A 116,849-nucleotide genomic window follows, 5' to 3' on the forward strand; every position below is an offset into this window, starting at 1 on the left:
AGTATGAATTGAGGCAATCGTCGACTTTGAAATCACTTTTTTTAGACTTCAAACGCCCTATTTGTAATTTCTCGAGGTTTGTGAGTTTATACATATAGTCACAAGCACTTCTTGTAAATTGACCATTACGTGTTTACAACCTATTCAGCAGCCCAATTGCAAACTATATGCACTGGAAAATGTTACAGCTCATTACGATCATTGCTAATGTTTATACCAATTAAACCAAAACTTTGATATTGGTGAATATCAAGATATTAATTTTGTTTAAATCATGTTATAAATACATTGTATTTACATGCTGAATTGAAATAATTAGCAAATAAACTTCTAGATTAGTGTAAAACTAACTTAGAATAAACTTAAACCACGTCTATCGGCCACCTAAGTTTTGGGTAAATTGTCCTAGCTATGCACTCTTCTAGTTACGGACTTAAGTCTAAGAAAGTTATACTTAAGTAACCTTTATGTTACGAGCCCCAAATGTCCTGTATGTACATCTATACTGTGGCGTCCTAATGTTATGTTATAGCTAATATATGGTTTCCTCTGCTATTTTACTCGACATCTTGTATTTACAGTTACAAGTATCATGTGGTATACTCTGCTATTTTACTCGATATCTTGTGTTTACAGCTTCAAGTATCATGTGGTATATACCCTGCTATTTTACTCGACATTTTGTATTTACAGCTACAAGTATCATGTGGTATATACCCTGCTATTTTACCCGACATCTTGTATTTACAGCTACAAGTATCATGTGGTATATACCCTGCTATTTTACTCGACATCTTGTTCTTACAGCTACAAATATCATGTGGTATACTCTGCTATTTTACTCGATATCTAGTATTTACAGCTACAAGTATCATGTGGTATATACCCTGCTTTTTTACTCGACATCTTGTATTTACAGCTACAAGTATCATGTGGCGTTCCCGTCGCTCCAGTTCTTCTTCTACGTTCAAGAGACATCAAATTCAGGAAAAACTGAACATTTCACGTCGGCGTTCCTCGGTGTTCGGTGACGTCACAGACGAAAGAGAGGTCACCCTGCCCCTACCTACGTCACCGTCTCGTTCCTATCAGGATTCCACGTGGAGATTCACCGTGTTCTCTATAGTACTGGGCCTGGTGATTTTTATCGTGATTTGTTTTTCATTTTATCAAAGAATAAAGTATATTTTGTGAATTAAGAAAAATATGAATTTTATAGCACATATCTTGGGTACATTTTTTTTATTATCCCATGTGTTTGAACAGCACACAGCCAATGCATAAATATTTTTCATTATAAAAATTAACGTTCAAACCATTTTTTTTTTTTGAAAAACTGCATGTTTTATATGCACAATTGATACATTTATTCAAATAATAAATTAAACTTTAATTTACATGTTCGCTGTTAAATCTTGATCTTAAAGCTGCTCATCTGATTGATTACATTTTATGGACGCTGTAAAACGACGCTATTATTTCATGTATATTTAAGCATTACAGTTGAGTTTTCTCAATCAATCAACTAAGCTTAATAATTTTGAATAAAAATAATGTGCAAAAATGCGTTTATATAACCTTTCCAAGAGGAAGTCAAATTGAAGAGAAATGGATGGCCGTGGCCATTTTTATACATGTACCATTTTGATCTCCTTAAAAAGAAGAGGTCTGTAAACAGCTAGATTTAAAAAACTTCAAATTTAAAGCTGAAGTATATTTTATCTTTACTTAATAAAACCTAAAATTTAAAGTAGATTTGATTGATAATTTTTTTACCTACCAGCCTCCTCAAAGGGGTAAATATTAAAATTGCGCCCGTAAATTATAAGATTTGACATACTACATGTAGTAGTTGCTAAAACATTAAAGAACCTATGTGTATAGAACAGTTTCTACTCTTTGAAGAATGCATAAGTAAACAATGCGAATAATTTTTTTTCATTTGCACCCGCGCTCTGTATTTCCTTTGCAACCCGACAAAAATTTTTCGTGAAAGATTATGTTAACATCTTTCTTCGGTTTGTTTAGAAATAATAAGCACTACACCTTTTTTATTGTTTTTCAAAAATGTTCTTTGTTTCACAAAATTTTGAACACATAAATAAACTAACGGGAAGTAAACAAAACCATAAAAGAATAAGTACAAACGGTCTTCAGTTACAAGTTCCATTGATTCAAACAAAAACCATTGAATACGAAACCTTGGTAAAACCCTTATACTTTCACTACGTACGTCACTGGGATTAAGTAATGATGTACGTCTGAGTGATTTATACAGAAATCGAAAAAATATCAAAGATAATATTTTCCGGTTCTTATGGCGTTGCTTTTATTTGCCCGTTAGTTATATGGTCGTTACGACTTCAAAACCGTATGGAATCTTTCATCGTATAATTGCAGCGTTAAACTAACTTCAGGCGCGTGTTTTAAGTTCAAATGCAAGTATATGAAGACTTCCATTGTAATTATCCATTTCCTGGGTTGTTTTCGAGGATTTCAAGATTTATGTTTATTGAGCAATGCAGATATGATGATAGGTGATGCATGGACAATAAAATTCATATGCGGCATGTATTTCTATGGCGGTAAGGTGTTACCGAGTCAGTTAGCTGATATTGTCCAGTCATTGACAGATAAGTCTGAGGTTTTTTGTTCGGGAGATCCGTAATTGACAGGGGTCCCGTCCGTATTCGCTCTTTTACACACGCACGCGACAGCGCTTGGAGACAGACGGTCGCGCAAATATGAGGAATCCCAACATTCTTCTCCAGCGTCGTCGCTCTAGTGTCAATCTCAACAGCGCAGACGACAATTTACTAAATCGCAGACGATCGAGCATAGGGATGGCGGGTGAGGACGTGTTGCAGCAGTTTAGTAACAGGAGACGTTCCTCCGTAGTTACAAATGGGCAACCGCCTGCATTTAGCAAACCCAATTCTTCGAAACGGGGACCAAGATCTCCTCCCTTAAGAAGGGATTCCATCGGATCGTTCCAGATTTGTAGAGGGACATGCTGCTCACGCTTGTTGAATGTGAGCGAGGAGCTAAATGTGCCCATTCATGCTGGATTTGGGCGCTGCTGTAGAAGGGTCTCTAAGCAGTTGGAGAACGTGATCTCTGATGAAGCCTGTGCACGGAGATTCACGATCGTCACCGTCTCCATGTTTCTCTTCATCTTCTGCGTGATTGGCTTCTCCGTTTATCAGCGACTACCAAAGCTAGAATCCGGGCCTTGAGCGCGCTTATTACAACTTACTCCGATACAATTGGTTCTTCCAACGATTAATCAGTGCTTTGTTTTTTTTTTTTGGAGACCTTTGCGAGATGAAAGCCCTTTGACAAATTGGCGGGAATGCAAGGCCATGCGGATATTATTTTATCCTACAGATCAAACGATACAAAAGGAAAAGATGGAGTGGAAATGAATTTGGATATCTTTGAGACATTGTTTCGAGCGGGATGTTCATGTTGTTGCAGGTAGTTTGACATGTACGTGCACACCTGTTGTCGATGTTTCCTTTGTACAAGCCGCCCCTTGGTTTCCGGGTTTATGAGTGACATCTGATTGACAGAGACCTTGTGGTGTCCTCTCGGACGGCGCCCCGGCCATAAATCGGTCAAGATGTGTCACAAACCTGTCAGCTTTATCGACAAACTTTCGGAATGTGTTGATTTTTGTGGAACATGCATTACTTAGGAACATTATATATAGAAGTGTTTTTGGAGATTTTGTGACGGCCAGAGCATTGTACAGATCGTACCGAGCATTGTTTTAGAATTCTTCAGCACAGAATAATCCTACCTCACTTTCATGTACCTTAAATTAAAGTGAGGATTTTAAGTTTATCAATGTGCAATTCAAAATGATGTCCACAAATCAAATGGTTCCGTCTTTTTCTCCAGTATAGGATTATACACCTGCGGCTATTAGTGGACAGATTTTTTTTCATTTTCTATCATTTTAGTAAAAAACTGTTGTTTACTAAAATATGTACAATTTAGATTTCTTGGCCCGAGAGAAAAAGAAGAAAATATCATGATGAATTTGAGAAAATAAAAAAGATGGAAACTTTTTGTCCTCTTTTCTTATCGACATCTCTGTTTGATGCCTATATCAAAAGCAAAAACAATAAATGGTGGCTGTTACAATTAATTTCCGAGACAAAATCATAAAAGAAAATCAGCGTTAAGTGATAACAATTCAGATCTGAAAATTTCAATGTATAGGGATAGTTAGTGCTGAGGACAAGATATTTAAAGAGCGTGATGTAAACAGTCGCCGCACGCTGGCGACGTTATTTCGTTACGCGTCGATGTCACGTATTTATATGTTATGACCTTTTTATATCTTTTTATCTATTCAACGAAATTTAATTATCTTTTTAGTTTAAACTTAAACTGGATTGGGCAAAATTTGATATATATCATTTTCTATCATTCAGAGTCCATGAGAAGAGTGTGTGACATTACTTTTGGACCACCCCTTGGATATTGATAGGTATTTTTAAGTTATGTAGATATCGCAATAGATTTCTCTGAAACTTACATAGTAAGAAGAAAAAATCGATACTTATTTAAGTTGACAAGATCCAGCCAGGCGTTAAACCCGATTACATTTTTGTACTTCTATCTCTACTCAGATTTTCTAAAAATCAAAATAAATAAAGCAAACACTTTTTTTTCTTTTTTTTGGAAATATATTTTGTCAATTCTAATTCAACAACAACAGGTTCTGTAAATGAAATAAATAAACAAGTAAAAAAAGAAAACTAGCTGGAGTGGGGGTCGGTAGTTTGTTCACTGGTTGTGGTTTTCGGGGCTTTCTATTCGTAACCTGTACGGGTTTTCTGAAGCCCCTGTGTGTCCTAGTCGAGCAGACTTAAACAATTGTTCTTGTTTCCACAGAGGGAGTCGGTAAAACTGGTCACGTGGATATTTCACTGCTTCTTTGAATTGTTTCTCGGAAAGGTTATGCTGAAAAGTAAAATGAGTACAAAACATTTTATTCAACCACTACAATGCAGCTACTGGTGACATTAATTTCTAAATTTTTTTCCAAGTATTTCTCGAACCTCTTTATGTTGGGGATCCACATCTTCTGGAAGTTCCCTCTTCAGCAAGTCTTTGTAGGAGTACTTGGTCCTTCCAAAATAGGTCCGATCCACCATCTAAATGAACACAATTATCGTATCAATTGCTAGGCTTAGTAAATACATTACAGGGTTTTCTTTGAGCGTTTTACCGTGTACAAGCGCCACAGTAAACTTTTTAACGCACCACAGTACCATACAGTAGCATTAACCGCTTTTCAACAGTGTTAAATTGGTATTAATTTACGAAAAAATGAGGAGGGAATATAACTTTAAACTTTTTTACATGTGTACTGAAACATTTGTATTCAGAATGTAATTGATCTTCAAATAAATGACGTTCACGTGATTTGTGTCACTTTAAAATCATGTAAATGACGGAGAGCCAAACATTATGAACTAGAATTTGATTCAAAAATACATGTAAATCAACTTAATTACGACTTATCATTACATACCTCTTTATCTATGTCAACCTTCATATTCTCTTGGCGAATCAGTTTCCGAGAAAGTTCATACGACTTTTCCCCCTATGAAATAAAATGAATTACTAGTATTACTCAAATTTATGACGATATTTTCTTTTGCCATATAATTGCCTTGTATTCAGCGCAAGAATATACAAAAATTGGACACAAAAATCTTTAATATAACTAATTATAATTGTTTTCTTACTCAATGTGTAACCAAAAAAATGCTTAATTTCATTGTTTTGAAACAAAACGAGGGGAGACAATTACCGATATTCCATCACTTGTCCAGTAGGGGAAGAACTTGGTGAATGAATCGGGTTCGTTATTCTGCGTTAAAAACCAGACACTAATGGTTTCGTCTGCTCTTCCAGCAGGGTCGGTGGCAATATAACGCTGAAATAAATGTACGTTATATTAGTGTGCCAATGGAATACCTTTTCCCTGTAGATTAAATTTGAATTTGTGTGATAATACTAATTCTGTATCCAGAAGAAATAGAAAATATTATTTGCATGCAGTCAAAATTAATAAAAGACATTTAAATACTGGCTCAACTTGACTCTATAATTACTTTTTGGAGTAATCTACTGTATATCATCAATTTCGAAAGATTATTTGCCGCTTCAATGGATCACTCTGAACTCGGAGATCACTCGATCTTCCAATAGAAACGAAACATATGATGCGCACAACTGACCATGCATTTCTATATTGTGTATGACTTTCTTTAAATATCAGTTTTACAGTTTCATACCTTATTTTAATGATAAATAATCTTCAAATGAAATCTACTCAAGCGCATTTGAAGTTTTAACCAAACGTAAATATTCAGCTCGCGGGTTGGCTAATAATCTAGAGCATTAGGTTCACCCATATACCAGTTTGAAGTACGTCTAAAGTAAACTAATGGTCTATAATAAGGTAAACTATAAGTGGTTCTATACCTTAAGGCAGACTGGTGTTTGTCTCTGCATACTTTCCACGACCTTTGATCCTGTCCATACATAGATCTGATCGTACAAGTCCAGGAGGAAGATCTCGTTCTCGCACAGGTCCTACAACAAATACACTCTGTGTACAATTTGACAGGACGCAGGAGAGACTGAGAAGATGGATTGGAAAGAGATATTTCCATCTATTTAGAACTTTGTTTGTACCTCTTGTTGGAAATTTTCAATGGAATTAAAGGAAATGTGGTCCTTGTTTAAACAGCATACTATAAGTCTTGGGAGTCTTCGATCCAAGATCTGAAATATAATACAACATTTTTATCTTGTCCACCAGTTTATACTGAATGTGGTACTGTTCGAATATGTACATGTATTTCAATTCAATTTACCTCAATATGGAAGTCCAGTGGATATTTCTGCTTTTGACCAATCAGGTTCCAGAAATATTTACTCTCTTTGCCCTCTGTTATTATGGAGTAATCGAATTTACTGAAATACCAAGTGACGAAAACGGTGAAAACTGTGTCTAATCTGCACTTACACAGATAATTTACAAAATGTTCACCCGATTACTTAAATCGAGATGATATCCTACCTTAGAGGAGAAATGTATCCTATCATTTGTTTAGCGTATTCCCTCTCAGAACCGCGAGATTTCTAAAGAAAACGAAAATAAAGGTAATTCATGAGATTTATTGAAGCTATATCTGGTTTTATAATTGCAGTTTAAAACTTTTATCCAATAATATCCCTTGATCTTTATCAGAAATTCCCATACCTGTCCGTACCACAGGAGGCACTCCTGTGAGGGGATGTGGAAGACGAAGGCTGCCGAGGAGTTCAGAGAGGAGGGAGTCACGGGCACCTGTTGGCGGTAGTACACAAGGGTCAAAGAGGGAGCAAAAATAGGGGTCTTAGCAACAAAAGTCTTACACTTAATTAATGAACCCCCCAAAAACAAGACTTTTAATGACTGTACGCAAAATCTTTTTAACATTTTGCTTTAACGGCACAGAAGGCATCTGAATACATATATGTATCATTTCCTACATATTTCTAAAGATCTAATTTATTTTTATCTGAAATTGCTTTGTTATCTTAATTTTCCGCGTTATATGATAATAACATATCCTAGTTGAGCAACATCCAACGTGTTCATGCGTCTATTTCACCTGTTGTACTCTCATGCTACAGTTCTCTGGATCGTGTTCACGTATACAAAACATCCGACTACTTTCTACATCCGGGCTATCTTCTAGTTCCTTGTCATACTGAAACAACAAGGTTCAAAGTCATTCTCTCAAAGTTGATACAAAGCAAAAGTAAAACATCATTTCTTGGTAAAAAACTTACAATAATCAAACAGTTTCCAAGAACAGACATTAAGTGAGGCGGCTCTCGTCCATCAAACACTCGAATCTGTGACCAAAAAGAGTTTGCAATTGTTGCTTAAATGTCATAATGAATGAGAGTAGTAAAACAAGCAAGTAATTAATGCTTTTCATAAAAGTTATTAATCAATATGAATCGATCATTATGAATTGAACTTACCACAATACATTGGTTGTTCAATGTCTTGTTCATGGATAGCACCAAATCTAGAACACTGTCCTGGTTATCGTTCTCAAGCTTTGAACCCTGAAAAGGTGTTCAGAAAATACGACGTGAACGCCACAATTTCATAACAAGTAGAAGAAACAACAGGGGTACACATGCTTTTGATTTATAGATATTTGACAAAACTTACCAGCCAGTAGTACAGCACTTGTTGTGTGAAGCTGCCGGTTCGAATACGATGGAGGACGATGTAACTGTTACCATTGTTAAAAATCCCATGTTGGTCATTATCCATTTTTATCATCTTGTCTCCATCTATCTTCCAAATCTACAGAATAAGTTGTAAAAAACAATGTTATAATACTGAATGTTTTCAATCAGGAGTTGTGTTTCTTTTTAGTCAGGTCTATCGTGTAGTTGATGTACAGATTGGGTTTTCAGAATTTTACACTAAAACAATCATAAATTAAACGAATCATCTTTCCACTGCAAAATTCTGTAAATCTCACAATGTTTTAGCAATCTCAGCCGTAATTCACCATTTGCGAGATGACCTTGACCTACCTCGGTTTCGTCCTCGCCGTCTGGTAGCGTGTCAGACGACCACAATTCGTTTTTCTTGGCAACCGTTCGTTGGTCTCGGCGGGAAAACAGTGCACGCTCTGTGTCAATCGAAAATTCATAATGATGAAAACAGGTAAAACTAAAACTCAAAACAAGGAAGGTATGTATATTAGGTAAGAAGGTTTTGTCGAATTTTATCATGATTTAGCTGATGGCTCACCAATATTTCCTATGCTGTACAATTTCTTTAGTTGTCTGTGTTTTGTATCTTTTTCCCGCCAATCATAGAAGTTCTTTTTAAAATCGTTGGGTTCAGAATCGTCAGCTATTCTACATATGGGAATAACTTCCGGATACTGTTTGTGTTGGCAAAATGTCTAAAAGAAAAAAAGGGACGGAACAATGGATTAATTTTCACCTTTAGCTACTTGTTATATACTATTAACTGAATCATTATCATAATTCAATGAATTCGTCGAACAATGTAATCAGCTAAATTGAATTTACCTTTCCCCTTTTAATTGCGTAGAGTATTTCGTTTTCGTGAGCCTGGGATCCGACCCAAACATACAACGGAAGTCGGGCACCTCGGTCCATCAGGTAACAGTCCTAATCAATTAGAATATCAATCCCGTGTCAGAAAATTGGCCTAGTTTTCAGGAATCAATCAGATGATGCAATCTGACCAAGAATCGTGCGATATCTTATATAACTGTTCTCCTGGACTACTTACCCGCTGGACTAAGTATCTCTGGTAAAACGGAGGTTTGGCAGCTTCCGGCATGTTGTACATCACGTGATCGCCGCTTACTCTGGATAAACAAAAGGTTAAACCTTATTTGATAACCCAACTTATTGTAAATTGGGTACAAGTGATAGAATAATGATCAACATTTTTGTCCTCTTTACCTGTGCATTCTCCTGTCGGCGTTTTCAGGGTCCACATCCCCTGGTCTACAGCACTGGGTCTGCTCAGAGAATTGAGTGTTGTTGTGGAGCTTCTTTTTGAAAGCTTCATTCATCACGTCGTCTTTTTCGTCTACAATTTTACCATAACTCATTTTGAGTTTTTTAACAACCAGATCTGTCTATTTATATAAATTTGAAGTGTAACAAAGCTTTTGCAAGGCTAGCCGCCGTATTCTCACCTACGACAATGATGTGCGAAATGCCTTCACGCTGCAAATTCCGGATTCTCTTTGCAACGTGGATTGCCTACAAGAGACATATTTAAACTTAGATGCAACGTTAAGAAAGAATGACAAAATCTTAAGTAAATTGTTCAAAAGCTTGTACATGTATATTGTAAAACTGAAAAGGTATAATTTTGTATAGAAATTGTACCTTGTTTCGGAGTGCGTAGTTACAATGGCGACCAATCCAGACGTACATCCGGGGAAATCCGTCCAAAATGCAAGCGGCTTCGGAATCCAACACCTCTAAGGAAGGTTCCGACTGTTGACAGAGATAAGAATGAATTCAACAATTATGATATCAGAGATAGATTTTTGAAGGATTTCAGTTAAATGGAATTAATTGCTTCTTACGCATGCGGCTCTGATGTACTTCCGGCCCGTGATCCGGTACATCCTCTTGGCGTAAACACTGGCGCGACTGACGGTGGTCTTTGGTTTGGATTCAATGTATCTATAATTAATAGATAGAATTTTATCATTTGATTCTTGTGGATAGTTTTAAAACTCAAATTCAAAGGTTAGTATTCACAAGTGTTACTGTTTTGTATAAATCTGATGAGGAAATAATTTAATATTAAACTTACACAATGCCGTCCGGGAAAAGTCGCATGAAACACGAAGATTCGTGGTACTGACTCTGACAAGGAACAAAAAGAGATACCATTGTTAATGATGCCGCTATCGCAATGCTTTCTCAAGTTAGAATTTAATCATTAAAAATGATGAGTGTACACAGAATGAAAGACAAAAGCATGCCTTGGGTTTGACAGTTTGAGTTGTCAGTGATTTTGGAACCTACCTCTCGTGAGAATATAGCCGCGTGCGTCACTATTCTATCTAGTTCATGGGCTTTTTCTTCTATAACTGTTTTGTGGTCCTGTTTTTAAGAAAATGATAACAGATTAAAAGTCTCTTTACATGAAGAATTGCTAGAAAGTTGAATGTTTGCAGACCAATATCTTCATTCTTATTACGTAAAGAATCAGAATCAGCTATAAGTACCTCATTCGCAAAAGCACCGATCCAGTAGTGTAGCGAGGCGTCGCCATCCTCATTGATCTGAAAAGTTGAGTTTAGATACATGTATCCTATATAACATGTACTACTGTTCGGCCATTACACCGTATCACAAGCACTATTGTTAACAAAACAGTGCATGTATCATATTTATATCATTTTGTCTCATATCCGTATCCAAAAAAAAAATTATGACCCCATGCTATAAATTCTCTACCATTATTTCACAATATCGTACATGTATTACATGTATAACTACTAGTACTATGCAGCAATCGTGTTTTATTTACTGAAATATATATATATATGTAATTTTAATTGTACTACCTGTGCTATTGTAATGTCAAAACAATACGTACAGTCTATCTTGTTCTAACATTCTTTTGTAATGTCTCAACATTGTACGACATGTTCTGTTGCAATGTCAAACCGGTGATTTATATGTTTCATTATACTGTTTTAAAACGCATTATACGTTCTATTGGTATCACATAAACGACTGATATTATATCACGTGCATCAATAAATGTTACACCGTCATTAAACATATTGATATTCTTTTATAGTGTCACAATTCTTCTTTTTTTAAATTACAACGCAGAATTCCATGTATATACTATATTGTACTGTCACAAACCGAAATCAATCTGCTTCCAACTTTTACAGTTGAAGTGGGAATTATAAATATTCGTCAAACAAGTCGGCATACCTGCAATGCGATGTAAGTAGCACCCTCGTGGAAGAATCCGATATCTCGTTCCTCTGTCTGAATAAGTCGTGATTTGCCCTGTGACAAGGAGAAAATATATAACATTTTACTCAATGCACCTTATACATGTAATTCATTCTTTAGATGTATACCAAAGGATAGCTTGTAAAGCTCATTTCGATCAAACTGAATATTCAAGTTATATATAATACATGATTTACTTCTTAACAACATCAAAATTTGCATAATTGACGATTTTTTGATAAACAGTGACGTATATACGTCCCTGTCATAACATATTAATACAAATACTATAGTAAGTCAGAAATTCATTTAGAAATTTCGAATTGTAACCACTGATAGGGTCAAAGTATCGGAAAAACAGTGGTATATTTACCTCCAACCGCCAGACGGTCAAACCCGGAACGTCTTTAGTGACGTCAACAAACGCAGGCTCCTGGTCCATGAGGGAGGATTTCTCCTGTTTGACCTTCACCCCGGGGTCACGGACGTCTATGTCCACATGGTTGTTGGACAGCGAGCTGAGGTACGTCCGGGATGTGGAGGGTCGCTTACTGCTGTACGGTTTATACGTCTTCTCGCTGATAAATGTCGGACTCTTCACCAGACGATCCGGGAGGGCGGAGGGTGCGCGGGGAGGGGAATCACAGAGCCGATCCAAATCCGACCTCCTTGCGCGAGAGCGAGGCCGGGCACCTGCAAAAACGTGAAATGAAACAGTTTTGATTGCCCTGATTAAAGAAAAAAGAAAACATTCCATAATGAAAGCGCAAACATCGCCGTGGCCTTAAGTAGCTTACACTTCAATATTGATGAATCGTGGCTTGGATTGATATAAATTGGAATGTATATCGCCGCTTTATTGCCTTGACAAGCCTTCATCTACATCCAATACATCAACGACGGGTAATTTAATAAGAAGAATTCTATTAAGCCCTATAACGATATTCACTACTTCCTCAACAAAACGTACCTGAACTTGATGCCATCTCCATGGCGTATGGCCGCAATTATTAATTCCACAGAATCGGTTTATATTGTCATTACAGAGAATTCAACTGACTTTGCACAATGGCAACTGCCATGACATCCAGAAAACAAAAGAGAAAGTCAGAACAACAGCGACCCGGCTTTGTGCACGTTGCAGACAGAACCTTTTCATTATCTGTCTTGTGTCGAAATCAAAACACCATCAGAAATCAGACCTTGACAATGAGGACTTCTCATCTATACATACGGCCCGTTTACTCAGATCTACTCTCTTCTGCAAACACAGAAGGATAGTAATTGATTTTGCCTGCGCTGTATTTGAGTGTAATGGTGACCAGTAAGTACATGAATTCCTTACGACATCCTCGCACTGTGACTATTCAGTAATTAACATTGCCATTAAATGGGTAAATATTGAAATATCTCAAGTGTCCTACGACTTTTAATTGGAATCCTGACTCGGATTATCCGTAAGGCCTCTTCTACTCTGAATCATTTTGTCGACACAAATGTACCTTTGAAATGAAAAGTCTTTGCTTTGTGAAATTGTTTAAGCATCTATTCCTCTATTGGCGTCTTGAAAAGTTTGTATATCTGGCTTTTAGCAATATAAATTCGCGTTCATTATTCGCCAAGACACTTTCAGACATGGAATAATACAAACAGACGCCCAATGAAGGCAGGGCATTGCCTACTTTAAGACCCTTGCATTTATTGCAATTTCCGACTTCTCTTGAACCACAGGTCCCCAAACAAACAACAGACTCTATATAACGACGGTCGTTAAAATTTACATAGTTGATAGATTATATAAATATCTACACAGATAATACATTAGTCAGATTGTTGAGATTTAGGATTAGAAAATCAGCTTATTTTGAAATCCAAAACAAATCAAGGCAGCGACAAGGGGATGGCAAGCTTTGACAGTATGGCTTATTTTTTTAGAGATGATATATCTCTAACGCTCGAGGAAGTTATCATTAGCTTTCAAATATTCTAATCCTTTATTATTTTTCCCGATAACATCAACGTTAATTAATAAGGTTAATTTTGGAGGCGATTTGGGAGCAAGACCAATATACCGGAAAAGGAAGCAATTTAACTTGTTTTCAGATTAAGGTTTAGAAAAGAGCCGTGGACAACATCTGAGAAGTTATAGCTCTATCGGGTTGTATTCCAGTTTAAAAAAGCTTTTGTTGTGTCGTAACACGCCATATTTTTAATCAATAAACATGTATTGACTTTGATGATTAATAAAGAGATCAGAGCACTCGATCCCGTCGAACTTTAAGTGCTTTCTTTAATATTCCTTATCACCCGTCATGTACTGGGGTCAGAATATTTGATTCATGAATGTCACTGCATTTTTTTTCAACGTGCTTTGGTCGCGGTAATCTGGACTAAACCTTTTTAAAAACTTGGGCTTAAGTCTTGTAGAGCCTGCGATCGGGTCTATGAGGGACAGATCTAATGAGATTCAAGAGAGTGATTTACATGACGAGTATGAGCGATCCTATGAAACGTGTTGTAAACACCAGAATAGAAAATAATACTTTGTTTAGCTACAAGATTTTAAGTTCGCTTCAACTCTTAGGAGTCCAGACCACTCCTTTCCATTTACAAGCACCTTGCTCCTGGTTTCTTGGAGTTAAACCAAAACAAAACATTGACAGTGCTAGGACCAGACTTAGGGACCATTATTTACTTAGGGAGGAGAGTATATGTTTGGTATAGGTTACACTGGCGCATTCACTCGGTACTACTTCACGGCCAATTAGAATGCACTGCTGCTCAGATATCGAGACCTTAATGGATAAAAAAAGAAACCGATCAACATCCATTGTTCATTTTTATTACTTATCTAAATATAAAACTCACAGACAAGTCGAGTGTTTGACTAATCATAAAAACGCCACATACTTTATTTGCCGAAGCAATTCAATGTTTAAAGGGACGAAATGCAATAAAACAGCTATTTAATAATGACAGAAGCAATAATCGCTCCTATGAAATTCAATTGACAAATTTACTTCATTTCTAGCGTGAATGTTTGTTGAAAACCATAGGAACCTGTGTACTTCACAATCCCTATTCCTCTAAATGGATTAAACATTTTTAATATATTGTCATTCATTCTATTCGCGGAAAGGAGTTTCGCAGCTGTAATTTCTTGATTAAAAGAGAAAATCCCCATGAAAGAGCCCTATTGAAACTCCCCTTCTGACTGAGGTTTGTGTATTGGCTCCGGCTCGCGAATGCATTCAGCGCCTCCTGAATATTATAAAAATGGGTCTGAACCGTAATATGACATTTAACATCTGGTCAAATACAGGTAGCAGATTAAACAAACAATTCAGCGATACCGCGGTGTCTGAATATTACAAAGAGATAAACATTTTATCTGTACTTTGAAATAGATACGAATATTAAATCTTTGATGTCATCTGAATTAGGCAATGTTCCTTGGTACAAAAGACTGCGGTTTAAATTGTTAAACTTATTGCGCCGCCTATAGATAGGTGTTGTAATTTCTGATCCCTCTTTGGTTTTGTAATAACCGGGTTTTTTTTCCTTAGCTTAAAGACTGTAGTATGACATTAACTGAATATCACTCGGAGAGAGAGAGAGAGAGAGAGAGAGAGAGAGAGAGAGAGAGAGAGAGAGAGAGAGAGAGAGAATATATTTAACTACATCATGTAACAAACTATTAGTAGTCCTATAGTTGCAATGAATATAGAATTCGATCTAGCCATATTAAATAGATAATTAATAAACCAAGCTCATCAAGAGCAGTAACGTAATTATATAACCTATAGAATCATTAAAAATTAAACAATATTTTGCCTCAATTATAAAACCCAAATGCAAAACGAAAAGGACAGGATTTTCTGTACCACGAAACCACCAAAGACCTTACAAAGGACAGGATTTTCTGCCTTTAATTCACTAATTGAAAACGACGACACCACCAAAGACCTTACAAAGGACACATTGCGTAGATTTCCTTCTACATGTACCTGAGGTTTTCTTTGGGAGTGAAAGCTGGAGGTCTTACCTCTTCTGAAGCCCCTTTCTCCTTTCATTTCTTCAGTATATATTGCGTGTCTTAGTTTCCTGTCCGCCGTGAGAACTATAAATCTATTCCATTGAATCTCAATTATTCCATCGTTCGAATCATTAATGCTGTTTTACAGACCGTGCACAAAAGATATCCTGATCTTATATTGGTGTATAGAGGCGATACAATGATATTAACCGCTTGCTTATACGGAATTTATTAGAAGTGTACATGAGTCCCAAAAACCTTGTTGACACTCGCACCGCCTAGATCTATCTTGGGAGATTATTATATCCGTTTAAAAGAAAGATTTTCTACAGATAAGTCCATAAGCAAACACTTGCACAATGTGGGCCTTGATGGGGTCCTTTAAATGAAAATGGTTCACGACAATGCCGTGAATGGGAGAGTTCGGGGTATCACTCGCAGACTGGATAAAGCCCCGTGTCGCGTGAGGATACAGCGGTGTCAATGGAATGGGAGACGTTGTCGGGCCTTGCTGAGGAACTCATGGATGTTCAATACCGCAATCAATAAGGTCATGTTTGCTCTTTGAAGTCTCAGTCGTCACAAATAGCACACCTTAACGATTTGCCAGCGTCAAAAGGTATGCAAGTAGTTACATTACCACCTGTAATACTGCGCAACACACAGGAGCACTTAGAAAATAAAAGCAGACGGCAGCACAGCAACCTTGCAATTGAAAATCACCAAGAACCCCTCGCTTGCTTCTCACTACAGTTTCTACTTTCATTAGGGTTTCGCAAATGCCACAAGTTAAGCCGTCTTATAAATCAAACCGGATTTGTTAATGTTATTCTTTTACAGAACAACGCCATCCGCGTTGTTCTTTAGAACACCTTTGATTTATAAATACAGTCAACCCTCGGAGATTAACTTTTGGTTACAATATGAAGCTGGAAAAACCTGTCGATTTAAAGCACATCTGTAATTAAAATCTTCAAGGATTAAGTCTGAAGGTTGCGTCGCTGGATTAATTCATTAAAAGTAACAAAGAAAAGTGGAGCTGCAGGGGTTAATAAAAGTATTGGGATATGGTCAACAAAGAAAAACAAAAGGCCTATGGGTCTAAATGGTCGCCTGATGAAATGGATTAGAAGAAAAAGAAGTTTCTTTTACTCAATGGATTTTCACAATTTTTTCCTATTCCCTATTCTGTGACCTACTCTTTAACTCCGGAAATTTATAACCTTCATAATTAACTTATTTCAATCGTACAATATTTGCTGCAATGCTACATGATACTAGTACTCACAAATAAAGGAAACAAAAATTAAAATATAGAAATTATGCATTTTTTACCGTTTGCTTCTTATAGTTCTATATTTGGACTAAAATCCTTTATTGGTTGACCAGTATAAGTAGATGCCGATAGCTTGCGTGCTAAATCTAATTTGTAATTACAGTAAGCGCGTTTACACAAATCGAAAATGGAAAAAGGTTTCATGAAAAGTGTCACCAAACCCACTAGTGCATATATCATGAATTTTCAAAGTATTCATTTTTTGCTCTTATATATTTTGATTAGCACAGGGAGGAAGGATTAACATTTTGAAACTGTATTTCTCTGCGCAACCTAATTGTTATTTTAAAGCTTTGAAGTGTCTGATGCTAACCTTTACGAAGAATTATGAACAGGGAGGGATCGCAATAATGAAAAAACCTAAAAAAAAAAAAAAATAAATAATAAAATAAAAAAGAATAAAAATAAACGAAGGACACCTCTCGACTGGCATTTATTTTCATCGATTTGGTTCTCATAAAGATTTCATCCAACAAAATGTTTTTTAAACCCCTACAAATGATAAATCAGCCATAATGTTAGCATTAATGATAGCAACAAAGTAACACCACATTGCAGAAACAAATATTTGCATGTTACAAGGAACTCTCGTAACGGAAAATATCGACAGGATGTTGCATCAAATATTAATTTCCCGATTATTCAATTCGTTTTTTTCCCAAAGTCTTTAGGGGAGAAATGAAATCAATGAAGCTTTGTGGTACCACAATAGCCCTTTGTGTCTTGTTGATGCAAGAAAGACCCTGTGTTTAGTGTTTCAGCACTACATCTCTAGCAGATATGTTTCCATATACATCCATGTGAACTAATCGTAAGCGCAGAAGAAGCGTGGATAGTATAAAAGAGATGGCAACCGTTTCCACCAAAATCTTAGAGTTGTATAGGGATATACCGGTATATTATTAATGACCTATGAAAAAATTTCTTTCGCTAAAATACAAAGAGAACCTTGATAACGATACTTTAAATAACCGCCTCTAGTGTTAAGAATATATAAGGAACAATTATTGGCTAGCAACCAATAATTAACAATACTACAAATCTAAATGTAACTCTAAAATCTGCATTTTTTAAGTGTAAAGAAATACAAAAGGTACAGTTATTAGCTTGCAGGCTTGTAGTAATTAAGACAACAAAAACAAATATGTAGCTGCAGTCTTTGTGGGTAAAAATTGGTTGAGCGTTGAGTTCATTCATTACGGCTATCATTAAAAGAAATAAATATGCTGCAGCAATTTCCATCAAATCAATTTTTGACAGATAATGCCGCCTTAAACTCCATCAGCAATCGCATTTGCTCCTTAGATAAGCCTATGCACCATAAAAATTGAAGTCATCAATTTCATACAAGACTGGTTTCATCCATAGATTGTAATTTTGAGATATTTTTTTTAACGATTTAACCATTTTTAGGTGCCTTGTCGTTAGGAAGAGTCATTTTTTACACAAACATCTGATCGCAATACAGGTACATTTTCATATATTCTTCTTTATCAATGAATCAAACCATTAGAACATTTCCATGGCTCGGATCAACGCAATACATAAAGCATATAACCGGATGTTATCGGTACGTGTAGTACTATTTTAAAAAACCAGTTGAGACATTTTATCACTAAAAAAATCAAAAGTAATTCAAAATATGACATAAAGGAATGAAGAAACAAGTTTAACAAAAATACTTACAGTTTTCCAGTATAACGTTTAGAAGACAACTGATCGAACATCCACGAAAAAACTACCACTAACATACGCAAAAAATTAGCATTTTGTAAATACTTACCCTCTTGGAATCGAGGTATTTTTATCATCTCTGAATAAAATTCCTTTTAAAGAACGATTTTCTGCTACACTTCTAGAATTAACATCACGGGCCAGATAATTAAAGCGATTAACATGTCGATCTGGCGCTGGATAGGAGTCTTATCTTGTGAAGAATACCTTATATTATTCGGTCCATTGGCGCCGTTTGTAACACTGCGATATTGATCGCCCATGTGGCATATAAAGGACCAGGGGCCCGTGCCTGCCTCATAGCCTTACTGTATCAAACGGCCATTTAATTGTACAAAGATCAAATTTCATCTATAATTCTCCTTCCTTTGATTTTTGTAATCTCAGACGAATGCCCTGATTGGATTTATGGGCTTTTTTCCCCCTCTCTATTGAACCAGAATGGGGTGCGTGTATATATATATATGTATATATATATATATATATATATATATATATATATATATATATATATATATATATATATATATATATATATATATATATATATATATATATATATATATATATATATATTAACCTAAAGGGCGATGGAGCAATAGTGTATTGGTCTGCGGTTGCAAAGCAAAATCAGAGCTACATTGGAACATTGAAAACCTGGTGACCAGCCAAATTACGAAGTTGTCCCTGTTATAATTAAACACCTGAGATGAAATATAGAATTGTATTAACAATACATACTGCGCAATATATACACTGGAGTAAGATATACAAGTTTGGATATAAGGGTCGTGGTTGAAGACCTGCACAAATTTCGCCCCCTGTGGTGAATTCTACACATTGTACATACATGTATAGTATTTCACAATATAAGCAAATCAATTCTTTCAAAATCGGAATACAAGCAGAACACACAAATACGAAGAATAAGGAGAATTTAAACACCGCTATCATTTCCATAAAAAACTACCCTGCTATCAATCTTAGTCATCACCGGTTAGACACCTCTAGTGAAAACTAAACAAGGCTTGAATAGCTATTCTGGAAGACGATTTCTTTGTTTGTTTTACATAATTATCAGCACCGCTGCAATGCTGTGTTAGCATACTTTCTGTAGACTTATTCTACCCTTCTCTACACCCTTGACAACAGGTGTCATATTCCTAATTTTTGCTGTACCCTTCAGAGCCATCAATGGTCGATTTTTAAACCCCAAAGCTCGAAGAACCTGCTCAAATTCCGAAGAGAAATAAATGAAACCTTTGTCCTCAGGGATTTCGCATGTATACAAGAGCGGTAAAGTCTGCAGATCTGTTTTCAAACCTCTTTTCACTAGAATAATTCCTCACAAGAAATTCAAATATACACCCATGTGGTGTATTATCTAGACAAACAACAGAAATACTATATAGAAGTGTTGTCACCGACTTCATCTACAAAATTATTTTTTTGGATTTTTTCACAAATGTAAAATTTTGAAATGTTTGAAAAAGAAACGTACCTTCTGAAATCCACTACAGTTGGTATAAGAGATCGGTGTGGTAGAATTTGAATTATATGTACTATATCTTCGGTGTAATTTTCTTTTTCAAAACTTTTATTACATCCTTACAGATTCGAGTTATCTTTATTATACGGATAATAAAAGGCTACATTATTAGTTTAATAAAGTATGAAGAGCAGTGTCGCATTTCAACAAAGTCCATAAAATCTGAAGTGTACTTTACTAATATACATAACTGCATTTGATGGCGACTTTCACTTAACTTTTAATAAACTTGTTATTCTAATGGCAGCGTGTTAAATGTAGGCCTTAGTTGGTGTCGGGGAATTACTGTCTCAATGATTAGCGTTCCGTTAAATGTAGCTACATTAAATGATAAAACCTCGCCTAATAATTTACCTTCTCTCATCAATGTGCTCAAAAATGTCATTTCGTACGACATTTTCTAGATGCTATCTATGCAGACCGCTTTCACGTGCAATTTCAAGCCCTGTCGTGCCAATTGTCGTAGGGAAACAAGGCATAAGACAAAATGGTCGATTCGTGGTGGTCTGAAACAAAGGAGAAAGTGTACGGTTACCGTATATCTATGGTCCTATAGTTTTAACAAGAACAACGTAACAGATTGTTTCTTAAGAAAGATTGTAATCGTCCAATTTTCAAGATATTAATCATGACGAACACACGATGTGACGTCATTAGACATTTAATTAAAAAAAGCTTAATTTTCTCGGTTTTTAAAAGAGCTTTTACGGAACTATTCTACTTCGACCAATTCCTACTACCAAGGATGATTAAGAAGACAACGATTTAATTTACCTTCTGTGGTTTGGGGAGATCTTTTTTGTGGCCGTAAGCACTTCAATTCTCCGAGAACTCCGAACAAGCCGTCAATAAAACGAAATCTTGGGCATTATTTCTGGCAACAACTAATAGACATAAATTAGGAATGTCAAGCAATAATCTTTTTATTCGGCTCTCGGTGAATAGAGTGACGGAATTCCAACAAATCTTTGATGATAAGGGCCTGGTTAATCAACGTAATACCCCATTTCTATAGGCGTCTTCTAACGACAGCGATAGTCTTGTGTGAACATTCCCTGCGCGAGGGTTAGAGAGCCCCGCGTGCACTATGGAAACTGACCCACCGCTAACTGAATCATTTTGAATATACCCTCACTAGGAGAGATTAATCGGCTATTGCCCATATGTTCCAATCACAAAAGTCTAGTGCGACGCGAGTTTCCGCTCTCCCCTGGCTGTGTATTTAAATCTGCAGCTTTGTTTGCTCAAGCTGGACAGCCGCCTGTAATATCAGCCTCCGCTGGTAGGAACTTATCTCTCTTCATTTGTCTTATCTCTACCATTTTAGGTTTATGCACTAGTAATAATGAGCCAATAGTTCCTTGGGCTGACATAATGAAAATCACCCCCAGTATCGCGACTTCGCAAGTAAAACAAAAGATTGGTTAAATAAACCGACTTACGATTTGTTAACGGTGTGTACCAACAAATGAAAATGACCGTGCGTTGTTTTCTTAAAGGTTTTATTTACTTTTTTGATAAATAATACAAATATGTGGTGTTTGTTTAATATTATACAAATATCACTGAACTTTTCCAATGACCCGGTCATAGAATAGTTATAAAGAAATGAAGTCCTTTATAATGGGAGGTGTGAACAGTTTCGTAACAGTCTTGTACAATGATCTTCAAGCGTCTTTGATAAACTGCTGATAAAAGTTCACTGTTTCATCATCGCCATCATTTTCTGCCTCTGTCAGAATCAGCTATAAAATTAATACAATATGAAAATGTCAATAAGAAACAGTTTCTATAGGCTATTTCTTCTGCTCAGATCTATCAATGTACATTATTAATGACAAAATAACAATGCATAAATTCTACATACTACATAGGATCTGATTCACAATAAAATACATGTATTGATAAATCTATATAAAAACAGAATTTCATCTACTCAAAATACCATACATGGAAGTATTAAACTAAATTCTGGAGAAGGTAGAACTTTGACCTTGGATGATACCAGTACCTGGATGAGTTCCGCGTCTTTGTCTGGACTTTCCCGCAGGATGCTGAGCAGACATCTCCTGGAGACGGAGCGGAGGAGTAGAGGCTGGGGGCGCTCCGACCTGACGGCAATCAGAACATCCACCAGTCGATGCTTGGCCAGTCTGTGATACAGAACATTATTATTTAGCTTAGTTTTAAATTAAAGACAACCTTAAACATGTAATACTGACCACTGAATATCAAATTTTATTTCAGTTTTGATTGAGTTTTGAACTTTTGTTATGAAGTGAAAATGCTATTATAGTTTAATATCTTAAATTGCAATAGATAAAGTAAATGTTTAATGAAAACATGAAGGGAACCTGGAATTTCACATGTTGATAATTGTATATACATGTATATTATGGCAATCTAAAGAACTTTCACTGACCTTCCCCCAAACAACCAGTAACAGCATTTTAACCTAATGAACAGTAAAGATCATGTCAACCTGATAACCAGACAGGTCATTTTGACCTGTCATTTTGACCCGAGGACAGTAAATAAGTTAGATCTGCTGATGTCAAATCCTAAGAAGTTGATTCCTTATACTGATATTTAATATTCCCCTTAGTTTTTGATGAAAAAAATAAAATAAATGGTACAGTAGTAAGTGCTACGGCAAATCCAAGTGTGCATATTCACCCCCCCCCCCAAAAAAAAATCTCACTCCTAAAACGTTGAGATTGGGTTTGAAGAATCTTCTACAAAGAGTAAGCTCCAACTACCATACTTGTGTACTAGTATCTTAATTTAACACCAACCAAACACCATTAAGTTCTTCAACAACAGAAACCTACTTTGGGTTAGTCTTCATCAGGATGATAGCTCTCATCAGCATTATGAGGGGGTCTGGTGAAGAGGTCTTCTTTATCAGGTCATCTGTCAGTCTGGAGAAGCACTTGGTAACCTCATCATTTCCTCCATCATTCTGAAAGGAAGACTAAGAGAGTGTACCAGGGACCTAAAGTCTGAGTTATGTATCGTATACAACAACTCTATGCTTTCATTTAAACAACGAAGAATTAAGTCTTCTGATAAATGTGCTCCATCTAATATCAATCAACCACAATTAAATTAGATTAACATGCAGATCAGATTGAAAAGTATATGAAATAATAGTTTTCATTAGGCCAATGGGAGGAGTTACTGTTTGAGTGACATATGTATCTAAATACTCACCAGCAGAGTCTTGTACAGACTGAAGACATGTTGTACATCACTGGATTGTCTGAAAAGGTTAAGGTCAGAAATAAGATATCAAAGTACCGAAGAACTGACGCGAGTTGATTTTATCGATGTTTATTTATTTTAAAATCAATGATACTATTTTGCATGACAAGTACAAGTAGTTTCAAATCTGTATTTGAATTACGCACATTTTTATAATACGAATTTTCGGACTTTTTCGACACAGGAATGTTGATAAAACCCCATATGAATTTAGGGATTGAATAAATTCAATCAAACTATGTATCAGTGATAGAAATATTTCTGGAAAATTTATGGAATGAGCAACTGAACCCTCGTCTCGTTCAACCAAACGCTCGGCTGTCGCCGTTAATCTCCGACAAGCAAGAGAGACTTTCTGTTTGTCGGAGATTTACCGAGACAGTCGAGCGTAGAGTACGAGACTATATTGAACACTGGCGTAAGAATACATACAACTACAAAAAATATCTAAATTGTTCGTACCATTTAAAATCTGACTATTTTCAAGGTATTTATAAATAAGTTTCCTTGAAAAACAATGCTTAAGCATACATTACTTCGAATTTATCAATTATTCTCAAGAACTAAGTCTTGTCAGCGGCGATGATTTGTGCTGTTTCACTTTTGGTTTGTCAGAGTGACTGCATAGGAGAGTTGATTAAAATCAACTCCCAATAACGGTACAAAAACATGGAGTTTAAATATGGCTGATAATTATTCACATTTTTTAAAGATAAGACATAAGTACAAGTAGATGAATTGTATTTAAAATCTCTTCAATCATTCCACTTACAATGATTTATCTTGAAGTAGATTTGCAATATATTCCTTCAATTCACCACTTAGAGATTCCTAAAATTAAAATAAGACATAAAATATGTGTGTCATTCAATTCACATACAAATATATACTATGTATAATATCTTCATTTCTCTTTTTAGCATAGTTAATCCAGATTCTTACCAGAGTTCTTTCCCCTGAGAGTATCTGAGCAGCAGTTAGCTGTTTTAGACACCAAGTTCTCAAGTCTTCGGATAACTCTATGGTGACAAGGCAAAAGTCTATATAAGCTATATGTACATCCAAAATCATTACCAAACAAAACATCTGATTATTTAAAAACTACTCTAAACCAACTTTTATTTGTGTTGGCATTATTTCACATTATCAGTACTGGTTTCTGATAGCTTATTTTCATGGTCTAATTTTTTATTAAACAAATCTTTAATACATTAAAGACTGTTTCCTGGCAAGGAAAATTTCACTATATTGATGTTATTTAAAACTTTGCATAGATTTTCTGGCCTACTGATAAAGGTTAATTTGTCTCGACCATAAAAGTTGCTTTCTGCAAGTACCTTCTGCTGACATCAGCCATGTCAAGTAGCGGGTCTCTATCTTGTGGAGAGCCTGAACTCGCTCAGACTCCGCCTCCAGCTCTGATTGACAGTGAACAGAGGAGACCAGAGAGCACCAGTTGCCTAATTTACCTAAAACAAAATTCCATGTACATGTATTACAAACATTTTTACTGTAAACATCAAACACAAAAATAAATGTCTTGTTTGAAAATTTCAGGATCTTTTCCAACTTAGATGTACATATACAGACAGCTGACCTGGGTTGATGAGCAATGCTCTTTGTGCACTCAGTAAGGCGTTATTTTTGGTGTCCTTTGACACATGTTTGCCGTCCAGTAGTTGTCCCATGGCGACCTCTGTCATCAATTCCTACAGAGTAAAAATTGAATTGTGTTTGAGATCCATATTTCTAACAAAAAGTCTAGAAACTACTGAAGAATAGTAATGAAAAGCAAGGAATATCGGTAAATGCATTTCTTGCTGAACCAAAAAATAATATATGGAACAAGACATTAACTGTATTTCACATTATGAAAGTGTCTTATATAGTGTTAGGGTTTCAAAAATCAATCAAATTATCAAACAGAGTCTGAATGGTTTTAACCTGACTCTTGGGCTCCAGACTCATCGCTGCCTGCATACACATCGCTGCAGTGGAGGGTTTGTTACCATGGTGATGTCTGAGCTGTAACCTTGATAAAAGCCTCCAGAGTGTATATTTATCTGGAAACCAGTGGATACATTTTTCTAGGAATGATTTTGCAAGCTCCCAGTTTTCTTCTAGAAGACCATATTGAAGGACAGTGAAATATATTCCAGAGTTGTCCATCTCTGTCCCGACCAGTTCCTGAAGGACAGCATGGGTCAAGGTCACATCGCGACACTTCAGACCAAGGGCACAAAGAGCCTCAAGTCCATGGCAAGAGGCAGGCTGCAGTTGTGAACTATTTCAATATACAAATATTGGCAGGATTAAAAATTGAAAATCCAAAAACCTTTCAATCTATTTGATTAAAGGTAATTCTTTTGTTCATCATCATGTTATAAACCCTTTTAGACATATCATTTTTTGTAAAATATTTTATAATAAATGACCAAATATAAGATTAAAATTTCCAACCTTTGAAAGAGAGAAGCTTTGGCTCCATCTATGTCTCCAAACTTATAAGCCACCATCCCCAAAGCAGCGTGAATCTGTGAACTATCTGTGTCATTGGTGCTGACCTCTAGGGCTTTGTCATAAGCTGTCAGAATTCAATAACACTTTGAAACACCAAAAACATTATCACATACCATAACAAAAGTCCATATCTATACGATAAAACGAAACTATCAATCCTCGACATTGATATCATGTGATAGAGACCTTGGTAGCTTTCTGTGTATTGCTGAGACTTGTAGAAGGCCAGGCCCATGTGACACAGGTCCTGCAGAGAGTCCAGTTCTCCAAACTTTGTATACAGAGTCACAGCACCAGAGTAGTCCCCAAGCTTGCTATTAATATCCAAAGAAACATCATCAATTCCTGTTACATTGTAACTATTTAATCAAGGTAGATTGGACAAAAATATAGTACATGTACTAGTAGTACCAAAACTGCATGATGAAAGAAAACTGACAGATGAGAAAAAACTCTTTTTAAGTGGAGGTTATCAGTTTCCATCAGAAACAAAGGACCTACCACAGTACCCTGGCCAGGTTGAGTTTGACGTGGTTCAGGAGAATGTCACTCGGCTCCAGTAGATTAATAGACCTGTAAAACAGAGGTGAAAAATCATTCACAAGACCTTTCATAAACATTCATTTAATTTATTAAATAAAATTATCAAAATTTTAGCATCTAAAATTATTGAGTAAAAATTTTGTTACAGATATGTAAGATGACAGTGTAAACTAGATGTAAATGTGATACCTGATGAAGGCCGTCTTTGCTGATCTGTACAGTTCCTGTTGTTCCATCAGAAGCCCATACATGTTGTATGCACAAGGGTTTGTCTTCACAAGGTCTATCGAAACACACAATCAAACAATAACTTTATTTCCTATAAAACTTGAGGCTGCATAATAGAAAACAATCATCATATTATGGCTATAAGAACATGAACACTATAGACGGTTTTTACCCAGATATCTGGCCAGAGCGTCGGAGGCAGCCGGAATGGCCGCCATCTGGTGAATGGCGTAGCGGTACATCTCTGTGCTGTGCTTGGCTTTGTCCTTGAGTAATGTACACACCCAGTGGGCGTACCCAATGGAACCCTCAACCTGTAGGCATAATGTAGACATCAACTCTTAGTACTGGAGGTTATTTTATATAACTCATAAAAATTAGAAGATGAAAGTGGGAGGTACTCAATGAGATTTAAATAATACAAACATGGGGAGATAACTCTGTAGTGTGTCGGAACAAATCCATAGCATCATCATCTCCCACTGTTTCTGCAATCATGGCCTACAATATAAAAAATCAATGACTGTCAGCAATGGTATGAATGACTTCCTCTAATTCAAAAATTCTTACTATGGAATCTAAAACAATTTTTTTTCTAAAAGCATTATTATCTTATAGAACATAATGCATGTATCCTGGGTCTCTCATATTACATGTACATGTAATTTTGATAAAAGAATATAATTCAATCTTTATGGAAAATATATGCTTTGCCCTTTTGGCCACTGATCCTGGGATTACAGAGTAGAAACAGTCAGGTACCAGTATTTTAAAAATAAAATGTCTTGTACTGTGATCATAGAAAACTACAATGTGTATCAAGTTCTACAAACCTGACCAATCCAACAGGACACATAGTTTGGGTCCAAACTCTGGGCCTTTTTGAATGCTTCATGAGCTAACTGAAACAAAAACACAATGTATTGAAACTCTCAAATACAACTTTAAACAGCTGACAAACATTTCCTCCCTTCTAACAAACAGACTGGCACCTTCTGCCTACTCCAGACCTGTGTTTTATTACCAGACAGTGAAGCATTAACCATACAAATATATATATGATTGAACTGCTCTACAGACACATTTTCCTCCACAGTGACATATTGATGTTTGAGTTAAGTTTTTCCAAATTCACAGTCCATGCATGTCAGTGCACACTATAGATAAAAAGCAGATTTACCTGCATGTTTCCTTTTTCAAGATAAAGTGTTGCTAGGTTTGTCCATGCCACCACATTCTAGAAACAGATAAAACTCAATCATCAAAGGGAAAAAATTGCAATTACCGGTAAATATAGATATTAATAAAGAAATAAATTATAATTGCCATCAAAAACATATATCTTACATCAACTTACTTCAGATTCTGCTTGTATAGACTTGATAAAACAGTGCTGCCCAAGTGATGGTTTATTCAGACCTGGCAAGAGAAAATTAAACGCATGAAATTGTCTATCATCTACATGTTTACGTATTTGCATATTCTTCTCGTGCGGTGGGAGGGAGATGTTATAATGTAATCATTTATTTCTTCTAATGTCTCACCTGAGTGACAATAAACAAGACCGAGTGTGTTCCAGATCTGATGATTGGCAGGCTCCAGGGACAACCCCTTCTTAAGGGCCTCTGCTGACTTCTCGGCCACACCCACTGCGTTCTCATCCTCCGAGTGCAGGCTCTGCTGGTACAGATTGAACCCCAGATCATGCCACAGCTGAGCACATTCCGGTAACAGCTTTAGAGCTCTCCCATAGCACCTATTCATTAGAGAGAGAAAGCATACCTGGTATTCCTATCTGATCTGATGAGCATTCTTAAAAAACAGTATACATTATATTTGTTGAAATGTTTTCTACCTGGCTCCAAGCTGTAGAGTCTGTTGTAAGTTGAGTTCACAACTGTTTTCTGAGTCTTTGGATTTGTACAAATTTTCAGGCACTACAAAACTGCAAAAGAGCGCAGAGCTGTCATCTTTACTTGCCCAGAACATACTGTATGACAATATTTTGCATACAGGTTAATACAATATGTGTACTTTTGGAACCAACACCACTTGTTCACTGATGCTACTGACCTGAAGTTTTTTGTTGGGAGGGGGTGAATGATTGTGCAGGAGTCACCCATCAACTTCCAAAGGCAGGACAAATCAGGCCTGTGGCACACTGCCCTGTAAGTTAAAGCACCAAGGTTTACAGTTACATGTATTTTACAATATACTGTTATAAAACAGCACAATATAAAAACTTTTAGTTTTACTGTAGTACAAGCATTACATGTATATAACTCTGTAGATTACAGTGCATATACTATAAAATAGCAGCATAACAGTAAAGTTTTACTGTATTTCAAAAACTCTCAAAAATACTTGCACAAAATTATGATACTGTAAAAACAAAAACACAACATAATTTAATATATTTCACAAGTCTGCAAAGTAGCAGTAAAGGTGTGACACTACTGTTAAGTCAAGAACAACAACTCTAGCAATATTTTTACAGAGTTTAGAAATGATCATCTAAACAAAGTTAGAGTTCATAAGTAAATGAATCAGATACATGTACCTGGTAAGACATTGAAGAGCATCCTGACAGTTCAGCTTGGCACGCCCATTAAAGCCCTGAGAGAGGTGATGCTTGGCCAGCAGTACATAGGTCTCCCCCAGACCTAGGAAAAACACAAAACAGGTCTGTACGTAAAATCTAAGATTTATCATCCTTACTCTGTATGTATATAGAATCATTGTTCATGTTTTAAACTTATAATATACTCAATGGAGCTTTAGACTTTATTTTTTTATTTATTGCTGTCACCTTTCAGAGCTGGTACGTAATTGGGGGAGCCCTCCAGTATATGCTTGTAATTATCTACAGCCTCACTCAGCACCCTTAAGGTCTGCTTAATGCAAGCAATCCTGGAATGCCAATATACATGTCATTCTGGCGTGATGTTATGAACTTGTGACAAGACCAAATGTCTTAAACATGTTAAGAAGTCAACCAATTTGTTAACTATCATTTAAAGCTCATAGCAAACCACTTACATGAACAGGCTGTACAAAGATTTCGGATTCAACTGAAGCAGAAAAGGATTGCATTTACTTTGTGTAAACATTTCATTGAAAACAAATAAAAAATCAAAGGTCATTTTCTCAAAATCTATACCTCTGTAGCTCTATTGATGGATTTAGTTACAACCCTTCATCAAATTGTGGCTTATTAAATACCGGTAAATTTAATAAAATATCAAGAAATAACAGAGAATATCATATCACTTTACAATAATATTTTCTAGCTTGATATTGTACCTCTGAAGCTTTTTTGAAGGCCTTGAGGGCAGCAGTGTAACTTCCTCTCTTATAGTAGGCCTCAGCCAAACACTCAAACACATGCCTGAAAAGAAAAACTATGCATCAATTACAGTCCTACAAATCATAATCCCTGTGTAGACTTGTTAACTGCATCTGTTTTTGAGATAAGACTTACGGGTCTTTAGGATCGGCCCTCAGAGCCGACTGGAAGCTGGAGATGGCCGCTGATATTGTGTCATGTTTGACCTGGTGAAGACCCAACCTCAGCCACGCCCACTTACAGCTGTCAATAGAGAGAAAACTAATCTTGTAAACTTGATGATAATGAAAACATAGTTACATACATGTACATATCATTAATGAATTACATGGAAATATCAGTAGACTAACGAAAGAGCACTTACCACCCAGCACTAGCACTGCTTGTCACAGACAATAACAACTGAAAGGCATCATGCTACAAAATAAAGGGTATGTACATAAATATGAATATTAATATGTGTACTTACACACACATTCTGAATGCCAACAAGGTCCCACAATATTTTAAAAAGTATTTCTTCACCTCTTCCCCTAGTTCTGTCATTAGATCACATAGTGCCTCGCCAGCTTTATCATTATTCCTGTCCAGGTCGAAGGCTTTCTGATAGCAGCGCTTTCCTTTCCCCTTGTCTTTCTGTATCTCAGTGTAAAACCTCCCCAAGTACTCAAATGGCTCACTGCTGTAGGGATCGAGTTTGGCAGACTAAGGATGTACATGAATAGTAAAAGTTAATAAAAGAAGTTGTACACTACTAACTTTTAAGTTCCTAATTAAAAATAAAATCAACGGAAGCATCCATCGCAAATTTTAAAATCTTGCTCTTTTCTGACTGTTATGAATTTTACATTCTCATAAATTGAAAGAAAATTGTTGATTCAAAATGGCAGATTCGATAGGTTTCTGAATTACCATGAAATTTTCACATTTCCTGTAGATGAGTTGCTTACCTTTAATAGAGCAGTGTAGCACGTTTGGAGATTGTTTGACAGTGAACTTTTGTCGTACCACAGAGACTTGGCATACATCAGGTGGTACTCACTGCTTGAACTGACCTTCTTCATCAGCTCACAAAATCTACAACCAATGTCAACTAACATTATAACGTATCGGTAAGAGTGAGCTTTGTCACAAAATATCAGAGTCACAACAAATGTTAATATTAAAATAAGTGACACCTACATGACTGCTGACTTGGTGAATTCTGCCTGATAAAACTTGACATGTCCCTCCAAGGCCATTCTATTCTCACCATCATCCAGCTTATCAATTATCTCCTATGGAAAAGAAATATAGACATATACAAATATTCGTGTAGTTTTAAAACAGAGAATGTATATTCATCACATTTTCTGTATTGAAAACAAACTAGACATTTTAAGTTTATGGACCAGTTATGTAAAGCATTTCATGTCAATTTCTTATGCTAGAGAATGTGTTTATGACTCACTGCTTGTTAAAAGAAGAATTATAAAATCCCTAACAATACAATGTATTCCAATTCATATGAAATCAAGCTTACCTCTGTTTCCTCTACTCTGTTCAATTTCAGCAAAATAAGCCCTTGCAAAGATAAAACTGATGGACTTGACATTTCTGTACACAGCTAAAAGACAGAAATTGAGGAATTATTTCTGTTTCCTGTCAAACTGCATTTAAAAAGTATCACATTTTAAAAATTTTCTCCTAAGGTGTTTAAATGAACCACAAAAAGGACTGAACTGATGATACTTGTATTTGATTTTTTTCAATTTATGAATGATGTTCAATCTGTATATTGATAGTTTCTATACATGTTTGTTCTTGACAAATGCAAAACAGTAATGAAACAGAAATGCAGTCTGACTACACATTTCTTTGACCCCCTTACCTCCTGGGTGAGGGTTAGGGCAGTCTGGAGGGAGCTGGGAGTCCCAGTGCGAAATAGGATCCTGGCTTTTAGAACACTGACTGCCCTGGATACAGGACCACTGGCAACGGTCAGACGTCTCGTCTTCTTCCCCAGAGATAGGACACCTGCCAAAAAAGACACTCGCTTTAAAGAAAATCAAAAAAATTATTTATAATACATTTTACAAATTAGATAAGAAGAATTTTTGTACTGGACCTTTTACTTAATTATCTACCATTTAATACATGTATCAATGCTCTATCTGAATATATTACACTTTTCATTTTACACAGAGATGCAATACTCAACCAAGTCCAATTTCCTCATTATTTAAGTAGATTTGTTTGTTACAGGGTATCAGAACTCTGACAGTAATACTGTTGTACTTACACTGTTTGGCAGTAGATTCAGCGTCTGTCAGCTTATGTAACAGATAGTAGGTGAGTGACAGGTAATACTGAACACAGACTGTGGTCTCCAGGTCTGGTAGCACTGAAACAAAGGTCAAATACTACACCTACTCTCACTTAAAACCTAAAAAAAAACATGTTTGAAACACAGTAATTCAAAAGTCTCTACAAACTGTTAGAAAATATAAGCTACCTAAGTGACAAATCAAAGAAAGAGACACAAGTTTCATATTTATTTAGCATTCTCTGAGTAGGTAAAAGTCATGCTGTATAAACACAACTAGCTACTACTTCCATGAAATTCACTCTTATCATAGAGGCTACCAACTTTAACTGAAGCCCATTTAACCATGGTACATATAAATTTATTTAAAAAAGAGCCATCATCATAAAATCTCTTGTTGAGAATCACAATGTCCGTACATTAATTGATAGAAGAAGAAAAAATACCAGAAAAACTGATGTGATACCTTTGAGGAAGCTGTCCCTGGCCTGGATCAGTTCCTTGTTACAGAGGGACTGAAAACCCTGAGCAGCTGTAAGTATCTGACTCGCACTGTCTAACTCTGCAAGTCTTGTCATCAAATCAGAGAGAGCAGCCTCCATTGTAGGCAGAAGGGACTCAGAACCTGAGCAAGGAAAACATGTCTTGTATCAGGTTGTAGTAAACTTTCCCAACTCTAACTTTAAATTACCATCTTTTTTTCAAAAAAATGTGTATGTGTGATATACTGGTAAGAATACTCACCTAGGGCTTTGTCCATACATAACAGTATATTGACTTCAAGTGGATACTTCATTGATGAATACTTTTTACAAACAAGCTGGCAACATTTTTCCAACCTTGATGCATCATTTTTCTACAATGTAAAAAATAAAAAAAATTGGACACACAAAAATCCTTTCTGCCTATCTTTTAAGATTAAAGCAATTAAAGCAAAATTAGAAAAGTTAAACCATATCAGAAGTAAGCAAACATGACTAATGTTGGAAACATGACTAATTGCTACATCTAGTACACTTGTGTGCATTCCATTAAAATGTTTAACACTAACTATAATATGCAGATTCTTAAGTTAATGAGAACCCTGAAATTACAGCAAGTATGCAAAATATAATTTTACCTTCATAAGAACATCCAAGTAGAGCCCAACCACCCCCTCCTCTAGGTGTGAGTCCATCTTCAGAACACTTTCAACCATATCTACCAGCTGAAATACCCATTGACATTTCCAAGTTATCAGAATAATGGTCACATTGTAAAAGCATAAAATTTGTTGTTGCTTACATGCAATTAGTTTTATCAACATTTGTATTCTGAGTTCAATTAATCAATACGACTTTTTCTTCAAATAATTTACAAAAATAAAATTAAAGCAGTTCAGCAGCTTATATTACTAACAAGTTGTTCTTGATCTTGTGTTAAGGAAGGCAATCTGGACAGCAAGGACAATAACTCTGTCTGTAGACTACATTTAATGGAGTCATCTGACACCTCGGATAACAATTTGATGTACAGATCTACACCCTGTAGGGGAGAAAAAAGGTACTTGCTAAGACTGAGCTTCCATAGTCAACTGTACAAAATGATTTGCAGAGAAAAAAAATTCACACAGGATATGTACCTCAACAACCTCCCCAAGTTTAATGTGTAGATGAACAAGCTTCTTTGTAATCTCAATTTTCTTATCACTGTCTCTGTCAAAAAAGATCATAATTCAAGAATTAGAATTATGTATTTAAAAAAAAACACACTGTCATCAATTTGGTAGACTGCAAATGAAGAGCCAATAGACAATTCAAAATATATGGGTAGATGAGTATAAGGTTTTGGGATTTTTGAACTTACTTTTCACAAAGTCCTCTGAGTTTTTGATAGACCTGCAATAGTTCCTTGTCATTTTCAGAGGATGGGTGCTTCTCATAGAAACCGCTCAGACCCTGAACATTGTGTAACAATTAATATGGAATGTCATATATAGTACGGTGTTTTCCAATTCAGAATAATTATGAAAAACACAAGCTTTTAAAATGTAATTTAACTGAAAACTATATTAAACATAAGTGTGAGCTACCTTAATCTTCACAGTTTTTGTAAATTCATTGTTAGAAAGAAGTCTGGACATCATACATTTCAGAAACCTCTGCCTTTATCCTTCTTAGATGATATTGTTACAAACTAATCATAACTAACCTGCCATGCAAGTGGTTGTTCTGGATCAACCTCTGTGGCTCGTCTGTAGGCCTTCACAGCCTGATCGGCCTGTTCAAGCCCATCAGCAGCCACCCCCACAAATACAAAGGCATTGTAATTGCTCTTGTCCTGTGCCAAAACTCCCTAACAAACAAAAAGAAATTATAATGATTTAAATATATCTTGGGTGTTTGAATTTTGGGGGAAAGTTTTTATAATTATGTAAAATGTCAATTGGACGGTCCAACCCCTTTCACACTGATCTCCATTTCAGTTTTAAAAATAAAATGTATTTCAAACCATCCTTAAATAGAATCAACTTCTTCATATACTTCTTTTTAAATAATTATACACTGGGTTTCTAATCACCACAATATTCAACACAAAGTAAAGTGATTTAATTTCACTTACTTTGCAATGTCTCAGAGCCTCTTTGTAGTCTTTATTCTTTATACATTCTCTAGCATTTTTCAATGCTGATTTAACTTCCTTGGGGTCCATCAGAAAACTGACAAAGAGACAATGTTATGATAAAACTTGAGATGTTATCCATATTCAGATAGTTTGGTCTACCCTTGGTATGCTGCATGTAATTGATTTAGCAAAGATCAAAGCATTTATAATGTAATGCTAATTCAAAGTACAAAAATAAGAAGTTATAATTCGAAGCTGAAAGAAAAGAAGGGATTAAAAACCCCGAAAAAGAATAAGATACCTGTCTTCAGCCGTTCAGGTTTTTCCAACTGTCTTGTGTATATTTGGGTTACATCTTTTAAGAATGTCGAACCCGATCATTTTATTATTGACGTTTTCCGTCCCAGATAGATCATTTTATTATTGATGTTTTTCGTCCCAGATAATCAGATAAAGGACAAAATGCATATGATATATAAATACGCTTTTGTGGTTAGCTTAGATTTATTTTTTTTAAATCAATGATTAATATCGATACATATATAATCGTAAAATATGGAATTAATCTAGGGAAAACTTTTGTAAAAAAAATATTGGCAAATTATCTATTAACTTTGAATATCAGTTCAGTACACATTATGCATAATGACCTTAACACATGTTTTAATATTTCTTTACTTGAATTACAAATGATAAGATTGAAGTTTAAACTGTGTTAAAATTTTCTTTCAAATGATTGGAAAATGCCAATTACTCGTGTGACCAACACCACTGACAACAATAGGTTCTATCAGACTAGATAGTCAATCTGTGTCTAAATTTCATCCAATCTAGGGATAAGAAAATTCCATTCTTTCCGAATACTCTTACCCTCTTTTCTTGTAGTTTTTATCTTCCCCACTTATCGATGCCATTGTTCTTTTAAAAAGAAAAAAATCTCCACCAATTATTTACCGTTTTAAAGATCATGTCCATTGTTCTTCTACAAAAAGTGGTGAAATTTTGCCCACGATTTCACGTACATTGTACATGGTTAAGGTTCAATAATTGTAATACAGATTTAGAAGTAGTGTAATACTGAAATGAAATCCATGTCAACGAACACGTGTAAAAGAATGTTATCATGAACCAAGGATGTAGAATGTAGTTTAAGGTAAAAACTCTCTCTCTCTCTCTCTCTCTCTCTCTCTCTCTCTCTCTCTCTCTCTCTCTCTCTCTCTCTCAAAATTTGTGCGTGTAGTTGATATTAAAACTTTAAAACTTTAACTGCATGTAGAATATAGTTAAAGATTATTCTCTCTCTCTCTCTCTCTCTCTCTCTCTCTCTCTCTCTCTCTCTCTCTCTCTCTCAAAATGTGTGCAGTCGATATAAAAAAAATTAACTAGTCACTCTTGTTTTGAATTTAAATATCAGAAAAGACTATTAATTAAGAATTGTTGGGTTTAACCCCCCCCCCTTTCACTAAAAAAAAAATCTGCTGTAAGTGAAATCAAGAGTATTTGGTTCCAAAACTATCACCTAATCTTGATTTGTTTGTTTGGTTTTTGGTTTTTTTTGGCCCACTGAACACTTGATCCTAAATCATATTACAAGATATATCATGCATGGAGATATAAAAAAAATAGAGGCCGTTATGCTATATTGCTGTTGCAAATATTACTTTTTTAATAATTCCATGTCAATAAACTAGAGCGTATAGACAATACATTGTATGTTGAAATTTCATACATTAAAGGTAACCTTAATTTCACTGGTCAGTAGAAACGGTGCATAATGTCTGTCTGGGGTGCAGTAGATTAGGGGACTGCTAGCACAGACCACTTGAGACAACTCAGGTGTCTGAGTCATAAACACAGGTACACGGGTTCAATGATTAGCGATATTTTTTTTTCAGACTAATTATAAAAGTCCAGAACTCGAACAAGATTAATCCTTATCCAAACCGCACTATGAAAGAAAAATTAATCCAAGTGATTTTTAAACCGTATTTCACGCTATATTTTGACCCGTTAAAATTCAAATTGACGAATGCCAATTTCATACTAAGTTCAAATAAATGGTGTGTAAAGTTTCAAAATATTTTCAATATTTTTTTCAGTTGTTTTTTTTATATAAGTAACAAAATCAAGGAAAATGTAATTTTGCAAATCCCCTTTTTAACAGGAATTCACATATAATATCTCTTGAATAAAGCAAATAGCAAATGTATGTTTTCATAAATCATTTTTGACAAGCATAATCATTTCGAACCGAAAATGATAAAGCGGTTCTATTTTGACTCTCTATACACAATGCTTTCATTATTGTTTTAAGTTTGATTAAACAAAATCATTATTAACAAGCAGAATAAATCGTGAGCCATTCCCATTGAAATCCTCACAGAAATCACAAACTTTATGTTTAAATGACAATGTTTTGACATTTACACTGAACTTATTTATGAAATTTTTTTTAAACAAAGTATGCACGTTTGTAAATTTTATTCGTTCAGAACTAAAGATGTAATTGATCAATGGCCAAGATACATGAGGTTTTATATTGTATTTTATTTGATACATTATTTACTTAAATGTAGTTTATGCACATACATATATATATATATTTGCCAATTGAGAGAGAGAGAGAGAGAATAATTAGACACAATTTGTGTCAAGGTTTTGTCACGGCTTAAATTACTTTGTTTAAGTTTGTATTTCACTCAACATAACATGTAGCTCATTCCAAGAGTATGACGCACCTGCTATGCTTGAATATCTTGATAAATCAAAGGTATTTTACTAGAAAGACCTACAACTGCAATTAAAATCCAAATTATCTAATGCAGCTTTTTGCAGTGAAATTGACCTGTTCTGTTAAAGTATTCCCTTTGTCACATGTCGATCATTATCTGTTGACTCTACAAACACAATAAATAGAACAAATATTTCGTTTTATTTTCTCCCTTCCCACTTTAAAAAATAAAACTTAAAACACCGAACACACATAAAGAATGAGCATTGTGTCAGTCAATGTAAACAGTTAATGCCAGCTATTAAAATAGTTGGACTTCAGAAATCAGTCGTGTTCGTGATCCTTCCACTACAAGAACAATCCCCTCCATTTATACCGACCCATCATTAGCCGAAGGGTGACTGATCACGGCCCCTTTTTTAAAAAGAGAGTTTCTCATTGTCGTCTGTTCTACCAAAAAAGCCATTATGCAAACTTGTAAACATGCATTACAAAGAATGAAAGTCTCTGGCTCCTAGTATCTTTTCATACATCTGCTGTGGTTTTTGGGGGAGGGGCTTTTTTTTCATTCCTTTTCGTTTGGGTTGGGAGAGGTATACATGTACACATAGTTGATTTGGTCTGCCAATGTTTAGTCTTTTGGGTGTTAAATTATACCGCAAAGATTTATCTACTTTTAAGAGCATTAGTCGAATCTCTTTTTACATTTTATAATGCCCATCTTAGCAAACTATTATTACTACCTTTTACTCTTAACAATTAAGTAGAGAAAGACCTTAAGATACGTCATCTTATTGTTGCGCAAATAAATAAACAATACAAATGCATTCAAATCTGCTCTCGTGATGCAGATACCCAGTACTCTTCGTTCACACTTTCCCCGTGTGTCAATTACGACACACTCAAGCCTATTTATTTGATTGTTATGTATTTACATGGTCTTTAATCTGTTCTTTTTGCCAGATTTAATCTTAATCCTTAGGTCACTACTGCCTTAATCTCGGGATCGCACACTCTGATGCCTGTGAAACTTTCCGCCAATACGCACGTTTCTATGATGGATTCTGTGGATGTTATACACGTTTGTATGTGACCCAACAGATTTCTAAATGGTACTAAAAACGTAACGAAAATTTGCATCTTCTGGCGACTGAAAAAAGGTTAGTCTTGTAAGATATTGTTAGAATTGGCTATTAAAGAAAATTATAAAGCGATATTTATTTGGAAATAAGACAAAACACGCCAAATAATAGGTTTTATGACTATCGAAATATTTACATAAAGTATATTTGATAGGTAAATAGCATTGCTACATATATATATATATATATATATATATATATATATATATATATATATATATATATATATATATATATATATATATATATATATATATATATATATATATATATATATATATATATATATATACATTCAAATAAGATGCAGTATTGATCAAGATCACATGCATACTTCTATTATATATTTTTTAACCAAATGCTATGCACTGAATTTAGTTTGTAGCATTGCTAAATATCTTAACCATTCACTATTTGTACATGCCAAAGGTTATAGTATCTGGTTTCTATAGAAAACATATAGCAATGAGCTTATAATGACGCAGAAATGAACTTCAACCCTGTGTAATACGTAACGTAGTTGTATGTAAGCTGTAACAAGAATATATTTGCTTAGAGTTGGAGGTCTGCAGTAAAAAATGCGTGCCCATTTTTGTATTATCTACCAATATTTTTGGTCTTCTCTGTTACACAGAGGACAATGTTACAACATTTGGTTGGCAAAAGAAGAAATTGTTCTAATCATTCTGCATGACTTTTAGTGATGAGAAAGGCGTTTTAAAACGAAAAGGATCATATACATTTCAGCCATTCTTCTACAATCTTGTACATGGAGTTTCTGATAATAATATGCCTTTACACGAACGCGCTCCGATACTTGGTTTAGAAAACTTGGAAGTGAGATATATTTTACTTAACGTTCAATCAAAATACGTATTGCATTATTTAAATCAGACGTGAGAGGATTGATAGGAATTGGGTTAAGATAGAGATTTCTTAAACTAATATATACATATGTATGTACAAAATATAGTCAATGTACTAATGTAATAAAACGATTAGAAGTAATTGAATGAGATTTCCATTCGAGCATTGTTATAACTTTGAGCTGATTGTTTTAATTAGAATTGCGTATAAGAAGAAAAACTTTGACATAGATGTCAAGTTATAAATTATTTTATTTTAAGGAGAGAAATGCTTTGTATAGTAATGAGCGATTTATTCTATAACCTTTAATTTATCAATAAACCAAAAAAAAAAAAAATAAGCGAAATGTGAGTTACCGTAAGCTACGATCTAATCTCAGCAAACTTTGATCAGAGCCATCTGAATAAACTGTAAATGCAGACAAAACATTGTTGCAAACGACTACCCATCCTTTGTTATTTGTACCAAATCAGCCTTTGTTGTTGATTTCAAATGATGATGATGATAGATAATTGCCAGCAAAGGAAGAGCAAACAATATTGTCTAAAGACCTTAACTGTCCCATGCAACTGGACAGCTAGGATTAATTAAGTTCGGTTAGGTCATCACCCGTGCATTTAGTATGCGTCTCCGGTAATGCTGTATTTGTTAAAAAACAGCCAAGAAGTATTAAGAGCATTACAAAGAAATAGGACAAAGTTTGAAACTGACAACATATTAGGAGCCCAGACAGCATATGCATGTCAATAGAAAGCAGAAGCTTTTGTCGTAGAAAATAGTTACATGTGCATCAAAGGTGTTCACCACATAGACTCATTAATTGTAGAATTATAAAAATGGTCCATGGATCCAAAGATATTGTATTGTCATATTTATATGGTACACATATCTTGGCAATGCATGTACGCACTTATTGTTAAATAATTCCAATTAACAGTGATAATTGATTTTGCTTTTGATGTTACCCTTTTGGGCTATTGTTGATGTTTGATCAGATAGTGATATTGCTTTATAGGGGTGCATTTGTTTTTAAAGTAACACGTTTTGCATACTCCTTGTTGGTACTTAAATTGTTGGCAATGTTGTCTTGTATGATTGCATGCACTTGCTACTGAAGTTTAACTTTTTGACAGATGTTGATGCTCCAGTTATTGGTGATGTTGCATACCCTTTTCTGTTTGACCATTTTTAGACGGGGTCACGTGACCCCGTCTATTAGTTTACTGTCAGCCGAAGTCTCAAACCGGAAGGCACGCGTAGAACACATGAATTGAGTCTACGCGTAAGAAAATAGTGCAGAAAGTTTTCGTGCATTTCAGTAAATATGTATTGTAAAAACACGCATTAAATCTTTTTAAGTCCTCTGTGTATAAACAAAATTCTATTTAGAAAATAAACAAATAGTTTTATTGATCAAAATATTCTTGCTCGGGTTCAAATGTGGAATAAGTTACGTAACTGAATGCACAGCGCCGTTGATGATTCAGTTGGTGTAAGAGCTCATTTATCAATAGAAGAGGTTGATGGTAAATAAATCGAAATTAAAGTTCCCAAACGCAATGTGCCATTTTTGAAAAGTTGTGAATTTTATTTTGACAATCTTTCACCATAATACTACCAAACTTCATGCGCAAGCCGAAGTTAAAATCGGGACGGGTTATACACAGATGTTTTACAAATTAGGTATGTGTTTCATTGGCTTCCAGTCTACTTGCGGTATGACTGCTGTTCGTCTCTAAAGGAATTTTGTACAAAGAAAATAAAAACAAGTCTGAATTTGCCTTCTCGTTCGTTGGCTCTTTAGTTGATTAAACTGAATTTAAATTTTAAACAATGCATTGTAAGCAAAATCTATAATAGATTATACATTTTGGAAGACTTATACATCATATAATATATGCAATCTTATCGATTGAAGAACCAAGTTAAATGTTAATGTTCATGTTTTCCGGCTTAGTTGGAATCAGGCTTGGGGTGAATTACATTGAAAAATAATGCATTACATTACCATTACTTCATGAATTAGGGCATTAAATTACCATTATATACTTAATTTTCTTGAAGTAATGCATTATATTGCCATTACATGAGTAAAGTAATGCATTACCATTACTTTGTGAAAAGTCAATAATAAGTTTTAAAAAAGTAATTTAAAAACTAAATAAAGAGTTTTTGTAAATATTTCATAAATAAAACATGCTTAAAATATTTACAGATTCATGTCCATGTTCACTATCAGGTTCAAATTTAATGACTTATACAAGATTGCTGTTGCACTTGTAGTTCTCAAAGTAAGGTTGGCCCAGTAACATTTACACGCTAATGGCGGAGTTGACAATCTGTTATTTATGTCTCTGATTTTCGGAGTATGATTTTCAATGAAAGGAACGGTTGTATCGTAATTCGTGTAGGTGATGCACGAGTTTACACAAAAAAGTAGTACGTGGCGAACGGATTTATTTTTACATGTACCTATTAATTTTGCATGAACCGCAAATGAAGAAATTGTGTCGGATAAGTCGGTCTTAAAAATCAAAATGGCGACCGTGACAAATCTTTTTATTGTCAAAGTTCTTGGAATCTTATTGTAAAAAAAATATTTCTAACGTCAGGTGCCTGTGTTTGTTATCGGTATACAAATGTTCACTTTGTTTGTTAATTCAGCAGTTTTAGAGTTTTCGGGGTTTTCTTAAAACTTTTATTATGGATACCGTCCGACTTGTGGATTTTCCCTTGGATCACAAAATTGAATAAATCTAATGATTAAAATTATCTACTCTGATATAATTGTTTGATTTTCCCGGCTAGTAGTAATTTTTAAAAAATTTCCTTTGGGTCTTATTTTACATAATATACCGTTGTGTCAATTTTCTACAATTATGAAGGCCGGGATTGAGTAAAATTTAGACAAAGTATCAGACAATAGCAAAAAAGCCGAATTAACATAGATTGTAACAGCTAATTCAAACTCATAAATTTTGGAAGCATATTCGAGGAAATCCAGGACAATTTCAAGACCCCGTCTTTCAGTACTCTCAGTACTTTGATTAATAATTCATCGCCTGCCCCTGTGTTGTCTTTTGCTGTTGTTTTATCTTTTGCTGTTGCAACAGTTGTTAATATATGTCATTCTTTTGTTGGTGTATTTGACTTAATGTCCCTGTTGCAATGATTACCCCAGTCATACGAAGTAACGCTGTATTTTACTATCATACCGATCTGGAGTAATAATATACATTTAGTAGCATAATATATATTTTGTAATTTGTGGTTGAAAAAAGTTGACAAAATTTACACCCCATACCCCCGAAAACAACCCACATGTGAAAACTGTTGAAATTCTAATTAAGTAAAGTAAAGAAATGGATAGAAATAACCTTCAAGTTATCAGACAGCAGGAATTTAAAAGACTTTTTTGAACTTACGATATTCAAAAATAAAAATGTCAATATTAATAGACAAATTTAGTTTTCAAGTGTCAATGTTTAACGCCTTCATGTAGTGTTGATAATTGCACATTAATAAAAGTAATCCCTTAGATAACAATACTGGTATCTATTTCAACAAATACATGTATCCATATCACCTCATACGATCCAGAAATAAGTGAGAGTTGTACTGCCCGGAACAACCCAAACAAATTGCTATTAATATTCGAAACTGATTCAGAAAAGCACTTCGTTACGTCAACAAAACATTGTCTTGTAATCTGGTTCTCATGACGAAAGGAAAAACACGTTCGAGGAATTATTCCAGGTATGTTGATCTATGTCCTGAAGTAGCACCCCTAAACGTTCTAATAGCAAATACAAAAACAAATTGTTCTGCGGTATTTAAAAATCACGCCTTATAATGATCGGTGAAATTTCGCTACATGAATTTGTTTTCTTATTCCTCTCTAAGCGTTAAACCGTAGAACCAATATTTCCTCATTGAAAACAAGTGTTTTAGATCATTCCATACTTCATAATATTTAAAATCACGAAATTGGCAATAAATTGATACTTTAAGATTCTTATGGCTGAATACAATTTGTTGACCGTTGGGTTTAAGGTATATCAGTGGACACCGGTCTACAATTAAAAGGATGCTTGTTTTTTCTTTGCTTTGTACTCTAAGAACTGAACAGGGACCAGATGTTGGTTTCATTGGGAATTTCTTTGATTGAACGATTCTGAAAATGGGTTTATACTTCATGACATTTCTTCAGTTGATGTCTGAGAGTTGGATATTCATATTCTATGGCGTGAATGGTAGATGATCTCATTGACTGGAAAAAACTCGATTGTGATTTCTGGATGTGCGCTATAAGGTATGCATAAATTCTGAAACAACTTTTATTAGATTAAGCAGGGTTTCCTTCTCTTGATACAAGCACAAAGTTACAAACATGGTCAATCATAGGGATTGTCTCCCTTTAGGTATTTTCAATCTTAGTTTCAGAAAGAAACTTAGCCTTTTCGAACTTAGCCTTTTCGAGTTTTGCAAGCCTCCTTGAAAATAGATTGATGAAATTATCAGCAATTTCCAATCTACACGTATTTAAATGTTCACTTCACAGGTTCCCATCACTGGGTCAAGATTTGCAAAATCCATTTCCTGTGTATATAAATTGTTTCCTTTGAAATACATTTTCTGGAAGTAAATTTAAAAAAATAATAATAACCAATAACGGTGTTTTATCTTATTGCAATATTAGCTGAAATTTTCAGAATTTTATTTCGCTGCAAAAACCTGTTTTTCTGATATTGCTGCAAAATCTTGAATATGATATATAAGACTATTGTAAATCATTATTTTTTAGAAAAACAATTTCTATGGAATATATAATAAACCAGTTTTTGTAAAGGACGACAATAAAGTATTTTTGCTTCAATCAGGGCCTCTTAACCCTTTAACTTGCTTTTCCCACCAAAATATGACTAACCGAAGTTTTTAAACTATATTTATCGTTTCTTGTAATTTTAGTAGTAAATTGCAATTTCACTCATTTAGCTTTTACTGGTTATAGTGATGAAGTTTTGATAACTTTAGTTTAGTATAAGAAGTATTTTATGCAGAAATATACACAGAAGTATATAAATGAATATGGATTGAACAGCAGGCAAACAATAGCTTATATTAGTTCTCTCCATTTTAATAAAATTGGGTCATTGTTAACAATACATATAATTATGTATATCTTATAATCTTAGTAAATTATACAGTTCACTGTATTTGTTAACGAAAATTGTTGGCTGGTATATTGCTCCTGTTTTTATACACATATGAATTTACATTGCGTGTACATAATATTATTTCACAAATATGGTACGTTTTCCATAGCGGACTGTGATAATTCTTGTAGTACTTGTGTTTAAGACTTTAAGATGGCTGAATGGTTGCGGCAAATTTTAGACAATATTTCCTCCTTTAGAAGAAGAGCTCTGTAAAAAGATAAGGGAAGATGATCAACTGATGGGAAGTTTATTGGCCACCCAGCCTCTTTAAGACTTAATACATCTGACACCATCATGTCTTAATATTATGGGTTTTAAAGTTTTCTTTGTGTCAATAGTTTATATTATATATACTTAAATATCATTTGTTTTAGATCCCTATATCCGTGTTTGAACAAACCGAGTTTTACTATGCATGTACGAATTTCAGTTGATATTGAACAGTTAACTGACAGTTAATGTTAATAACTTTTGGTTGACATGCAAGATCAACATACTAATACATCAAAGAAATGACACGATCCCACCAAAAACGGACTAGAGAGGGAGAAAAATAATGGCACCAATTAAAAACTCTGACATCGAAAACCAAATTATACTAAACCTCACACAAAGTCTTAATAAAACCATTCCAGGACTTTTGACATGGAATGGGATAGACTGCACACAGTGAATCTAAAAGTGACAAATGGCAAAGCAGATTAAGGTGACATGAAAATTAAAGGTTTTTTCCCTCTTAGATGCAAATAAAATACATATAGTTTTTGAATACGAAAATATTGTGTAAACGTAAAATTTACTCTATCATTGATTTCTCTATCAGAAATAGTTTTAATTTTTGGTGTGACGAAGGAATAGGACTGATGTCTTTGCCATGCGAATAGTCTGACAAACACAAAAACTAACACCACAAAATGAGTCTGATATACTCATAAGACAACACAAATGAGTCTGACATACTCAAAAGACACCACAAAAAATGAGTCTAACAGTTACACACTAAAAAACCACACAACAAAATAAGTCTGACATATTCGAAAAAGTCACCGATGCTCAAAAGACACCACAAAGCGTAAATGAAATCAACAGCGCTGAACGATTCTGACACCACAAACTGAAACTGATACGTACAATTGTACACAAATAACGCCACAAAATTTACTCGACAGCGTCAACTGGGCATACATGTAGCACCACACAATGGGTGTGACACCTCAGTCACCGTAACTACGCAATGATTTTAAAACAAACATACTTAATTAATCCATACAAATCAATCAAATTTCACAAGCAGTTTTTAAAAAGACAATTCAATTGACGATAAATACCGTATTGAAACTGGTTTCGCATTCATATAAAAAAAAAACGGGGATGATCTAACAAAGATCTCAGACATCATTGCATAAACTGAACAAGTACAAGGGGATAAAATGCTAAAGCCAATGCTATTAAGATTAGTAGAATCCTCTCGATGTAATAAGATTTATCAGTGGCCTTCGCTAAATTTTTCTAAATGTATAAACACTTTACAGATTGACGCACGCTGTGTTTTTATCCTCTTTGATTTTAAATATTACTTAATATGGACTGTAATAATACAATGAACATGTTATGAAATTTGATATTTCTTTTTTCCCCGGAAATTAGCATATGTCAATGCTTGAAATTCAAAATAGAAATTAAAATTGCATTTCATATATATTAAAAATGTTTTACAATTAAAAAAAGACAAAAAATTCGATGTGCTTTTGGCGTAGAAGTTGAAATGACCTTCAATTTGCACTTTGCTTTCCAATGCCATTTTTAAACAAAGTCTAATTATTTGCTAGCTGGTATTGAAGCAAGATACGAATGAAGATTTAAATTAAAATCTTCACTTTAATTTTGTGTGTATTTTTTTACAATTCTAATTCTTATATCAGACAAAAATGTGTATTTGATTTGCCTGCACCTATATAGCAGTAATAATGAACATAAAATTCCTGTTTATTCCCCTGTATCATGTTGCATAATTCAAATGCATGCTTATGCATCAGACTGCCTCTGAAGCGGGTTCTACTGACCCGGCCCCTCACTAATGTCGCTGATTTATAACAAATTCTGTCACGATATAGAAATCATTCTCTTAACCGACATGAGGGTCACGTTAAGGTAAAACCACACGGGTTAATTAAAATCTCACACTCACAATGAAGGTTAATGATACGGGATTATGGACCGTATTTTTAAAAAACCTCAGAAGAACTGAAGATGGCAATATGGCTTCTAATTTAAATACAGCGATGAATGCCAGACGAAAATTGATTCATGTTCAATTGGTCTATGTACACCTCTCTATCAAATAAAAATAGCCCGTGTCAAATTCGTTTTGTGGGATTCAAACCTTTTGACCCCTGTCATATTTGATCGATGGGCTTTTAGTTGGTCATTTGATATTAAATCACATATGCACTGAAAAAATCGAAGTTGATCATTTGTTAACTTGAAAAAATTAATGAATTTTACCTAGAAAAAAATGTTTCGCAATTCTTTATGAAGTTTGGTCATTTTGACAAATTTCAAATTAATTTTGTAACATTTCTATCAGGATTTTTTGTGACAGTGAAAAATTCGTTCAAAGAAATGTAAAAAATAACAGACCACATGTCATACCTTGTTAAAAACTTCATTTTGCTATGTAAACATATAGGAATAGTGCACGGTTTTCTGCGTTTGCTGACTTTAAAAGAATTATATGCAACAACAATCTGCCCTTGTCCGTTCGGTGTATAAAGTCTATTCATAAACAAAAGTAAAAGGCGTTGCATATCATGACACACTCAACAAAACTTCAAGTGTTCACACTGATGAAAAAAAAAATAACTTGAAAATAACGAAATAATTAAAAATAGGTTGTATTTTGAACATTTCGTAACTGACATGTCATTTCATCAAAAGCACAGATAAAATTAGTCAACATCGATTGAAATCAATTACCCGCAACGAAACGTCGACAAAACATTAAATTTGTATTTTTATGCGCGTGCTTAATATGATTAGCAATTTTTTCGTGAGTGATATTAATCTTTAGTGATTGTTTAAAAAGAAAAAAAACTTAACAAGGCCAAAATGATCATTGAGACAACAGCTATAGCCGATGGAATACTGATGGCTGCATTGTCTCTAAGACAGATTGTACTCACTTAAAATTTGCCGATTATGTTGACCTCGACATCGTTTTAAATATTAAGCAATCCGAAGAAAATGTTAATTTGATATAATTTTTCTATTCCATGAGTGTAATGTCAATTCCATCAGCAACTTCAAACAATCAAAAACCTATGAGCAAAATTAAATCAAACCAGAAGTGTTTGTGATATTTAGCAAAGGTCAAAGTATCGGGTCGAAACCAGAGGTTAAGGTCAATGCATTGGTCTTAACTACTAGTATTTAAAATTTAAGTGGAAATCTGTCACCCCGACGGCAAGACAAATAAATGTGCTAATTTCAAATAGTAAATAGAAAATGTACATTATACTGGTTGAACACGTGCATATATCAATTATTCCTGGACAAAAATTATTTGCAATATCATTTATAGTTATTCCTTTAATGGAAACGTTTGATACACTGTGGCTTTTTCTATACTCTTTCTTTGGCATGACAATTCGTCAAAGCCTTCTAAAAGCGTAACACCGCATGATAAAAGGTTTTATTTTTGAAGAGCAAATTAACGACCTTATCTAAATGGTGTTTGTCAATCTTATGAAATTAAACATTGAATTTTACGCAGATAGAACATTTTCCTTACCCTATCTGCAAGTATTATATCGAATTTGCAAAAACTAAATTTCCGATATGCCGATGTCAGGGAAAAAAGTAAGTGCAAAAAGTTAATGTACGGTCGGCAAACCCAAATCTTGTAACGTCATAAAAACAGCGCAAATGAGCCTGTCTCATGTGAAGTTATGATCAGTAGTATTTAGTAAACAAAAGTCGGTGAACACATGCTTTTTGTACCTAAACAATGGACGTGGGATGTTCTACATTATTCAGTAGCATTGTAACAATTATATTGCTTGTAATTTTATTTTTACAATTTTTTTGGTTGTATTTTTTTTCAGATCACAGATGTCCTTTAGCCTCAATTACAGCAAATGTGAAATAATCGTCGGCCTTTTTCTCCTGAACCTCTTTGGTTATGGTAAGGTCAAAATGCTCGGTGGTTTTATTGCCAAAAAAGAACCAAAATAGCGCTTGTAAATGTAACCATAGCTTTTTGATGGTGCTATCAATGGTGGTTGAAATAATTTTGGAAATAATATTTCTTTGTTGAAAACTCCAACTTTACAACTCCAAATTTCCAACTTTACTACGCAGTGGCTACCTTGTACATGTATAAGCTTTGAAAATCTGAACGTAGACATATATGTTGGACTAATAGTATCCATTGCTCGTTTTCTTTACAGCTATATTCACTTTATAAAAGTTGTCATAACTATAAAATAACTGTAATTAAAGTATTGAATAATGTATTTCTATAATTTTCTATACAAACAAATAAAATGCTTTAATTTCAAATTTCATGACAATTTCAATTTTTAAAAAAATCAAGTCCTAAAATAAGGCGTTGATATAATTATACATACATTATCCAATTTGCCTATTCTTTTGATCATATTATAAAGATACAGTGGCTGGAAATAAACTTCACATTTTCCTGTAATAGTGTGAGGACATATTGAGAGGAAAGAAACCTTAACCCATTCGGAATGTTTCGGTGTTTCAGTGTTCTCTCAATGCAGTGGATCGCCGCAGACTCTGACGGCTGGTCAGAGTATTCAGTACTTCACTTCACCGGACTACAACAATGGGGCGGGGACCTACAGCAGGTAAAAAGGCAGAGGGCACCCAAAAATTAGCATTTCTTAAAAAAAACCCAACAACATCTCAACAATTCAACAATAAGAAACAAAGTAAACAGTAGAAATAAAACAACATCATTTTGACAGTGGACAACAGACGATGAGAAATAAAATTCGTTTCACCATAAACAAAATACTTTCAAGACATGAAAAATCAACTAATTAGGAACTTTAATTGGTTTTTTTTTATTTAGTAATTTAGATTGTCAGTGGATCATTGATAGCAATGATGCAAGCTACAAAGTCATCCTTTATCTGAAGAACTACAACGTGGCTTGCAGTGGGGACAACATCAACATCTACGATGGTAAGAGGACGTTACCAAGAGGTAACTTGTTACTGAGAGGTAACACGTTACCGACAGGTAACACTTTACTGAGAGGTAATACGTTATCGATAGGTAACACTCTACTGAGAGGTTACACGTTACCGACAGGTAACACTTTACTATAAGAGGTAACACGTTACTAGAGGTAACACGTTTCTTACATGTAACACGTTACTGACAGGTAACTCGTTACCGACGGGTAAAACTTAACTGAGAGGTAACACGATACCGAGAGGTAACGTGTGTCCCGTAACCTTGAAATACATAACATGTTAGTCAACAAGTAAGTGTGCAATGACCTTGATACTCAAAACTGACAATCAGGCCTCCCATTTTCAGAAATCTTACCTATTCTTTTTAAAGTGACACCAGCTGTAACACTTGATGACAAATTATCATTCACATGAGAAATTGTGTGTTGACATTTCAGTTGCCAGTTTTTTTAAGCTCCGCGAAAACATTTGTTTTTGAACCGACGAGAGAGAGAGAGAGATAGAGAGAGAGAGAGGGGGGGGGGGAGAGAGAGTTTATCAAATTATTAATTGATGTGTTAGTCAGATATGATATATGGGATAATGTTGCCATTTTTGCTTATACGCTTTATGGATATGAAATTTGAAGCGAGAAAGTATTTCACAAGGCATGCAATAGAGGTTCAAAAGACTAAAGTAGTGACTATTATCATACTGACAGTTGATACACGGCTTCAAATAACTAGAACTAACATGAGGATGACTGTATACCTTCAAATACAAAGTGTACATAGACAATAAAACAACCATCTCACAATACTTCATACTAGATACAGTAATTTTTTAAAATTTTAATTTCATTGCATAATTATTTTTTTAATCAGGCCTATGTGATCGTTATTTTTTTTTCTGACTTTAAATTGTCTGTTTTAACATGTAAGTAAAATAAAAAAAAATTTATTGCCGTATAAAGCATGTAAAACAATAATTTACCGGTATTTAATTTGCTATCTATTATTTCTACAAGAAACATGTATTTTGCTAAATGTGCCGCCTTTGTCACGTTAATATTGTATTTTTTACACTTGCTTTTTATATAATGCTTTAAAGTATGAAATTCGCGTGATATTTTCTTGCAACACGTCAATCACAACACTAGAAGTGTCTTTTAAATAACCTTGTGTAGGTTTTATAATTGGTACATCATAATATTCTGATGAAAATATTACATAAATCAAAGCATGCCAGTAATGTTATTCAACAACAATTCAAAAAGTAAAAATAATTTTTCCACTCATTACCCATATCCATAGTGCAAACATATGACTTGCGTGGCCCAGGTCTAAAAAGGTATGACGTAATTTGAACAACAAATATCTTCTGCTAAGGACTAGTCCATGTCAGAAAACCACTAAAGGTATGTCCTAAACACTGGTTATTCAACATGATAAACTACATATGCGCAAACCTATACTTGTCAGGCTGTATTAAAGATAAAGAAAATAAAGGTAAAAAATACTCGGAACCACAAAATCATTAATATTATAGCTAAATGATATATGATCTTCATTTATAACATTTTTTTAAAGGAATAAATCAAAATACTGGTGAAATGAAGAAAAAAAATGATTGGATGTAATAGTTAATGAAACTAAAATGGCACAGAAGAACCCCAAATAAACCAGTTACTTGAAGTTGAAATATATTTTGTAGATGCATGTACTTGCAAAATATAAAGTTACTACATGTATGCTTAAAATTAAGAAACAGTGTCTTACTATATTCAATAACAAAGATGTTAGAAAAATTTACTTGTATTTAATCTTAATAGGAAATACTGTATCCGGAACCGCTTTAAAATCCAACATTTGTGGCAGTGGTGCCTCTGACAAGATCGTGACGTCAACGGGTCAATATATGACGCTAAAATTTACGTCTGACGCTGTCAACCAATCGGTGGGCTTTGAAGCTGCCTATTTTTCAGCGACGGACTTGTGTAAATTATTTGTTTCTCTTTTCTTCATTCTGAATTTAAAATAAGCCTTTGATCTTGAATTTATTATACCATTATAATTATATTTGCTTCGATGAGTATTTTAAGTTTTAATATCAGCATCGCTATTTATTTAAGATAATAATTGGCTTGTTGTTGATTATTAGCCGGAACAGGATGTACATCGGAACAAACAATGACGCCGACCACATCCCCACAGTATGTGACGTCACCAAGTTTCCCAAGTCTTTATGACGTGTAAGTGTTCCAGTTCAGTTTCTATTTGCTTAAAACTTTGACTAAACCTTCGGAAAATAATTTCTTTTCTCTGATGAACCGTGACAGTAGAGCACCATTGGCGTGTTTCATGAACAGTTGACGGCGTTCTCAGTGTGGGGTTTTTATTATTGTTGTTGTTGTAGGAGCTCTAATTGTCGATGGGTCCTAACGGTTCCGGCCGGACGGGTACAGGTGGAGATCATTTACAGCGACATCGAGACTTCCGCTAACTGTGCTTTTGATTCCTTAGAAATTTATGATGGTAGGTTTAACATTTACTATACAACTATAGCTAGTAAGTGCATATATATACTAGTACATCAACATTTAGGATTTTTAAATATACGATAAAGTGTTTGAAGTACTATACATCCTATATTTTGCAGGAGAGTATGAACTAATCAGAAAGTAAATACCAGCATGCTAAAAAGATTTTTATAGAAAATAGGTTATTAACATTAATAGCGACTATCAACTGCAATAACATTTGAGGATTATAAATGCCTGATTCTTAAAATATGATATGTGTATTTCTAAAGGTGACTATGTGTGTGAAAACACTAAAATAGCCGCGGTTTGTTCCCGCTACCCAAGCGGCATCACCGGAACTTACCTCAGTAACGGCACCAGCTTCCTGCTTAAGTTTAAATCCGACGGCTCGGTGAGCTTTACCGGGTACCTCATCAAATTCATCCAAGTGGAGGAAGCTGTGTCATCAAATCCACTGACATCATCAGATGGTAAACAACCTTAACTATTACGTACTAGCTTACCTATTTTTACGTACAATAATTATTCTATCGCACGGTTTAACAGTACTTGTAATCATTTTGGAGATGGAATCTTATTCATGCCTTAAATACACTTCACTTTCATGTTCCTTAATACTAAAATGCTTCATGCCTAATATTTTAGAGAATGGTGGTAACTTTGGTAAGAATTCTATGATGTTGTTGTGATAAATACAGCTTAGCTAAATGCAATATTATAGTTTGTGTATACACTGTAGTTATAAAACATTTTATATATACACTGTAGATATAAAATTCACTAGTAGCCAACCATAATAAATCATAAAAAATTAGATGAATATACATTGTATCTACGTTATAGATAATTAACTTTTTATAAAAATGCAACGTATTTATGTGTATGTTAAATATAATCCTGAATGGCAAAATTTGAAATTCAATAGTACAAACAATAAAAATAAATGAATGGGGAAAACCCAGAGGATTTTGTGTACTGGGCACAAAAATCTTCTTAGACTTTAATGAAAAATCTTATAGGATTTAATCTGTTCAGCAATAATAATCCATGTAATTCGATTATGTTAAGGGTTAGCTTTCAAAGAACTCGGCGTAACCACAGGATATAGCTACGTTGTCGCGCGTTGCATTGCAAAATGTTTACAAAGATCCGAGCGTAAAAAAATCGTCATGATTTTTCGAGGTCATAATTAAAATATGAATGTATAAATTCAAAGTCCCGGGTGTTAAACAGTAAATACCATCAGATTTTGACTGTTGAACTTCTTTTGTATTACTTATATTGTTCTACCAATCCAATAAAATATGGACCCATGAAGCATCATTTAACCTGCTATGATTTAATTGTATTTCCGAAACATTATATTTATTTTCTCAAAAGAAGTCAGACAAGTTGCTATATCTGCATTAGTATAATTTTACATATTTTGGAAGTGTCTTTAATTATAAAGGGATTAAAAAAGTCCAAATGCATCATGACGACGAACATTTTAATTCTGATTCACCAGTATAACTTAATGTTTTCATGCATGTACAAAAACGTGTTTACAAAGTTTATCATTTAACTTAATTATTCATTAAACGTAACTAAGGGGATGGTACAAGATGGTTTGAATTTGTTGGAATTGGAATTAAATTTCTATATATATATGTAATGTGTGATGAATTATAGTGTTTTTTTAATTGTGATTTCAGTGTGTGGGGGTGAACGCTTTAGGTATATGGTTCAATGATTGGCATGATTGATATACCGGTAGCTTGTTGAGAATTTTAAAAAAAAAACTTAAATGAAATATATTGCAATGTGATAGTAAGATTTTAGTCAATTAATGATCGAGTCAAATCAATACATTATTTGATGACCCGTTATGATTTGCATATATAACATGAATAGAAAAAGCATCAATCAATCTTTGTTTCGTAATCTGTTTTCAGAAAATATAAATGTGTTGTTCAATCGACATCTGCGTTAACAATTGATGTTTTTGAAAGAAAAATAAGATATGATAAAAAAGTAAACCCCTATAAAATAATGATCGAAGTTTGTTTACAATTGCAACTGAAGGTTATTAAAAATTGAATGACGACATTGAACTACAGAAATATAATGCAATAGTGCTACAGTAGGTATTTTTCTTTTGATAGTAAAATACGTATCGACTTTCCGCTTGGTTTAATCATCTATATAAGATTTCAAGTTCTAGAACAAGGTCTGAGAGTAACCCTGTATACTATGAATAACCTTTCTATCAGAGGCAAAACTTAAAAAGTGCAATGCGACTCCTAAATCCGCCATATATTCCTCTTGCAAAATGAAATTTAACTGTAATAGAAAACAATTCAATATTGGTTCAGTTTACTATATATAGAAGTTATAGGTACTTTTTTTTGTTTTCTTCAGATCAGCTGATGTTAGGAATTGGAATAGGATGTGCTTGTGGTGCTACGGCAACGCTTATTCTAGTGTTCATTGTGTCTTTCTTCAAATCAAAATGTCGCTCGCCAAAAATAGCGTCCCCTCGAGTCAAGACGGTTGAGCCAATGAATGGTGGACCCCATATGAGAACACCGTCCGTCAACGGGTCTGTTGATTCTTCAGATTCCATTAGCCATTCCAGGAACGGATTTATCCGTCGACCATTGACGACAAGCAGACGATCGAGTATGATTGACGGGAAATCGAATGGGTTTCTACCATGATGCATCACTGGGCCTCGCCTTTGAAAGCGCAAGTATCGTTCAGTTGAACACTGCAACTGAAATGAAAAAGGTAGTCACATACAGTGTTATGTCACGCCTTGTCGCGAAGCAAGTTGTGCCAGCCACAAAGGGGATGCTAGAGATACAAACACCAGACAATCTCCAAGACCATTTGATCCGACTGAGAGGTATCGCTGTTAAAGATAGTACGGGATTGATGCAATACGCTATTAACTGTTAAAAACTATTCACATTCTCATACATATAGAGTACTAATACTACATTTGATATTCTGTATACATGTATTTTCTTAATTCGGTCATGAATTACTATATTGAACTACTCCTTATATATGTTCAGAATCGTGAAATGTGAATGTGATTTTTTTTTTCATGAATTAAATTGAAAATAATTTACATTTTGAAATAAACCCATTCATTTTGATGAGAACGAATAGATGTGTCATTCATAATTTTGATAGCTTGATGGATTGCAGGCGTTGGGTCTTTACCTGTTTAGTAATCGCTTCACATAGTCTCCCTTTTGGTGAGAGATTGTGCAGTTCAACCTCTCTAGAAGACCATCGATTTCGGAAATCAGCGAAGATGATTGATTCACGACAGCTTTTGGGAGAAGTTGCACATGAGTCGCACAATATGCCGACAGCTTGCTTTCTTTGATTCTGGAATGATATGCCAACATTTCGGTCGCGGTACCGTACTTGTTGATGAATGTGAGTTTTGTGCTTGCAGCTGCCGCCGAAGAGCACATTCGAGAAGAAACCCTTTCTCTCTCTTTTAAACGTTTCTTTTCTTCGTCAAATACTCCGTCAACGCTCTGAATCAAACTCTTTTCTCTCTTTTCCAAAATTTGTCGAATCTCTAAGAATAGGTTTCTTATTTCGTTTTTAATTCGTTCTTTCTCTTTGTCTAAATAATCCAATACGAAGAGACACTGTTTATGATACTCAGCATGAAAACGTCTCAGAAATTTCGAGGTTGTCTTAATGTCATCCGCTGACTGGGTTAAAGCTTTTTGACAGGGTAGACACCAATGACCCTTGTGTTCCGAAATCACGCAATCACCACACGCAAGTCTCTTGCACGTCATGCAAAACTGAGCGAGGCTCAAACCATGCAACTGGCAAAGAGGCGAGATAGATTTTCTCTTTTCGAAGCCATGTTCAAGAACAGACGCAAACGATACGATTTCATGTGTGTTGCCGACACCTTCCTGGTGACTTTTTGAGCATTTCGAACAATAGGAGTCCTGACAATTAAAGCAGTAGTTGGCAGCACAATTCTCGACACAGCCAAAACAAACATCTTTTAGTTTTCTCTCCGTCCGAATGACATCACAAAATGTTTGAGTGAAACTGCACGTATTGACCCCGCTACCATTTTGCTCAAAGTTACAAATAGAACAGACATATTTTTCGTTTGGTTTAGACACACATTGAAAACAATACGTATGAAAGCAGCCGAGCGTTACTGGCTCCTCAAACATTTTGCCACACGATGGACAAAGAGTGAATTCGCTTGACATCCTTTTAATTCCTTGTTTAGGTATTACACCGGGTAATGTTAAGTTATCATCGACACGTTGACAAGATTGTCTTGTTATCTTATCATGAACGGACTTTGAGTTCAATGTATGGTGACATGTACAAAGAAATAATAAAGACGTTGTATCGATATCCATAATCTCTATTTTCATAATTGTTCCAAATCAAGTAAATTATTCTGATTTTGATGAGAAACAACGAAAGCATTTCATTTGCTTAAAAATTACAGAATACGCCTGAATTGGTGCAAACATGTTTGCTCGGTAACAGTCTTTTATATATATATATATATATATATATATATATATATATATATATATATATATATATATATATATATATATATATATATATATATATATATATATATATATTGGTTATGTTTTTGCTTTTTGCTATTCAATTGATGATTTAGAGGAACAACTTGAACTATAAGAATATCAACCATTCGAAAAAATAATTTAAACATTTAACAACGTATTTTAGTAATATGAAATATAATTGTTCGTTTGGCACATTCTATTTATCATAGCTAATGTTGTAGCTCATGATGCCATTGTTGTTTCCAGTTGTTTTAACTTTCCTAAAATTTGATGATGGGAACAATCGCATTTATAAAGTTATGAACGCAATTGTATGGAATATACATGTAGAGTGAAAGTACATTTCAAATGATATGTTTGTATTTTTGGCATTTTAAATATTGGAATATAAAGCATAACAGCATAAGTTCTACATAAATTTGAACATTTTAATTCAAACAAATAGAGAGCAAACGAAATCATGGCATTCTATTTTTGTTCATGCAATCAAACAATCAATCAATTAAGCACTTAATAATACAAATATGAAATTCGAAATATACATGTAAACAATTCAATAATATTAATTCTATATGTCATTGCTAATTAGCATTTCTACATCGGTCTTATTTTACCCATTCTGATTACTAGTAGAACAGTCATCCTTTCGAAAATGAAAATTTGGACGGTTTTTTAAAAGATAATTCCTGATCTTGATTTGACATTTAAAATGTGACAATTGAATTTCTTTAAAACTTCTTCTCTCCATTGTATTTACTTTGTAAACTTTCAGTTTGATAAATCTGATATTTAATAGTCAGTATTTAGAATATCACATGATTATTTTAAATCAATTAATATAGATTATACTAATATATCATTAAACATTATAATATGAATTAATAAATATATCATAATTTGAAAGAATTGAAAAAAAAACACAGTTTAGTCCGCATAGCTAACATTTGTAACTTGCTGTGTAAACACTTTTGGAAGGAAGTAGTAAAAACAATTAAAGGAAAGGTAGTCCCCTGAAATATTTATGGTTAATCAATGTAAGCAGTAATATTTTAGGAATTTTAATGGCTACAAGGAATGTTGTAGCTCTCGTATTTGAAAACATTACGAACACGTCAAAAATCGTCAAGAAATCGTAATATCAATGATTTATGTGATCTACGAAACCAAAGAATTTGTGTTTTACTCCTGTGTCGAAAAAAAAACTAGTATTAATTAAATTAAACGAAATTCCATAAAAGACTATTTACATAATTTGTCAATATTTGGAATTGCAAAAATTTGTCAATATTTGGAATTGCAAAAATTTGTGTTACGTTCGGGTTGTGATTTTACCTCTCCCCCCCCCCCCCCCACCTCTTTTTAAATATTTTCTGATGAATGGCCAATTTTCAGTTTTATATTTCTGCTTATCAAAAACAAATTGCTTGACTTACATGCTGCAACTAAAACGGATATTGATGCATTCTTTATTTCTTTTACAAATGACTAGGCGTGCTATTTTATGTTCAACCATTTATTTAGCATTTTATTGTGTTTTTTCATCGTAGAGTAACATGTTTTTCATATAAATTTGAACATCACAAGTTTATCATATATAATAAACTAAGTAAATAGCATTATAAGCATAAAAAATGGTGCTTAAGCACCCAGCGCAAAAAAGAAACATATCATTACATACATCAGGTGTAGAATTAGTACATGTATATATATTAACATTAAACTCAAAAAAAAAAATAAGAAGAAAGAAAGAAATACGCACATTGATGCAATGAAACTTATCTTACATTTGCTATTCATCAAACGAAATTGTTGATGGCAGAGTGATTTGAATGTGTAATTATTTTGTCGACACGCCAAACTCCTGTTAAATGACAACATGGCCAGATTTATCGACAAGGAATGAATCGACAAAACTTCGTAGATAAAGACATTGATGATAAACGCCCAACAAAATAAATTATTGTCACTGGGGGAAAAATACTAAATTATTCAGATTCATTTTTCAGGCACAGACTTGTATAGAGAAAACGTCATGTCGTAATTTCTGATCACAAATACAGCCTAAGAACGCAACTCTCCTTATAAAATCATTAAAAAAAACTACCATTCATGGTTAGCAGCCGACGGAAATGTTCAAGTGAATTGACATGCGCCAGGAAGTTCACCACAACAAAAAAGTAAAGGTCAAAATATGAACGGTAGACTCTTGTTATCTCGGAAGAGTTAAAGTGCAGAGTAATCACATTTCGTGGGTTTATTGCAGTGAAGCCTGTCCCGCTGTCTTCTAGTACGTTGTCAATGATGACAAATACTAGCACACTATTGGTCAGAATTTTGCTAACATAGTCACACTATTGGACAGTCTGTTGTCTTCGAACACATGACCATTGGTCATGTTGAAAGCTGGGTTGTTAGCAATGTGTCATTTATTTGCGGCTCTATGTTTTCTGTCCTTTTCCTACATTTACACACTCGCAGTGGGATGGAATTTCCACGGGGATGAATTTGACTGGCGGGAAATGAGACAAGTCGTCATCCCACACTAGCATCCAATAATGTCTGTACATTTGTAAACACGATCCTCGACCACACTGCCCGGGCGTGGTAGATCTGAAATAATGAACATTGCATCATATTAGGTAATCATATACTAAAAAAAAGTGCAAACTGTCTGTATCAAAATTGTACATATTGGTGTTAAAAATGTGTTCGGATATTTACTCGCAGCGGCCGACGGGCACAAACTGGTATTGATGATCAAAGTGAACCACCCTAAGCTCTCGTCCACTCTCCTTGGTTTTGTTGAGTATCTCATATGCATAATTTCTACAAAACAATACAGAAATACGTTCAATCTTTATTCTTTAAAACTTCTTTTTAATGATTAATAAAAATGTTATCAGCGGAAATATATCCATATACATGTAAATGTACAACATTCATAGTTCTATTTTTAAAATATCTTGGCGATGACAGTGAAAAAACACCCACTATGAAAGGTTTTAAGACCTCGAAAAATATCTTAGTCCATTCGAAAACAGAAAGCACATTGTTGAAATGCGGAAAACATTACTTGTGTTTTAGCGTTTATAATCAATCAAAATTGAACGCACCTTTATTCAAACAATAATATATTGTGGTCGTTTCTATATTTAATTCTAGTTTATTATGATAAAAGCAGCAATAACTTTATTTCTTTTCAACATCGTATCGATTAAATATTGTGAATAAAGTTGAAATGAATAATTTCTTTTGACGATTGCACAAATCAAATGCTGATTATTCAAAACAAAACGGAACTTTAAAAATTAAGTTATCTAAAAAGAGGGAGGGGTAACAAATCGTTGGGAAAAAATGACTGTTTTTAAGAGGCAAAAAATAATATCAAAAGAAGCAATAATGTTTGAACATTTCAATAACAGGGAGTTTAAGGACAATACACGGCATTAATATTTAAGGTGGCATGCCAATCGCCCTGATCAGCATGCAGACCGCACCTAATGAGATGGTAATGTACCTTAAGTTTGTATCAGACTGCTGAATTTCAGTACATATGTCCCAGTAAATCAACGGGTCATTTAGTGTTAGGTCAGCCTGGTCACTTGTTTTATATAAATTCTTACTACATATCAAGGTTCTTCAAAGACATTCTTTCACGGGATTTGCATTATACGCTAAATTTAAACACAGAAGCACGCGTCAATCGAATTTAAAGATTTGACTCTCAGCAAAAATAGCTGAGTATCAAACGCATAACAAATGATTTAAAGCTGATGATTTCAAACTATTCAATTGTAAATCATTCTATGCATTGCTAAATTTTCAATAGAAATATTATATAAAACTTAATTTCAAGAATAGTTTCGAATTAAGGAATAAAATTTCATGATCAGTCCGTACTAAATTAAGGGGTAAATGTATTAATTTAGACATTTTGAACAATTAATATGGCAAATTTGCATATAAATGTATTTGTTGATTCAGTATAAACATTTTTTTTATCATGCACACAACATAATCGGAGCTTTGATAAAGAAAAAGATAAGAACAATACATTTGATGTATATATCAGTATGACTTTATAATTTAGTGGTACATGTATATGTAGTTCATTGTTATTATTAATTTCAATTAATTTTTCAAAAAATCAAATACAAGAAGTGGGGGGATGGGATTTCCTTTACAAAACATTTCTAGATTCTTGATATACTGCATGAATTTTGACCACGACATAAATAAATTTATGTAGAGGACGGCATTTGCATACAACTAAATATATCAAGCAGTTTATTTAAGGAATCATAATTTACATGTATTTGATAATAATGAATAAACAAGTATAATTAAATTTATTTATTTCGTGCACTTTACGCTTCCTGTTGACAGATTTTGGAGTAAATAAATGACTAAAATAGGACAATTTAGAATGGAGCAGGTCTAGAGAAATTAAAATATAAAAAATCCTGACGGGTCTCATTTATGGCTGTAATGAATACCTACAGGGAGCTATAAACTGGAAAGGAAATTGCCCTTCTGCATTTTTTATTCTTGAAAATTTGATCAATAAATAATGTAGGTAGGACAGGTCGAGATTTTAATTACTTGTGTCATCGAGTGAACCCTGGGTTTTTTATTAGTTGGTATAGGATCTTAATTAATCCTAAAACTGTGACGTTCTAAAAAAAGAGAATTCGCACTGAAATAACAATAATTCGCGGTCAACAATACTTTGGAATCTAACTCAAGAATGTTTAATGGCTGTTTAAGTGCACAGTCAACAAATGTGCGATTTGTAATGTCAAATTTAAAGTAGGCAAAGATACTAGTCTTAGCAGCATATAGAAAGTTACACTCTTTTTTACTTGAAGTTTATTTTACATTTGAATGGTAGTAATCTCATGGTTTGTCATTGTAGATAATTTCATTATCACTTATGCTATGCTTTTCATACTTTTTGAAAAATTATATATTGAAATTAATTACACCAAACACCATTCGTTCTCTCTCTCTCTCTCTCTCTCTCTCTCTCTCTCTCTCTCTCTCTCTCTCTCTCTCGCTCTCTCCACATATAAAAAAAAATGTGAATCATTCTTTCTATGGGTGTAGATTACATATCAGACAAGGTAAAAAAAAATTTTGCGTTTCAAGACTTTGCGAGATCTTACAACTACGACTACAAGTTGTACTGTTTTCCAATTAAACAGATGTTGCGGTGAAGCAGTCACAGCAAGAGATGTCGGAGGAGCAAGAATTTGCTGTAATTATTCACGACCTCTTCCTCTAGGTTTTTAAAAAGAGATATTTGGTAAACAAATGCGCAATCTTTCGCGGAAAAAGCGTAAAATGAAATTTGTAGGATCATCCTGTTCAATTGACTTTGTTGTTTACATATGTATTATTCATGTTTGTGGTCTGTTATTGAACATACCATAAACAAGGGGGTTTTGAGATTAGCAATTTAATTTAAAATGCGCGAAAAGGAAGTTATAGATACACCCAAATGTATCATCAGTTGAACAATGTCATGATTTTGCAATAATTGACATTTGAATGCCGACAAGAAAAAAAAATTAAATGATAAGTAATTAATAACTATATTCCATGTCATTGAAAGCTAAATTATCTCCCACTAAATAACTACATTGTAATTGAAAATGTGGAAAGAAAAAAATCCGGAAATCACTTACGTTCCACAACAGGACTGTGTTTCCGGTTTCCCGTTTAGATTTCCGACAGTATTTCCTACATAGGAACCCGTGCCATGTACATGTGACCCTTCACCCACGGGCTTGACCACGGGCATAAAGCGGAGACTCTTCTGTGTATTGAACAGTCCAGGGTACAATTCTAGAATCATTCGGTCTAATTGGAGTCTCCGCGTCCACCGGTTACAGAGGCACATTCTTTGGAATGGGTTGATCCTCCTAAGAATGCTGTGGTAAGTCTGGTGGGTCCCGGTGACAGTAAAGTTTACGCAGGAGAAGTATCCCAATAATAACACGAAATAGCGGAAGTACTTTGAGTCCATTCTGAAAAAAAAGACACAAAATGCATTGGCGTTAATGTCCTCTTAAAAGCTAAAAAGCATTTTTTTTAAAAGTAAAGCAAAATGATTAAATAAAAAATTACTATTTTCTTTTACCTGATTTGTTTGGACGATTTCTATTTTGATGGGTATTTAATTAACACTATACAAAATGTAGTTAAACCACGGCTGGTGAAAAGAAAGATCGCGAGGAGAGCAAGTTTCCTATTAAGACATTGTATGCAGTCAGAGAAAGAGCGGAGTGTGGCCTGACTCTCGGGGCTGATCGGCAACTATTGATCTGCCATCTACCTGTCCTTTTATTAATCCACACCTTGACGGCAGAAAAAAGGTTGGACTACAAACCTGACGAACGCATCATGCATACTAAAGAGACAACTGTGGTCGAGTTTTTTGTACGACAAATAAATGTCACAAAACTATAGCGAGCGTACATGGTCCTTAAAGAGGGATTGAAATTTTGTTACGCAAAATTAAAAAAAAAAAAACTTTATACATTTTTTTAATTTAATTTTTTGAGCGAATGTTTGACAATTAGACACGCTCTGTGGCACGTGTAGGCCTGGATATAGATATAATAAGAAATAAAAACACTTTGGTGATTTTTTTCTTCTAGTGCAAATAATTACCACGAAAATTATTATATATTTACACCTGTTGTGAATGTTTTATTTATATTTTTAAAATGCTGATTACCTTTATAAAGTTTATTCGTCAATTAAGGTTATTTCAATGCAAAAATAAAAAATGATCACATACTTGCATATGTTTCAGAAGATATCCAGTTGTTAACTTCTGTTTAATTAAGAGAAGCAGGTTATTTATATACACTGACTGAATTCCGTAATTAATGATCACCTTGATAAAGTGTCAAGAGATAAACGAAAAAAAAGAGCAATGTCACAACAATTGGTTGAAGTTTTTGCTACGTCAGAAGACACATCGCCTATATTTGAAAAAAAATACGTCACAGGATGAAATAGAAAATTTGTAACGGGGTATTTTGCAAGCTACCACAAAATCCCCTTCGTTTTGAACAAAGATGGCCCTTGTATCTCAAAATGACGCTGCGTGATAAATATAACTGTATATACGGAGAGTAGATGAATGGTCATTTTACACATGACTTTGTGATGTTCGGATTTGCTTTGTGCATATCATTGTAACCTAATTTTTCATCCGTCACATGCGCTCTGTTCTTAGAACTGGGTCATAAAACATAAAGATTATACAACTTGTATCAAAGCATCTGCAACAAACTCTTGTATGTGCCTATCAGTCAATTTGTAAAACGCTCTTATATTTGCTATTACATGTAGTTTTTAAAGTTATCTGGAACTGTTTAACTGCAATTATTTTTATACAGTAATACTATTTCAACAGCCGAAAAATTGAGGCAAATAAACTGATTTTTTGGCAAAAGAAAATGTTTTTAAATAGCCAAGTTGATATGAACATACATATAATACATTTTCTCATCATTTAAGTGCCCCCCCCCCCCCCAAATTTTTTTTTTTCAAATATTGACCTTAATCCTTATTTTTCTAAAATTAGATTTTAATGCTATATCTACTGTAGAATTAGCACATCGAATACCATTGGTGAATAATAAATTAGACCGACATCGAGGGGTTTACCCACCTGTTTTTTTTATTCATAAAGAGAATGGGTTTTGTAAATTAAAATATCATTTCACGGTCAGTTTCCTTGTTAAACAGCTGATCATTGAAACAATAGGAACACAGCATTTAGGAAGAGTTACAATCGCACAGGTAATTTATTATTAATTAGCAGGCCAAACCAATTGGGAGACCTTGATAAGTTTGTTTTCAGTGTGCTAATGTCGGGGACATTATGCCTCGTATTACTTTTGTCTCGTGCTGTCTTTTACCAAAAAGTGATATTTTAAAAAAAATGAACTTAAAACTTTTAAATAAAAGTTTTTTAAAAGATATTTCCTCAATTTGATAAGAACGATGTAATTGGTCATTTAAATATAACTGAATTTTATCCTTACTGTTAATAAAGATAATGTAGATTTTTTTTATTTTAAGCATATCTTATTGATAGTCAAATTGATTGGATAACATGCGAAGCCTACTTGATACATTGGCACATTCAAGTATAAGGCTTCAAACACAGGGAAAACAACAGAACCTTCGGTAGATGAAACAAAAGTGCTCGACATATACTTGTATTCATTTGAAATAATAGATAACTACATATATATTATTATATATTGATATCAATCAACAGTCTGTTAAAAGCCGATTCTTCTGTCTTTCTACTGTTTTACAAACTGAAGTCAATAAAACTTCATTGTAACTTGGAACTAACAAATAAAACAATTTAAGCGGGACATATCGGTATGGTAAGCTGATATTTTACATGTATTTTGTTTGTGTAGTTTTTTATGCTTGTATGTTTCTACACTAAGTAATTCTTTATGCGATCATCAAACAATGAATGACACACTATGTGTCATCCATGTTTAGGCAAACTCATAACACTGCCCCTTGCTAAATACCAATGTAATAACAAATGACATCCTCGACAACCCGACAAATGATTTAAGTCTCTCGTTACACCGAAAACTCATTGCTGATCTATTCCTTATTTCCTAGTCATAATCCCATGGATACTAAAATATGTTTGAATCATCATGGCGGTCAAAACCTTTCTAAGGACAGACACTCCAAATGGAAGATCCCCACTTATGACAATTGTAATGTCCACTTAATGCATGTACAAGTCCACTTAATACATGTACAATGATATATGTATTTTATATGTATATATGAATGAAGACACAATAAAATTCTTGTGCATGTATTGAAAATTATCACTTATTGTTACCTGACTTGTATGTATTTCAGGTTACTACGTTCCTTTATCTATAGATGACAGATTCTGTCTATTGCAAAGTCTACCCAAGATCCAATAAAAAATATTTAGAATTGTGATTATCAAAACATAATTATACTTCAGATTTCGTTGTATCATTGTTAAATAAAGCTTTGTATTCATATTCTTTTTAATCTTTAATAGTTCAGATTCTTTGCCTCTCAGGAACTGGCATGACGCTTCAATTGATTTATTAGACGACGAGGAACCCTATATTGTACGGCGTAGTTTTATCTTTGTATTAAGAAAAAAAAACTCATGCTTTTAAAGTAGCCCTAAAAATATTACATGTATCCCAATCTCATCCTTTAAAGCCAACTGGACCCTCCCCCCCCCCCCATCCTGCAATGTTTATAATTAATTTAAAGGGAAATGGTCTGTGGAAACATTCTTTTTTTCTGATTATATTATTTACAATACTTTAAGAATGCATTTCTAATGATCAAATGAAATTTGAGAGTCATTCGTAGAGTTATAAGCACGATACAGGGCTCACAATTCTTTGTCATGTAAACAAGGCTCGTACCCTGCTTTTGTTTACATATGTTCAATACTTATGCAAATAAAAAAAAATTGTCAATCTTTTTTTTTATTTTAAGCATAAATAAACAGTTCATAACGTTTAACACATTCATTTTTGGTCTGAAACTGGAATTTTACCTTCAGCATTCAAAATGTAAACAAATTTTTTGTTTCCATAGTAAAGAATTGTAAGCTCTGTAACTCGCTTAAATAACTCAACAAAAGACACTCAAATTTTGGTTGCCTATTAAAAATGCCATACTGAAGCATCGTAAACAATAAAATCGGAAAAATACTTTTTGACCAAAATCGTAAACATGCCCCTTTAAAGATGAAATAAAGCCATTTAATTTTATTATTTTTTTCGGAATGAAGAATATTTTACATTTTTAAATAAGCTGTGTAATTTAATATTTTTCAACAGCTTAAGATTTATTAACTCCTTTGACGCGCGAAGTTGGTTTATATATTTGACAAATGCCACATACACTGTGCAGGCAACATGAACGATATATCTTTTTAGCATGGTCGAATTATCAAAACAGTAAGTTGAAGTATAGACCACAGATACATTAAGTGCTAGTGTACCTGTCAACTTGTGTTGTGTGAATATTTACAAACTTTATTTGGAAATTTATATGAAAAAAGACTTGAAGCAATTTTCAATCTACAAAAGAAAAAGATTTAGCATCTAAAAGTAAATATTTAAATACTTTGTTTTAAATTAAAATTGTTTTGCTGTTATCATCTGCTCTTACTATATATATAGCTGGTAATTTGTCTAGAAACTTTATGACATTTAAGACATTTCTGAAAATGAAATAAATTTGAAAAGTCTTGGTTGACAAAACAAAACAAACAATTTTACTAAAAATCATGCAGAACATACATAAAACAAAACTAGAATAACTAAGACATTAACTTTCCCTTTTTAACAAAAGCAAAAAAATGATTCCCAAATTTTCCTTGAATCAATTCATTCTGATTATGACTCTTTACCGACAGCGAATGACAGACTTTTTGCTCAAACATCTACACCTGCATGTTCTTTATCAAGGCCCGTTTTGCATACGTCATGATCATTTTGTTTAATTATTATTTTGCACTGCATGTTTATCAAACGCACTCTTTAATAATTGTACTTCGTCACAACTATCGATATTTCATTCATAATTATTCATAGCGTTCGGTGTGGGTTTTTTTTTTATTTAATTGAACTTTACTAGAATCAGCAGAATATTGGCTTTATTGATATAAAATGATGAATTAGATGACAGATGGGTCCAATCGATCACTCGATCCTAATGCTTTAGGGTCTTACACTCGCTGTATTGTGTATGTCAGATTATTTTTACTTTAAGGATATCCTTGGGAAATAAGGAGACTGTGGTACATTGAAAACCCAACGTTTTCCTGAGTTATGGAGAGCGCCAATTGATCAAATTTATTTCGTAATCTCAATCCTTTCTAGTTTTTATTGTGTGGGTTAACTTTTTATTTTTCAACTTTTCTGTTAAAAAAAAGAAACAAGTGGGGAAAATGTAGGCTAATTTGGAGAACTGGTTTCTTGAAATAGCTAGCACCTATCGCAAACAATTGTTATAAATAATGAAATATTATTATAAGAATCAATTTGTAAATCATATACAGTAGGTTCCCAATTTGCAGAAACAGTCAAACACTAAAACCCCCTGATGTTAACTTCCATAAACATTTGTTAGTACAGAAAATCTTATTCAAACAGCATTGAATGACAGTCATGCATCAAACGTACATGTATTTAGTGCTTAAAAATCCATTCATAATGATGATGTATCATATTACACTTGATCAGGAGTAAACAGTAATTTATAATTTCTAACCAACTATGAACAATTTTTTTCTATTGCAATCATAAACAAATTTTGCATATAAGGAAAAAAGATAGCAAAGCTTAGATAAAAATTGTTCGGAAAACCTTGGTCTATGTATTTTGTACTACATGAAAGTTACTTTATACGAATATATTAAAAAAAACGTTCGAATTTTAAACAAATATAGCTTTGTTGAAGTGGAAATAAAATTACAACAGTTCATGCAGTTTATGAAAATGTTTATAAAAGTACTATCATAAACAAATATTTCAACCAAACCGAAAGGCATTTTGTCAGAATCAGTCTAAGCATCAATGAAGAGTTGGAATCAATTTATTTGATAAGCTGCAATAACGTAGCCATCTCCCCCATTTGAGTCATATTGAATAAAAAGGTTACATCATTGCAGCTACATGTACAATCTAATTAACAAGAAATTAAACATTTGTCAAACAACATGAGATGCAATGGCAAAGACATTGAACGATCTCAAAAAACACAAAAACACAGTTTCCTCAAAACTAGAATCGTACAAACACTGAAATTACACAAACAAGATAAATATTCTTAAAAGGTTGTTGTTCTAATGGGTGAATGAACATTTACATGAACATGTACGTTGTACAAGTAGCACCTCAGACGAAAATACACTTCTCATCATCTGGAGAATACAACTTGTTTAGGATGAGGTCTTACACGTACTGACACAAATCTGACTCGGGTCCTAGATTTATTTCCATTTCGCTCAATTAATTCTTTTTAAAACATTTTATAGAAACTGATTCTAACTCAGACGGGGTTTAGTTGGCTTATAATTTATTGTCTGTGATAAACCCAAATTAACAAGAGCTTGGGCTTTGGGTAGTTGTGTCAAACAGCATTGCAAGCGAAACCGCGTCTTTTTTAACTTTTATTGGACGCATAATATAAAAAGCTACGTTCCATTGTAAGTCCAAGGTCTTGTTAAAATGGTTTTATCGAAACGACAACAACTGAAGGAGTATTTCTGACAGTTGTGGCACTCGCAGTAAATATTTTTTTAGCCTTAATGCAGTTTGCTTTTTTTTGGGGGGGGGGGGGTCAGTCAGTAATTTACGTGATGACATTGTTAAAAATGCCATATTTTGCGGAGACGATGCTGGTCCAGAAGTGAATTAAACTACATGTAACTATTAGCACGCCAAACATTAAATTTTCTATTGCTTGTTTTTTTTTGGTACCAACACATCCATGTACATACGACAACAGGGAAATGTTTGCTCCGATGTGTGGTCTACATAGCAAGGCTTTACAGAGCAACGCATTTTTCACCGCTTTCTATCACAAATCTAGTGGAAGTGTAGACATTCGTGTTACTCATGCGTCAAGCGGGACACTGTTTGGTATTGTGAAGTTTTCCAAATTGTTACAAGGGAGTCCAAAATAGTTAACATGGACATAAAAGTATGTCAAGCATAAAAAGGTATCATCCTTCATTAGAAAGGTGCAGTTATCTTACAGAGAAAAGAATGATGAAAAGCAATGTTGGTTTTAATTAATTGAATATTCGTAACACTGAAAATGAGAGACGTTTAACTTATGGGTGTCTGACTAATTCAATACGAACAGAACAAAGATTTTCAATAAGTTTGTCTTTTCTCTGAACTGTTGAGCATGTTTTATAGTTTTATGGACACAATTTCCAAAAAACAAATTGACATTGCGAACGTGCATTTCCAGTTCATTTGAAACAAAGACAATAATTAAGAACAAGAGATTAAAACTTACCTTATCATTGGCCTTATAGAGGACTATAATACTTTGAACCAAAAAAAACAACAACACAGGTTTCAATTTTATAATTAGAATGATATTGTAAACGCGAAATGAACGATCAAACACAAAGTCAAAGTGACAGTTCCCTTGATCACGTGGTCATCGCCCAGGCTTCCCGGGAGGTAAGCGGAAAATCCGCCCGGAGCGGAAGTCGTATTCCTCCAAATGACAGCACCCAAATCTGCGCAAACATCAAACGTTTTTCATGCACTGTCAACGTCGATTACACGCGTAACGTTTCATTTGAAACAAGGTGTGAATTAACGAGGGTCACGACTACCATTATAGAAACATGTGGGGAGACCTTAGCCAATGGCGAAGTCAAAGCCGCGAAACTATCGCCGAATGTTTACCGCAACTATACGAAGAACAATGGGGGCTAACATAGCAGTGACATTAAGAAATTGTATTTTTATAAATGAATGTAATGTCATATAATTTTTCTATTTCGACCTTAAATCCCCTTCCCTAAAATACCCTCAGTGTACATCATATTTGGTCGACTAACGTTTTCACATCTATCAAATATAATGGTCATCATGTACTAAAGGTGGAGAGAAGCCACGACACTTTTTAGTTCACAAATGCATAAGTTTTATCGGGAAATATTAATTTTTACAAGTACACTACTCCTCTATACAAATAATCTACAGAAATTAGCAATTAAAATGAATTTTTATCAAATCTAATCAGGTAGCTACGGTCACCATCAAAAGAAAAAGTACATTGATTCCTGACCTATTTTGGGACACCTAATTAATCACATTTAATTAACTAGATGTAATCAGTAATATTCAAACCTGGTGTCTTGTACAGCGTGCTGATTAGTGCCCAGCGCTGTTAATGCCACCAAACCTAATAAATGACAATGCTCACTGTCCTTAGATCCATGTTCTTTGCTGTGTCGTGTACTTGAGTGCGGGATTTCGGACGAATCTCAAGTAGCATAAAAGTAAATTAAAGTTCGGATTAAAAATTGCTGAATTATGAGTTTTGTTTTTTCGTGTGTTTTATGGTTCCCTAAAGTCTGCGCAGAAAATGAACTTGAAACAAATGTGAAGCACTTTTGCTACACACTAACGAATAAATATTTTGGTTTGACTCTAACATTCGAAAGTGATTTTAAAAGTGTTTCAAGTTGACAAAATAGCATTTATGTTTTCTCATGCTGCACAACCCCACCGCAGCTCGGTTTTTGCTGTCTGATAAATGAACTCAACACTTGTGCATGATGAAATATGTCATTTATTAAAAATGACGAAAGTAAAGAAAAATATAAACAACATAGTAGGGGATCAGACCCAAAGCTGTTTACACAAAATGTTAAATAACTTATCAATATGCTGATCCCCTTAAAATACAGAAAAACAATATTTTGTTCAAAATTATATACAATATATACAAAACCAGCAAAAAGATGGCACCTCAAAAATAAAATATGCCATATGCAAAAGAACAATATTTTGTACATGTATGCAACTTTCGAATATTGGAGTGGTGAAACGGGGATGGTGGTGGGTGTATCAAAACATTACTCGTGCTAACACTATCAGAGATGAAGACAGAATGACCCTAATCTCACCGGTCAGATACTGACCGCATCAAACCACGTTACCGTATCGCTTAATTTGATTGGCTATTAAATTAAATTTGGGGAGAATTTCACCATTGGATTTTTATCAATTACATGATAGGTCACTTGGAGGTTTTTAGACTAAGAATTTGGGCTAAAAATAGACATGGACAGTGACCACTGCAGGGAAATTACATAATATGGCCAACGACCACTACAAGGCCTGGGAAAGAAATGCAACTTATCTAATCAAACATATACATGAAAAATACAATAAATAAGCAAATAAAATTATAGCATTCAACACATAAATACAATTATTAACACAATATACCTGTAGTTTATGGTCGAGTTCTCAATTTTTCATGCAATTTCTCCAATGTTGTCTCAAATTTTCCATTATTGTATTTTTTGCAGTATGTGTGCATGTAAACCATCGACGTTGCAATTTCGCGGTATCTTTTGAATGCTATGATACAGAATTCATCGAGTTGATGCCACACACATAGAACCTCATTTCTTTGTGTGAACATACAAACGAGCATTTTATTCAGCATGAATTGTCTTCTGTTGTGCATATACTAACCGTGGGTTTACGATGTCACGAACTTCATTTATTATATATTCTTGCTGAAGAGAAAAATTACTTTGAGTTTGACAGCTTTCTGTAGTTTTATCGTAACTTCTTGAACGTCTGTAAAATTTTGGCGGGAACTGTCAAACTTTGGCTTGTAGAAAAAATAAGTATATTTGCATTTATCATAAACACTTTCTGCATTTGGTTTACGTTAGATACACGAGTGCACTTTAAGGTAATCTGTCGGGTTAATATTATAATATTATTGTGGCCAGGCTACGCTCAGGTCACAATCGTCAAACCGAGTCCTACATGTTTTACATTCTATTTGTAGTATTTATTGGACCAATAAAGAGAAATAGAGGCGCTATTTAATAAATATTCACAAATATCTCATAAACAATGTTACAACGCACTTTAAAAATGTTTTTCAAAGTGCGTTATATCTAATTTTTGGACCAAGTCAACATACTTTGAAAAAAATAAATTTGTTTTTAAATATGTTGATATCGTCGATAGTAACGTCCTTTGAACAAAAATTGTTCAGAGTTGGTCAAAATTATTGATACCCTTATATACAATAAAGTGTTGTTTTGACTTTGTTTAGCTCAGTGGGATATATTTAGGAAGGAACACAATATATTCTCATCTAAATTGATAAACAGTTTCTAGATTGGGATTTTTTAAATTTTTTTTTTTACAATCTTACGTAGTTTGACAATTTACACATAAAGAACATCTCAGGAGATTTGAATTATCCAAACATGACATGCACTGCATTGCCTTTTCCCTTTCTGTATATGCAATATGATTCAATTTAAGTTATCTGGTACATTGGGCTATGCCGGAATCGATAAAGATTTTAATATATTGATAATAGAGATGAATGTATAACATATTTCAACTGGCCTGAATTGCATGTTCTTATAAACAAACATGATGTGAAAGAAAAGGATACGTTTAACTTAGTTATGTTTATCAAAAGCAGTATGATCTTTTAAAACATCAGTGCGAGAGAAAAAAAACACACTCTAAAGCTTACTTAAGGTTTATGAATTTTTAGTTTAATATTTTTCAATGTAACTTTTTTAAATAAAGAAGTGGATTATTTGATTAGAATTTGAAAAGGGGGTTTATGGGATTTTTTCATTATTACTACACTTATCTGACAAGAAAATGTATTTCTTTTTCCGTTCTTAAACATTTACTCCATTTTGCTAAATATCATATGTTTTGGAAGGAAAGATGAGGGGTATTGGGCCTTCTTCCAGTAATCAATTAAATAATGTACTTGAAATTAACCTATGTCGGTGGTTAATCCTTACTCATAACCCGTTCTTAAGGGTGTTGTTTACTCAGGGTTTGAGTTCTCAAATTCGCATTGTTATAAAGTTCAATGTAATGAGTAAAATTTGTTCTAAACAGAAAAAGTATCAATGAAATGAATTATTATTGACAAAACATTCGACATTTTTACTTTATAATGGAATTAGGCTGAAACAAAAATAGACTTTTAGTCAAACAGAGGAAATTCGTACTAAATTTTGCAGATTTTGTTATAAATCCGCGTTAACATTTTTGGCAGTACTATAATATTAAAAGTTAAGGTTCTATATTTTAGTCTATTTAGAACCATTTTAACAAGAGCTTGGACTTTGGGTAGTTGTGTCAAACAGCACTGTGACGTAGGCCTGTCTATTTCATTGCTGCTGTCCACTCTGCCATGGCCCCTTGAAATCAACAAGATTCGTCTGGTGTTTGAGCTAAAACTACGCAATCGGTACATACTTCGCTTGAAACCGCGTCATTTTAAACTTGTTTTGACGCAAGAAATAGATAGCTACGTCCTACTGAAAGTCCAAGGTCTTATTAAAATGGTTATAATAACTACTGTATGTGATACTCAAGAAACATTAAAGAAAACAAAACATGTTTTTATTTGCACCACTCAAACAAATAAAAACATGTTTGAGTGACAAAGCGCTGACCTGCCTAGATAAATAATACCATGCAAACTATTTAGATATTGTTTTGACCTCAATTCCTTTTTTAAAATAATGTTTTTTAATTTCATTTTAGTAAGCACAATTAAATACATCACTGCTTGTTTACATTCCTTTTGTACTGATTTGCATATGTGCCATCACAGTATAAAAGTCATTGGGTAGGAGGGGGGGGGGTGCGTAAATGCGGCGAAGAAAATCATTCGAACAGACGAGTGAATTGTGCTTGTCTTGAATACTTGTTTTCTCAATTGTAGATATCCAATGGCGATGACTTTAACTAATTACGACATAGCACACCTGTTCTAGTAAATATGATAAATTGATATTGTACATGTGTGTTACTTTGAATCAGTCGAAATAAAAAAAACCCCTTAACTATTGTACTGTATGGTAGTCGAATATGTTAAAAAATTTCCGTAAATTTTGACATTTATTCTCTCTATATGTTTATTATTATTTATTTTGATATGATTTCTTTGTGTTTCCGACATATAAATGTAAATTAACGTAGCGTAGAATTTCATTCATTATCAGAGAGGCAGCGATGGTAAAAGGTTAATTTGGGTCCCTCTAGTGCAGCTTCGCTCTATTTCTGTACTGTCTGAGTTCAATGCCAACAAGTGCCTCTGAAAACATATATAAAGCGATATAATTACAGTTTGTTATTTATAATTAAAATAAGTGTTTCAAATGAAGTTGTAATTAATTTTTTTTTATTATATGTAAAGACTGACATCGCTTAAACGAAGTTTTTAAAATTGTTCTCTAGAATTTATGTTTGCTGTAAAGAGATGCTAGGTTTTTTGGCGCACTCAATGGCAGCATTATTGAATGTTGTGTTATTCCTTTATATAGTGGTTGCATTATTTGAACTCATCAGGAATAAACTTTATGTTTTTATTAAAAGAAGTGTCAATATCTGACGATCATATAATTAGTGTTTATTGAAATTTGTTTCAATAAAAGCAGTATTCAATTAAACCAAACTAAACCTCCGTCCTATTTTTGCTTCTGCAAGAGACGACTTAACATCATACACACAAAAATTAGACATAACTGTATCTTAAACTTTGACCTTTTCAGAAAAAAAGTATTATTGAAAGCCCTAATTGCCAGTGCAGTGTGGATTACCAGAAGATTCTTATAATTAGTTTTTTGGATGTAAGAATTATACCAATACACGAAATGAATTGTTTTCAAACCTTTTAAATTTAAATCAAATTAACATTGTTAATTTTCATTTACTTTTGTGGGGAGATGAATCTCCGAGAGTCAATTTAAACCAACGTATTTTTTAGCTGTTCAAAGATTTATCAGAGATTGTGGTAGATTCTCGTAATTTCAGTCTTACTGTCGAGACCAAATTCAAACAGAACTGTTTTTAATACATGTACGTTAACCGTTTGTTCAATGATTTAACTTCTTTAGTAATTATATCCATTTCTATGTATTTTTCATTCTAAAGTACTTTACAGTTGTAAATTGTTATGCTTGGTAAGAACCTCGTAAGTTGTAAGAACTTGTGTTCGAACCATTTATATATGTTTATGCAATAAAATATGTTCAAACCAAACCAACTAAAGTTGAAAAAAAAATGGAATAAGGGTACAATGATTTAAAACCTGTTTTTCTCAAGAAGCATGAATCATGTAACATCATAACTTTAATATTAATAGATTCAATTTTCATCAAATCATGACACCCAGTGGCCAGCTAAGACCCAACGAGGATTTAGAATCATAATAGTAAATATATACTGACAACAACTCGAATTATTCCTCTGAGAGACATGATTTTAACACGTGTTAAATTAAATTATAGCAAAAAAAAATCTAAATTTTGATGATCTGGTAATTAAGTTATGAATCTACAGAATTCTCAAAATTTTGTCCAATCTTGTCCTTAATGAAGAGGATGGCGGAAGACCCTAATAATAAGATATATGAGGATACATAAGATACTATAAAATTAAAATATCAACAAATGTCTTACTTTTTTCTAAGTTATTGAAAACAATGTATATTTATCATAACATCGATTTATAACTTTTAGAAATATTAAATACTTGGAATAGGTTGATTTAAAATGGCGTATGCGCATCAAAACCTCCCAATAGTGTCATTTTTAGAACTTCAATGCATTTCCTTTTATAGAGTGGGTCTGAGCTCCATATTTTTGTGATAGTCCATACAAGATATAAAGGAAATCAACCCGATTTCAATCAACAAAAACGTGGAGAGATGGTCCACTTTACTTTAAAAATGTCATTTTGTATACCAACAATTGAACGTTTTAGAAAAATAATACAAGTCCGTAAAATCGTGGTCGAAGTCACATATAGCATATAAACACTGGGGTTAGTTGTGACTGAAATGGCTCACTGGTAACAACACCAGACATATATAATCATTTGTAATTTCCTTTGTCATGAAAGTTTTTAAATTTAATTTGTAATGCATAAAGTGATGTTTATTAAAAAATAAAACACCAGACAATAGGTAACATGATGGAGCTAGGGTTTTTAAATTCAAAAGTTTTTGTGGTATCGAACACACAACCTGTGGGTTTTTTTTATTGTTTGTTAAAACATTCAAAACGTATTACATTGTATAGTTAGAAGTTGTGCTTTTGCAAACTTGTATTGTAATATTCATAATATCAATTAGATTTAATTAGAGAGAATAGGTTACAACTAAACCAAATGGGCATTTGCACTGTCGTATTCCCCCATCTTTTATTATTTTCCTATATCTTTACACAGAGCTGTTACGTTATAGCCTAAAAATTGCCACGGCCTTTTTAAAGGGGCATGGTCACGATTTTGGTCAAATTCATTTTTCTTTTTTTATTATTTGCATTGCTTTAGGAATGCATTTTTTAATGATCAAATGAAATTTGGGTGCCAGTCGTTTAGTTCTAAGCAAGATACAGGGCTTACAATTCTTCGTCATGTAAACAAGGCTCGTGCCCTGTTTTTGTTTACACACGTTCAATATACCAGTAAAAAATCTTTTCAAAGCTGGTTTGTCTATCTTATTATTCATATTAAGCATAAATAAACAGTTCCTAACGATTAACACATTCATTTTAGTTTTAAAACTAGAATTTTTACTTTAACATTCAAAATGTAAGCAAACGCTTTGTTTACAGAGCAATGAATTGTGAGCTCTGTAACTCGCTTATGACTCATCAAATGACACCCAAATTTTGGTTGCCTATTAAAAATGCCTTACTGAAGAATTGTAAACATTAAAATCGAAAAAATAATTTTTGACCAAAATCGTGACCATGCCCCTTTAAGCTGTAAACTAATATATATATATATATATATATATATATATATATATATATATATATATATATATATATATATATATATATATATAGTTATTTTTTTAATAAAGTCTAAAAGTGGACTCAACTATATGAGGTAAGAGAGGTAACTTAATTTGGTTTCATATGAATTTGTTAATTTGTGTGTGAATCAGGTATACATGCGATATCAAAAACGTGTCAGAGTTTCTATTCAATTCAATCTTTTGGCATTAATTTAGCGAATGATCGATGATTATGCACGATCAAGCAAGTTTTCGGGATGTCAAGGAGGTCAAATCGGAGATACCTATTTAAAACGGAATTTGAAAATTGTACAAATATTCACGTCATATAAAAGTTAAAACAATATCAGTTATATTAAAAACAACAAGCAACCGTCGTTTGATGGTTTGAACATATTTATTGGATAAACATATACAAAAGGTTCGAACACAAGTTCTTACAACTTACGGGTTCTTACCAAGTATAACAATTTACAACTGTATAGTAGTTTAGAATGGACAGTACAGAGAAATGGGTGTTAATTAAGTATTTAAATTATTAAACAAACGTACATGTATTAAAATACAGTTATGTTTGAATTTGGTCTAGGCTGTAAGACTGAAATTAGGATAATCTACCACAATCTCTGATAAATCTTTGGAAAGCTAAATAAAAATATACGTTGGTTTAAATTGACACGCAGAGATTCATCTCCCCGCATAAGTAAATGACAATTAATAATGTTTAGTTTGATTTAATTCGTGCATTGGTATAATTCTTACATCCAAAAACAAATGATAAGAATCTTCTGGTAAAATCCACACTGGCAATTAGGGCTTTCAATAATATTTGTTCTGAAAAAGTCGAAGTTTAAGATACAGTTATGTTTAAGTTTTGTTTGTATGATGTTAAGTCGTCTCTTGCCGAAGCAAAAATAGGACGGAGGTTTAGTTTGGTTTAACTGAATACTGCTTTTGAAACCGTCTCCATGTTGAGACTGGGAGAAATGGAGTGGAAGACAATAAAAAACGGAAGATTTTGTCAGATCTGTAGAAACTAGCAAACGAATTCCGCAATCTGCAAAATGGTTAGTTTTTCATAAACTCGTGAAATTCATGTAGTTTAATCACTATATATCTACATGTACATGTATCAATCTATAAGTATTAGACCCAGCGTATACAAATTTTCAGACTTATATAACGTCAACTAAATACTGACTCCATTATATAAATTAATTGCGTAATGTGTCTTCATTATCTTCGCTAGCCAAGGGTTTCTGATCCGCACCCCTTCTTACGTCAGTGAGGAGCGGTGCGGATCAGAAACTCTTGCCTAGCGAAGATGGCCTTCCATAATAAACTCTTTTTCTTTACTTCCTTGGTCGTCACGTGACACGTTTTTGTTTTAACTATAATGCATTTTGAAAGAAGAAAAATTTAATAAAAAATACAATTGATATCTTTAGGCGCCTGTAACGTAGGGAAGCGGATATGGACCTTCTTTACAGTTTGTGTGAACTTAAAAATAACAGAACCATTTTAACAAGACCTTGGACTTTCTGTAGGATGTAACGATCTATTTCTTGCGTCAAAACAAATTAAAATGACGTTGGTTTCAAGGGAATTATACCCAAAGTCCAAGCTCTTGTTAAAATGATTCTAAATCACCTGGTAGTGATCGCATTGACAATGAACATATAAGTGCTACCATCTCCATTTTAATTCTTACCTAAGTATAAAAAACTGTTTAATCTTAGAACCGTTTTAACAAGAGCTTGGACCTTGGTAGGGGTGTCAAACAGCAATGTGCTGCATTGCTAGCCACTCAGCCAATGCTCTTTGAAATCTGACAAGCTTTGTATGGCGTTTGAGCTAAGATTTCGCAATCGATGCATATTTCGCTTGAAACCAAACCATTTTTAACTTGTTTTGACGCAAGGAATAGATAGTTACGCCCTGCTTAAAGTCCAAGGTCATGTTAAAATGGTTCTATATACGACTCTGGTATTGTACCAGAATTGTTAATAGGTATTGTAAAACCACTCGCCGAAAACCATCGGAATAGATTCAAGGCGATTTTTAGCAGTAGAACCATTTTAACAAGAGCTTGGACTTTGGGTAGTTGTGTGAAACAGCGTTGTGACGTAGGCCTGTCTATTTCATTGCAGGCCTATCAGCCCTAGATCTGTGAAATCAACAAGATTTGTCTAGCACTACGCAATCGGTGTATATTTCGCTTGAAACCACGTCATTTTTTACTTGTTTTGACTCAAGGAATACTGTGGTTTCATCAATATTCAAGGGTATCAATTTTTGTGGATAAAATGAAAATCACAGTTTCAAGGATACGTAAATTCGTGGCCAATGACCCTATCAATACAAAATGTTAATATAAATTGCCTTTCAATGAACATTTAATTTCGTGGATCAACTAAACAACGAAATACACGAAAATTGGTATTCAACGAATATTGATGAAACCACAGTAGATAGCTACGTCCAACCGAAAGTCCAAGGTCTTGTTCAAATGGTTCTAGAAGTATTTACAGAACTTGAATACTAGTATCTTTAAGCAATAATAACCTTTTTATAATTATGAATAAAATACAGATAGTACTAATTTAATCAAAATTACACATCCCATTCACTCACCGGATTCCGATACGTTTCACGCGACGTACCAAAAACGGGGTATATAGAGAAGTTCAAATTTTCATTAGATTGAAATACTACATTATATTAAAAGAGAAAAATGCTTGTCTAAATCACCATCTTATTAAAGTCAATCGGGCAAAATAAAAAAAAATATATCGGAAAAAAATCAAAGCATTCTGGCCAGCGCGCAAACCCTTCACATTTAGCGTGCCGCTAATTTTAGCAAAGCGTACCGTGCAAGAAGCGAACCGAATTTGCAAGAAACGAACCGTGCCGTGCAAAAAGTGAATCGAACCGAACCGTGCAAATGGCGTAGTAGTGTAGTACATTGTACATCAAGTTAGATTTAAATGCAGAATTTGCATTTTAGCTAAATGTACTACGCAATTGAAATATAGCACTTGGAGGCCACCGTACTCTCGACCTATTTTTTTTTTTAATCACAATACTGTGAATACTGTCTTATCTGCTGTGAGGGGAGATTGGGGAATTGACAGTACTTTAGAAAAGCACCTGTAAGAAATTTGACATGGCGTTATTCAGATGTGGACTTAAGTTTAGGGCACTCTCCGCTGCTCTCAGAAACAATGTTGCCTGCATGTCATCGCTTCCCCAGCCAATTAAGAACCCCGAAATCAAATACAATAAGGTAGGTCAAATTTAGAGCTGCAGTAAATCTCCGTGTAATTCGTGCAAAGTCATACCTTGAACACTGTTGAATAGAATTTTTTTTTAAAGTATTTACTTGTGAATGTTTGGTCTAAGTGGCATACAGCATATTGTGCAAAGATTGCAAAATACGTACACAATAGGGGTAACAGACCAATAGAATCGTCTATTATTTTTTAAAATTGTAAACAGGTGCGAGAAAAGTAGCTACTTGGTACAGATATTATGTAGATTTCAGTAGACTTTCACAGTTTTTCAAAACGCACATACAATTTAAGACGGTGATTTTCAACAAAACCACAGATATTAATGATTAGTGATCATAACTCGTGTTTTCAGTGAATACTGCGCAGTTTTGAACATAATTATGTACTTCCCTAATGATCAATACAATGTTTAACAAAGACTGCTTTTACATATCAATAGAGCTACCCTTTTGTTTTATGTTGTTATCCTATACTGTACACATTTATATTTAAAATAGAATTCATATTGTCCCATAGCATAAAATAACATATTTCAGTGACCATGCATGAAATTTTCTGGCATATATTCACAATTTTAAGCACGCAGAATTATATATGCATGTATACTGGTAGTGACATATATGTAATTGTTTACTGAAAATGGTTTATTGATTTAAAATGCATGCTGATAACATATTACTTTATAAATTGTCAGATTGTTGAATATAAAGAACAACAAAGGAAAACAAAATTATATATGCAGTCTGCATGCATATTTGAGTCATGCACATGTATAAGATTACATATCATTCATTATGGTCTTATAATGATATCAAGAACTGAAGAATGCATGAAGAGCTAACATCCGGGAGCGTCGACATAGTCACTGCAGGATTAAGTTGATAAAATTTAAAAATGTTTCTAATGGAAAAAATCAACAAGCATAAATTGAAATGTCAGTCTTTAACTGATGAAACTAGTTTAACTGTCCTTTCATTTATACCCAATGTATGTGATTTGGTGAGTACTGTAGAAGCATATATCTTCGTTGGGTCAAAATTTCGTTGTTTTTAAACCAAATAAGATTGCGTTGGCTTTTAATTTCATCATATCGTAATCTCTTTGCATTCATAAATACTTGGGTTAAAAATTCGTCATGGATTTAATTACGTTGATTTATATTGCCAGCATAAATAACGAAATTAAATCCTCAACAAATATTTCTGCTTCTACAGTAATTTCTGTTTTATATCTTTGGTACTAGCAATTTCATAAATAACAGACAAAATGAAATAAATGATGAATTTGTAACAGTTACACCTGTTTTGTAATTAAAAGGGGTGCCACAAATTTGCTAAGGAATTAATAGAACTGTTTGGCATGCTTCACTGACAAAATTCCAAATGAGCTAAACTCGATGTTTTTTGGTAAATAATCATTGATTCATGCATTCATGCAAGTCAGGGTGCATTATGAACCAGACCATTAAACACAAGCACCACAGCAATAAACCAACTTTCATTCTACACACTGGAATGGAGATTAAAATGTAATTTAATGAAACTGACATAAAACATACATATAGAGAGTATGTGATGTGTCACATTTAGGGGTAAAGCTGAATGGTGTCTGGATGTGTAGGATACACGGACAGGTAATGGCATGGGGTGAAGACTGTCAGATGTTGGTGGCCATTGACCATATCGAGATCTTTATGTAGAACCCAGTTTAACATGTATATATGCTCAGAATACCATATTCATCCTTATGAGGGCCCTTGATGCTTATTTAAACAATAAAATACTTTCTTTGGTGATTCATTCTGGATATGAAGGAAGCAACATGTGCGGATCCAGAAATTTTTTCCGGGTGGGGGGGGGGGGGTCCGATGGTTATTTGAGTTTGCTAGGGGAAGGGGGTCCAAGGCATATTTTTGGTAATTTTACAATGCAATTTAAAGAAATTTGAATTTTGCAGGGGGGTCTAGACCCCCCTGACCTCCCCTCCAGATCCGCGCATGAGCAACATTGCAGAAAAAATACATAACCCGCGTTAGTGGGTTGTGTTAATTTTTTCTGCAATGATCGCTACCTTCATAAACCCCAATAAATCATCAAAGAAAGCATTTTATTGTTTATATTAACATCTTTTTTTTAACTAATTAATGAATTTATCATTATGTAAAATTCACTAAATTGCTGCTAAATTACATGAGTATGTTAGCTAAAAGAAACAGCCAAATTAAACGTCTCCCGTGAGACTTTGAGTCTGACATCATGCTTATTTCATGCAGTCCTGATTTTTCTTTGGACGTTGTAGGTTTCGACCAATTGATAAACAGGGGATGTCAATTTCAGTCCTGTCAGTTTCAGCCACTGTAGATTTCGACCAATCGATTAATGGGGGTGTAGATTTCAGCCTGGCTGTTTCTATAAAGCTATGAATTAACTATAAGTTTCCGTAAGAAATAGAGGGAATAATACTTAGAGGATGTAAATATAAAAGAAAAGAAAAAAATGGGTATATTTTTAAAAATGCAGTTGCATATGCCACTTAAATTCATTGTAAGATTAAATTCATTGCAGTATCAGGATTAATAAAAGAAATGAAAAATAACCATAAGGTAATTTTATGTAATACATTTTGATGTGAAATTTGATTTCTTCGAATATTTAAATAGAATAGCCTTATAGTTATAATCACAACACTGCTTTATATTTAACAGCACAAACAAAAGTTTTATGAAATGTCATTTATTAAAATGACATAGAAAGGTTATACATGCATGTATACATGTATATATATATTTATATTTATTTGTACATTATATATGTATATAATACACTAATCAATAATGCAAAAGGGGGCAATCACAAAAATAATATTTTATTATATTACAATACAGGAATATAATGATCTCCCCCAATAATAATTAATTGAAAATCATTGTAAACTGATCAACAAGAGAAATGACACTTGACCATCAGGTAAATATAAGTCATATTTAAGAGGAGAGGCTCTTAATTCAAGTGGATCTAAAGAATTCCTAAATGGTAAATGACCTAAGGAGGGTTGACCTATGGTAGGTATGGTATGTTTCTCTCGTTTTGCATCCGTTTATTGCATCTGTTGTGTTCTCTCCACAGGTTTTCATCAACAATGATTTCGTAGACAGTCAGTCGGGGAAGACGTTCCCAACGATTAACCCAGCAACAGGGGAGGTCATCTGTCAGGTCGCTGAAGGAGATAAGGTGAGGATCCGGACGTTTTCTTACTATGTGGATCTTCAACTTTATTTCATTTACATCAAAGCAGAGAAATTGGCCAATGCCCTCTGTTTTATATATCCATTTCATTGCCTCCATTCACTAAGCAGACAGCTAAGGTGTTGTTTACAAAAACTCAACAGAACACAATGCTGAGGCTTTTTGTCAAGGGTCATTAATAATCATGACTGTGTCATTAACAGCTTAAACACTCACTGTACAGACCTGTTGGAAGGATTTTGATGGTTAATACAGATTTTTGTTTGAGATTTTTATATTTGTTTCATTTCCTTTTTCCTTCGAGAAGGAAACATTTTAAACTATGAGTATAAGGAAAAGATAGTTGCACATTTAATTGTGCATGGCTATGGTGATATTTGCATGCTACTCTTGATATAAAATGTCACTTTCAAGTTTTTGAAATATTCAAAATCTTTAACATTTTGACAAAGAACTATATTTGGTGTGGTCAGCAAATATCTGCCCAAATTTTAACCAATTCTTAAAAAGTATCATATAAAAAACAAATTTTCATGAATCATTGTACAAAAATGCCTATCAATTGAATTTTGATTTTAGTCTGACATCATTGCTCATTCGCTGTTTATTTATGATGTCACCTAAATGATCCAATTCCCACAATTTTGCAAACAAATGAAAATACATGTATTGTCATTTTTATTTTTTTTTTTTATATATTTTTCAGTTGGAAGTATAGTGCAGAGGTCTGCTGAAGTAGGATTTTAACATATATTTTTCTTCATATAATTATACACATCATTCTAAAAATTGGTACTTGAGCAAGCCTGTGCTCAATGTTTCCCAGTCGAAAATCACGGGAAAACACCCATATTTTGCTACAAAACAAGTTTATCAAAATAAGACTGTGGTAATAACCTTTTACACTTATTTTCAATATGATTTCAACTATCATTCACCTTATTTTTAAAGCTTTTCTAAAAAAAAACTTCAATTTATGGAACAAAAAATGCATAATACTGCTCATAGTCATTTTCAGCTTAAATTCGGTTGATTGATGCATGAACTAGCTGACAAACAGAATTTTTCCAGATAACTAGATTTTAGTCTACTTGATATAATTCTGTAGTTGATGTGTGAGAAGACCTAGAGAAAGCTGTCAAATTGAATGCTAGAATAATTACTTTAATCGCTGATCCTGTTAGGAGTATCCAATATTGATTATTTCTTGCAATCAGCATTGGATGAACCATCAATTATTCCAAACCAAAGTGTTTTTATGTTCCTAAATTTACCTTAATTTGTTATACATTTAATCAAGAAACATACTAGTGCCATTTGCTTATATATAGTGTGGGTTTAGAGGATATATGAGGACAAAAAAGGAACAAAGCTGGAAACTGGTTTGTTGATCAAACTCTAAGTGTGAAAATAATGGCATTGGTAGATGTGTTGTAAAATCATATCAATCCCCTCCACAGAGTATTCTTTCTTTGAATTTGCATGAACCTATTTACTACGGTAACTTTTAATCCACAATAATTACAGAATTTCATCTTGGAAGAAATATTATGTTTGATGTTGCATTTCACACATCTTGAAGAAAAATTGAAGGTCAGTCCTAAAGCCAGGTCCTCACATCTTAGCTAGCCAAGGGTTTCTGATCCAGACCGTTGCATGTTCGTGAGAAGCGGTGCGGATCAGAAACCCTTGGCTAGCAAAGAAGAGATTTTCGATGCTCCCATTTATATGACATCTAGTGATATATCATATAAACAGCAGCTTCGAGGATTTGATTTTAATCAGATTAAATTGAATATAGTTCTCAGAAATACCAAATAATAAACCGACCCTCTTTAATTAAAATTCCATGAACATAATTGGTGCATGTATTTGACTGGCATAAAATACACAAAGTGATACTTTAACAGAAGTATTAAAGACAAATATAGCAAAAATAAAGTTGCAACTCGTTTATAAGATGCAAGGTTGTTTGAGTTTGGAACACATGCCAACTATTTAACTACTTAATGTTACATGTATATATGGAATTTAAAATTTGACACATATTTGGCACAAAATGTTTTTTAAATTTCAATTCTAAAAATTTGAGATCTCTGTAATTTGCATGGCTGAGCAGCTATTCTTTCATGAGATTATTTTTATTTAAATCCATGTTTGCTATGAATATATCTCTCTAGTCCACCATTGTATGAAATATTTGGGGAGGGGAATTTACACACCACAGCATTTAAATGGAAGAACTGCAAGATTTTCAGAACATCAGTTCAATGAATGTTCAGTAAATGATTTCCTTTATCCAGCTTTAGACTTGTATTTGAATGTTTGGGATTTAAATTGATATCATGGTAACTGTTTTGTATGCTCCAACAAGCATTTTTGGTCCTCATACATTGAGGGAAATGAACTAAATACAAACAAAATGGCATTATGATTTCATGGGGAAAATTCGTCTCCTCCCAGCTCTCAAATGATTCATTGGTCCATTTTCTAATTTATTCATTGGAAAATCCAACTAAATAGCAATGAATTACTTTAACAACAGTTTTTTTTTCAGATTTTATGTAAATATGTACCGGTGTCATATAATATTTTGATACTGTGAAATATTGATTTTCCTTTCCTTTATTGCTTAAATACCAAGATAAATTACTTGGTTTTTTGTTTGTTCACTATATTGACCAAATAAGATATAAATAAGACATCAAATGAAACTGAAACAACAAAACTGAAATTTTAAGGATGAAAAGTGTGATAGCAGTGTAAATTAAATTGCTATTGAAGTTTCCTGTCTGATAGACTGAATTGCTTTGTTTCTTGAGTGCACAGATTTTTGTTAGTGAGTTGCTCTGTTTCCTGAGTGATATTAAGGAGTTGCTCTCTTTCCTATCAGATATAAATAGTACTTTATTCTCACAGTGATCAAAAAGCTGCAATGCATATATTGTATTAATATAAGTGAAAAAGAGAAAATGGCATCATGATATTTTTTTTTAGAATAAACAACGGTGCTCTGAGTCTATATGTCTCTGAGCCAACAAAATACATGATTGCATAATAGTGAGCCACCTTTGTATTAATTTTTATTTTGAAATAATTATGTACTATCATTTACATGTAAGATGCTATGGCCACACCTATTGTTATCACTGGTACCAACAGTACAACAACAGAACATATATATGTGTATCTTTTACTAAATTATAGAAAGATGTAGACCTAGCAGTGAAGGCAGCCCAAGATGCTTTCCGATTGGGATCACCATGGCGACGAATGGATGCTTCAGAAAGAGGTGTTCTTCTCAATAAGCTGGCAGACCTGATAGAGAGAGACAGAGTCTACATTACAGTGTGTATTAATTTGTGTAGTACCCCAAGTTCATTGAAATAAAAAAAATAAACTGTACTGTCACAGAGGTTAAAATTCTGCATGAAAAATTCCATGAGTGTTATTTAAACAATAAAATGCTTTTTTTGGTGATTCATTCGGGAAATGAAGGTAGCGACATTGCAGAAAAAATACATAACCCGGTAACGCGGGTTATGTAAATTTTTCCTGCAATGATCGCTACCTTCATTACCCAAATGAATCATCAAATAAAGTATTTTATTGTTTATATTAACATCTTTCTTTTAGCCAATTGATAAATTGATTATGAAAAGTAAGTAAAATTCACTAAATTACTGTTAATGTACGTAAGTACATTAACTTAAAGAAACAGCCAAATCGTCTCCTGTGAGACTTTGAGTCTGACGTCGTCATGATTATTTCGTGCAGTCCGTGATTTTTCCTAGGTAGTTGTAGGTCTCGACCAATCGATAAACTGGGCGTGTCAAGTTTGGTCCTGTCACTTTCTTGTCAGTTTCAGCCGCTTTAGATTTTGACCACTCAATAAACGGGGCATGTAGATTTCAATCTGGCTGTTTCTATAGAGCTATGAATTAACTATAAGTTTCCGTAAGAAATAGAGGGAATAATACTTGGTAGATGTAAATATAACAGCATTAGCCCTCTTGTTTTAATGTTTTCTGTAATTCATTGATTTCATGGTACCAAAAAATTAAAAAGAACAGGAGAAAAAGGCTATAGGGTTCAAAATGTTAAGTTGTCAGAAGATCAAAATATGATAACTTTGAGGTCTTGTCTCAGCTGTGTTTTCTGGCCATACTATAACAAAATTGATTTTAGAATGCCTGCAAATAGCAAGTGTGACATTTCATACATGGAAATCCTAATGTATTTTGATTAGTCTTTGGAAACACTTGACAATGGTAAACCTTATCATGTGGCCTTTAACGCGGATCTTAACCTGGTCATCAAATGTTACCGCTACTACGCCGGCTGGGCTGATAAAATCGAGGGCAAGACTGTGCCAGTGGGTAAGGAAATTATAACTCATTCAAAAACATTCTTTCTACAACTCTACTCTTGAATTAATTAAATTAATTATTTTAGACAATTAACTTTTTATTGGTACTTTTGTTAAAATATTGAAGAAATGATGCCAATTAAAGTATAAATTGAGTTGATTCCTGGCAAGTACTGGCAGTAGACTGTGTGAAGACTTTACATGTATTACTGTGTTTGATTTTGATTCACTTGTGGTTTTCAGCTGGAGATTTCTTTGCTTACACCAGACGTGAACCCGTAGGAGTTTGTGGACAGATCATCCCGGTATGTTTGGTCTTGCTTTTATCAATACAGGAATATACATGTATATGATAATCTGAATACAGAAAGACGGAAATTATTCCATGATAGTAGAAATCACTTCAAAGATGTACCTGAATATGTATTTTCTTCTGAAGATGTGCTATTTCAATTTTCGAATTAATTAAGATGTTGATAAAGAACTGTACTATCCAAATTGCAGATATATATCTTTTGTGTATTGTTTACAGTGGAACTTCCCCCTGCTGATGCAAGCCTGGAAGCTGGGCCCTGCCCTGGCTTGTGGTAATGTGGTTGTTATGAAGGTCGCAGAGCAGACTCCTCTCACCGCCCTCTACATTGCTCACCTGGCTAGAGAGGTATACAAAATATTTCTCACCTGGCCAGAAATGTACAAATTACATTACTCACCTGGCCAGATGTTTACATTGCACTGCTAAATAATATCAGATATTGATGAAACATGCTACATGTATGTGCATTTTAGAACTTTGATATACAATTGTCAAAACATTGCTCACTTGGCCAGAGAGGTCACCTGGCTAGAGAGGTATACAATACATTTCTCATTTAGCCAGATAGGTACAAATTACATTGCTCACCTTGCCAGATGAATAAATTGCATTGCAAAGTATTATCAGATATTAATGAAACATGCTATATGCATTTTTGAACTTTGATAAACAATAGTTAATACATCTGACCAGATACAATAGTAGGTACAAATTACATTGCTCACTTGGCCAGATGTATAAATTGCATTGCTAAATAATACCAGATACTGATGAAACATGCTACATGTATATGCATTTTAGAACTTTAATTTTATTTTTTTTGCAGGCTGGATTCCCTCCTGGTGTTATTAACATCATCCCAGGGTATGGCCCAACTGCAGGAGGAGCTATCGCCAGTCACATGGATGTCGACAAGCTGGCCTTCACCGGCTCCACAGAGGTAAGGGGTCACAGAGTTCATTGTATACAGGTGGTCACACAATTTGATTCATCTCAATTGTCTGATATTGCTCTCAGACAGCTCAATTAATTTGCATAGAGGTCACATTTGAATAATCTTATTATTTTTAAATAAAAGGTCATAATCTTTTTCGAAAAATTGAAATTTATGTTTCTTGAACACTGTGGGTAGAAGTAACAATAACAAGATGCCTGTTTCATTCCAAGCTTTTTCAGTGGAATTTTTAAATGTCTGCAGTAACAAAAACTCGAATAGTATGCTTATGTAGCATAATGATACATATTTCTGGAAGTAAGTACTTTTCTTGATGAAGTGGCCACCTTGAATGCTTATATTAGCTCAAATTTTGCTTTCAGAATTTCGCCAGTCACAATTTGATTGGTTTATTAAAAGGTCATTTGAATGTGACCTCCAAGCAAGTTGATTCAGATGTGCAAGAGCGATAGGGTACATGTATCAGATCAGCTGATTGTAATCAGAATGGTGATCAAAGAGTTCATTGTACAGGTAGATAATAAGATAGAGTTCACTTAATGATGTTCTTGATAAGACATGGATTCCTATAAAGTACTTTTAATCCTCTAAGCACACAACGAGGTTTCTAAGAGTTTAATGATGTTTAAAATCATAATTTTTGTGGTCTTTGAAACGTCAGTCTTTAATACGAAAAACAATGATGAATGTATAAACTCCAGGTGTACAGATATATGATGAAATTAAAACAGTGAGGCATGTAAATGATTAGTTTTAATCAAATCTTGAAACGGTGTACCAGGTATTGATTTGAACAGCGCTAGTAATACTGAAAATTTTATTTCAAAAAACCAATATCCGTGTCTACTTTCTACACTTACCGGTATGTGGTCACATGACTCAAACCTTGATTACTGACCACTAACTACAGTATGATAAAACCCACATTGAATAACTAAACCCACATTGAATAACTAAACCCACATTGAATAACTAAACCCATTAGTGAATAACTAAACCCACATTGAATAACTAAACCCATTAGTGAATAACTAAACCCATTAGTGAAGCATGTTTTGCGTATACTGATATTATTTGTTTGTTGTACTTAATTGAAGTGATGTATATTTAACATTAATATCGTGATGAATCAATTATTTGGAGATATTCATTATACCTACAATCAAAGCTGTAATAGTGATAAATATTGGAACGTATTTGGGCCAGATTATGCCGGAGGCCTATAGTGATCAGCCTATCTCAATGCTCAGACTTTATTATAAGACTGGAGATGGTCACCATCTCAATTATGTCTAGCTATTGTTTATGATGGGTATGATATATGCTTGAAATGATGTTTTTTGGTATATCAGTACAAAATGATACATTTATGACAGGTTGGACAAATTGTAGCTCAGGCAGCTGCCCAGTCCAACCTGAAAAGAGTGACCCTTGAACTCGGAGGGAAAAGTCCCAATATTGTTCTGGCTGACGCTGATAGTAAGTGTATACAAATCTCTTACTAGTTAATGACTGATAAGATAGTAAGTATAGACATATAGACTTATTTAACTGGAAGGAAAAGTCCCAATATTGTTCTGGCTGATGCTGATAGTAAGTGAATACAAATCTCTAACTGGATAGTGAATGATTAGATAGTAAGAATAGACAAATCTCTGACTGGATAGTATGTAGACAAAATAGTAAGTATAGACAGATCTCTGACGATAGTATGTAGACAAAATAGTAAATATAGACAGATCTCTGACTGGATAGTATGTAGACAAAATAGTAAGTATAGACAGATCTCTGACGATAGTATGTAGACAAAATAGTAAGTATAGACGGATCTCTGACGATAGTATGTAGACAAAATAGTAAGTATAGACAGATCTCATACTGGATAGTATGTAGACAAAATAGTATAAGTATAGACATATCTCTGAATGGATAGTATGTAGACAAAATAGTAAGTATAGACATATGGATAGCATGTAGACAAAACTCAGACAGTGCAATTCATGGGAAGCTTGCAATATGTCAATGCATGTTATAAGCATAGAGGAAGGTTGAAAATAATACAGGGTGCATCAAGTATAATGGATATATTCATTTGTTAGTTATTAATTTTTTTTTAAAAATGTCTCCTATTTTAAAGAAATTGGTTTTAATTGTTAAATAAGCTACATGGTAAAAATGTCTGATTATGTCTTTAAATGAAACATAGAAATGTCTCACTTTCAATTATTGAAGACCTGAAAAAAATCTAACTTCAATGATTCTCTCTATTTCATTGAATAAAGACATAGAAATCTCCTTCATATTTTGCTATTGTGACTGAATACACAGCAATGTCTGACTTTCAATTTCTTCTCCATTTCAGTGGAACAGGCTGTTGAAACATCCCACTTTGCCCTGTACTTCAATCAAGGACAGTGTTGTTGTGCTGGTTCCCGTACTTTTGTCGAGGAGAAAATCTACGACGAGTTTGTGGAGAGGAGTGCAGAGAGGGCAAAGAAAAGGACTGTTGGAAATCCTTTTGATTTGACCAAAGAACAGGGACCCCAGGTAGGGACTTGCAAAATGCTTTCACTTTTATGTTAGAATAGCCCTGTTTCACAAACTTGTACTAAGTTACAATTTATAGAACCCAAGATAACATGTTTGGAGAAACACCTATGCACTTTTAATATCACTCTATGTTTAAGCAATAAAATTCAAAACTAGATACGATCTCGTTACGAGTAACGAGTAGGTCTTCCGTTCAATTTTTTAAACGATACCATTAAAGTATCAAAGAAATTTCAGAATTTCCACTCAACCCCTCCATTTCAGATAATGTATACGATTGTTAACATCCTTTCAAATGCTTGACAAAGAGTTTTGCTTTTTCAAAGACAGCACATTAAAGATTTAAGATTTTAGTCCCCTAAATTCTCTAATGCGACATCAGTGGGTGTGCCAATGAGTTTTACAAACTAATATTGTTTTACGTCGACAACTTTGCTTCTATAATTCTTTACAAAATCTTGTTCGTTTTTAGGGTATTTGTAAGAGACTGTACGAGTCTCTTGGCCCTAATTTAAACGGCCAGCCCCTTTCCCTAGAGCTCATTTAAAAGGTCCCAGGAATACTAACATTTTTTGTTCTTACAACCACAACCACCTAAAATGGTTATTCATTTTTGAGATACAAATGATTGAATATCTTAGGAGCCAGTCCTCTAGATCCTTAATGGGGACAGACATTGGTGCTTTGATTAATGGAATCGATTTAAATCATCAATGCAAACATTTTCTCTTCTACAATGCTTAACAAAATATGTCTCCTTTTCTAGATATATTGCGTCCAAGTTTAAGTACTTTGGCCCCTAAAAAACTCATTAATTAAACTAAAAATTAATGGGCGTGGCATTGATTTTTTTCTGATAAATAATGGTATTATCAACAACTTTGCTTCTATAATGGATAACAATATCTTTATCGTTTTTAAGTTATTTGTAATAGAGTTTACGAGTCTATTGGCCCCTAATTAAAGGGGCCAGCCCCTTTTTCTTGATTTCTGTGAAAATGTCTTAAGAATACAAACATTTTCTATTTTAGGGGCTAGCCCTGTAGATCCCAAGAAGGGACAAACCTTGGTGTTTTGATATGTGGAATCGCTTTAAATCATCAATGCACACATTTTCTCTTCTATGATATCTAATAGAATATGTCTCCTTCTCTAGATATATTGCGTCAAATTTTAAGTACTTTGGCACCTAAAAATCACTCATTACGTAAGAAAGGGGTGTGGCAATGATTTTTGTTTGATAGATATTGGTATTATCAACAACTTTGCTTCTATAATGGATAACAATATCTTTATCGTTTTTAAGTTATTTGTAATAGAGTTTACGAGTCTATTGGCCCCTAATTAAAGGGGCCAGCCCCTTTTTCTAGATTTCTTTGAAAATGTCTTAAGAATACAAACATTTTCTATTTTAGGGGCTAGCCCTGTAGATCCCAAGTAGGGACAAACCTTGGTGTTTTGATATGTGGAATCGCTTTAAATCATCAATGCACACATTTTCTCTTCTATGATATCTAATAGAATATGTCTCCTTCTCTAGATATATTGCGTCAAATTTTAAGTACTTTGGCACCTAAAAATCACTCATTACGTAAGAAAGGGGTGTGGCAATGATTTTTGTCTGATAGATATTGGTATTATCAACAACTTTGCTTCTATAATGGATAACAATATCTTTATCGTTTTTAAGTTATTTGTAATAGAGTTTACGAGTCTATTGGCCCCTAATTAAAGGGGCCAGCCCCTTTTTCTAGATTTCTTTGAAAATGTTTTAAGAATACAAACATTTTTTGTTCTTACGCCCATCTTAAATTGTTGTTCATTTTCGAGATACAAATGTTTGAATATTCTAGGGGCCAGACCTGTAGATCCCTTATGGGGACAGACATTGGTGTTTTGATATGTGGAATCGCTTTAAATCATCAATGCACACATTTTCTCTTCTATGATGTCTAATAAAATATGTCTACTTCTCTAGTAATATTGCATCAAAGTTTAGGTACTTCGGCCCCTAAAAATCCCTAATTATGTAATAAATGGGCGTGGCAATGATTTTTTCTGATAGGTATTAGTACGATCAACAACTTTGCTTCTATAATGCATTACAAAATCTTTATCGTTTTTAAGTTATTTGTAATAGAGTTTAAGAGTGTCTTGGCCCCTAATTTAAGGGGCCACCCCCTTTTTCTTGATTTCTTTGAAAACGTCTTAAGAATACTAACACTTTTTGTTCTTACACCCATCTAAAATTGTTGATCATTTTTGAGATACAAATGATTGAATATGTTAGGGGCCAGCCCTCTAGATCCTTTATGAGGACAGAAATTCGTGTTTTGATATGTGGAATCAATTTAAATCATTCATTCAAACATTTTCTCTTCTATGATGTCTAACAAAATATGTCTACTTCTCTAGTGATATTGTGTCAAAGTTTAAGTACTTTGGCCCCTAAAAATCCCTAATTACGTAATAAAGGGGCGTGGTAATAAATTTTTCTAATAGATATTGGTACGATCAACAACTTTGTCTCTATAATGCATTACAAAATCTTTATCGTTTTTAAGTTATTTGTAATAGAGTTTTCGAGTGCCTTGGCCCCTAAATAAAGGGGCCAGCCCCTTTTTCTTGAATTCGGTGGAAAGAACTTTCAATTCTCTACCACTTTTGTTATATATGTCTTAACAAAATATCAACTGATAAAAAGATATAAATCAAAACGTATGACAATTTTTAAAGAAAATTCGTACCCAATTTTCGAGCCTAGGCGAGGTCCAAGAAATGGCACCATTAGCGTAATACAACATAATAGTGCACAACTTCAAACTATAGACTACCTATCCTGAAAATTTCATAGTCATATCTCTGATAGTTTCTGAGATCAACTCTGCACAAAATAGGTCGTAACAAATTACAAAATAGCTGATAAATCGGTACCGGAAGTGACGACACAAAAAATGAAAAAAATGTATGAAGTTTAGATCACACCTAATAATCTGTGAAAAAATGATTGATTTCGGTCAAAAGGTTTTCAAGAAATCGGGTGCACAAAATTTGGAAAAAAAAATAATAAGAAACAGTACGAAAACTATAAGGTCTTCCGCTGGAAACGGAAGACCTTAATGACAGTAAAAAACATATTTAAAGTTATATTTCATAACTGTTTTAGTTGTATCAATGAATAATTTTGTACACAAAATAAATTGACAATTGTCTTTAAGTAAAAGTATTTGGAATTTAATGATGACTGGAAACTTAATTAGAAACAACTATAATTTTGTATGATCCCAGGTGGACCAAGAGCAAACAGATAAAATCATGTCGTACATCAAGAGTGGAAAAGAACAAGGTGCCAAACTTGTGGCAGGGGGCAACAAGATGGGGGACAAGGGCTACTTCATTGAACCCACAGTCTTTGCAGATGTGAAGGATGAAATGAAAATTGCTCAAGAAGAGGTAAACTTGAATAAAATAAACATGATGTATTTTCCAGAATACCATAAATCATGTCTCGATTCTCAAGATTTAACTTTTTAACAGAGAGACATGTAGCAATGATATCAATGTTGTAAGTATACATGATGGTGTAATGAATAGTAAATAAAAATGCCTACAGGTCAGAAAACTGTTGATGCATGTAGATCAGAAAACTGTTGATTTATACATGTAGGTGATTATTTGGTTTCATGTCTTTCTTTGAAGATTTTTGGCCCGGTGCAGTCCATTTTGAAGTTCAAGGACATGGATGAACTGATTGAGAGATGTCACAAGACAATCTATGGACTGGCTGCTGCTGTTCAAACCAAGGACCTTGAGAAAGCACTACACCTCTCTAACACCTTGAGGGCTGGCACAGTCTGGTAGGTCAAAACAACACCAAATACAGGGATAGTAGAAAGAGGACAAGGTCAGAACATCACCAAATACAGGGATAGTAAATAGAGAGGTCAAGGTCAAAATATTACCTAATTCATGGATATAAGATAGAGAGATGAAGGTCAAAACACCACAAACTGTTAATACATGGATGGTAGATAGAGATGTCAAGGTCAAGACACCACCAACTGTAAATACAGGGATAGGTACATATTGTAGTTAGATAGAAAGTTCAAGGTCAAAACATCACCAACTGTAAATCGGTTAATAGAAAATGATAAAGTCAATGCCAATTTATCACTAACTGTAAGTTTATGGATAATAGATAGAGAGAGTCAAAGTGAAAACATCACCAACTGTAAATATTGGGGTAATAAAAAGAGAGGTCAAGGCCAAAACACCACCAACTGTAAACACTTGAATAGAAGATGTTTTGGTCAAACTTTGTTCTGCACGTTGTATTTAAAGATTAACCATGTCTTTATAAAAAATGTATACTTATTTATTAACAAATATTAATTAAATGTATATTCATTGACAGCATCCTTTAGAGAAAAAAAAGTTGACAAAGACTAAACCCTTTTAATGATATGTTCATTTCAAATTTCAAAATGTAATAATGACAGAAGTCTAAGAGAGGAAAAGCTTAATAGACGGTTTTAAAATTATGTTAAGTATTTGACTCATATTGCTCACACTGTATTGTAGTTAATTGTAAATTCTGTTACAGGGTGAACTGTTTTGACGTGTTCGATGCCAGCATGCCTTTTGGTGGATACAAAATGTCTGGTAACGGTAGAGAGCTGGGAGAGTATGGATTGGAGGCATACTCAGAAGTCAAATCCGTAAGTCATCTAGTTTGGCGGCACTAGAAAGCAAAAATCATTTCTTTAACTTCTTTAAAAGTACAGTAAAACTCGGTTATAGCGAAGTCCTAGGGCAAAAGGAATTACTTCGTTATATCTGTAATTATTTACCTATAACGAATTTGTAATAGTATCTCTAGCAATTTCACTATATACATGTTTTCTTTCACCAGGCTATTATTTTTGCTAATTGAGGCTAAAAATAAAAATACATTACTTTGATACCTTTAATATTTGGATTGTGAATTGAAAATATTATATGAAAATAAATTCATTCAACCTATTTTGTTTAATAGTAGTGCAAACTCTTTTAAACTGTAAAGAAATTCGTTATAAAGGTGTTAAATTTCGTTATTATTCATCTCTACGGGAATCAAAATCAGTTCGCTATATCCGTAAATTTGTTATATCCAAATTTGTTATAACCATAAAGTTTTGCAAAGATTTATTAAGAATTTAACTGGGGACTCCAAAAAAACTTCGATTTATCCAAGAATTTGCTATATCAGTGTTCGTACTAAACAAGTTTTACTGTAATTGAGCTAAACATATACTGTACAATTACATTAATTTTATATATAAACCAGCTGTAGTAAATATTCTGGAGATGAAAAGAAATTTTTGTAGAGAGAATATTATCAGAATCAATAGATTGGTGGAAATTAAGATTAATGACAATAAACATCAACTGAATGTATAGTTATGTGTATACATCATAAATAGAATGACACTGCAGAATTCTCTACAAATGTTCATTCCAAAACATAAGAAAACTTCATGCATTTCAAATTCACATGTTTTTTGTCCATTTATCTGTATACTTACAAATACATTTATTTTCAGGTTGTAATCAAGATTCCACAGAAGAATTCCTAAATCTCAGAGATCAGAACAAGTGCTGTGGCTGTTTTTGTACAGAATTTCATTAGTGGAATTTAATAAGTGCTTTAAGCGTACATTTGTTGTCTGAAATATTTATGTACATTTATTTGCTTTACGTACAGTGTACATTATTTACTCATGCAAGTGCTTTATGATGTTGTGTACAGTAGTACATTTTCTAACTTTTGTTTCACACCACCCTACAGTTGATTTTTATGTGTGTTTACAAATGACTAATATTCACTATAGCTGGTTTATAAATAAATGTAATTGTACAGTGTATGTTTACCGTAGCTTAATTACTTTTTAGCTCACCTGAGCTGAAAGCTCAAGTGAGCTATTCTGATCACATTTTGTCTGTCGTCCGTCTGTCCGTCCGTCTGTCCGTCTGTCTGTCCGTAAACTTTTCACATTTTCAACATCTTCTAAAGAACTACTTGGCCAATTTCAACCAAACTTGGCACAAATCATCCTTAGGCAAAGGGGATTCAAAGTTGTGAAAATTAAGGGCCACACCCGTTTTCAAGGGGAGATAATTAGAAATTAATGAAAAATTTCGAGAAATTTTCAAAAATCTTCTTCTCAAGAACCAGAAAGCCAGGAAAGCTGAAACTTGTGTGGAAGCATCCTCAAAGTTGTGAAATTCATGACCCCTGGGGGTAGGGTGGGGCCACAATGGGGGTCGAAGTTTTACATAGGAATATATAGAGTAAATCTTTAAAAATCTTCTTCTCAGAAACTAAACAGCCAGGAAAGCTGAAACTTGTGTGGAAGCATATGGGGGTAGTGTAGATTCAAAGTTGTGAAAATCATGACCCCCGGGGGTAGGGTGGGGCCACAATGGGGGGTCGAAGTTTTACATAGGAATATATAGAATAAATCTTTAAAAATCTTCTTCTCAGAAACTAATCAGCCAGGAAAGCTGAAACTTGTGTGGAAGCATCCTCAGGTAGTGTAGATTCAAAGTTGTGAAAATCACGACCCCTGGGGGTAGGGTGAGGCCACATGGGGGGGGTGTTAAAGTTTTACATAGGAATAAAGAGTAAATCTTTAAAAATCTTCTTCTCAGAAACTAATCAGCAAGATGATTCTTTTTAATTGTTAAGACTTTGGCTCCAGGACAATTCTTCGGCCTCACAAGAAGGTTCAGAGTTTGATGTAGCTAAATATCCCATATATAAACAATTGTAAAGGATCTTTTTGAGAACTGCAATACTCAACATGTGATATGACTATAAAATTGAAGCAGGCAGCTATTTTTTCATTAGAATCATTTTGTATTACTGTTTTGGGTTATTGCCCTTGATTTATTGATTCTTGATTATTTCAATTAATGCATCCACTGTTAACCAATTAATGTGATGATTATTTTTATACAATAATAAATATTCAATGTATATAAGTTGTTCTGCATAAGTAGTTTTGGGTTAGGCTGGATTAGTTTGTTTATTTTTGATTTCCAATTTTTAGATACTATGAATTATTTTAGGCTGGCACATATATAGGGACAGTGTCTATTGCATTGCAACGAGTGACTGTTTGGGTTAAACTTGAACAGGTACGGAGAGATTGAGGGTGTTGACATCCCTGCTCTTTCTAATTTTCGTGTTTTTCTAACCAACGATACAGAATGTGCGGTCATTTCTGCCCTGTATCGCATTGATACAAGTGTGCGGTCATACCTACTTGTATTGGTGGTGGTTGCGGCGGAGCACTAGTGTATGGTCATCCCTGCTGGTGTTCAGGCCTTTCTAGTGCAAGTGTGCGGCACTCCCTGCGTTAGGTTGAGCTGTTGGCGCAAGTGTGAGGTCATCCCTGCTTGCGTTATCTCTGCTTGCATTAACGTTGGTACCTGTTGAGTTGCGTAGGTGTGCGGTCATCCCTGCCTGCATAACGTTGAGTCCCTATATATGTGCAGGAGCGGTGATTAAAGTCTGCTCTTGTAAATATTTTCAGCAATCAGGGCTATCCGAGTTCCAAGGGGGAAAAATGGATTTTATTTATACAGGATTTACATGTATTAATGTACATTGTCCAGATTGTATTATGACTCCATTAAGCTGACTTTATCATACCTATTGTTCCTCAGGTGAGCGATGTGGCCCATGGGCCTCTTGTTAAAGAAAGAAATGACGTTTGCTTTCTGGTGTATCCAAACTCATTTTATCACCAAGTTAATTAGCATGTTAAATTGTTGAAGCTCCTTGACTAACATATATTTATCCTGTAAAGAATTGTACTCTATTTATCTACAGCTAACTGACACAAGCTTGGTAGAAAACATCAATTTCATAACTTCGTACATTAAACAGGAAACGGAGGATTATTATTCCTATATTAAAAATACTATGATAATAATATACAATATATTGTCGAGCATTTACACCTTTTTGAGAAAGTATTTGATACAAAGTACTAGTATTTTCAAGTGCATGCACGGTTACTATTTTTACTATATTACATAATTCAATAAATAATATTTCATGATAAGATATTTTTATATTTTGTTTTTACTAACATTGTTTTGCAAAATTTGATTTGCTCCCGTTAATTACATATTTTTGTATCACTTAAGGTGTACTACCTCCAGAACTGACCCTGATTATCTCCAGCAGATCTCAATTGTCTACCTGCTATATGGAATGTAGACAATGGAGATATGCTGAAAATATCCATATTGCAAAGGAGATAATTAGGATAATCATTACTCGACTTGCAGCTCTCTAATCGGTCAAACAAATGCACCCACAGTATCAATGTGCATGCAACATCCATAATTTTGTCATTCTTTGTGTTAAACGTGAAGAATGTGTATTCTGGGAATAGGAGTAGTCAATTTACCTTATATCTAAACGACTAAAGGAACTACAGCTACATGTACTTCCAACTTTGAGTACAGTCCATCAATATAGATAGTTTCGGTTGATCAAGAAATAATCCACTCAAAGTCAACTCCAGAATTACACAAGCGACATTAAGGAACGATGATAAAATTCTTTATTATTAATAGTTAATTGAATCAAAGTTGACATCCAATTATATAGCAGATTAATGCATTTTAGATTTTAAAGAAGTTTTTTAAAAATTAAATATAGTTTTTTTTTATATTTCTCTCAGGAAAATCTTGAATAATATTACAGAGTAATCGCTTTTCCAGTAGTTTTCACTGGAAATTACATGTAAATGATATAAAAATCATGTTTCGACTCTATAGGTTTCGGCAGATTTTTTCCTACAAATCTTTTTTATAACGTTTTGTAAGATTTTATTCGAAAATGATGTCCTTTTGTGGTAAATTCCACATATATACTTTTTAAATGAACGTTTTGATGAATATATTGATAAAGTCTAATCTCAATAAAAGGAATTTTATCAGGTTTTCAAAACCACCTTAGAAATATTCCTTGGTATATCTATACATCTAACATAGGCATCGGAACAGATGGAGGGAGGGGGGGGGGGGGGCTTTATTGGCAAAGTTAAACATAACCATGACCGACCCCCCCCCCTCCCTTACACACTTTTTGGCCGTTTGTCCCCCCCCCCCCCCCTTTCAATTTGCTACCGACCCCACTGCCTAAGATATTGTTAAAAAATTTGCTCTTAAGGTATCCGATCCATAATAGCCCCAGATTCAATGAATCTGGGTGCATAACAGATATGTATGGGCTTAGCACTCAGTATACTTTAACATAATGTTCCTATTTAAGTATCAATATGTAAGTGTGGACTGTGTCCTAATTAATGACCTTTTCCTTTTTTTGAAGAGTTGTCCCCCTTTGCTTTTATTCTATAAAAATTAAATCTAAAAAAATCTACACGGTATAAAATTTATTTTTAATAGTTTTTGTATTTCTATTGATAAAATACATATTTCCACCAAAGCATTTTTTAATACTCCAAGTAATTACTTTTTTTATCTTAAAAAATGTGCTTGGCTCCATAGACCTTAATGCAATCTTCATTAATTAATTACTGCTTAGTTAATAATATTTTTGAAAATTTCTCTCGGTAAATCTTTTTCTACTCTTAAATGCTTTAAATGAATATCAAAGTATTAAATACATGATGAATATTCAAGGTTGGAAAAATTTGGCCCTGATATTAGTTGGATACCTTAAATTCAATTAAGCACTTCTTTTAAGCACCAAAGTTTGAATTTCATAATATGCACATCTTGTCCACGTGCTTAAAAAAAGCCGCATCAGTAACATATGAGATCTATTTATTACATTTTTAAATCTCTATCATATGTGCACGTAATGAAAAACAAACGCTTATCTAATATAACTAAGTCTTATTATTTAAACACATTTTTCCGAACAGTCGACTCGTGTATGAAGAAAAGCAGCAGTAATACATATTAATTATAAAACTTTCACGCTGCTTTCTGATATATCTAGCTCTGTCACTGTCGCATCTCTATCTGTGAACTTTCCAGTCAGCACACGGACACTGCATGGAGAGGACTCGATACTACCCTCAGGAGCTTGAGATGCCCTGATTATTTTTCCCAACAGCTGCGCCAATCGACCGAGGTCAGGTTAAAGAACATGGGTGTTCTGCAAGTAACCTAATTTTACCGGGTGTTCGTCATTGACATCAAACGTAGAACCATCTGCAACTGTAGAATGAAAATTAATTTCATGTAAAACAGCTGGGGAAACTATACCAGGTAAATTAATACTCCGAATTTATTTGATTTCACGTATTCATCGTCTCATGTTAGGACTGCTTGCGCATGTGCCAACATCTTCAAAAGTTAATATCAGAGAACAAACGAGTAGGTTTCAAATACACGCAAGAGGCAAAAGGAATTAATAATCTAAATAAATAAGTTTGGAACTAATAAAGGTAATAAGATGTAATACAGTCCATCTGATGTTTTATACTCCTTTAGTAATTGTCTTCTTAATGGGAATAAAAGAGGAACTGAAAAAAAATATATCGAAACATGTAAACCAAATATAGTTTCAACGATAATAATGGGTCACTCGCACATTGATATCACCTGAACTTAAAGGTAGCCCGGATGACAGATTTCATAGAGGTCAACAATCAACATTTTCAAAATACATCAATAAAACGAATTTTTAAATTTGTTTTATGAACGATTGGCCTTTGCCCAAAAACACCCCCCCCTTTCAAAATCTTTATGTCGGCATACCTATTCTTTTAACTCTATAAAAAGAGAGTAACTCTAAATTGAACCCCCTCAAAATCCACCTGTCGGCGTACCTGTTCTTTTAAAACCTTAAATATTCCAACAAGTTTGAAAGTTTTGTACTATTCTTATATTGGCATCGTATTTGACATCGTTGGGAACATGGTGGAATTAAATATGATAAACATTCATAATATGCCAAAATTTGCCCCAAAATTAACAGTCGCATCAATTAGCCCCGTTATGGATACAGTCAGATCTGAACAAAATTGTGATTGTGGGTAATATTCCGTACACAAAGCTCGAATAAGTAACCAATCATTAATTTACATTCATGTGCTAGGCATATTCAAATCAACTTAACTTTTTATTCTTAACACAAAAAATTCAAAGCAACTTAACTTTTTAATCTTTACACAACAAACTTATCATCATACATGTATGACACAATCCGTATAATATTTTTAAAATCTACGAAAATCACGGTGCTACACCTATGTCTTTTAGGTTGATATATTTTGCTAATATATCTCTTTCTTTCGCTTATTATACATCATGCGTATGTATTTCCTGTTTGATTTTTTTAACATACAAAAAATCGTAAAAGAAACAGGGAATTTTCTTGTCCTATGATTGGTTACTCAATTGCAAAATAGATTACATCGAACAGGTACGTGTACTTTTAATGATTACCTTGGATCAAACGCTTTTTCCACCAAGACTAATTTTTTCCGCGAACAAAGACATCTGACTTCCGGTTCGACGAACAGTATTTAGATAGTTCTCGTTGATTTGAAGCATTTGTTCGCTGAGCGTTAGACTTGCTTCATCTAATTCTGGAGAAGGTTTGATAAAGGGATCACTGCAATCTGGTGAGCGAGAGACATTCGGATGATGTCGAGAATGGCCCAAATTAAGTACTTCTTCCGGAGAAGTCAGAGTTTCCGAGGCTTTTTGGTTGTTCGGATGCATGTCCGACTCTGCTGAAACAATACACATGGACAATTTATATATGGTAAATGATAACTCAGATTTCATAGTCTAGGACCGGAGTTCATTTGACTATACTGTAGATACTAACCAAGGTTTTGTTGGTGGCTTCTAAATTTGACGTGTTTACGAAAAAAGAACAGTGTAATTCCTGACGTCACAGAAATGGCCAGCAGAGCGAAGGAGATACATATGGCAACGATGTGATCAGGGAGAAGGGTTTTTGAATCGGGATCGGGATCTCCCTCTTTGAAATCTTTACTATACGAACTTCCAGACTGTCCAGCAGATTCTATGAAAAAAAAGTAAACATTGATCCTTGTGTGATCTAACAGTTATTCAAGTTACTTATTGCAAATCCTTACATGCATATACATTTTGAATAGAAGCTTTAAACCAATCAAATTCTTGTTACCTATATAAAACGTTGTTTTTTTTTCAGGGATGTGGTAAAAATGATTTAGTACTTTTCTTTTTTAAGCATCATCTGGATGTCCGCATTGGTACATTTATACAATGTCCCTCGTTTACGTGCACTTGCAGAATGGATTTTCACACAATAATCCTGAGTTTGTTTCATATAACCTTGCAGACATTCAGGTACAGTTATCAAGACATTCTGTACTATTTTCTCATCATCTTTCCAAAAACTGGAGAGGGGTGGAAGTAAAACATCAAAATATAAGTAGTTCTGTTAAATTTAAACAATTCCTTGAAAGGACGATTGATTTGCTTGTTTGCTGTTTAGGCCCATTCAGATTTTCCTCTCATATTTAGACTTCTTCATATCTCAGGGCTCAATGCGTTTAAGCATTGAATGTTTTTACCGTCCCAGCATCACCTGAGAAAGGAGACCTTGGATTTTATCTAATATACCGGAACGTTTGACCGGTCAAAGCAAAGAATCAGTTGCTACACTGAATGTTATTATACTACTTTGAATTTTTAACGAAATATTTCTGTCGCAGTCTGGAATCGAACAATGTCATCAGACCAACCACATACGATGATACGTTCATGAGGTAGATGCAAATGACACGAGAAAATATACCTTGTGTTGGGTGCTCGATGACCAACTCGCACGAAGACTGTTTACATACACCCACGCAAAGAAAGTCGGCGTTATAACACACACATTGTCCTAGGCCCTTGACCATATCAACTGGACTGATCTTCATATAATAATTAATACAATTAGTTAAGAGGTACATGTACTTTCTTTCACATTTTCTAGAAGTCTCTATTGATGCATGAATATAAATATAAATTGTCGAAGTCTTATTCACGGCACAATACAATACCAGTATTTACATTCGTATTTATGATAAAAAAAAATCAATTACAAAATGCAATAAAAATAAGGTACATACCATTATCATGATCCTTTGGTCTACTGGTTCAAGGAGATTGCTATAGTTCTAGAAAACAAAGTTTGATCTGCTTAGAAAGTGATTACTTGAACATGTTAATTTTGTGTAAGAAGACTAACTTGGATAAAAACTTACCCACTGAAGTTTGTGTAATTGGCCATACTGGTCCTCCTGTTAGAGATGTAAATAATGAAGAAAAGAAATGCTCATAAAAGACAGAATGAACATTTTAGAAGATACGTCAAACAATCAAATACCTAAATTAAGTTTTTAAAGAAAGAATATTCGATCATACAATCTAAAATTGGAGAATTTAAATCACCGGCTATCAATAATTGTTTAAGAAATTTTACTGATTTTAAAATTTTCTAAAATTGTTTTGATATCAACACACTAACTGATAAAACAATCCTGGTTGAATTGTTCCGAAAATGAGAGCGGTTTTCAAATAATTGTAAAATTGTGACGTCCATGAGTGACATCATGAATCGTCTCGGTGGCCAGCGAAACACCGCTGTGATAGATGTACCATCTGACTGGCAGACCACTGGAGTCGTCCAATCAGCAGGCGAGTTTTCGTCTAAAAATAGACAGCAACCCTTTTTTCAACTACATGTGTATCCTCATTAATTGTTTGAATACCATAATTGTCGACGTCCAATCTATCGTTTTGTGTTTGACTACCTGTAGTTTTCCCTATTTTTATCCGAATAAGGTTTCCCATGGTACCTTCGGCAGAACTGAAATTCAAGTCGATCTTTGGAAGAGAGCTTATCCGGAAGTCATAAATGGAGGACTCGAACAATGGATGATACGTTACTGAAAACTCAGTCTACAAAACACAAGGAATATCCATTAAACTTTTAAAATCAATGATATCATAAACATCTAAATTAACAAAATGAATTTAAAAGAATAGAGGTGAAATATAGATGTGAAATAAAATGCTTCCATGCGTCATATTGCCGAAAAGAAAAAGAAAGAAAAACAATTGACATTTATGTTCTGAAAGAAATGCTGCGATGCCAATTATGTATACATTTGAAATCAGTTGTAAAGCGGAAATTTCATCTTTAATGTCACTATAGAAACCATTTTGCAGAGTGAGACTAACCTTGTAGTGAGTTGTACTCAGGGATTGGTTTAGCTGTATTACAATACACTGATGTAGCCCACTTGCCAGTCCATCCACGCCGTGTATTGTGACAAAGAAACCTCGCACATCACGGATGCTGCCTTAATTAGAGGAAAGTTTACATGTACAACCCACTTAATTATCAATAAATGAACACAAACAATTCTTAAAGAAGATATTTTGTTTTCCATTCCTATGATACTATTTCATCCATATTCAACAAAATGCGTTACTCGCTTTATATGTGATCGGCCGTTCGCAACGCAAAACTAAGAGGTTTTTTTTAGATATGAGAAAAAGAGATTTTGTTTATTATTGATAAAGACCTGTACAAATTGAATATTCGTTTTGTCGAAATATATGGAGTAGTAATAATGTTGATTCGACGTTTTCGTCAAGGCTACTTCTTCTCAAAACAAAATGCTTTAATGTTTAAAAAAAATTAACAAACATAAGATAGGATTAATCTACTAAAAAGGTTTTAAAAACTAAGGTAGGCGACATTAATTTATCGTATCATTTGTCATTCACTTGAACAGTAAAATCAATTTAATAACTAGTTCGTTGTCATAACAACCGACATTGAAATAATCTTACACGGAAAAGTGCAATTCGGGTACTATAAAGACGTAGAACCTGCAAATGAACAAATGTGTCGTTGAATTAAACTTTTGTTGATACGCATTTTAGAATTGTTTTTCCCTTAGGATCAGTACCTTGCAACGACTTCCTTGTCCGTCCATTCTCCAATACAGAATTACGAACTATTTTATGTCCGTTAAGAATCCATTAAAGGCCAAATCTCATTGCGAATAACGATTTAAAAAAAAATGAACACTAAATGTATGTTTGGTGTTTCTAAGAGATTAAGTGCCTTCGTTCTTGCATTTCTTTTGCTTTGTCCACTGCGTTTATGTTTGCTTTCAATCTTTTCTTTCTATAAAACCTTCAAATCTTTAAACGTCATTAGCAATGCAATGGACCTCAAATGTAAACTGTCTAAATGGCATACACCTAGAAGACAATGCTAGGTTTGAATATTATTTCGGGCCACTGTCTTAATTTGTTTATACGTTTTCTCCATATCATTATATTAATTTACTTCACTTTTTATTGTTTTCATGTTCCATGACCGTTTTCAGAGTTCGAAAAGAAAAACATCAGAAAAATTAAAATCGTGTGTGGGTGATTATACACATAATACATTACATGTTTTTGCGTGCGTGCATGTGTGTGTGTGTTTAATTTATTGTACTTATGTACGCAAGAATCGCATAAAAAAGTGGAATAAATGTATTTACTGTCTAGTGGCGGTTCCCAGCTTAGAACAAGACTTCTCTCCGCCAGGTTCGTGGAACTATTTCGGAAATTGGTGGGCCTGCTCGGCCAAAGTAAGTTTCCGTTATCTCCAAACATTAGAGGAAACTCTCTCTCCAAGATGGCCAACGAACAATCTGAAAAAATCCCCATACGATAGCTTCCACGGCTCACTCTTAAGAGTATTAATTTTGGTCCTCACTGTAGTTTAATAAACAGCATTAATAATATTCTTAGTCCTCAAACACTAGATTTGGATTATGCTAAACAATTTCGAAGATCTAAAAAGAGAGTTAATACCATATATTCATAATTGTTATAAAAATAACCATCTCAGTTTTGTTTTTATTTGAACTCTAATAAATCTAAATAGTGTCGGTAAAGGTTCAAGGTTGTCATTTGTTGAATTTGCATGTTACCTGACATTCCTCTGTAGCCAGTGCACTTCACAGTCTGGTGGAAAAATAAAAAAGCATTATTTCTTTATTAGGCTCAATGTAAAAATATACATATTCGACCTTTTTAAGGATATTCTGTTTTTCTATACAAGAGAGAGAAAGAAGAGAGAGAGAGAGAGAGAGAGAGAGAGAGAGAGAGAGAGAGAGAGAGAGAGAGAGAGACAGACAGACAGACAGAGGGAGAGAGAGAGACAGACAGACAGACAGACAGACAGACAGACAGAGGGAGAGAGACAGACAGACAGACAGAGGGAGAGAGAGAAAGTTACCTTAGAATGACAATCTATGATAACAAAACATTGAAATCCCAACATTTCGCACGTGAAAAAAATCCAAAGGGCCACATTGATTTCGTAATGGTGCATCCTAAAAAACATCAGTCCTTTGCCAATCAGGGTAATAAACTTTCCCTTGATGTATGCACAGTTAAGAGGTAAACATGACGACAGATGTCGCCGCTCATTCGAGTGGCAGGATTATGAGCTGTTATAGACTATAGAGTACCATAAAGAACTCGGCACCCAGAACGATGATCGCTGCATTGCAATTTTCACATCTAAGGACTCATGCCGAGTACTTGAGTTTTAAACCATGTGGAAAAAGAAAACACAATACGTGTGTACTTCAGGCACTGTGAATGCTTATCGATTTCTCTGCAACGTGAGGAAGGGGAACTTTTAGGCGCAAAAAAAAAAAGATTGGATGAATCCGAATAAAACCACGACACACACCAAACCAAATTATAGCCTTTTCTCGCTCTAAGTACACTTGAATTTCATTCCAAGCGTCGGTTGGTAACGTAAATATTCACGAAAGACATCGTTGATACCTTGTCCGTAATAGACACAGTCCAGTGATAAACCCAACGGTGTTATCAGAAATCTTACGACCCCAATTTTGATCTTTAAAAACCATTTGACCTATTTAAGGAGGCATCATAAGCACCCTTTAAATATCCCAGGTTGCTTGTCATCTCTTCATAAGAACGGGGCGTCTTAACTATAAGATAGCTTTTTTAAACTCTTAACCATTTTGACTCCGGTACCCCCCTCCCCTCACCTCATCCCTCCCCACTCCTAAAAAAAGACTGATGGCCAATTATAGTGTACCATTAAAAACAAAATAGAATTGTATGCCACTTTAACAAATAGAAATATGATAACAGTTTCATATTAACCATTGCATTTCACCGACATATGTCATATTCAATAACAAATCTTTTACTTTTGTGTCTTATTCACGATTTTCGATAGTTAATATTTTTAATAGGACCTATTGACATTTAAAATGGTCAAATATTAAGAGATCTAGACTCGAGATAGGTCATTGGCATGCAGCTGTTTTATAAACTGTCCACATAAAATTAAAATCACATATTCCCCAACATAAACCTTTTTAATCCTTAAACTCCAAAATAAGGAATCTTTTTCTATAAGTTATCATATTCCAAACGCAATTATTAGTCTGTTGTAAATTATTCAGTTCTCACCACAATTGATTTATTTGATACCGGTATCACACCGCAGGTGGCATATAAATTGTTGACAGAGCACTACTCTATAAAATTTATTAAACTAATGAAAATCAGGCAATCAGTTGATATTTTTTGCAGAGCTATTATATTTAGTCAACTAACTGATAATTATGTTTTAATTTTAAGCATGTATTGGTCTGTGCATAAGTAATAATTTTAAATGTCATCAATATACAGTATTAAAATTTCATGGATGCATAACAGAATCAATATTTATGTAAGACAGAAGAATCAAAAAAGAAAAACAAAATACCGTGGAATCATTTTTATTCGTGCAGGGGTGGGGAGGGGGGGGGGGTCAATGTTCGTGGGTAGCCAAAATTTTCTTGGTTCTTGGGGACGTAATTTTGTCGGTAACAAGTTCTATTTTGTAAATAAATACTAAACAAATAAATGTTTATACGTTCATGGGATGTTAATTCACGTACAAGGGGTACCCACGAAAGCCACGAACATTGACCTCTAATTAAGGTGTTACAATGAACTACAATGAATGACATGAGAGAGAGTCATAATTAGTCAAACACTGGCAAATAAATTTAGACTTATATCTTACATGTATTGATGCAACTGTAAAGTATTTATTAAAGTTAAATTGTTAAGTTGTCAATGATATCCACAGGTATTATAGTCAAAACTGTTGGGGTGTGCATGTAATGTAGAATAAAGTGCAGTTGTTTTGAATTTGCAATTGATGTTAAGGGGGGGGGGGGGGGTGTGTGCGGCCATCTTGTACATTTGAGGATAAGAATGTAACATTTCTTGAACTGGCTTGTTTCTGCCTGAAATTGTCCAAAATTGTTACCAAAAGATATAAAACTATAAGTATGGAGTCCTACATGTCATTTTGTGTAAAAAGTGTGCATACAAGAACAGGACAATGCCTTTTTTATCACTCAGAACAGCAATTGAACTTGCGCAGCTGCAGACTTATTTTCAAGATGTTATGATTAGTTTTACCTATTCGTGCTTCGCCGTTATGCAACAGTTAAAAAAAAACAAAATAAAAACAAAAATACGAGAATCATATTCACATTCATTGTTTATTTCAAAAGTAACTTATAATATGAATGTGTCGATATATCCATTTCGTAAATATCCGATATGCAAAATTAATGTCAACCCGTGCACGCACGGGTCAAAATCTAGTAAACGTTATATTTCAATCCATTCATTAACCTTTTAAAAAGTTGCAAGGAAAGAGCAGAAATGTACAGTTAATAATTTCATAATTAATAAGGAAACTTTCATTAACCATGTACTTATATCATGTATGTTTTCATTTCATTTGACCAGTATAGAGATAGAACGAGTGTACTCTGCAATCCTGGCCCCGGGGCCAGATGGTTAGAGTTACACCAAATCACCATTGTACCCAAAGCCAGATTTTACAACAACGGCTAATTAGCTCATGTAGCTTTGAGCACATTGTCAAGTTACAATATTCGCGACATAGATGCACCTGCGACACGTGTTAACACGTGTTGTGATTATTAATGCCTCTTATTTCTATAGTATTGTCGACAAAATTATCATTAATGTTTGAACTTGAGCTCAGAAAGGTGAGTATGCAAAACCATTTACTAGATGTTTTTACAAAAAATCCATATATTATTAGTTTAGTTCAGATAAGATTCTATAATGGTCATACCTGAATTTTTCGCAGCATGATCACATACCTGTGATGATTTAGACTTATCTTTATGGTAAATCGTATTTAATGATATTAATATTTCTATATAATATACTGAAAAATCTATAATGTACTGGATCTAAACAAACGTGTCTTTAAAAAGTTTTTAAAAATTAACTTCATGCATACAATTAAATTAAAATTTATTGTTTCTTTTTATCAATGTTTACTTTGAAAGGACTGTTGAAACGTTTTTTTGTTAGAATTTTGAGGCAGAAAATCAGCTGTTATGTAATTGAATTATACATTTGAAACGTTCTCTTTTAACTTAACGAGCTTTTTGAAGTGTATTGAAGTTTCATGGTGCATTTTTTAAAAGACCTACCAGCAAAATAAAACAAGCAAAAAATTTTTTTTGTTTAAATAGCAGTCCCAAAATTTAGGAGGTCCACCTAAATCAGCAGAATGTGCTAGCATTGAATTATCTAGTCAAAGATTTTGTTACTGAAACATCGAGTTTTATGTTTCGGATTAGACAAAACCCAAATTGTCGAATATATCAAATAAATATGCATCAATGTTTCGTAAATTGTCTTTATTTATACCACTGGTATTTCTATATTTCAGATGTTTAGATTTACTGCCCTTTGCTTGACCTTCCTCTCAATTTCACTCGTTGTTATGACAACACGTGGTGATTGTGATTCGGAGATGCAATGTGTTAAACAATCACGTGACAGACTTTTACTGTGCTATTCATCATGCAACACTTTGCCGAGAGGAAAACTGACGTGTCTGAAAAGCTGTTACCTAAACGTTTACAGAAAAACGCAAAATTGTATTCTAGATACCAAACCTATGTGATAAAATGCAATCATTTAAAGAGAATCATATTTGTTGCAATCCTGTAGTGTATTACGTCATAAACTTTGTTTGTCTTATTGTAGTGTTTTTATTTCCAAAAGCTGATGTTATTATCCCTACATGTATCTAAACAAACATCGAAAAGTGTTTTTAAGAGTTGTTGATAGATCCTTATGCAAGTATGTAATAAGAAACGATCTCTGTGCTTATACAAAGATCAAATGCTGAAAATAAACCTTCTTAAGTATAACAATGAAAATAGTTTTCATAAATAAATCATTAACAGTCATTGGGAGTCGACTTCATCTTATTAACGTTGTTTTTGCACTTACTTTGCAAACGACAAAAGAACCTTTAATGTATACCAAATTTAAAGCAACGTGTAACCAAAAATCGTTTTAATCGAGCTAACATCACACATTACTTCCGGTCAGAATTTCAATTATCTTTTTTATTTCAGTAATGCCGACAGCGTGTAAAAGGAAATTAACGTCCGGTCTGACCATCTTAGTGACGTCAATAATTCAAGTCTTTTTAAAAGTAGTTATTTAACACTCTTCCACACAATATACTGGTAATTGTTATCTTTTTGATAAGTTTTATAATGAACCTTTCTAAATATACAGAGAGCTTTAACTCACATACTCTCATATATACCCGGTATACCTTTCAAAGATACTTTCATAACAATATTTCTTTGTTATAAATTGACTTAGATTAAACATCTAGTGATGGAGTAAAACAAAACTTCATCTTTAAAGTGTATTGCCCGTTAGGAACGGATCATTTGCATGTAACAAAAGAATTGACCTATATATAGGACCGGTATTGGTTTCTGTCTTTACAAAAAGCATATCGATTTCCGTTCCACTTTTAAGATTGTTAACATGTACTTTATATGCTTTTATTTACAGCCTGAGACATACATGTATTAGCAACTATCTCGCGTGACGCGGTTTTAAAGTTCGTTTTATGCATCAATTTTCTTTTATTCTATTGGAAACATTAACACAATATCCTTTAAAAAAGAAGGAATGTGTTTTTTACTTTAATCCCGTATAGGATTATATTTACGATGATTAAATTCTCACATATGCCGTGTCTATACAATGACGTTAAAATCAGGTATTTATTTTCCTTATATTTCTTAAGTTTTGAACATGATAATTCAACATTAATGAAACAGGTCCGTATCAACAAGAAGAACACTCTCTTTAGTGTTAATCAGAAGCGATGTTTTTTAAAAGATGTTTTATCAAATTTGAACTTATCTATTTCACAACGATTGGCAAGCTAGTTCTTATTCAATTGTCTCTCGTTGTTACGTTTGTTTAATGCAATGTCGTACTTAATGAGGGAGGATAACGCAAATTTTGCGAATTTTTCAAAACGTGCATATATATTTTCTGCAGTAAATTTAAACATGGCGGTAAAGAAATTGCTAATACCGGCACACACACACACATATATATATGTATATATACTAATCATTTCTTAAGAGATGATACATTTAATTTCGAAAAATGTCATTGATGTAAGAAGAAAAGCAGGATCAGATTATAGAATATTGTCAGTTATTCATTTAAAAAATAGCTGCGCGTGTTTTCAATTGGCGAGACCCCTGTTCTGTTGACAGGCTCCTGAGGTTATTACGAAAAGACTATTGCTTAAAAGCAAAACACAGAGATACCACATTATGGGATTAATTAGAATTAATCTCAGTCTTAAAAATTGAACATGAGCATTTTAAAAGGAAACAGGTTTAGCATCTATGTGCTTCACTTTATCCAAAAATTAACCAAAATAGAGCACGTAACACATGGGTGGCAGAAATGTCATGACTTTTATTAGATAACAATATTTTGATTAAGTAAACAAGTGTTTTTATTATACTTTCATGTTAAATACTGAAATCTGATTGGTTTAGACGCAGTTAATAATCCGTTCTATTACCCTCAGCGTTAGCAACACACTTAGCAACCGGTAACATTATATAAATAGTGCCTGTTTGGGAGGGTAACAGTTGAAATTGACACCCCGAGAAAACCATTGTCAACCGACAATGCGCGTAAATGATGCGCGTACGGTTCGCAGTAGAATTCAAGTCATTCCTATAGAAAAGCATTTAAGTTTTCTTTAAAATTGACTTTCAGTATAATAAAATAAATAGTGTCTGTTTGGGAGGATAACAGTTGAAATCGACACCCCACAAAAACCATTGTCAACCTCCGCTTCGCGTCGGTTGACAATGGTTTTCTTGGGGTGTCAATTTCAACTGTTACCCTCCCAAACAGGTACTATTTATATAATGGTAAAATAGCACAAAAGGTTTATATAAGTGCAGTCGGACCTGGAAATAACAGTATCCGACTGCAAATGTGTTACTGTCAAAATTGTGCTACACATCAATTCCTCATACCCAGGCTTGTTCTGAATTGAGTCATGACGATGGCTTTTTTCTGCATATTTCTGAAACATAAAAAGACACAAGCAGAAACAGAGCATTTGAAACAAACATGGTTGAAATTAGTTAAAATTCAAAATTTGGGGTAGGGAAGGGTGGGTTTTGATTTCCGATACAGCGGAAAAAGGAAGTAGATGAGTATGCGCAAGCGTATAAAGGTTTTGATAAATAAAGGTCAAAAACAGTTTGAAGGGACACAAATATTCCGGATTTTAATCATTAAAAAAATCAAAGTCTTTCTACATAACATTGTTTATCTTTAAGGGATAAATTTGATTATTACAAAAAGACTATTGCTTAAAAGCAAAACACAGAGATGCCACATTATGGGATTAATTAGAATTAATCTCAGTCTTAAAAATTGAACATGAGCATTTTAAAAGGAAACAGGTTTAGCATCTATGTGCTTCACTTTATCCAAAAATTAACCAAAATAGAGCACTTAACAATGTTTTGATTAAGTAAACAAGTGTTTATGGTAAAATAGCACAAAAGGTTTATATAAGTGCAGTCGGACCTAGAAATAACAGTATCCGACCGCAAATGTTTTACTGTAAAAATTGTGCCAAATGGATTTCCTAGAAATCCTACCGCCAACTGAGCGGCCGCATTTTGACAGGAATGAGGAAAATTACACTTTCTTTACATGTGATATGCCATTCCTGAAGAAATTTTCAAATTTGCCTCCAAATCGGAGACATGCCAATTCGGCAAAATTAAAAATTGCCTCCAAATCGGAGACCTGGCAAATCGGCAACAACAAAAAAAAAAAAAAAAAAAAAATATTGCCCCCAAATCGGAGACCTGCCAAAATGTAAAATACTAACGTTGCCTCCAAATCGGAGACTTGCCAAATCGGCAAAATCAAAATTGAAAATTGTCTTTAAATTGGATACTAGTACTTGCCAACTCAGAATATCCCAGCATAATGAGAAATACCAACTCAATAACTATGTGACTAACCAATTTTTTACCAACTCTACTAAATTTATTCGCTCTACTCCAAATCGACAACCTGCCCACTCTTTTAAAAAAATGCCAACTAGACAACTACTGGGTATATATGATCAAATAATAGCAAGTGCCAGATTCAGATAAACTCTAACAACGACCTCCAAATCAGAGGTCTGACGACTTGGTGTGTACACCCTTGTACAATAAAAATACCCAATTTGCAAGAAATTCAATGACCATGCCAATCCAAAAACCAAATTTATGCATGATACTATGCCTCAAGTAAAGAAAAATTACCAATTACAGAAGCTTAACCAACTTGTGAAAATGATATATTCATAGAGTTATAAACTAGGGAATTTGTTTGAACCATTTTGAATAAACTGTTTTAAAGCATTCTGTAATGTTGTTAAATAATGAAAATTGCCTAAATTTGTAAGATGCACCCCATCCGGCAAAATTAAGGTGGGGTGAAAGGCTGAAATTTCTTGATATTTAATCGATGCCCCACCATGATTAAGCACAAATGTAGCAATTGAGCTGTTAATGCGTTTTCTCGAAATTTCTGCAGAGATGTTTGAGATAGCATGCCTCCGACAAGACCTAGGTAAAATTTGCGTGTAGTGGGGAAGATTTCAAAAATTTCC

At 33.8% G+C, this 116,849-nt stretch overlaps 7 protein-coding genes across 17 annotated transcripts; 2 read left to right on the top strand and 5 right to left on the bottom strand.

The window, feature by feature from the left end:
- Window positions 1-4,680: 4,680 nt before the first annotated feature.
- LOC128176369 (advillin-like) lies at window positions 4,681-21,313 on the bottom strand. 5 transcript variants are annotated; one of them, XM_052842635.1, is made up of 28 exons: window positions 21,010-21,313; window positions 20,590-20,741; window positions 11,954-12,273; window positions 11,557-11,634; window positions 10,833-10,889; window positions 10,630-10,707; window positions 10,415-10,467; window positions 10,182-10,281; window positions 9,979-10,089; window positions 9,783-9,849; window positions 9,544-9,673; window positions 9,368-9,446; window positions 9,142-9,243; window positions 8,855-9,011; window positions 8,635-8,732; window positions 8,261-8,398; window positions 8,065-8,151; window positions 7,867-7,932; window positions 7,686-7,784; window positions 7,292-7,378; window positions 7,109-7,170; window positions 6,903-7,002; window positions 6,721-6,810; window positions 6,508-6,618; window positions 5,831-5,956; window positions 5,549-5,620; window positions 5,073-5,168; window positions 4,681-4,974 (listed from the first exon to the last, which is right to left on the bottom strand). In XM_052842635.1, the coding sequence occupies exons 2-28, from the start codon at window positions 20,630-20,632 to the stop codon at window positions 4,798-4,800; spliced, it is 2,784 nt and encodes a 927-aa protein (XP_052698595.1). In that variant the 5' UTR covers window positions 20,633-20,741; window positions 21,010-21,313; the 3' UTR covers window positions 4,681-4,797. The 5 variants fall into 5 exon arrangements, with proteins under 5 accessions (XP_052698595.1, XP_052698598.1, XP_052698596.1 ...); XM_052842638.1 differs by lacking the exons at window positions 20,590-20,741; window positions 21,010-21,313 and adding an exon at window positions 18,736-18,887; XM_052842636.1 differs by lacking the exons at window positions 20,590-20,741; window positions 21,010-21,313 and adding an exon at window positions 15,626-16,377.
- Window positions 21,314-21,692: 379 nt separating this feature from the next.
- LOC128176368 (tetratricopeptide repeat protein 37-like) lies at window positions 21,693-35,367 on the bottom strand. The gene is made up of 42 exons (XM_052842633.1): window positions 35,347-35,367; window positions 35,043-35,139; window positions 34,632-34,775; window positions 34,287-34,378; window positions 34,063-34,135; window positions 33,840-33,965; window positions 33,562-33,648; window positions 33,186-33,297; window positions 32,908-33,066; window positions 32,418-32,519; window positions 32,007-32,152; window positions 31,659-31,742; window positions 31,319-31,413; window positions 31,087-31,213; window positions 30,662-30,841; window positions 30,501-30,553; window positions 30,272-30,379; window positions 30,094-30,178; window positions 29,830-29,861; window positions 29,600-29,700; window positions 29,351-29,453; window positions 28,864-28,956; window positions 28,646-28,735; window positions 28,335-28,546; window positions 28,148-28,209; window positions 27,971-28,027; window positions 27,624-27,692; window positions 27,217-27,291; window positions 26,963-27,104; window positions 26,752-26,845; window positions 26,521-26,592; window positions 26,206-26,333; window positions 25,960-26,083; window positions 25,444-25,783; window positions 25,097-25,208; window positions 24,837-24,968; window positions 24,442-24,518; window positions 24,272-24,330; window positions 23,449-23,497; window positions 23,067-23,197; window positions 22,247-22,388; window positions 21,693-21,980 (listed from the first exon to the last, which is right to left on the bottom strand). Exons 2-42 carry the CDS (start codon window positions 35,130-35,132, stop codon window positions 21,903-21,905), a joined length of 4,437 nt encoding a protein of 1,478 aa, XP_052698593.1. The 5' UTR covers window positions 35,133-35,139; window positions 35,347-35,367; the 3' UTR covers window positions 21,693-21,902.
- Window positions 35,368-36,055: 688 nt separating this feature from the next.
- On the top strand, window positions 36,056-55,923 carry LOC128178300 (embryonic protein UVS.2-like). Of its 6 annotated transcripts, none has more exons than XM_052845405.1 (11): window positions 36,056-36,198; window positions 38,759-38,936; window positions 49,108-49,187; window positions 49,773-49,875; window positions 50,103-50,215; window positions 52,040-52,204; window positions 52,369-52,459; window positions 52,624-52,742; window positions 53,020-53,220; window positions 53,396-53,413; window positions 55,151-55,923. In XM_052845405.1, the coding sequence occupies exons 3-11, from the start codon at window positions 49,115-49,117 to the stop codon at window positions 55,447-55,449; spliced, it is 1,182 nt and encodes a 393-aa protein (XP_052701365.1). In that variant the 5' UTR covers window positions 36,056-36,198; window positions 38,759-38,936; window positions 49,108-49,114; the 3' UTR covers window positions 55,450-55,923. The 6 variants fall into 6 exon arrangements, with proteins under 6 accessions (XP_052701365.1, XP_052701366.1, XP_052701367.1 ...); XM_052845406.1 differs by having other exon boundaries at window positions 38,759-38,933; window positions 49,106-49,187; XM_052845407.1 differs by having other exon boundaries at window positions 36,145-36,198; window positions 38,740-38,936.
- LOC128178302 (E3 ubiquitin-protein ligase TRIM33-like) lies at window positions 55,369-57,103 on the bottom strand. Its single transcript, XM_052845409.1, has 2 exons — window positions 55,961-57,103; window positions 55,369-55,505 (listed from the first exon to the last, which is right to left on the bottom strand). The coding sequence occupies exons 1-2, from the start codon at window positions 56,992-56,994 to the stop codon at window positions 55,454-55,456; spliced, it is 1,086 nt and encodes a 361-aa protein (XP_052701369.1). The 5' UTR covers window positions 56,995-57,103; the 3' UTR covers window positions 55,369-55,453.
- Window positions 57,104-58,710: 1,607 nt separating this feature from the next.
- LOC128177818 (uncharacterized) lies at window positions 58,711-63,635 on the bottom strand. The gene is made up of 4 exons (XM_052844688.1): window positions 63,479-63,635; window positions 63,024-63,365; window positions 60,058-60,162; window positions 58,711-59,946 (listed from the first exon to the last, which is right to left on the bottom strand). Exons 2-4 carry the CDS (start codon window positions 63,362-63,364, stop codon window positions 59,775-59,777), a joined length of 618 nt encoding a protein of 205 aa, XP_052700648.1. The 5' UTR covers window position 63,365; window positions 63,479-63,635; the 3' UTR covers window positions 58,711-59,774.
- A 17,391-nt stretch (window positions 63,636-81,026) lies between these two features.
- On the top strand, window positions 81,027-98,628 carry LOC128177101 (aldehyde dehydrogenase, mitochondrial-like). The gene is made up of 13 exons (XM_052843650.1): window positions 81,027-81,256; window positions 84,389-84,493; window positions 87,716-87,856; window positions 88,758-88,887; window positions 89,121-89,182; window positions 89,410-89,538; window positions 90,020-90,133; window positions 91,525-91,627; window positions 92,511-92,695; window positions 95,987-96,151; window positions 96,398-96,555; window positions 97,302-97,416; window positions 98,281-98,628. The coding sequence occupies exons 1-13, from the start codon at window positions 81,137-81,139 to the stop codon at window positions 98,311-98,313; spliced, it is 1,560 nt and encodes a 519-aa protein (XP_052699610.1). The 5' UTR covers window positions 81,027-81,136; the 3' UTR covers window positions 98,314-98,628.
- A 3,243-nt stretch (window positions 98,629-101,871) lies between these two features.
- On the bottom strand, window positions 101,872-109,651 carry LOC128178848 (uncharacterized). Of its 2 annotated transcripts, none has more exons than XM_052846223.1 (12): window positions 109,023-109,651; window positions 108,715-108,748; window positions 108,280-108,432; window positions 106,958-107,079; window positions 106,528-106,675; window positions 106,242-106,423; window positions 105,979-106,014; window positions 105,844-105,891; window positions 105,525-105,645; window positions 104,565-104,765; window positions 104,177-104,466; window positions 101,872-102,943 (listed from the first exon to the last, which is right to left on the bottom strand). In XM_052846223.1, exons 1-11 carry the CDS (start codon window positions 109,128-109,130, stop codon window positions 104,183-104,185), a joined length of 1,437 nt encoding a protein of 478 aa, XP_052702183.1. In that variant the 5' UTR covers window positions 109,131-109,651; the 3' UTR covers window positions 101,872-102,943; window positions 104,177-104,182. The 2 variants fall into 2 exon arrangements, with proteins under 2 accessions (XP_052702183.1, XP_052702184.1); XM_052846224.1 differs by having other exon boundaries at window positions 104,177-104,463; window positions 109,023-109,650.
- Window positions 109,652-116,849: the final 7,198 nt, after the last annotated feature.

Source organism: Crassostrea angulata, chromosome 3 (genome assembly GCF_025612915.1).
Source record: "Crassostrea angulata isolate pt1a10 chromosome 3, ASM2561291v2, whole genome shotgun sequence".
Taxonomy (NCBI): Eukaryota; Metazoa; Mollusca; class Bivalvia; order Ostreida; family Ostreidae; genus Magallana; species Magallana angulata.

Bases quoted from the DNA above. Each gene is read 5' to 3' on its own strand.
- LOC128176369 (XM_052842634.1), bottom strand. From the start codon at position 12,459: ATGAAGGCTTGTCAAGGCAATAAAGCGGCGATATACATTCCAATTTAT. The intron at 9,674-9,782 runs GTGAGAATACGG...GTAAAATTGTAG, and splicing joins TTCGCACATCATTGTCGTAG to ACGAAAAAGACGACGTGATG. The intron at 5,169-5,548 runs GTATGTAATGAT...GTGTTCATTTAG, and splicing joins AGGTTGACATAGATAAAGAG to ATGGTGGATCGGACCTATTT.
- LOC128176368 (XM_052842633.1), bottom strand. From the start codon at position 35,132: ATGGACCCCAAGGAAGTTAAATCAGCATTGAAAAATGCTAGAGAATGT. The intron at 31,414-31,658 runs GTAAGCTTGATT...TCTTTTCCATAG, and splicing joins ACAGAGTAGAGGAAACAGAG to GAGATAATTGATAAGCTGGA. The intron at 26,334-26,520 runs GTAGGTCCTTTG...GGATATTAATAG, and splicing joins AACCTGGCCAGGGTACTGTG to CAAGCTTGGGGACTACTCTG.
- LOC128178300 (XM_052845403.1), top strand. From the start codon at position 44,036: ATGGTAGATGATCTCATTGACTGGAAAAAACTCGATTGTGATTTCTGG. The intron at 44,098-49,107 runs GTATGCATAAAT...ATTTTTTTTCAG, and splicing joins TTCTGGATGTGCGCTATAAG to ATCACAGATGTCCTTTAGCC. The intron at 50,216-52,039 runs GTAAGAGGACGT...TAATCTTAATAG, and splicing joins CAACATCAACATCTACGATG to GAAATACTGTATCCGGAACC.
- LOC128178302 (XM_052845409.1), bottom strand. From the start codon at position 56,994: ATGTCAAGCGAATTCACTCTTTGTCCATCGTGTGGCAAAATGTTTGAG. The intron at 55,506-55,960 runs GTAAAGACCCAA...TTTTCATTTCAG, and splicing joins GTGAAGCGATTACTAAACAG to TTGCAGTGTTCAACTGAACG.
- LOC128177818 (XM_052844688.1), bottom strand. From the start codon at position 63,364: ATGGACTCAAAGTACTTCCGCTATTTCGTGTTATTATTGGGATACTTC. The intron at 60,163-63,023 runs GTAAGTGATTTC...ATTGTTTTGTAG, and splicing joins ACACAGTCCTGTTGTGGAAC to AAATTATGCATATGAGATAC. The intron at 59,947-60,057 runs GTAAATATCCGA...TCATTATTTCAG, and splicing joins GTGCCCGTCGGCCGCTGCGA to ATCTACCACGCCCGGGCAGT.
- LOC128177101 (XM_052843650.1), top strand. From the start codon at position 81,137: ATGGCGTTATTCAGATGTGGACTTAAGTTTAGGGCACTCTCCGCTGCT. The intron at 90,134-91,524 runs GTAAGGGGTCAC...CATTTATGACAG, and splicing joins CCTTCACCGGCTCCACAGAG to GTTGGACAAATTGTAGCTCA. The intron at 96,556-97,301 runs GTAGGTCAAAAC...ATTCTGTTACAG, and splicing joins TTGAGGGCTGGCACAGTCTG to GGTGAACTGTTTTGACGTGT.
- LOC128178848 (XM_052846223.1), bottom strand. From the start codon at position 109,130: ATGTTTTTTAGGATGCACCATTACGAAATCAATGTGGCCCTTTGGATT. The intron at 105,892-105,978 runs GTAAGTTTTTAT...TTTGTTTTCTAG, and splicing joins AATTACACAAACTTCAGTGG to AACTATAGCAATCTCCTTGA. The intron at 104,467-104,564 runs GTTAGTATCTAC...GTATTGTTTCAG, and splicing joins AAGCCACCAACAAAACCTTG to CAGAGTCGGACATGCATCCG.